The sequence below is a fragment of the Mauremys mutica genome, chromosome 19 (assembly GCF_020497125.1).
Source record: "Mauremys mutica isolate MM-2020 ecotype Southern chromosome 19, ASM2049712v1, whole genome shotgun sequence".
Lineage (NCBI taxonomy): Eukaryota > Metazoa > Chordata > Testudines > Geoemydidae > Mauremys > Mauremys mutica.
In genome coordinates, this window is record NC_059090.1 from 17,518,588 (window position 1) to 17,632,280 (window position 113,693).

General features: G+C 45.4%; 3 protein-coding genes and 1 long non-coding RNA gene across 6 annotated transcripts; 2 read left to right on the forward strand and 2 right to left on the reverse strand.

Annotated features, from left to right (window-relative positions):
- Window positions 1–698: 698 nt before the first annotated feature.
- On the forward strand, window positions 699–55,619 carry NOS2 (nitric oxide synthase 2). The gene is made up of 28 exons (XM_044993827.1): window positions 699–837; window positions 29,718–29,807; window positions 31,820–31,994; window positions 33,185–33,263; window positions 33,975–34,097; window positions 34,365–34,513; window positions 37,911–38,073; window positions 38,518–38,609; window positions 38,949–39,090; window positions 39,704–39,843; window positions 41,285–41,459; window positions 42,411–42,512; window positions 43,171–43,365; window positions 43,887–43,969; window positions 44,322–44,466; window positions 45,402–45,506; window positions 45,655–45,704; window positions 45,820–45,994; window positions 46,662–46,794; window positions 47,301–47,379; window positions 48,138–48,316; window positions 49,130–49,293; window positions 50,168–50,378; window positions 50,737–50,824; window positions 51,303–51,424; window positions 52,175–52,323; window positions 53,297–53,491; window positions 54,847–55,619. The coding sequence occupies exons 3-28, from the start codon at window positions 31,888–31,890 to the stop codon at window positions 54,961–54,963; spliced, it is 3,462 nt and encodes a 1,153-aa protein (XP_044849762.1). The 5' UTR covers window positions 699–837; window positions 29,718–29,807; window positions 31,820–31,887; the 3' UTR covers window positions 54,964–55,619.
- Window positions 55,620–62,689: 7,070 nt separating this feature from the next.
- On the reverse strand, window positions 62,690–79,063 carry LGALS9 (galectin 9). Its single transcript, XM_044993851.1, has 10 exons — window positions 78,923–79,063; window positions 75,293–75,381; window positions 74,247–74,457; window positions 73,500–73,619; window positions 71,390–71,425; window positions 70,961–71,011; window positions 69,204–69,248; window positions 66,402–66,490; window positions 64,614–64,776; window positions 62,690–63,224 (listed from the first exon to the last, which is right to left on the reverse strand). Exons 1-10 carry the CDS (start codon window positions 78,959–78,961, stop codon window positions 63,078–63,080), a joined length of 990 nt encoding a protein of 329 aa, XP_044849786.1. The 5' UTR covers window positions 78,962–79,063; the 3' UTR covers window positions 62,690–63,077.
- LOC123353081 lies at window positions 62,754–94,088 on the forward strand. The gene is made up of 2 exons (XR_006574390.1): window positions 62,754–62,817; window positions 93,993–94,088. It is a non-coding gene; the product is annotated as an uncharacterized LOC123353081 (long non-coding RNA).
- On the reverse strand, window positions 93,924–111,752 carry LOC123353080 (galectin-9-like). Of its 3 annotated transcripts, none has more exons than XM_044993852.1 (9): window positions 111,609–111,751; window positions 108,729–108,817; window positions 107,105–107,315; window positions 106,432–106,551; window positions 101,469–101,504; window positions 99,613–99,624; window positions 96,927–97,015; window positions 95,306–95,468; window positions 93,924–94,400 (listed from the first exon to the last, which is right to left on the reverse strand). In XM_044993852.1, the coding sequence occupies exons 1-9, from the start codon at window positions 111,645–111,647 to the stop codon at window positions 94,254–94,256; spliced, it is 906 nt and encodes a 301-aa protein (XP_044849787.1). In that variant the 5' UTR covers window positions 111,648–111,751; the 3' UTR covers window positions 93,924–94,253. The 3 variants fall into 3 exon arrangements, with proteins under 3 accessions (XP_044849787.1, XP_044849789.1, XP_044849788.1); XM_044993854.1 differs by lacking the exon at window positions 111,609–111,751 and adding an exon at window positions 109,518–109,537; XM_044993853.1 differs by lacking the exon at window positions 101,469–101,504 and having other exon boundaries at window positions 111,609–111,752.
- Between the last annotated feature and the right edge of the window lie 1,941 nt (window positions 111,753–113,693).

Sequence of the window (113,693 nt, forward strand, 5' to 3'; positions counted from 1 at the left end):
CTGACTGTAACTCCAATCAAATAACACCAGAGATAGATGTGCCACATTGTGTTCAAGGATCAGAGAGCTAAAGTGACGTGCCCAAGTGTTTTGCTTGGTGGCAAACCAGAAATAGAATCCAGGAAACTCGCCGCATCTTAGACCCTACTCCCTTACGTGTCATCAAGCCAAGGCACAAAGTGTCCCTTGTTTTGAAAGTTGATGCCATCCTAGTTTTGGAAGATGCCTCCCAAGAAGAGAGTGCTGTATTAATAATACGCCCAGCTAAGCCTTGTCTACATGGGAGAAACTGACCGGCATAGCTATTCTAGAATAACAGTTCTGCTATATTAATTCCAGAATAGCGCCTCATGTGGACACTTTATTCCAGACTAAAAGTGACTTTATTCCAGAACAATTACTCCATTTCCAAGGCAGAGTAATCAGTCCAGAATAGAGTTACTTTGACTTCAGAACAGAGGGTCAACATGGGGAGTTATTCCACACTAACGTGTGTGGAATAGTTATTCTGGAAGAGCTACGCGGGTCAGTTTGTCAACACAGACCAGCCCTAAGTGGCAGAGCAAGGAAAAGCAGCTTCTGTCTCCATACTCTGACCACTAGACTGTACCTATTCTTTGTAACCACACTGACTCACGATGATCTATGACATGCATCTCCTTACTAAATTTTTTTTCAGTTATAGTGGGAGACATGCTACAGAAAACCAAAACACTGTGTTTATGATGATGTCATCCACCAACTACCTGAATCAAATTCACCCACACCTCAGTATCAACAATTGTGCAACCACCAGGAAGGAGGTAGATGTCCCAATAAACGTATGCTGCAGCTGAGGTGAGAATTTGCACAAGTATAATCAGTTTATGATCAAATTTATAGGAGGCACCATTTATATGGAGTGAAGTGACTCGGTGTTTGGGATTTAATTATTATATAGCATAACCCTTCATTTATAGGGGGATTTGCAAGTAGATAAAATCAGTGCCTGCCTCCAGCTGGATTGAATGGGAAGAGGCTCCAGGAGTATTATGAGAGGATAAGGTGATGTTTTATGAGATGATATAGCCACTGCATGATGAGGAAACAAACAGGAGGGGAAAGTAAAGACATCATTTCACACCAAAGAGTTTATATGTAGACTTATAGCAATGGAACTGCTTCTATGAAGGTTACTCCATGAAGTCAAAGGATGAATGGAGCTATGGGAATTCACATCAGCTGACGTTCTGGCTTGCTTGGATTTAGTCTAAAATCCCCTAGTGATAAAGGCCTTCAGTTTAAAATACAAACGGGTAACATATACCTTGTTTATTCCTCGATATGTGTTTAAAACAATTTTTTATCACAGTAGCACACTGTTCCCAATCCCCCCAAATTTAAATGTATTGCCACCTCTACACATCTTAAAGCGTGGTTATGCTCCTTGACTTCAATGGGACTGCTCATGCGCTAAGTTAAGCGTCTGCTTAAGTGCTTTGCTGAATCAAAGCTGCCCATTGCAGCCCACACAGATAGAGACCAAGTCAGATTCTGACTCATGCATCGATAATGCAACTGTCAACTAGATGCCAATTGCTGAGCTTTACATATTGGGGATTATGTAATAGGCAGAAAGAGGCTGGTTTGATATTCAGTCTCAGGGTGAGTTGCAGCAGTTGAACAAAAAATCCTCTTATTTTGTTAATTGGCAGAGAGGCAACACAAGAATTTCATCTTTATGGAGGCACTTTTCAGAGTTCTTCAATGTTCGAAAAAAGAACAGGAGTCAGGAGTCCTTGTGGCACCTTAGAAACTAACACATTTATCTGAGCATAAGCTTTTGCTCAAATAAATTTCTTAGTCTCTAAGGTGCCACAAGGACTCCTGTTCTTTTTGCGGATACAGACTAACAGGGCTGCTACTCTGAAACCTTCAGTGTTCAGTAAACCAGAACAAAGCTACAAAACACCCTAGGAGCTCTTGGATGGTTCACCCCCCCCACCCAAGGGACATGGGTGTCATCTCAAACCAAAATTTTATCATTGCCAATTTCAATCAATGAGCTGCTACCTACAGTCAGGTGGGGCTGCCTCTCCTGATCACTTTTTAGCAGCAGGAGACAGCCCATGACTGTGTGACCAATAATGCTGGGAGCATATTGCTAAAGCGGTGCTCGCACATGAATTCCAAACGGCTGTTGCGTTCAGCCCCATTCCAACCCTTTCAAGCATCTACATGAATTGCTTTTTCTTGGCATGAATGTTGGGGACATGCCTGTTCTTCATTGGGATCTTTGCATTCCAGCCAAACAAGAGTATTGCCACATGAACGAGAGCTTTTGCTATTCGTCAGCCGGTATTTGCTGAACCACACTGGCTAATTGCCTGTTTTAGAGGTTTCCATCCTCTAGCCAAGGAGCAGAAAGAGCAGGTGATTTACACGACCAATGACATACCTACCATGCATCACAAATCATTGATGCAAACACTTGGTAAACAACCCACCCCACCCACTTTGAAATTGATTCACCAACCTTTTGGCAAACACTTGTAAAAAACTTGCAACATCTGGACAGGATGGGCGACAGGGGATGGATCACTTGGTGATTACCTGTTCTGTTCATTCCCTCTGGGGCACCTGGCATTTGGCCACTGTCAGAAGACAGGACACTGGGCTTGATGGACCTTTGGTCTGACCCAGTATGGCCACTCTTATGTTCTTACGATTTGACACCAGAGAAAAGCTCTACAATTTTCATCTAGTTTGTTCTCAATGAATAGAGACCTGGTATAACTATATAGTGTTACATTATACTGGCAAAGTGCTCCTAATGTGGTCACCACTATACTGGCGAAATGGCATTTTTACCAGTACAGCTCATTCCACCACCCTGGAATGAAACTAGCTATAGTGGTAAAAGCAGTTTTGCCAGCGTAGCTGCATCTACACTAAGGATCTTCCTCCAGCATAGCTGTGTTAGTCAGAGATCCCACCTCTTCACTCCCCTGTGCCAGAAGATGCATATAGTGTAGACCTGGTACTAGTCTCCATTTGAAAGTTTGCCATTTGGGTATAGTTAAACCCCTGCTAATATAGACAGAATTAAATCAGTACAAAGAGGAGTGTAGCAGTATAGTTTACACTGGTTCCCTGACTAGCATAAGTTATAGCATTATAAGCACTTTTATATGGCTATAACTGCATCTACACTAGGGTTTTTACTGGCAGAGCTCTGCTGACAAAAGATCACACCCCTCACTGATACAGCTATGCCAGCAACATTCCCCAGTGTAAAGAACCCTACAGTAGGCACCGGTGGAGAAAAATCAGTCTGTGATGGAAATTCAATGGGCTATCGTGCCTAGCATGACATTGTAATCATAAAAGCCATGCTTAAATACCTGCTCTATCCGAGTAGTAAGGTATAATGAGGTGAGGTGCTCGAGTTCTGGTAAGAGCTTTCTTATTAGATAACATCTATTTTTTTTGTAGGCTCTTCCTTATTATGTAGTTTTGCTTCCTTGTTTCTGAAATGATATTTAGTTACCGTTTTGAAGCGGGCTGTTGGTAACTCATCATGACAAATACACAATTTGACCGAGGAGCATGACAGATGACTGGGTGGCTAAAATGTGAATGGGGCCAAAAGAGGATATTCTCCGAACAGAACGCTTTCATTTTCATTCTTAAATTGAGGGCACTTACCGGTTGTGCATGCTTCCTGTATCTGCCATGTGGTCATTTCACTGATAGTGAAGCAAGGCAGGTAAGTATTTTCCCCTGCTGCCACCACATTAAGGACCACCAGTGGGGTAAGAAACCTAACACAGATAAGAAACAATGTGAGGGCAAGAGAACAGGACAGAGTGGCATAGCCATCGGCCATTGAGAAACCATCCAGCTATAATTATCTGCAACCAATGCCGTTGAACCAACAGCTCTGGCATCTGGAAGCTAGTGCACTGGCCAGTGCTGCACTAGAGGTCAGGAAAGCTGAAAAGGTTTTGCCTTTGGTAGACCCATACAGTGACTCTGCTTTTGCTGTCCAGGTTGGAGGCGATCCCTGAATTTCTCTTTTAACTTCAAGCAAGCCAGACAATGAGACATGGCAAATGTAATAAGAGTAAGAGAGAAACAAAACTGATGAACAAGCATTGAAGCTGGAGAGGTGAAATGTTGGAATAAGCCCTCACCCACCACAAGGCCCAATGATTGCATGGCTATAGAAGGGTGGGGTGCTAACAACCATTGCTTATACCATGGGTCTCTGCTACATGCAGCAAATCCGTGAATGCATAACAAACATTAACTAGTCCTCCTTTTGGGTGGCAGGTTCAGAAAAATCCCTGCTCTCATTCAAACCAAAGTTGAATCTTACCCTCATTGACAGTGGACAATTGCCTGGCCTTTAACTTCTGAAACACCTTGGACTGAATCCTTAGAGTACAGACCAAATGCTCATCTTTGCTACGCTGGTGGGATAATGACATTGAATCATTGTACCATGGGATAATGTGTCCCACCTACTGTTCTTCCAGTTCCCTGGCTAAACTGCAAGTTGAAAGCCTTCTCGTGTTTGCTAGAGAGGAGCCAAAGCTGGAATCTTCCTTTTAAAACCCCCCAAACTTTTTTTGGTTTGCATAAAAAGGAGCCTGGATCTGAACCACTGAGATCTGAGGGGTTATTGAGAGGAACCCTAAAGCCTTGTAAATCAAACTTCAAACTCACCCTGCCCAGCCCATTTCTATTTGCTTATTTAAACCAAAATTACAGCCACAGAGGGGGACTCAGTTACAACACAGAAGAACCCCAGCCTGATTAAAACACAGATGCATTGTGTAGGAGAGATGACAACTAACTGGTTTTGGACGATAGCCCTGAACCATAATAAAGCTTGAACATGTCCTAGTCTACACTGAGTTTCTTAGTCTGTAAGCATTGCACGTCTTGGACTTTGTCTTCCTATGTGCATCACCTGGCACAAAGAGACCTTGATTCTGATTGGATCTGCTGGGCATTTCTACATTATAAATACTGTGGTTGGGTCCCCCTACCACTGTGGTTCTAGGATAAATGGACCCTGACATACAGAGACTTAAACTTCACAACGTCTTCAGTTTGGTGACTCTCTGAAAGCATTTGCCAAGGAGAGCAGAACTGGGCAAGTTTCCCATCAATCAGAGATGCAAGTGACCACCTGTAAAAGCCTCCAGATTGGAAAGGGTGGGTCATGAGGGGAGAGAGAGAGAGAGAGGCAATGGCTCCCATCCAGCTGCAGGTGCAACATAACAGTGCGCTCGTTCACTGACTGTGTTGTGCACATGTCTCTTTTTGCTCAGTGTTCATCGCTGCCAAAATCTCTGCAATTTCAAGAAGCATTCCATAAATGCGCATTCCTCTCTCATCCCCTTGATCTCCACGCCTTGTTCCCAAGGGCTTGGCCAGTTGTCACCGTTTGCTTTCTGCCCGTGTTTGCGGGGCACGATGGGAGGTGAAGAAAAGCACCTCTGTGCATTTACAAGAGACCCACTGAGCCGAACAAACTGTCTTTTTCACAAGAATGGCTCGTTACCATTTAAAACAACAAAGCGAAAAAGGAAAAAATTCGTTAGACTGTCAGGCTCAACATGCATGACGATCACATTGATACAGAGTCTCGTGTCTCAGGCCATTTGGAATCAAACTGACACTGCAAATGCTTAGATAGTTTGATATGCCAGAGATCTCTCTGGGCCCCTTATTTCAGATGAAGGCAGGCTACCGCGGGCATGCACATATTCCGTATGCTACTATTATTTACTTCTGTGCTGCATTTTAATACTCTGCTTCTGTTCTGCCCAGATACTGCTTATCTGTCTTATAGGCTCTTAAAGTTTACGAGTGCACCTATTGCTCTGTTGTGAAAAAGTACCTACGACAGAAATGCTTCGGTTTTTATAAGCGACAAAGATCTCGGGGCTAAAGGCTGAGTCTAGAAATCGGGTATTAATGGATTTGACCCTGAGGATCCATACTTCCTACTGAGCCAAGCCCTTACTTAGCAACTCCCTTCCCCCATTGATCTATACCCAGACATGAGCTCCCACTTGACCTTGTGCCCTTGAAAAGCTCCTCCCATTAAAAATACATTAAAAAAAACAGAAGCGGAGGCAAGAATTTCTACTTGCAGCTGATTGAGGTAGCACCACAGTTAGGCCATACGTGCATTAAAGGGGCCTTACTCTGGAGCGAAAGTTGTGGGGGGGGGGGCTCCCTCAAACTGTGACACAGAGAGCTAAGCCTTTGATAAAGATGACCGGGAGGGGAGGGAGAGGCCTTTACAGGAACCAGCCTGAGAGGCAAGCATCTTCTATGCGTGTTTACGTTTGGCTGAAGCTGATTGTATTACGTCCCGGCAATAAAAGGCATTTCATCTTTAAATGGTTTTATAGGTCAATTTTAAGAGCTGATGTGGAGGCATCTCAAACATTGCCTTGAGGATTGAGGAAGAAGCAACAAACCAACCCCCTTCTTAGACGCTTTTACAGGAAATGGGAAATTTTATATATCTACCTTTTATTTCCTTATGTAGGAGGGAGGCATCGACTACTGTTTTATCTTCTGTGGCCTGTAAGACTTGTAATTAAATTCCTGCTCTTCCTGTAATTTCATTGGGCTGTGGTAAAACAATCTGTTATTGTTTGGACTTTACTTTTACCTCCAGCTGGGAGGTTAGCATTTTTTTTATGAAAATAAACTGACCTGGCTCATGTAATCGATCATCTTTTTAGGCAACGACCTGCCCTAACAGCGAGCCATCTGAAGGGACATCCAAGAGGTGCAGCTTCTTCCTAGTGGTAATATGTCACGAGGAAAGAAGGGAATGTAACTCTGCATCTTAACAGAGACAAGGGCAGCTTGGAAGGTGAAAGTTGCAGAAGGAAATCAAAGCGAGGAGGTCTCTCATATTCACAATTCTTCATATGCTATAACCAAATTCCACTGTCAGATACTCATCTCCCATTGAAGTCTCTGGTACTTCCTGTTCAAAACACTCTATCCATCATGTCTGCTTAGGCCTCGGTCCTGCAAAATCTTAGCAGTACGGATTCTTTTTATTTGCCTGTCGGTTTTTGAGACTTTAGGGTGCCCTTGATTCACATTTTCAAGCTTTTTTCTTCAAACATAGAATCATAGGACTGGAAGGGACCTCAAGAGATCATCTAGTCCAGTCCCCTGCACTCAAGGCAAGAATAAGAAGTATTATCGAGACCATCCCTGACAGGTGTTTGTCCAGCCTGCTCTTAAAAATCCCCCATGATGGAAATTCCACAACCTGCCTAGGAAATTTATTCCAGTGCTTCATCACTCTGACAGTTAGGAAGTTTTTCTTAATGTCCAACCTAAGCCTCCCTTGCTGCAATTTGAGCCCATTGCTTCTTGTCCTATCCTCAAAGGTTAAGGAGAACATTTTTTCTCCTTCCTCCTTGTAACAATCTTTTATGTACTTGAAAACTGTTATCATGTCCCCTCTCAGTCTTCTCTTCGCCAGACTAAACAAACCCAATTTTTTCAATCTTCCCTCATAGGTCATGTTTTCTAGACCTTTCATCATTTTTTGTCGCTCTTCTCCAGACTTTCTCCAATTTGTCCGCATCTTTCCTCAGATGTGGCACCCAGAACTGGACACAATACTCCAGTTCAGGCCTAATCAGCGTGGATTAGAGCGGAAGAATTACTTCTCGTGTCTTGCTTACAATACTCCTGCTAATATATCCCAGAATGGTGTTTGCTTTTTTTGCAAAAGGGTTACACTGTTGACTCTCGTTTAGCTTGTGGTTCACTATGACCCCCAGAATCCCTTTCCGCAGTGCTCCTTCCTAGGCAGTCATTGCCCATTTTGTAGGTGTGCAACTGATTGTTCCTTCCTAAGTGGAGTACTTTGCATTTGTCCTTATTGAATTTCATCCTATTTACTTCAGACCATTTCTCCAGTTTGTCCAAATAGTTTTGAATTTTAATCCTATCCTCCAAAGCACTTGGGACCGGGACGGTCTCTGGCGCTGTGTGTGTGTGTGTGTGTGTGTGTGTGTACACACATATAGTGGCCAACACAATAGGAAGCTAAGCCTGGGGACGCTATACACTAACAAACAAACAAACAACAATGAGGAACTCGTTTGTTCCACTGCATCCTAAAACTATATAAAACCATTTAAAAGAGCAAATACTGTTATCCGTCTCAAATATTAATATAATTCATATTAAATATGCACATTTACCTTTATGAAAAAGCCCCCTGAAGTGTAATCGTCTTTCTATAGAATTATTAAGCCCACTATAGAATTGTTTAGCACAGATATCATTCTTTATTAAGGCTAGATTTTCACTCACACTACTAGAAATCAGGACTAATTCCATTGAAACCACTGATATTTCACTAACGTAAACCTGCTTTAAGAGGTGAATAGGCCCTTAAATTCAACAGGATGATATATACATTCTTTAAAAGGCACAGCCTTCCATATTGGCAGTGTTGCCTGGTGGATAGTGCACTGGACTGGATGCAGGAGACCTCGGTTCCATTCCCACTTCTGTCACTGCCCTGCTCGGCAAGTTATTTCCACCTGTCTGTGCCTTAGTTTTCCAATCAGTAAAATGGGGATAATGATACTGGCCTCCTTTGTAAAAAGTGCTTTGAGATCTACTGAGGAAAAGTGCTATGTAAGTTAATTATTATTATTGAATTCTGTAGGATTTCAGAGTAATATATATATTAGTTTAGTTCCTATTAGCGTCCATAAGATTTACTTATAAAATGAGATGGATTTTAAAGTCCTAAAACATTCAAGGATCACAAGGCAAAATGTTCTCTGTGACTCAGAACACCAAATCTCAGCCTTCTGAAGTTGAAGTGTCAGACTGAGATTTTCAGAGCCCAGGTGAATTAGGTGCTTAACTCTCTAAGGCCTTTTAAAAAAAACCCAGCATAAATTCACAAGGCCTTTAAGTCAATCTCTTCTGAGCTGTATCACAAATACAAAAAGCTGATCTGATTCTCCCTTGGATGCTATTAGAAGCATTTTGATGATTCATTTGGATTCCAAAAGCAAAATCCCGATTACAATGCATGTTTTGGACATCAGGAACGTAATTTGAAAAATATATTGCACACAGATGTACTGTTCATTATCCTTTAAATAGAAAAACTGCATATCTGAGAAACTAAAAACCATGTCACACAGGTGTAATGAAGTAACACAGTGAAGAATGCATCTGTGGGTCTAACAGTGACTACAGCTTTGTTGTATTACTTTCTCACTCTAAATTTGATGAGCCAGATCATCAGCGGTTTTAAATTGGCATAGCTCCATTGACTTCAATGCAGCTATGCCATTTTTACACCAGTGCTGCCTTTTTCTCATCTCAAATACAAATTCCACAGACTCCAAGGGTCAGAGCTTAATGACTCTGTGCATGCAAAAAATTGTCCATTCATTTGCATGCTTAATTTGCACGAGCAAATTCAGTGAATGCACAAACGACGAGATATACGTCTGATTTTCTGCATGTGTCTCATTTCTCCAGGAGCCTTTAGGCATGTTTAATTGCTTGAGGGCTCTTTCCCTTTCTCTAAAGGAATCACTCCAGCTAGTCACCCTCAGCAGAGTAGCTGCTACAGCACATGATACATGGCGCAGACAGCTCAGCCTTGGGAAGCTACAGCTTTGATGCTGAGTTAACACATGCTGTGGGAGTTTGAGTTGGTATTTTTCCACAAACCAGTGTAAAACAGGTTTGTCTGGGGGAGGGAAATGACCCACAAGGGTCTCACACAGACAGCATGTGGTTCACTGACCACAAAAGAAAAGGATCTCCTACAAAACATAGCACAGTTCCTGGACTAGAGGCGCATACTCTTAATTTTCACTCTCAGATGCTGAGTCACCTTCACACTCAATCTTGACCCTCTCTGCAAGAGACTGGACTAGATGCACCTTCACGCGGACATGAGCCTCTGCAGGCGATACTTATGCCATGTTCTGTAAGGGCCGGAATTTGCAGAAGGCCCCTACAATCTGTCTCTCAATGGGAGCTGCCCTTTTTTGGAAACAGGGCCCTTATTTAGGTGCCTGGATGGGAGCGGAGCTGGGCTGAAAATCCAGCTTCATTTGTGGGTGCTGAGGGCTCGGCCATCGCACCTGCCTTATAGCAGATTTAGCTCTTCACTGAGGCTTTGCTCCTGCCAGGTGCTGAGTGCCCTCTGCTCCCAGCCAAGTCAATGGAGACGAGCATCTTGGCAGGATCGCACCGTCCAGGGGGAAGAGAAGCAAAGGAGGGGCAGTGAGCTACTGGCTTTGTTTATTAGAGTCCCTGCATTTGGAACATTATTTTGAATGTGTTTCTGTTTCTGGCTTGGCTTGTAGATATCTGCCCCTTTCTGCTAGCCCTAGTCAAATACCTCTTCACTTAGCTATGTGTCCAAGCGATCAGTGGGACCCACCAGGGCTAGCATATGTAGGGCCTAGCAGCTGAAAGACATTCAGCACTTGCCTCTGAGCCCTGGTATAGCTGGAGCACTCCCAGAACCTTAAAGGTCTGATGTGCCCCAGCATTAGTGGCCATAATAATTACAATATTCTACCTGGCAAATGTTAATGAATGTGTGTCACCATTGCTAGCTGGGGTGAGTGGTCTTCAGAGGAGCCAGCAGACCATTTCCCCTGGGTTTTCTGTGTTCTCTGCACTTCTGGGGTGGTCTCCCACAGCAGCGGCAGCTTATTCTCTCTCTATGTGAGCAAATGGATTCCCCTATCCTAGTCTACAGCAATGGATCCAAGCGCATTCCCATCCTGAGCATGATATGTCCAGATGATAGTGACTCTAGTTTAAATCCCACCAGAAACTCAGTGTAACTGACACCAGGGCAGTTAGCCGCCTACCATTTTGTAGGATAGTGAAGCAGCTCAGGATGGCTGCTACTGAGCCACAACGTCACTCCTGTGCCTGTTTTAGTAAGTGCAGGTCAGGCATTCGTAGGTGTAGCTGTAACATTAAGGACTTTGCTGCTGGTGAAGTGTGTGATTTCCCAGCTAGTCCAGATGATCCTTAGTGCACCAGAAAATTGTAGGGTCACAGCTGAGAACACAGAGTCAGGAAATAGGGACTATGTAGGCATAGTTTAAATGGGCTTGGGTTACTTTATAAGTAGGGGCTGGGTTTTTTGGGGGGGGTTGGCTAGAAACCTCTTTGCCTCCATTAGAGAGCCTGTTAAGTGTAGAAGGAGCTGCAGATAGTGAGTGGGAGAGAAGCGGTCAGTCATGGAGACAAGTCAGCAGAGACCCCAGCAATGCCAGTGCAGGAGAAGTGCAGGGAAAGTACACACAGCAGTGAGGTGTCATGCAAAGGATGGCCAGGAGGAGCCATGCCTCGGCAAATGGAACATGTCAGCAGGTTGCTCTCAGTTCCAGGGGGAATAGCACAACCCACAGGAGGGAAGTCACCTGGACTGTTTCCTTTGCCTGTGTTCCAGTGCTAAATGACAGTGTGGTGATGGTGAAAACACACACACTAATTCTCTCTGGAGAAACAACAGCCGTCGCCGTGAAAGCATCCTTGTGGGAGATGCTGCTGCTTGTTCTTCCAACCACGTCTAGAGCTTTCTGAGCTGTTCCTGCCATGCATCTTAGTTCCCTGTCTGACCATTATTTCCCAGTGTGGCTTCTCGTTATTACGGATTGAATATTCCCTGACGTTAATAACGTTCTAATTCCATCCACACACCCTGCCCAGTACAGAGGGCTGACTCAGGAGTACTTAGCTGGGTCATTTGTTTCCAAGGCTACCCTGAGGGTATATTTCCCTTTTCAGTGTTGCGCAGCAAATTGTGATTTTTCAACATTTCTTATAAATGCCACCACTTCTAAACCATGACTTATACTGGTTAACGAGCCAGTGGCAGGAAGTGGAAGCACGTGTTGAAAAATCCAGATTTGTGTTGGAATTTCTTGGCATGGCTCTCTGTAGTTATTGCCAACAGGGCATTTATCCATCTCTGTGAAACCTTGGAGATGGCCACATTTGTGTTTCATCCAAAGCGATAATCTGTGGGGTAAACGTGCAAATGTGGGGTAAACGTGGGCAGACATTTGTTTAGAATAGGGATCCAAAAGAAGAACCAAAATGGCCAAATTTCAGCTATCGGTGTTGGAGGAACATTTCTTCCTTAACCTCAGGTCTCTTCTCATTGCCCAGAATATCTTTAATAATTCAATGAGACCTCACATAGCAGTTTTCACTTCACGTTTTCCCCCCGCCTCAAAAATTCATGTGATGTGAACTACAAGAGTTTTTCTGAAATACTATGGTGTCCTATTCAGCCTCCATGATAAGAGAATTATATACTTGCTATAGCATTCCCTAGGATGGTTAAATCAAACTCCAGAAAACCTTTTATACCCTATTAAATTTTATAGTGTTTAGAGCAGTTTATATAGTATTGGTTTCAACCCTATTCAATTTTAATAGGATTTTTCTGATCTGGGGCAGAGTAACTGGTTAGCAGTATTTTTTTTTTGTACATACTAATGGAGTGGGGTTTGTATTGTGAGGCTAAAACCGTTACTTTTGTTTTGAAATCTTTGGGTAGAAAGCATTATAGAAACACAAAGCATAATGGAAGTGTCTAAGGTTGAAATCCAGCTTCTATTCTAACCCCTCTTTTCACAGACACTTATGTCATTCCTGAACCTAAATTACCTATGTGCTAGGATATTCCATTTTTGTTTAAGGGGTATAATTTTTGAAAGTATGATTAAAATCTGTTGAGTCAGATTTGACACCCTCTCCGATGAGAAATTCTGCTCATCGTGTAAAACTTAAGAAGTGTGCCATGAACTCTGACTCAGTGCCGGCTGCCTTATTTCATTTTACATCTTTACTCCACAGGGAGTACATCTGTGAACTTTCTAAGCCACCGTCTGTGGGAAAAAAGTTTCCCTTCTTACTCATGGGGTGCTGGTGACAGCTTCCTTCACAATATAGCTGTTGTACAGCTTGAATTTCAGAAAATTTCTGAGGACAGGCGGGAAAATGTGTCAGCACAGAGAATGTTCTCTGTCCCAAACAGCATCACGAATGAGACACTAGGCAATTATTGTTTCCCTAATGACTGGGTCCAAAGTCTGAGGGGGCAAAAAGCAGATTACATAATGGAGCATGTAGACTCTTGGGGCATGTGGGGTAAACCACGTGGGGGGGGGAGGGGGGTGCAAACCAAGGTCTGAGGGGAAGCAACCGCCCCCATTCGCCATAACAAATGGCTCCCCAATCAGAGGAAGCAGCCTCATTTTGTACATGTTCTCCAGCCCATGCCAATTTTCCTCATGCTCCAGACAGAGAAATCCTAAGCAGACATCTCCTTGACAAGCTAAATGTGATGAAACCGTGTCAAGGAGCACAGGGTGGTGATCTGCAGCCAAGCACACACAAACACCACAAGCTATTTCCTGGCACAAACGGAGCACAGGTTAGCCTTGCCTAGATTGAAACTGACCACTCATTTACCTCTTGGCACTATACTGCTGCTATTAAGCCTTCTCTGCTGATAATGAATGGGGATAGCCAAGCCACAGTGAGTCAGTGCATTTCCCAATGCACTTCTGCACCGAGGCGATGCTTGCCCAGATCATCAGTCGTACGGTTGCTTTTTTCCATCAGTTACTTCTGCATTTGCGCCTGCAATTACGCAGATGGGAATTCCAACCTTGCCGGCTGGTGGAGGGATTTTAGGTTATTGCTGCATCTCTGAACACTGCTCGCGTTTCAGAACTTGCTGCCAGGAATGGAAAAGCTTCAAAGTTCTAGAGGACACAATATCCTCTCACCCTGGAATCAAACCATTCCTTTTTTGCTTCACAACCTTCATTTTCACTCACAGATCTTCACTTTGGGGGATTTCCTGGTCATCTAACTGTCACAATCTGATGTGCAGCATTACATCAGCTGGCTCAGAGGATGAGCAATGGCCAAGTGCACCTTTAACCTCTAGGCTGCTGCTTCTAATCCCACCTGCTTTGGCAGGGATTGTTTTTCAGTTTTCGAATGCCAACCCCCCACCAATTTTCAGGTGTTGGTTTTTGTTTGATTTTTCCAGAATACTGGAACGTTTTGAATTAAAAACCAAAAAAAAAGTTAGAAAAAATGTTCATTGAAAATACAGGCCATTTTTCTTTTTTGGTGGGGGAGTTGAATTTTTTACCAGCTCTACCACTCTGAGAGATTTCAAAAGAAGATGCAGTGGAACAAACTTAGAAATTGAAAACCACCACGTCTGCTCCAGACCCCACTGAGTCAATGGAAAGAGTCTCTGACTTCAGTGGGTTTTGGATCAGGCCCTGTCACAGCCCACATGCAAGAATTCTGAAGGGACTTCAGCATGAAGTGGCTGAACTGCTAACAAATATATGTGATCTCTCATTAAAAACAGCGCTATACGAAAGGATGGGAGAGTAGCAAATTGGCACGTGTATTTTTCAAAGGCTGTGAGAGAGAGCCAGGAAATTACAGACGTGTGGAAAATTGGCTGAAGCAATGACTAAATATAGCATTATGAAACACATGATAGGATAGCACAGCTTCTGCACAGGAAAATTGTGCCTCGCTGATCTATTAGAACTTTTAGAATGTGTCAATAGACTAGTGGATTAAAGTGAAGCAGCTGATGTAATTTAATTGGACTTTCAAAAAGCTTTCGAGAAAGTCCCTCACAAGAGGCTACTAAGGAAACTTAGGGCAGATTTACACTTAAAACGCTGCATCAGCGTAGGTGCACTGCTGTTACGCTTTAACAAAGATGCTTTATTCCAGGGATTCTCAACTTTTCTGAGCTCTCTCCTCCTCTCCCCCCACAGGCTATAAAAACTCCATGGCCCACCTGTGCCACAACAACTGTTTTTCTGCATATAAAAACCATGGCCGGCATTAGGGGGTAGCAAGCAGGGCAATTGCCTGGGACCCCATACCACAGGGGGCACCGCATAGCTAAGCTGCTCAGGCTTCAGCTTCAGGCTCGGGGAGGTGGGGCTTTGGCTTTCTGCCCTGAGATGCAGTGAGTCTATGCCAATGAGAGAGAGAGGTCTGCCGCTGGCATACATTAATCCACCTCTGCTAGAGAGCTAGTAGCTACATTAGCGGGAGAAGCTCTTCTTTTGGTATAGCTCTGTGTACACCGGCACTTAGGTTGGTATAATTACGTCACTCTGGGGTGGGGATTTTTCACACCCTCGTGTGACGTAGTTATACTGAAGTAATTCTGTAGCCGTCATGGCATGAGAAGCCAAGTGCCGTCATGGACCAGAAACTCTCTAAGGGCTGCTCTACACAGTGACATCCAGGAAAAATTAAACTGGATTGGCTAAAGGTGTCAATTTGAAGTGGATTAGTTAAACCACATTAAATTCCTGTGTGGACAGGAAACAAAGAATAGGAATGAATGGTCGATTTTCATCATGGCAAAAGGTTAACAGTGGGATGCTACAGGGTTATGTATCAGGACTGGTACTGTAGAATATCTGTGTTGATCTGGAAAAGGGAATGAGAAGTAAGGTGGCAGCATTTGCAAATGCCACAAAATCATTGAGATTTTTCAAGACAAGGGAAGGCTCTGGGGAGCTTCAGGGGAATTTCACCCCACTAGATGAATGGGCAATATGCTGGCAAATGAAACACAGTGGTGACAACTGCCACTTGGTGTGAACAAACCGGGAAATACCAACGTTCGACTCAAACGATAGGGGAAGATGAGCAACAGGGTCATGGTTACAATTTTTAAATTGAACAAAACTAAGAGGTTTATGAAAACAGCACAGGTGTCAAACCACAAAACCTCAAAGGCCTCTTAAATCCAATGGAGACCACCAAGCTCAAACTCGGGCATTCCAACAATGCTTGACTTAAATCTGGGAATGTACAACCTACTGTACATTTCAAAGAGGGAGCACAAAACAGCATTCCCCCATTAAACACATGAATCAAACAGTGTCACACACAATTCTCAAGCCAGAATCAGCATAAACCCAAGTCCCTCCTTCTTATGTAAGTATCGTTTTGGAAGGGCGGTCTAGTGGTTAGAGCAGGGGACTGGGAGTCAGCATTCCAGGGATGACCCAGCCACTGATGAGCGGCATGGCATTGGGCAAGTCACTTCAGTTCTCTGTGCCTCGCTTTACATAGTCACAGGAGTGTTTTTACAGCCGTGTTGGTCCCAGGATATTAGAGACACAAAGTGGGTGAGGTTATTGGACCAACCTCTGCAGGTGAAAGCTCTGGAGCTTATATAAGCATCTTCCCCTTTCATCAACAGAAGTTGATCCAATATAAGTGTTCCTCACCATGTCTCTCTATGTGCATGTAGGCAGAATACATAGATGTTCAGGGCTGAAGGGATCATTAGACCATCTTGTCTGACCTCCTGCTCAGCACAGCCCATAGAATTTCATCGAGGGGTCCGTGCAGTGGAAGGAATTATTCTCCTCAGAGCGTCGTGAGGCTTCTTTTTTCCCCCCTGTGAATATCTGAGCTCCTCAAAACACAGATGCAATGGACTGGGACTGCAGAAAGAGCCATATCATTACAATAGACCAATAGCAGCGAGCCCCAAGAACACCGGACTACACTAGGCAATAGCCACTCAACAAATAAAGCAAACGGGTAATTAATGTAGCCAGACATATTTCACTTCAGACTAGAGGGCTGATTCATGTAGCCAAGTCCTGCAGGAATCTGATTCTTTCCTTAGTTAAGCACTAAGGGCCAGATTGCAAAGGTATTTAGGCACCTAAAGATGCAGAGAGGTGACCAATGGAATTTACCAAAAAAGACCTTCACCACCTGCTAATGAGCATGAGGCCAGAACATAGCCAGGTCCCAGTCTCACCTTTGTGAGATATCGCAGAGGCAGAAAACAATGGGGTGGGGGGGGGAGGACAGAAACAATCTCGTGCCGCCCCAGTTTTCCATTGCGGGGGTGCAAGGCCTGCCGGCCCACCTGGTTCCACCGCCCCAGCATGAAAACAGGTGTAAAGCCAAGAGACGGAGACAAAGCCAGCAGTGTTGAGAGAGGAATGTAAGGCGTAAATTGGGGAGGAGGAGGAAACGAGACCAGAAATGGAGACAGGAAATGATTTCAACAGCACATCTCTGCCTGGAGTCGTTTGGTCAAACAAGCCAAGTTGTTCTTGGTACCCTGAAGACACTTGCAGTCCAGCGACTGATGTGTGTACTGCAGCAATTCTTTGAAATGCCCCAGCCCAAAGGCATGAGCTGCTGAGTATCAAGCTTCTTTACTCCTATGCACTCCATGGGTATTAAACAATCGGCTAATATTTTTTCCCCAGTAGCTTTTCATCTGTTCCAAACCAGCCCCGAGTCATTCATGGGCTTTGATATAAATCCTTCCCAAGCTCCCTCTGGTTAAATTCCCAAGAGCAACTGGTCCCCCCAGAAAGAATTTCCATCGTTGAGTTCCCCACATTGCTCGCTGAGCTGCTGGCGACACCTTTCTCCTGGCCCTCCCGAGCGAACGTGGAGGCATCGCCACAGTGCAGGCAGCACACCGATAGCTATTTGCAGCAGAGCTGTTCTCGTTGGGTAGCAAAGCTGGGCCAAAACACCCACCGTGCACGGCTGAGCTGCACTCCTTCGATTGCAAGGTAGGCTCAAGATTTTGCAGCTCTCTGCAGCTTCATTTGCTTCTAAAGAGGTTATTCACCTCCTAATGGTGGTGCAGCATAGCAGGAAACATAAGATCAAGTCGATCTGCAAAGTGAGAGAGACCAGTTCGGTCAAATGATCTTCCTTTTGGCCCTTAACCCCATGGAAGAATAATAAATAACCACAGAGAAGGAAATTCGTATTTACAGTAAATGTTTTCCCCAACAAGGAAACAGGATGTATTATTGCTTTAGCACTAGTTATCAAGATTAGAGAGGCTATGTCAGCTTAGTCCTAAGTAAAACAGGTGTTGACCCCTCAGAATTGATGATAGTTGAACATTAAATAATAGAGATGACAATAATTCAGTTCAACATCCCTGGGGAGATTGCACAGTGACATTACATTTTAGAACAGGGAATTTCCAAACGAGGCGGAAGCTAGTCAAGAAAGCCCTAAAAATCAAGAGTAAAGAAGTGAATCTATTGATTTGACATGGATACTTTTGAAAGATACAGTATGAGATTTCCAGCAGGCATGCACACCTTTAAAGAAAGGAAGACAAGAAATAAACCACGTGGCTAAATGGCAAACAAACTCAAGAGTTTCTGAGCCAAAAGTGAGCTGTAGCTCACGAAAGCTCATGCTTAAATAAATTTGTTAGTCTTTAAGGTGCCACAAGTACTCCTGTTCTTTTTGAGCCAAAGAAATATCCTTCGGAAAATGAAAATCCAAGCCATGAAAAAGGAACAAAAAGGAGAACAGGCAATATGCAAGAAAGACATTAGGAGGGCCAAGAAGGCATTTAAAGAGCAATTAGCTAAAGTGTAAAAAACGGGTGACACTACAGCCCTTCTACTCCTGCATTATGGCCACAATGCTGTAGTTGAAAGGATCTGATTGAGCCACCACTCAAAGTCCATCAACGCTGCTCCGTTATATCCTTGCTTAGTGGATAGTTCTTTATATCCAAACGAAGAACCAGAGCCAGCAGTGAGAGATAGAAACTAAGCTTCACTGATCAACTTTTGCAGTGTAAGGGTATCCACACAGCCTTCACAATGCTCCCAAACTCCCGCTCACGACTCAGTGTAAAACCAAGCACGGATTCTCCTGGGAAAATGCCATCTTTAGCAATTCCAAGGCCATAGTCAAGAGCGTGGAGGGGTGTCAAGAAGGGTTACATGCTCCTTGAACAGCTAAAAGGGCCATCTGGGAGTGACGTGTAGCCCCTCCAATCCACAGCATTCCCGCCCTGTGCAGCGGGTGACACTAGACTGGAAATCAAACCCATGTTTCCTCCCTTGGCTGGTACAGCTCCTTGACTAACCTCTGAACTGAGAAGCAGACCAGACCATTGCCAACCTGACTGTGTGTTTTTTAAAATACGTATTTGATTCAGATAATATCAACACACATACAATGGTAACATCACAGAGTGATGCAAACATTTTCACCGGCCACATTCAAGTCAATCTAGGGAGAATCAGGCCAATGAGAGGCAAGAGAGTTAGAGAAGAAGGGATAGATAGATAAAAAAACTTGATGGACAGAAGAATGCTGGTCTCCAGAAGAAACACGAGTGGGACTGAGATCCTACAGAGACTTCAGTGGCTTGATTTTCAGAGTTGCGGAGCTCCTGGCATTCCCATTGACATATAGGGTCACTTTGATTTTCATGACTCTACCTTGCAACAAACCTCACCTCACTCAAGGATAAAGGACAAAGCCAGCGGAGACTTTTTTCCTGATCTTTCTCTCCTATAAGCAATTCCTCAGTGCAGCCACCCCTTTGCTGTACTCGCTAGTGTCCTTCCGCAGGCGGGAAGAGTCATCCCTTGTGGGTTTCGGGAACACAGCGAGGTTTATGCGAACAAAGAGCAGAAGTTATTCTGAAAGGTGGAAGTCAAAACTAAAACCTTGGCTGAAGCCTTTTTACAAGCTGGGCGTTCAATATTGCTTCTGGAGTCTGGTACAGTCCATAAAAGGTGGCTGTGCTTGATGGTTTAAAGGAAAAAGCCAATAAATTGCATTCGACGGACAATCCAGATCTCTTGCACATCAGTGTGGAGTGCCACCAGTTGGACTGCTGATCTGGCCGTATTTCCCTTACTTCTGTTGCTAGGGAATTGACTTCTTTTATTCCAAGCCTTTCCCCCATGGCTTCTTCTGCTCCTACTGTCACCCCCTTAAAATGGCACTTCCCATAATCGCTGAACTCAGGCTGTCACCCAAGGGACATCAGTATTGCATATCCACGGCTGAGAATACCACAGAAAAGAGGATTTCCACCTTCTGAAAGGATATGAAGCCATATTGTCCAGGGTACACCTGTCTCTCTAGTACCCTCTGTGACACTGGCAGACCAGGTGCCAGCTTATGCCAATGTCCAGGGCCTCACTGAACACTGACAAATGCATAGCTGGAAACCCATCTGGCTCACCTGTGGGCTAGCGTCGTTAAAATAGATAGTAGTGTTATAAGAACATGTTTAGAATTTATGAAATGTCTCTAGGATGCTGCACGTATTAATGCGACTTATCATATCTGTATCCCAGTGCATAAAGTTGGGCTGTGTGTTGACATTGGTGAGTGACACAACTAGAGCTTTACAAACAGGAAAAGCAGCATTAATTAAGGTAGAGTGCTCGTCCTGCACACAAGATGGCCCACTGAAGGCATACAAGGCATTGTGTAGCATTAAAGGACTGAGACCTTGTTGATTGCATTCCTAACTTGAGGAAGGGGAAACCCGTGCATGAACTCATCCCATCTGCCTGGATTCTGGTGTGAAAGGAGTAAAATAATGCCTGACCAGAAGGAACTGAGGTCTCTTTATGCTGTCTGGATACGATGGGGAAAAATTCCTAAACGTAAACAAGAAATTCCCCCCTGCTGCTTGGCATGGGTCAGCCCTAAAGGACATATACAGCTGCTTATTATAGACATTTACCTTTTCAAATCTTAGACTAACTCACATGTGGGTGTGTTTCCAGTTTTAACCTGGTAAATAACTCATTTCTTTTCTCAGTTAATACATCTTTAGTTAGTTAGTTAGTTACAGGATTGGCTGCTGGTGGTTGTCTTGGGTTTGAATTCTGAGTCCAATGGACCTGGGGTAAGTGACTGGTCTCTTGAGACTGGGAGTAACTTGAATATTGTTAAAAGAACAGGAGTACTTGTGGCACCTTAAAGACTAACAAATTTATTGTAGCATGAGCTTTCGTGAGCTGCAGCTCACTTCTTCGGATGCATAGAATGGAACACACAGACAGGAGATATTTATACATACAGAAAACATGAAAAGGTGGAAGTATGCATAACAACAGGAAAAGTCTAATCAATTGAGATGAGCTCTTAGCAGCAGGAGGAAAAAAACTTTTTGAAGTGAATAATATTGTGAATAAGTGAATATTGTTGTGATTTTTTGCTGCAAAGTGACCATCTATCACAGAGTCGAGCTTGCCTGGGTGGTAAGACAGATCGGAATGCCCCAGGGGACTGTCTAGGACTCCATCTTCAGTCTTAATGGTGCTGTAGGAGTTTACACTCGTTATTCGGCTGGTGAAATCTAAGTACAGAACTCACCGCCAGTTTGGGTTTCTGCCCTGCTTCTTAACAGTCTGCCCTGAGGTTGGTATTCTCACTCATTAGCCACTCCAGGCAGTGAGACACGCCCTCACTCAATTACTGCTTCCCTCGGGAAACCATAAATCAGGGATTACTACTGTGACGGGAACCCCACATACCGTCATTCACAAATAGCCCCAGTCAGCTGTGCTGCCTCATTATCCTTTGCGCCCATTGCCAAAGAGCAACAGGAGATCAATGTGCAGGTTTGCTGGAAACTCCTGACATCAGAGCAGGGTTCGCGTTCAACCGGTTTTCAGCACAGCTATATACCACTTCTCGCTCAAGCTGCTGTTCTGTTCTCCAGATGCTCAGCTTTCGTTTTTAAGAAAAAATGAGCTTCCGGCTATTGTGGTTACAAAGAACACCTCTGAAAAAGTGAGCCAAGGGTAACCCACGAGATGAGCCTTCAGGGAGCCTGGAACAATAGCATGGTGAGTCGTGAATGGCCCCTTCATCTGAGGTCAGTCGCCCAGTGATGGTAACTCAGCACTGTCAATGGTTTCTTTCCTCATGGGGAAAAGAAAAGGGAGGGTCGCAGAGCACATCTCATTCTGGTGCCAAAGACGGGTGGCATTTGGATCACTACTTTTGGGTTTTTTAACCCAATCAAGATGGAATCCAGCTCAAGGAACCTAGGGAGTATGCAGGATTATATTTGAAACTTCCGCACAGGGTAATGGGAGTGGCATCTCATTTCCATGACTTACATGGGCAGAACTTGTTTGTGGTCAGGACATGAGGAAGTACCAGTTCCGTTTCCTCCCCTGTCTGGATGGAGGACATGGTTAGAGGAGGTTGAAAAAACCTGCATCAGGAGAATGGGAGCTGGTTCATATGGGGTTTTGGTGCATCCTTTGGGCATGGTCCACTTTAGTTGAGAATTGATGCCCTAAATCAGCTGCTTACATGTGAATTTTTAAAAAGTGAAATCACAGCCTTGCTCTGTGCTGGTCGCCTCCAAAGAAAAAAATAATAATCAGACAAGTTCATTTTTCTGGGGGTCGATTGCTGAAGCATGTGAACCTGTTGCCAAACCGGGGTGGTGTTCTGAGTCCATCTGGGGGCAATTTGAGTGGAAACAGGCACTGAGTTTGTGGCACACATCCTTGGGACAGAAAGTAACAGAGTCAGCGAGCTTCCCAGCAAACATATTTCCGTCAGAAAATTCCGGTTCAATGAAATCAGAGTGTTGATTTCATTAACATTTTTCAACAAGAATCACCAAAACAAATTGTTGCAACTTTGAGTATGACACGGCACAAGCACTTTTTCCACCCTCCAGGAGCATGAGACATTTCACAACCACTCCCACACAGAACAAGCCAAAGATGCTGCCTGTACAGTATCACTCCTGGTGCCAGCATAGGGCTGGGGAAAGATGAGACCAAGAAACCACTCCTGGGCGTATCACCCGATACAGCAGAGTGCTCGTCACAGGGCTTCCAAACTGTCCAAATATTTGTTTGGTGGGCTCTTTCCTGCATTGCCGGTGCTATCCTTGAGGCTTTTCAGTGGGCAGATTTGTGGGCCGAGCTTTCTTGTCCTAGAAAAGTCACAATGCTGCCAGGTGACTTCTGTGGATGGAAAGACCGTGGCTGTAAAGTGGCCTCCCTAGGCGCTATCCCAATACAAATTATGAGTGATCGTAATAAGGCACCTAAGCTAGGGATCTGGGGCAAAAATCTGTCTGGGGATTGGTCCTGCTTTGAACAGGGGGTTGGACTAGATGACCTCCTGAGGTCCCTTCAACCCTGATATTCTATGATTCTATGACTACACAATCGCACACCATTTACTGCTTGCACCGCAGCGGTGTGAAGGGGCCCCCGTCAGGGATCAGACCAAAAGATCAGTACTTGCCCCAAAGACCTTATTAAATGTGATACATGGCACTGAGGTGCCGGGTGGATGATATCTCCTCTCCAGTCAGGTAGCAGCTGGCTTAAAACCAGGAATGAACATCCATACCAAATGAATCTAACTGAGCTGAGATTTCCCCAAAGGAGTAGATGGATGGTCTTCAAAGAACAAGTGAACCGAAGTTACACCCTTTGCGCCCTCTAGTGCTCAGTTCACCGAAGTAAAGTGCAATCCTGCACAATGTGAGCATCCAATACATTGAACCAAGTTGCCTTGTATGAGCCTACTTTTTTCCAAATCATTATATTATTCCTTAGGGTACTACTAAGTGACAACACTTTAGGTTGCTAGGCAGCTGGTGCACGGAGTTGACCGCCCGTCATGCTGACCAGTATTGTCTCACTGTTTCCTTGTTCTTCCCATCGGTTGTCTCTTGTCCTATACTTAGATAAGATCCTTGGAGCAGGGATCATCTTGTTTGTCTGTGTTTGTACAGCACCTAGCACAAAGGGGGTACTGGTCCATCACTGGGGTTCCTAAGCACTACCACAATACAAATGACCATCCATAATAATTTTGGATGCAACCAGCTATGATCCTGGTACTATATGGACCAAATTCTATTCTCGGTCAACAGTGTTAATTACTCTGTGGGTAACTGGGAACAGAATTTGTCCCCATGTCTTCTTATGAAATGGAAATGCACAATGAAGAAGAGAGCGATTATTTTACACATGTATAGATAATACACAACACCCAGCCTCGGCGCTGCGACAGCATGTGAACGCTGGCCAAGGTTTTCCCAAGTGACTTGAGATTTTAGATGCCTCCGTTTTGGGGCCCCCAATCTGAGGCATTTTAAAGGGTCTGATTTTCAGAAGGTGGGTGCTCAGCACTTTCTGAAAATTAGGCCCCTTTAAGACATCTCAAGTTGCCCAACTAAAAACCGAGGCACCCCAAATTACCCATCACTTGGGAAAAATCTTGGCTTGTATAACTGAAAGCTGTGTTTCAGCTGGTGTTGCTAAATAAATTTCTTAATGTATATAATTTCTATAACATATTTCTAGGCTGGAAATCTCTGTATGGTATTTCTCCTACAACTCAAGGTTGCCTTCTCCGTCGGGAACAGTTACCCAATGCAGCTTATTTTAGTAACTTTATTGCTGCGATACTAGGCATTATAAACATGCAGCGTACCATTGCTTGAATGAGGCAACACACAAATCTGCTGCTAAGACTGCAAGCCATCACATTTCCAGGAGCAAAACAAAAGCAAAATTGAACCAAAACAATTGCAGAGTTCTCTGAAGGCTGCTGAATGAGCAAATTCCAATGGCAAAGGGTGCTTTGTGGAGAAAGTTCTGCAGGTGGCTCCATTGCGTTCATCCCAGTTGATCTTCCCTGTTGAAGTGGTGTTTACAGAGTTTACTGGCTGGCAGTGCATGCCGGATACACCCCACCTTCCTATTAAGAGATTCAGTGAGGCAAGCAGCTCATCTGGATATAAGGAAGACAGGTATGGCTGCCTGGGAAGAGAGGGGTTGGTAACCTTTCAGAAGTGGGGTGCCGAGTCTTCATTTATTCACTCTAATTTAAGGTTTCGCGTGCCAGTCATACATGTTAACATTTTTAGAAGGTCTCTTTCTATAAGTCTATAATATAGAACTAAACTATTGTTGTACGTAAAGTAAATAAGGTTTTTAAAATGTTTAAGACGCTTCATTTAAAATTAAATTAAAATGCAGAGCCCCCCGGACCTGGCCAGTGTGAGTGCCACTGAAAATCAGCTCATGTGCTGCCTTCAGTATGTAGGCTGAGCACCCGATCTAGTATGTAGGCTGAGCACCCAGGGGGAAGGAACCGTAGGAGCAGTCAAGGCCTGGGAGAAAGTTGGTGCTGAACTTTGTTTTATTGTTCCTGCACCCAAACACTAGGAAAAGAATGAGGCTTGGCTTTATATGGGGAGCCAGGAGACTTTGCACAGTAAGTTTGTTTTCGAGCAGAGTGTCTGATATCATGCAGGACCTCAGACTGCTGGTAAACGGTCCCATCAGTGAAATGAAGGGGTTGCTCTGGTTCCATTAAAGTCAAGGGAGTTTTGCCACTGGTGTTACTGAGTTCAGGAGCAGGTCGTAGCTGATAAACGTGGGCTGAATTCAGAACTATGAATAAAGCACCAAACCAGGGTGAATATTTCATGCAGCCTTTTAAACAACGTTGAAGGTTTGTGTTTACCGTCAGGCTAGGGGGCAGGTGTTTCCCCTCTTCCATTCCACCCAATCTGAACTCTCACTTCCAATCCCCACACAGCCTATATGTGTAGCCAATTCTCCCTTTTTTCACTTCTTTCCCCTTCGCCACCCCTTGTCTGTACAGTCTGCCAATGTGCTTCTTGCAGCATCAGACTTGCTGGAATGCAGCCAGTCGACCAGCACTTCTGTACAAGCCAGCACTGCTACCCAAGGGACAAGATATTTCAGCACTGCTCGGGCATGGGGGAAATAAGAAGGGTGGATAAGGAAAACCGCTTGCTGCTCAGAGAGCGCTAAGTTGGGTTCTATTTTATAACCCTAGATCCTTAAAGTTTCCCCATGTATTGCAGGATGGGGAGGGTCATATACAGAAAATCAATGTTATTCCACCCTGGAATTCACCCTGCAGGGAAAGAAACCTGCTGGAAGGCAGGTGGAATTTTAAGGCAGAAGGATATAGCTAAATCCAGTACAGGGTGAGCCTGTTCCTTGCATTCAAAGTTCTTCCTGACTTGAGTGCTTAAGAAATGCAGGCTCTGACCCAGGATATACGTGTAGACTTGGCAGAATTTGATTTTTATGTAATTTTGACAGACAGTGTTGATATTTATGCTTTTTTTATTTGTATCAATTTAAATTCATGGGAAATTAAGGGGGGGGGGATTAAAACATTATTTAATGACAGTAGATGGTGAGATTCCAACAGTTAAAGCTTTAACCATTAAAATGCAAACTGTGAACACCACATGTCAAAGTATACCCAGTAAATAACCTTAAATCAAACGGAGTTTTCAAGCAGCATTTTTGTTTATCTGTAAATTTCCAGGAATGTCATGGGAAATATTGTTTCATCGGTTTGCGTGTACACACAGTGAAATTGACCAATGAAAACAGAAACCTTCCAAGCCCACTCATGTGGTGTTGCTTTCCAACCCAAGTAACTACTCCAAACCCTCTGAATCTAGGGTGAAATCTTGCCGTTCTGGGTAGGAGCCAAGGTAGAATGGTGCAGGCTACACAGCACAGGGCAAAAGGAGCCATGGGTGGCATCCATACCACATTGTCTGGCACATGTGCTAAGTAAGGTTGCAACATGCTGCAGGTCATAGCATGGATGGCTTCTTGTATCTGACCCCAGATAAGTAGACCTTCGGGGGTCATAGCCCACAGTCCAGCATGGTAACCGGTTCCCCAACCTTGTGATGAGGTCAGAATCCCGGCTCACCCTCTTACCTCTCTAGAGCAGCCCTGCAGAACAGGGCAGGATTCAGTCATCAGTCTGTGACGCTGAGGAAAAGCATTATCTGAAGACCTACCAGGCAAACCTATTGGAGCAGGCATTGTGCTTTGGAGGAACGCTGGGGGGAATTCAGTAAGGGGGTGAAAAGTAAAAAAAAAACAAAAAACAGGGGGCCAAATTCTACCCTCTGCAGCTCATGCAGCCCCACTGGGGAAAGAGGCTGTGAGGGAGAATCTGACCCATGTGAACTGAGAATGGCCCTTTCTTGTCTCACAAAACTGGCTTATCTCTTGGCACTAAATGACACCTATTTTGCGGAACCTTTCATTGGGAAGCCTAGCGGATAGAGCACTAGACTGGAACTCTGAAGACCTGGGTTCTATTGCTGGCTCAGCCATGGGCCTTCTGGGTGATCTTGGGAAAGTCATTTCGGCCTCCCGTGCCTCAGTTTCCCCACATGTAAAATGGGGATCCTTCACTTTGAAAGAGCCAGGTATTATTAAAACTAGTGACTCTCCCCATTCTCGTAGCAATATGGGGCATTGAGTGGGCAGCCATTCTGCAAACATCCCGGCATTAATATCCACAAACAGCCAAAGAAAAAGAGCACGAAAATGGTTCATCAACCAGATGTGTGATCGGTCTAAACAAACATACATTTTTTGGAGTTGCCTGAGGTTTAGGTCTGGTTACATTGGAGGGGAAATCTGACTACATAAATAATCCTACTTCATGCACACAATTTTCATTTTTAAGTCTCATACTGCTTTACAAAGTCAGCAAAGCTGCATTAGCCCCATTTTACAGATGGGAAAAATGAGGCACAGACAGGGAACGTGACTCACGCAAGGTGACCCAAATGAGATAGGGGACAGATGCAAAATTGAAACCCAGCCCGGTGCTCCACCCTCTCATCCACAGATAAACACTCATAAATCTCTCTTGTGGAATCAGATTAATGATTTTGGCAGCTATATTACTCAGAAGATTTAAGACATAGCTTGTCTAGAACTTGAAAAAAAAATCTAAAACATTAACGCCTTTAAAAATCATGTTATTTAGTCATACCTCATTTTTATGAAGCAGTAACTCCAGCCAAAATCCCTAAGGCTTTACAGGCAGAGCAGTGTTCCTGATTCTGGCTGCCGGAGCCTGCCAAAAACCATTTTACTGCATGCCACTGGGTTTGCTCTGTTATTCCTACTTGCTTTACATTTCAGGTAGAAACTTTGTGTGTGTGTGCTTGTTTTGATTACAAGTCTGAAATTCACCGGTTGTGCAATAAAACCCCATACAGTCTCTTAATCATCCCTCTGCCTTTCACAAATATTGCCGTGTGCCAGCATGGCAATATCAAGTCAGTGAGATACAAAGAATCTCTCTATTGTGTTTCTCACGCCTTGGGCATGAGCATAGGGGCAATGCTCAGAAAAAACAGAGGCAGCAGGAACTAAAACGTCTGGGGGGAATAATTTTAAAAAGAGAAGGGCAACTAAAATGATTAGGGGTTTGGAACAGGTCCCATAGGAGGAGAGATTAAAGAGGCTAGGACTTTTCAGCTTGGAAAAGAGGAGACTAAGGGGGTGGGGAATATGATAGAGGTCTATAAAATCATGAGTGGTGTGGAGAAAGTGAATAAGGAAAAGTTCTTTACTTGTTCCCATAATATAAGAACTAGGGGCCACCAAATGAAATTAATGGGCAGCAGGTTTAAAACAAATACAAGGAAGTTCTTCTTCACACAGCGCACAGTCAACCTGTGGAACTCCTTGCCTGAGGAGGTTGTGAAGGCTAGGACTATAACAGGGTTTAAAAGAGAACTGGATAAATTCATGGAGGTTAAGTCCATTAATGGCTATTAGCCAGGCTGGGTAAGGAATGGTGTCCCTAGCCTCTGTTTGTCAGAGGATGGAGATGGATGGCAGGAGAGAGATCACTTGATCATTACCTGTTAGGCTCACACCCTCTGGGGCACCTGGCATTGGTCACTGTCAGTAGACAGGATACTGGGCTGGATGGCCCATTGGTCTGACCCAGCATGGCCATTCTTATGTAAAGCCTATTGACTTCGATAGGAACTCAGACCCTGATTCAGCAGAGCTCTTAAGCACAGGGACTATGTTTCATCTTAAGCAGGACTAACTACGTGCTCAAGTGCTTTGCTGAATCAGGGCCTACGTCAATAGGGTTCTATACAAATTAAAAACTTCCTCTAGAAAGTACCCCTAGAAGCTGTGGAGAAGGATTTCCTTTCCTCAGAATTTTTAAATTATCCTAGAGCATTTCATAGAGAATTCTGTGTCCTGGGTTTAAAGACGGATGATCAGTGTCTATCAGAGTCCCTAGCCCAGGGGTGGCCAACCTGTGGCTCCGGAGCCACATGCGGCTCCTTGTACAGGCACCGACTCCGGGGCTGGAGCTACAGGCGCCAACTTTCCAATGTGCCGGGGGGTGCTCACTGCTCGACCCCTGGCTCTGCCACAGGCCCTGCCCCCAGCCCAACCTGCCCCCTCCCCTGAGCCTGCCGTGCCCTCGCTCCTCCCTCCCAGAGCCTCCTGCACGCCACAAAACAGCTGATCAGGAGGTGCAGGGAGAGAGGGGGAGGTGCTGATCAGTGGGGCTGCAGGTGGGTGGGAGGTGTTGGGAGCAGGGTGGGGGAGCTACTGACGTATTACTGTGGCTCCTTGGCAATGTACATTGAGAAGGAGCCAGAATTTACCAGGCCCGTGTTGGCCACCCCTGCCCTAGACCTTTTCCTGTAAAAGGGCTGGTTAGAGCCACAGGAAATCACATCACATCACAGTGATTACCAAAGCAGACAGCCAACCGGACAAGTGGAGGAGGGGATGCTCATACGTTTTAGAATTGATGAAATAATCAGGAACTGTGGATGCATTGTTAGCTAACACTCTGTGACAGCATGCATCAGCCACTCCCTTTCGATCTGAAAAATGCCCAGGTTCAGGGATTTCCCTTTGCAATGTTATCCATGTGCCATCATCCTGCTTTGCATACGGAACCCCAGCAGGGTATAAAATGTGTTTGCCCTGCAACAGGGACACAGTACCTCTAAGGTTAAAGGAAAGAAACGTTGGCAGAGAAGACTATCTCCCAGCACACTTGGAAAACCCTCTCTCAGAAGCAAGGTAAGGCAAATTTATGTTTAACTGAGCAGCTGGTCAAGCAGTTGTATCTGCTTGCAAGTGGAATAATGTTATTGCTGTTTGTATTTTTTCCCCCCTTACTAAAATGGCAGGTTTTTTTAAATTGGTTCCCTGCCTTGAAACCTTTACCCTCCTTGCTACAAGTAAGAGCAGTGCCACAAATATTCTTTGAATTAACCCTGTTGAAAAGGATCTAAGGAAACAAGGGACTTATTTTGCTCATCAATTAATGGAAAAGAGACAGGAAGAAAGAGCACACTTAGGCAGGCTGCGCTGAGATAGTGTGACAAGATGTCCTAAAACTTTTCAGTATAAGCTGCTGCTCACAGGTCTCCTAGGGAAAATCCCAGGATAGCTCTGCTGTTCTAAGACCGAGGCACAACAATTATACCATCAGAAGATTTAAAAAAAAAATTATTGTAAAAGTCCAGATGCTTTTAATGAATGACAGGGTGAGTTGAGTTTTGTATCGCACTGTAACGCGCTAGCGTTGTTTCCAGTTTGGTAACTTTGCAGATATTTTTGTTACACACCCTTCTCTTCCTCTTCTTTTTACCTTCATTAAGGGCCAGAATCTAACACCCCTACACTGAGTGGTACCTTGCAGCACAAGTAGTTGCATTCTTTTCCGGGGGGTTACTCACTGTGAGTAGGGGTATCAAAATCTGGCTCTGAATTCTTACACTGAGCTACTTAGATTGTGAGCATTTGGGGGTCAGGACTGTCTTTGTTTTTTGATGTGTACAGCGCTTAACACAGAGGCCACAACTGGGACTTGTAAGTATTACCACAATAAAAAAAAATGAGTAAACAATTTATAACAGAAAAAAGAGGGTTTTTTTTCTCTCTTTCCTTATCTTTTGACCTTCTTGGCTACAGCTCAGTCTTTGCTTTGTCTTATACAGAAAACAAACAATGTAATAGCTTCACTTTTACCCATCAAGCTGCTGTCTTCCCCAGGAGGAAAACTTCACTTTAGGATCAAAGATGAGCAGAAAAGCCCAAATCCAAAAGAATAGCAAGACAAAAATCAAGATCAGCCTGTGACAATTAATGGTGCATCATCCTAAACTCTGACTAATTTGCTACATGGGTTATAGATATGCTATAATATTATTTACAAAAATGTAGAACCCATGCAAGATTCCTCGGTTCCACATTTAGAACAGAACCTGGAATCCATAAACTTCACATTCCATTTGGCTCTGGCAGTCTCTAAGATGCTGCACGTTGTTTTTTGGTTTCATTCCCTGGGGAAGAATAACTTTCAGCTGGGAATCTTTGTTGTGTGAATGACACAGGCTAGGTTTTGCCTCCTGTTTTCCTGCAAAACATAGAGGTTCAAATAAAGAAAAATATTTTTGTGACACCCAACAAACCTTCGAGAAACAAAACTTACAAACAAACAAACAAAAAAAACCCCACTCTAGTGGGTATTTCTGCTAACCTTGGAGCACTTGTGTGTTTTCCAGACCCTAATTATGCTCTGAATTTCATTTGAGCTGAGCATTTTGGAACCTCATTGCAAACATTTGTTTTATTTGTGGTGTCCTAGGAATAGGCAGCAGGTGTAGAATAAAACAGATCTACAGCTTCTAATTGGCATGGAGAACCCCTAATTTATTTGGGGTGTGTTTACCACAGAATTTGGGCCCTGATTTAGCAAAGCACTGAACTAGGGAGTCCTAGGGTGTTTGCTGAGTCAGGGCCTTAGTAGGCAGTTTAGCTTTCAATCATAGGATATTAATTACAGCAGGTCCATAAATCTGTGGCGTTCCCTCATCTTATCAAAGAGGGAGGTTGTATAACTCTATAACCAGTGCTTAATTTGTGCCAGGATCTCTAGGCTTGGCAGTTCATAGCCCCGGCACCTCTGGCCTTGGTGCATCAGTTATGAATGTTTTAAAAAAAAAAAAAAAAGTTACTTGTGCCCCAGCTCCTCTTGCATTACAAATTAAGCACCGTGTATAACCTCCTTTTATTTCCTTCCTTAGGAGAATCCCCTCATTACCTAAACCAGGATTTCAGGCTAGGAAACAGCAGGCTAATTAAAAGACCGAAAATGATGTGCCCTTTTCAGTTCCTGTTCAGGCCCCAAACAGGTCGGAACACGTCCCCCAAAGAGGATATTAACAATAATGTGGAAAAAGCAGTCCTGAAGGTTCACAGGTAAGATTTATCTCCTCTCAACTTCACCCTTCCTGCTTTCCTACACTCTCCCGAAAGCACCATGACGTTTCAGACGTCCAAGTAAAGAATTGCCAAAGCAATAATTTTAAAGGAGAAAGATTGAGGGATAACTTTTCCTACAGGTCACTTGGCTGCAATTGACACAGGTGAGGTAAATTTTAGTTTTCCCTTATGAGACCTACTCACATCACTGTGACATAAAACATCCTGCCTTAAAGTTTCATAGTTCTTTTTTTAATTGTCTCAGCTTTCTATAATGTATATAATGGTGCAAGCTATGGATGGCGAGATCCACTCATGTGTGTGTTGTGGACTTTGGCAAAGTTATTTATTAACCTTGTAATTGTACTAATTAGCTCTGTAAAGTATTTTGGGATACAGCTTGCATGAAAGACTGTGTATAAAATAAGGTTGCGCGCTTCTCCAATCTCCTTCATTTCAAATGATTTCACTCATTTTGGTGCCTACGTTCCACCAAAATCTTCCCCCCATCCCTGGCTCCCCATTTTTCACTATTATCAGGGAAAGTTATTTACACCAGAAATAAAGAATCTTGAACCTGACTCCCACTGGAGTCACCGCTCACCAGTCAGAGCAAAAGGACACAATCTGACCCTAGACGGACATTATCTAAAAGCCATCACTGCCAGTCAAAAGCAGACTCTTTTTCTCCAGGATTGTCAGGCTAGCTCTCATCTTCTCAAACTTTGCATCCAAATTAAAAAGGAAGAACAGAGTTCAAAAGCCAGGCCTTTTGCATGGACTTCCTTCGCTTCCTGCATAAGAAAGCAAGCCGTTCGCTTAACGCGCCGTGAGGTTGGACCTATTTGAAAGGTTCACGCAGCTATTCCCCGAAGAAAACAAATCCTCTCAACATTTTCCTTCTCTTTGTCTAGTTCATAGTTGTAGCTTCTTGATGCATTTCCTTTGTTTAGTTTATAGCAGTGGTTCTCAGCCTTTTATATTCTAGAGCACAGCAATATGGAAATGGGGTCCACAACCCCCTACCTGTCTCCAGTTCCCTGGAGTTGGGAACACATGGCTTATTGAGTCGGTATTGTTTTCAGACGCTGTGTTAGGCATCTCCCTACTCACCCCACAAGTAAACGGTAATGGGTTAAAAACGAAGCCTCTTGTACTAAATCAGATTCTACTTATTCATTTCAAAGCTTCATGAAAGAAGAAGCCACCAAGCTAAATGATCTGAACAAACAGGACGAGATGCCGCGCATCATAACTGCAGGAGAGGTCAGTGAGAGGAGACAATCGATTTCTAACTTCGGTACTGGATGCTAAGGGGTCGCAGTGACAGCTGAGTGAAATTTTTCAGCTGAATTTTTTTCGTCTCTCCCCTGCCACCCCCGGGCGGGGTCGGGGGGGAGAAACAGATTCAGTGACAGCAAAACGCTTTGCAAATTCATGTCAATGTCACCAAATTGTTCATTTTGTGCAACCCAAAACTTTAATGTGCCTAAGGGAGTTAGATGCCCAACTCCTATTCCAGTGGGATTTGAGTGTCTAACTCCCTTAGTCTCCTTTGAAAATCCTAGCGTTTATTTACAAGCGGGTCTTATTTCTAAGCCCATCCGGTTGATTGTTTCCCTTGGACCACCACAATTAACACACATTGAGAAATCCCACTGAAATCGCTGGGACTACTTGCAGAGTAAGATACTGCTCAAGCAGGGAGCATGTGAAAAATCTGACTCCTTGTTCATTTAGGACCAGATATGTGGGTAATTTCACACTCACATGCGTAAGTGCTCCCTTGGGTGAATAAAGTTTCCACAATCAGTCCCTTAAATCCTAACTAACTGCTTATCAATCATAATGGGTCAAAGTCTTCCCTCATGAAACTCCATCGATTGGCACTTACACCAGGGATAAATTTAGTCCACTGTTTTAACGTTACATGATGAATGCAAAGATTATTTGTATTTTCGCCTTCTCTTTGCTCAGAAACCTCCACAGAACGGCATCCGACCCATGAACCAAATATCTGGGTGTCCGAGACATTTAAAAATTAAAAACTGGGAAAATGGAACCAGCTTTCACGACACATTGCACCAGACAGCAAAGGGGGTAAGACCATGAAACTTTAATGGGGGGAGGGATAGCTCAGTGGTTTGAGCATTGGCCTGCTAAACCCAGGGTTGTGAGCTCAATCCTTGAGGGGGCTACTTAGGGATCTGTGGCAAAAATTGGTCCTGCTACTGAAGGCAGGGGGCTGGAGACTCAATGACCTTTCAAGGTCCTTTCCAGTTCTAGGAGATTGGTATATCTCCAATTATTATTAACTTTCCATGGCAGGGTGTCATTGTCATTTTTAACGTTTTCCTGTCTTTGCAGGTTCTCAACTGCAAGGCCAAGGCATGCCAGGGGGCCCTCATGAACCCCAAAGGCTTGTTGAAAGGCCCCAGAGACAGCCCAGTTCCACCGGAAGAGATTTTACCCCAGGCGATAGAATTCGTCAATCAATACTACAATTCATTGAAAGAGTAAGGCCATTTTAACTTCACTCTTGAATTAATTGCTCTATCTATGGAATGTAAATGCCATCCCATCTTCCATCATGAGCTGAAAACTCCCCTACCACACACCATCCAGTCAAAGAAAAAAAAAAGGACAAGAATTATGTGCCGTTAGTGAGTTAGTTGTACAAATGATATGCTGACATAGTAGGTTCTATTTTTACCGGTAGGTCCCCACCCTCCTCAGTGAATATAGGAACGGACTTTATTGAGTGCTTTGTTGTGCAATCTGGTTTTGACTGTCTCAACCCTCCTGAGGCGGATGCAGCTTAGATAAGACTCTTTAAAAACAGTGTTACCATCCACATATAAGCAAGTCTCTCCAGGCCTGGTTTCTTCCCAGGGAAAGGTAACACAGCGCTAGAGTGGGGTAACGCCCATCGAGACCAGCCTTATAATGCAGACACAGCTTTTACTTTAGCATTGTTTTCAATGCACTCTCTCTGTGTTCTGGCACCCTTTGCTCAAGGGCGGTACATGCTACGTCAATATTTCCCATGGTTTAGGGCTTCTTAAGGTACGTCTAGACTACCTGTTGTATCGGTGGGTAGCGATTGATTTCTCGGGGATCGATATATCGCGTCTCATCTAGATGCGATATATGGATCCCCGAAAGCGCTCCCGTCAACTCCGGAACTCCACCAGTGCGAACGGCGGTAGCGGAGTCGACAGAGGGAGCCGCAGACATCGATCCCGCGCCGTGAAGACGAGAGGTAAATCGATCTATGATACTTCGACTTCAGCTACGCTATTCACGTAGCTGAAGTTGCGTATCTTAGATCGATTTCCTCCCCCCAGTGTAGACCAGCCCTTATAAAGTTGCTGGTCTTCTAGGCAACATGCTGCCATCCAGCATGGCAGAATCCTCTCATTCTCTCCCCCATCAGGCTTACTGAGCATGCTCAGATGAATTTCCTAGCATCATAACAGACACTGTATTCTATAGTTCTCTGGATGGTGAAGGGAGGTGATTTTACCGCTTTGGGTGAACACGTGGGAAATGCTGGAACATTTGAGTCCATCTCAAGTTCCACCATTTCCAGGCCTTAGGGATTAGTAAATAAAAGTTTGATCCTACAAGATCTTGAGCAACTCCTGAAGCCAATGGGAATTAAAGCTGCTCAGCACATCCAGGGCTTCCCTCAGCACTTTACAGGATCATGCCTGAGGTCTCCTAGTTAGCTACTTCGGTGATTCAGATGCTCTTGAATTTAACACACTATTTATTTTACATTGGCCCCACATTCACTGTTAAGAAAGGAGACTCTGATTTGCAGATCATTTTATAGCCGCTTCCTTTCCTCTTTTTACGCTGCCCAGACAGAAATTTTATGACTCTAAAGTTCTGCTTTCATGGTGACATTATGATAATAAACTACTCTTTGTAGTAATCAAGGGATTATGAAATTTCATAACACCAAACAACTTGCAATTGCTTAGTCTCATGGTTAGAAACAAGCACTTTCAGGAATTCCTGGCATCATTGCATCTTAGTTAATTTGTAAATCACTTTCTTCTAAGTCACACTCCCCTGGCCGGGTCATTGACTCAGTTTGAGTCTGGTCTTGTGTTTGAGCCAGATGCAGCAAACACTTAGGCACCTGCTTACTTTAACTCCCATTGAAATCAAGGGGTAACTCACAGGAGTAAAGCTCCATGCACGCATAAATGTTTTCAGAATCACAATCTTTGTCAACTAATAATGTAGTTGAATGTACATTTGTTACTGATGACAAATTCCCACACCAGCAGCACAAACACATATGAGTATGGGCCAGATTTACCCCTGGTGTCATTTACATCAAGGGGCATTGAACCCACTGCCAGATGCAGAACTCGATCCTATGGTCCCGATTCCTTTCTCATCACACCAGTGTAAGTAACACCACTGCGGTCACACTGACACGTGAGAGGGTGATCCAGTCCTAGGAGGACTAAGGCCACATTTTCAGGAGAGCTCAGTGTCCAGATTTTCAAAGCAGCTCAATGCTCCTGGTAAAATCTGGCTTCATTTCTGAGACCTGAGCCCTTCTGAAAACCCCAGTCTCAGGTACAAACAGCTTTCATGGTCAGAAACGTTCAATTTGCAAAATCTCCCTGCAGCCACTCAGAGGTGACCTCACTACTTGGCTATCTGATCACATGGATTTACACTGTCTCACGCGCTGCCCTTGATCTTTCATCCTGGTGAAATTCGACATGTGCTCTCAGACGGTGCAGGCTATTTTCATCCTATTTATCAGCCAGCAAACCAGTTTGTCTGTGCCACGATAAATATTTCCCCAATATTGTGTCTTCATTTTCTGTGTTATCAACATAAATAATTTGAGAGGTTAGCTTCTCTGGCTAAGAGAACTACCCAGCACCTCCTCTCTGGTGTGGCATTTTCTACACACTTTGTTCAAAAGAAATACTTTTGTATTAACATAATAGAACTCAGAGAGGACAGGTACCCATTAAGCCACCTCCACCATCCTTCTGCCAAAGCAGGATTTTTCCCACCCAGGGATTTCCAGTGCTTTCATGGATTTTAATGTACAAACCTGGAAAGCCCACATCTTCCTAAACAAGTTAACGTGGGAAGCTAGGCAGAAAAAGGCAGCTTACGTTAATGTATTAAGCATCATGGAGATGGGAGCTGAGAGGTCAGAGGACTGAGCTGCACCAAAGTTAAAACATTCCAGCTTAGCCTTTCTAGTACTGTTTGCTCCTGAATAAGTTAATTAATCTGCCATTCACACTCAACAAGGACAGCTCAGAGATTTGGAGGCCAGAAGGAGCTAGGATGGTTTGACCTCAGTTGTTATAGCAGCGGCCCTGTCTCCCCGACACTCATGCCCTGCGCTTAGATAATCCATTTCTTTCCATTGCTTAAAAATACTAAGTAGTCGATCGTAACAATAGAGAACTATGGCACTTTGGGGAGAGGCGTGAGATGCAGCAGAAGGGAGATGGGATGTGTGGTGGCAGTTTCCTTTAGGACGCAGATGTCTGAGAGGTGGCAAATATTTTCACTGTTGATGGCGTATTTTGGGTAGATCTATTTCATTTCCAGGTGTTGAACTATGGATATTCTCTTGTAACATCCATATGTGCCCAATGACAACTTGCACAGGCGCCTAAGTGAATCCTATGAAGCACTCTCTCTCTCTATTCTGTGGCAAAAGCTAACCCCATCTGTCTAAATCCTCTGCTTAATGGAGGAGTCCCTTATAATCAGAGACCTTAAATGTTGCCCTCAGTTACATCGATCCACCCTCTTGACCCACAACATAATATTTCTGCAATCACTTTTATGAATGAAATTAGTTCTGCCTAAAGCACAGCTCATTGCTTCTCTTGATGATTGTTTCCTATTCTACAGGCCACAACCAGAAGAACACCAGCAGCGAATGCAATCAGTAACCGAAGAGATAGAAACAACAGGAACCTACCAGCTGACGAAAGATGAACTCATTTTTGCAACTAAACAGGCCTGGAGAAATGCTCCGAGATGCATCGGGAGAATACAATGGTCCAACCTACAGGTGACTTACTGATTATAGAAATCTAGGGGCAAGCAGATCGGCAGCTTCTGTAAAGCAGCATAGTGACATTGACTTCAATAGACCTATGCCACGTTACACCAGCTGAAGATACGGTCTGTATTTCAGACAATGCAAACTGGTTCCTCATTCCAGAGCCAAATCAAATAATTTTATATGGCTCAAAACACATTAAAAATCTGTTAAGCAACAGGAGGAAATAAATCTTCTGTACATTACAGCAAAGCACAAATATGTTTATTGGGCCCATATAGTAAAGATTAAGATTAACCCTTCTTAGATGAGCTAAAAGTGAAATCCTGTATCCAGATACTAGTCTAAGCCATTGCACCTTAACCTTAAATTAATGAACTTCATTAGAAAAATAATTCTAAATCATCATTCCTAAATCAATTTTTTTCATGTATTTCTTCTGGGAATATATAGGTGTTTGATGCACGTAACTGTACTACAGCCAAGGAAATGTTTGAACATATCTGTCGTCATCTTGAATACGCCACAAACAATGGAAACATCAGGTATGTGCTCTGATTTGGTATTCCAAACACCAGTCTTTGGATCCAGATCTGGGTTTACATTCAGAACCTCCCTTCCCCCTGCCTCCACAAAAATCTCTGGAGTGTGTAGAAGTTTTGGTCCCCTGTCTCCATCCTTAATTCCCTCCTTTATTCTGTATCATCATTTCATGAAGGTTTGTAAATTGCAGTCCCTGGAAAAGGAAGGGTTTTTTTAGGTTTTTGTTGGGTTTTTAATTTGTTTACAAAATGTAAATTAGCTAGTAGCAGGAACAATTTAAAAAATAATCCAAAATCATATGTCTTGCTGTGTTTTTAATGGGAGTTAATCTCTCTGGGTAGATCGGCCATCACGGTCTTCCCTCAGAGGACTGATGGGAAACACGATTTCCGTCTGTGGAACAGCCAACTCATCCGATATGCTGGGTACCAAATGCCAGATGGCTCCATCTTGGGAGACCCAGCTACTGTGGAGTTTACACAGGTAAGTGTTCAAACAGAACTCACCAAACCACCGTCCCTCTTATCTAGCTCATCTATTGGATTTTAGATATTCCTCTATCTAATCGATGTAGGTACCCTGATACATGGCCCTCTTTATTCTATTGGTCAAAACTATTCCACAGATCTGACCCATTAAGGTCAACGGAAGATTTTCATTGTGCTTAGTGGACACCTTTTGTTCTGTACCTTTCTGGAGCAGGAGGGAGGAATGAGGATGGGCAAAAGGAATGGGTGGAGCCTTAGCTCCGATGTACCAACCAGCACATCCTACCTAGCATTGGGGTGGGGGGGAAAAGAGACTGAAATGTATTGCTATTAGAGTCCTGCAGCAAATTACTCCCTCCATCCCAGAGCACGGGAGGGTTGTCTCTGAGGCACACTGCCTCCTAGGCCTACCTCTGGGGTGAGGCAATTTATGTAGTATCCCTCGATCAGGGCATAGAACGGAGCCCTACGCGAACACAGCATGGCTTTATTGGAACGGGGGAATGTAGTCTTTAACATTAGACGGCATGTAAAGAGTTAACATGCTTTTGTCTTCAAACCCATGGGGGGAAAAAAACCAAAACAAAACCCACTTTCTTCACTTACAGTTGTGCATCGAGCTTGGGTGGAAGCCCAAATATGGCCGCTTTGATGTCGTTCCACTGGTTCTCCAAGCAAACGGCCAAGATCCGGAAATATTTGAACTGCCGCCAGAACTTGTCCTTGAAGTGTCAATGGAACATCCAAAGTAAGCATGCTGGATTTAGATAATCGCATCTGCGCCGTACCTTGACTACTAGGGTATTGTTAGGCCCAGTTTATTAGCTTGTGACCTGTGGCGGGTTCCTTTATTAATTCTTTGTTCAGGTGAAATGATGTTAAATTAACCCAAGAGATAAAAAGGTATGTTACAGCAGCTAAATTACATTGAAATGAATGTAGGATAATAGCATTTTTGCAGGAAGTATTTGGGAGTTCTCATCTCTGTTTTAGTCATAGTCAGTCAAAAGTACATTGCTTTTAAAAAGTGTACAGGTGAGAGTGCTATTGTAACACACTCGTAGGGGGTGGGTCTTCTTGCCCTCAACAAGCCGCTGATTCACCCAAGCATTTAAGCAAGACCAACACTGTTCAACAAAGCATTTGCATCCTGATTCAGGAAAGCACTGCTAGTCAGGACAGCCTTTAAGCACATGCTTATGTTGTGGGAGGGATAGCTCAGTGGTTTGAGCATTGGCCTGCTAAACCCAGGGTTGTGAGTTCAATCCTTGACGGGGCCACTTAGGAATCTGGGGCAAAATCAGTACTTGGTCCTAGTAAAGGCAAGGGGCTAGAATCAGTGACTTTTCAGGGTCCCTTCCAGTTCTAGGAGATAGGTATATCTCCATATATTAAAGTCACATCCAACTCAAGTGAAGGGGACTTATGCACATGAAAGTTAAAGACTGGCCTGAATTGGGGCCTTAATATTGAACATGCAAGGAGTCCTACTGAAATCCCTCCAGCTCAAGCATGTGTTTAAATGCTTTGCTGAATCAGGGCCCAAGCAGCTCATTGAGGACAGCAATCTACCTGTGACAGCTACCAGCTAATAGACTTATTCCTTAAAATCTAGTGGTACAGGTCTGTGCTTTGGGATTGAAGGTTGAAACCCTGCTGACGACTCACGAGAGGGGCCATTATATAGGACCAGATCCTCCGTTGTTATAAATCAATGTTACTCCGTTGTTATAAATCAATGTTACTCTGTTGCCGTCAGTGGAGTTATGCTGATTTGCACCAGCTGAAGATCTGGTTATTGCATGTTTCATTTCCTGATCTACCCTCTTTGTACAATTCTTGTACTGTGTTACCTACTCTAGCATTTGCCAAATCATTTACAGTGATTAGAGATGAGCAAATAATTTATTCAGTTTCTCTCTATTATTTTTCTTGTCTTGTTTATTTTGTGACAAGACTGCAAAGAGATAAAAAAATTCCTTGATGTTATGCACCAGTTTCCTCAGCAAGGAATTCTTGATTTTCACATGGCTAGTGAAAAGTTTGTGGTGAACACGTGCAAGCCCGTGTTGCATTGCTGAGTTAGACAGGATTGTTCCTATCTCTTCCCTGATTGGCATTGGTTGTGCTCAGAAGGAGACACGGGGGAAGGTTCTTAACTAACGGTTCCAAATGTTCCTTTAAAAAAGGTACGAATGGTTTAAGGAACTCGATTTGAAGTGGTACGCGCTGCCTGCCGTGGCCAACATGCTGCTTGAAGTGGGGGGCCTGGAATTTACCGCTTGCCCGTTTAACGGCTGGTACATGGGGACCGAGATTGGCGTGCGCGACTTCTGTGATGTACAGCGCTACAATATCCTGCAGGTAATCGTGGAGCGGCTCTTTAACGCATCTCTGTAAAAGAGGCAAGGGAGAGCCCTGGGTTTTACACCGAGCCCCGTGCAGGTCGGGCCTGGCCTCTACCAAGCGCTTTAACGGTCTCACGGGTGCTAGTTCAGCTCCACTGGCGGCAGCAATAGGGGGAGAACTAGCGCAGAGCCGAGAGAAATGCAAATTGATTAGGAAAGAGTCGTTAATGGCAAAAAGCAAATTAAAAACCTCTTTTTCCTTCTGCCTTAGTACGCTCGTGTTATTAGTATCCCATGTGAAGGGGTGGCTGGTTTTTAATATTGTAAGCTTTTGGGGGCATGGGGGGGGTCATCTTTGTACAGCACCTAGCACCAGGGCCGTCCTTACCCATATGTAAAGTATGTAGCTGCGTAGGGCACCAGGAAATCCTGCACGGCTGTGTGCTGCTCCAGCCCCTGCTCCATCTCTTCCCCAGGGCCCCCGCCTCAGCCTCTTCCACCTCAGCCCTGAACCCCTTCCCCGCCCCCGCTCACCCTGCCTCTTCCCACCCCAGCCCCCACTCCGCTGAGGAGTGCCGCAGGGCTGGGCCTGTGCTCACCAGCAGCGGGAAGTGGAGCGACCCGGGCCCAGCTGTGCCGCCGGTGAGTGCTGGGGGTGGTTCTCCTCTGCCCCCAAGCCAGCCCTGCCCCCCCAAGGCCTGCCCCCCCCACATGGGGGGGCTGCATAAGGCCCCAGAATAGCTAGGGATGGCTCTGCCTAGCACATTGGGTTCCTGGTCCATGGAGCTTCCAGATGCAACAACAGTACAAATAATAATAGGGAACAGCTCCCCTTTAATACCATATAACCCAGTGGGAAACCCCCTCCCCTATATCTGAACACTCCCCCTCTTCCCCCAAAATTTTGACCCAGATCTTTGTCCTGAGTATTAAAATTTGTTTTTTCCTCTTTTTTTCCCACATGTAGGAAGTAGGGAGAAGGATGGGTCTGGAAACCAACAAACTTTCCTCGTTATGGAAAGATCGAGCGGTGATAGAGATTAATGTTGCTGTGCTTCATAGTTTCCAAGTAAGTCAGTGACAGATACACCCTGGGCCTGATTCTCCTCTCCCTTGCAACAGTTTTACAGCAATCAGTTTTACAGCAATCAAACTTTTTCCACCTCGTCCCGTTTTTAACTGGCAGCCAGGGGAAGAACGGCTACCCCATATACACTGCATTCATGGGATGAAAATAAGGGGCCTAGTGTCAATCATCCCATTCTAACTTCCTAGTTAGGTGCTAAAAGGCTTTAACAGCTTTGTTTCCAATGCCACTTGTTTAAGCCAAAACAAGTCGAAAGGTGGGCGGATGAATCAGAGGCATTGGTTGCTCGCCCGATGCCGGGGCAATAAACCGCGGGGGGGAAATGTGGATCTTCAGGACTATAAAGCGAGCTGCAGCAGAACGAGTCAAGGGTCCATATAGTGCAATGCCAATCTCTAATGACTGTTAGCAATGGATGCTTCTGAGTAAGGCATAAGGTCCCCTTAATATGTATTCCACCAGGGAAAAGCCTTCTATATATAACCAGTGCAGGGAGAAAAGCAGAGGTCCCATAAAGTCCACTTGGGAATCACTGTGATGGACACGACATAAACCCCTTAGATAGTTATTGCACCTATTTGTGAAGATCCATGACCCGGGGCACCATCAGCTTATGAACTTCTCTATACAACTCTTTTAGAAACAGAACGTCACCATCATGGATCACCACTCCGCGGCGGAGTCTTTCATGAAGTACATGCAGAACGAGTACCGCCTTCGAGGAGGGTGCCCAGCCGACTGGGTCTGGCTCGTTCCTCCGATATCAGGCAGCATCACCCCCGTGTTTCACCAGGAGATGCTGAACTACGTCCTCACACCTTTCTACTATTACCAGGTAAGGGCCACCGAACCATCTCAGCAGACAACACAAAAGGTCCGTCCTATCCAGGGGTCATACAGCACTTCGCACAATGGGGCCCTGGTCTATTACTGGGGCTCCTACGCACGATGATAATGCAAATAACTAAATAAGTAATATGCTGCCGGAGCTAAAAACACCGTCATTCGCATTAACTGCTAGTCACGGTGCCCATGAAGTAAAATTAGCTGATAGCTACATACCGTCATTGGAGGGTTTCTAATATTTTGGAGCAGGGATGGGGAGGGAAGAGAAAGGCCAGTAGTTCCTGTTAAGAATATATCATTAGGAGTATACTCCCAAACTGTCATGGACACATCAGAGAGGCTGATCCTGCCTTTCTAAAGTAGGTGGGAGCAGGCTTGGGTTTGCAGAATGGATCATTGATATAGATTCCCAAAGTAATCTGACCTTTTCAAGGAATGACTCGATCTGTGCAAGATAAATTGTGTATGTATTCTTTTAAGATCTCAGACCAGTATCATGTCTTTTTCCAGGTGGATGCTTGGAAAACACACGTCTGGCACGACGAGAAACGCAGGCCAAAGAAAAGGGAGATCAAGTTTAGAGTTTTGGCGAAGTAAGTTTCCCTGATAAAAAGCTTAAATATTATATATGTGGGATTGAACCATGAAGATCCATCCCATCCCATCCCATCCAAAAGTTAGGGTGGAGGCACTCCAGTTCCAGGGTTTGGGTCATTACAGCAATCAGGGCCAATTGAATCATTTGGATCTGGACCTGATTACTCATAATTTGATGCTGTTCACATCTGATAGGTTTGTTTAGGCCAATCTCAAACATATTCCCCTGGAGAATCCCTCAAGTGAATGCCCCAGGCCATCCTCCAAGTCAGCCTTTCCCCGTATTTTTGTAAATCAGGTCAGAACGTTTTGGTGAATAAATGACAAGCTGCATATGACTTTTCCCAGGGCTGCGTTCTTTGCATCTACATTGATGCGGAAAACGATGGCAGCCAGGACCAGGGCAACCGTGATCTATGCAACGGAGACTGGGAAATCTGAAACGCTGGCCAACAACCTGTGCGCCTTGTTCAATTGCGCCTTCAACACCAAGGTAAGAGTCTATTCCCTCTCCCTGAAACCTCCCTTGCACATCTATGCAGTGTGGAGAGAAATCGTTACCCACGAGAGAACAAGAGTTAGAAAACTCAGCACTACCAGCGTCTACAAGATGGAGATTTTTGCTGCCCAAGGAATGCAAGCTCTGGCCAGAATGTGCCTTTTCGGTGTACCTTGCAACTCATTCTTTGTTAGTCACAGACTATTGTTCCAATAGGAAACACTATTTTCCATCCTCAGACACCCATTTAATGGCATCACTCAGTGAAATATCCTGATACTACAACTGCAGCACAAATTCCTATCTAACACATGAAGTCATGCAATTTGGATAAATGACAAATCCTCACAGTAGAGTTATGACATTTATTTCACCCGTTCCTACCTGCGTCAGGGGGCTCTGTGCTAACTTAGTGAAGCTTCACACTTCTCCTTCAACCAGGTCATTGCTACTGTAGGGGGGGGAAAATAGCAGTAATTGCAGATGGATCTGAGGACCACAGTGAGGATTTATTACGATATGTACGGCTCAGAGGCCACAGCTGAAAGGGGGGCCCCCTCCTGGTAGATGCTATACACGTACAAACACAGAGAGTCCCTTCCTTGAGACCTCAGGCCCAGATCTCAAAAGGTACCTAACATCCATTGATTTCAATGGGAGGTAGGTGCCTAAAGACTGCCGAGGTTCTAGGCCTCACAGTCTAAATAGAAAAAGACAGACGTGGGGTGGGAAGGGAAACAGAGGCAAAGTGACTTGAGCAAAGTCATACAGTGGCAGAGCAACTAACAGAACTCATGGCCACTGCCCTGTGGGATAGCTCTCACCACCACCCAGGTTGGGTCAGCAGTGACCTGAAAATACCGTAGCTCTCTAAAGCCGGTCCTCATTTATGCCCCATAACAATATCTTATGAACTTGGTCTCTTCCAGGTCCTCTGCATGGATGAATATAAGCTCCGTGACCTGGAAAAAGAAACCCTCCTTCTAGTGGTGACCAGCACTTTTGGAAATGGTGACTCTCCAGGCAACGGAAAGGTAACATTGAACTGAGAAATCGGTGTTAGAGCCTGATCCGAAGCCCATAAAACCCAATGGGGAAAATCTTTGAACCCGGCCTGACCCTATAGATAATGTAAAATAAAAGTATTTGTGCCACATGAAACATTTTATTTATTTTATACAGAAACTGAAGAATGCCTTGTTCACTCTGAAAAAGCTGAACAAAAAATTCAGGTAATATATCCTCTAATTTGCATCTGATCATATCTATTGCCTTTAATGGATCATGCTGCTCAATGAGGAGCACTAACTCCATCCTCCCAAGACTCATCGAGGTCTCTTTGTGCAGATATGCTGTATTTGGCCTGGGGTCAACCATGTATCCAGAGTTTTGTGCCTTCGCTCATGCCATTGACCAAAAACTTGCACAGTTAGGCGCTGCGCCGCTCACCCAAACAGGTGAAGGGGACGAACTCAATGGGCAGGAAGAAGCCTTTCGCACCTGGGCAGTGAATGCATTCAAGGTAACTACACTATAGAACTGTCCCGAGACCCGCTGCATCTATTTTTTTCCTGGCTCTTCACTAGCTAAATTGTCCCTGTAAAGAAACTTGCGGGAAAAAAAGCTACAACACACGTTACCACTAATGATGGGACCCAACTGCCCATTTCAGATCTGGATTTCAATGCCACAACGTGTTGGGGGGTGTCGCTTTGGATCCAGGGTTTTGATTCCTTTCATTATAATGACAGGAACTATTTACAAGAATGAGGATCTACGTCTAGGTTTGGATTTTGAACTCCCCAAAGTTCAGGAGTGATTTGGGACACTGTCTTATTTCCAAGAGCCCAGTTCTGCCACCTTGCGTATAGTTCCATTTCAATGGGACTACTTGTGCGGTAGGATACACAGGGGGGCAGAAATCAGCCCTTACCGTTTTTCCAACCAGATCCTATCTCAGTTAGACTGGTGCAGATTGGCAGTAACCCCATTAATGTCAGTGAAGAAATCTATTCACGTTAGGAATAAGTGAAATCAAAATCTGGTCCATGTACTCAACTTGATATAATTACTATGACTATTATTAATTTGTATGGTTTGAGATAGATGCTGCACAATGTTATCAGTGAACACTAAAAAAATGGCAAGTTTTAACATGAATAACCTTCAGATTAATTTGTTTTTTTAAGACTGCCTGTGAGACTTTTGACATCCGTGGAAAAAATACTATTCAGTTACCCAAGGTTTACACCTCAAATGAAACCTGGAATCCCAAGAATTACAGGATAGCGCATGACTCCCAGCCTTTGGATTTGAGTAAAGGTACCTTCTCTCTCTCTCTCTGTGCCTATTCTGCATCTCATATGCCCAGGTTTTAAGGAGGATTTAGGAATGAGATCAGCTCTGACAATGCAGGATGATAGCTTTGATGTTCTACCAAGTTGGTAGAAGCAGCAAGGCCCTGATTTAGATGGGCTAATACATTGTCTCTCTTATTTTAAGTTCTATAAGACATTGCAAAAAACACCACAACTGGCAGCCATGTTGTCAGCCTCAGAAGAAAGGCCAAGGATTGAATGATCTATTTTCTGTCATAGAAGGAGCACAAACAGTGGGGCAGTGTGTTCTCCAAATACGTTTGTTTATATAGGGTCTCATACTTGCTCATCACCATAGCATTTATCTTCATCATAGGGCAATTAACTACTCAAAGCTGGAGGTTCCCTGGGTCAAAAGCAGCTCAGGTCTTTTCCACAATTGCATGACGACATCTAAAATTGAATCAATAAAACCTGGATTAACCGTGACCTCTCCCCTCTCCCCCACAGCACTTGGAAACATACATGCAAAAGATGTGATTCCCATGAAGCTCAAGTTCAGACAGAATCTGCAAAGTTTAAAATCCAGGTACGGCACCTAGATCTTTTAGGTATTTTAATATTTGCTTTTGCTAGAAGTTTAAAATAAATCCTGAGATCCAAGCATTGCTGACCTTGCAGGTGCTTGAGAAGGAGGTTGGAATTTCAGACCATTGCTAACAGGCAAACGCCACAAAGCATTTTGACATTAAAATGTGGGATCTGACAGAAACCTTCTCCTGATTTATTCACCAAATCCAATGTGAATTGCTAGTTAATTCAGAAAAATGTCCCCTTGGAGAAAAAAGGAATGGAAAAAACATAACTCAAATAACTAGTTTGTAATTTTACTGTAATGCAAACTGAGCCATAACAATGCACAAACAAGCTCAAAAGGATGAGTTACAAGCATTTCCAACAACAATATCCGTGTTAGAAATAGAATCCATAAAAGACTTCCCAGTATCCTCAAATAAGCCCCTTTCTTCCTCATTCTAAATATAGTCTTCGTACAGGAAGCCATCTGGCTTAGTGATGCAAACCACTCAGCCTTCACTGGCACACCATGACCTTTCCAGTGGCTCACCTATTTGGGTTCATAGATGCTGATAAGCAGATCTCGAAGACCTTACTCATTTTGATTAAGACGCTTAACTTAATCAGACTGTAGTTTGATGAAATCTCCATAAATTAACAGAAACTAACCCTTGCCGACTGCCACTTTGAAGGTGTATAATTCTGCATTGTCAAAGGGAAATCCTGTCAACATAACCGTGACTCATCTGATCTCGTCTTCTTATATTTTAGTCGTGTTACCATCTTACTTAAGCTTTCCTGTGAGACTAATCAGGAAGTGCACTATCTGCCTGGAGAACATGTCGGGATTTTCCCAGGCAACCAGCAAGAATTAGTCAGTGGCATCATTGAGCACGTTAAGGATGCACCACCAACTGATCAGACCATCAGACTGGAAACCTGCAATGATGGTAAGTTGGCGGTACTGCAGCTACAGGGCAATGGATGTTTTACAGATATTTTCCATAATCCACCACAAGAGTTTTCTTTTAATGGGGAAAAAAACTCACTGAAATGCATTAAATCAAAATATGTATTCATTGGGTTCTTCTGTTGTCTTCCTAGTCGGTTCTTAGGCAAGAAGTGTTTGCTGCTAAGGGTTTTACTCTATAAATGCCGAATTTTTTAGTTATTCTTCTGATGCTAGGTTCTGATTTCAGTCGCACTGAAGAAAATCCACAGTAACGTCACGAGGGCTAATGGAGTAATCCTGGATTGACACAGTAACTGAGATCAGAACCTGGCTAGTGACTGTAATTACGCTAATTGATACAGGGTGTTCATTGCTACATAACATATAATCAGTCTCCTAAAAGAGGTTTCCATGTCTCTCCATGCTCTGTAGCAGAAGCTTGCTAAATGATAGCCTTTTTGTAGAGAGATGGTGGTTTAAGCAGTTCCCTTTGTTTAAAAGGCGTGTTCTATCATCATCTGTGATTCAGAAAGCCAGATCCTCAGCTGGTGTAAATCAGCCTTTAGCAAGCAAATTCCTCTAGGAACACCTCGCACTGCTATCCCAAAACTTTTGGTGTTGATCACCTACAATATTATCTTTCACTAGGTTTGTTTCCTTAGTAGACACTCCTCTCAACTGAGGTCTGTGTTCTAGATGTGTTACATGGTTAACTGCAGGCAGTCTCCTTTCAACTAAAACGAGATCTGCACAGCACTTCCAGCTGACAGACTCCTTGGGAAAAGTGTTCAAGCGTTCCTTACATTTCCAGGTGGCTACTGGACCAGCGACAAGAAAATTCCACCTTGCACACTTTCCCAAGCCCTGACGTATTTCCTGGATGTCACTACACCACCCTCCCAACATCTGCTAAAAAAACTCTCCCAGCTGGCAACAGAGGAAGGAGACAAACACAAACTGGAAGTCTTATGTCATGTGAGTGTTAAGACTTGACTTCAGCACTGAGGGGTCAGTGCCCCTCCCGTGCTGTGATGAAGGCTATAGAAATGCATGGAATAAGAAAGAATAGCTGTTTTCCATTTGCTGTGTAAGCTGCATTATTCCAAGACCATCCTTGATAACAGGAAGGATGGTCTTGTGGCTAAAGCCCAGGAGTGGGAATCAGGAAATAGTGTATGAAAGACTTCCCACAGTAGGAGATTTCCTGAGTGATTCTGGGCAGGTCACGTAGCTTGTCTGAGCCTCTGTTGAAAGGGTATAATACTACTTCCTTGTCCCCCGGGGGTGGGGGGGTGAGAATTAATTCAATTAAGGATTTTGAAGTCACCAAGTGGAAGGTGTTATCCAAGGGCACTGGCAGACAGTTTGGTAAAGCAAAGAGAAGGGATTTCTGAATTTCCAAAGTGGAAATAACCAGCTGAAAGTTCAAGGTCCAGACTGAGTGTCTGTTGAGTTCAGCAGCTGCTCAATAGCTTTTAGAATCAGAGCACATATGCCTATGTGGATGTCTGGCAAGATAGGGCTTAAAAAAAAATAGGCTCCCTCTTCTACTTCCACATCCAGGCCCAGCCAGTCAGTCTGGGAGAACAACCTCTGGGAGGCATTTCAGAACTTCTAATTTTAGATGTTAAATAAAAAAATCCCAACATTTTCAAACCAGTCTAAGTCGCGTTCTAAAGCGGACTAAGGTTTGAGGGAGTCTCCTTTTCACTGAAGGATACCGATCATTAGTTGAACTTATCACAAGCCTGAAACTTATTCCACAAGTGACCTTTCCAGTCTCCCTGCTCCTATCCCCAATGAGACTCAAAGTTCCTTGTTCACATTTGTGGCTGTGTTTGGCTTTCAGAGTTCAGAGGAGTACAACAAGTGGAAGTTTTTCAACAGCCCCACCATTTTGGAAGTACTGAAAGAGTTTCCTTCCACCCAAGTCTCCACGTCCTTTTTACTGACTCAGCTGCCTTTGCTGAAACCCCGGTACTATTCCATTAGCTCTTCACGGGACATGACGCCTGGGGAGATCCATTTGACCGTTGCAGTGGTCAACTACAGGACAAGGGGTAATTGTTACTTGCATTGTTACTTATTCTTTAGTTTGATGCAATTTAGGTGGCACAATGATTAAGTAAACTGGGTCCACCATATGGCATAAAACATACCATTTTAGCTAAGAGTTTATGCTGCTGTTCTTTCAGTTGATACATGCAGAATATAAATGGATAATGAAAATTTGCAGTCTAAATAGGGACCACTACTGTTGGACTGGTAATATCCTGCAGCTAATCTTTGGTTTTTAGTTAGTAGACACCAATTTATTTACACACCAATTTTGTTTTGATATCAGCTCAACATCTAAAAAAAGTAGTTGAATTATTTTTTTGGAGTATTCATAGATGCATTTTCCCTTCCTCCTCTTAGATGGTCAAGGTCCTTTGCACCATGGCGTTTGCAGCACATGGCTGAATACGATAGATCTCAAGGAGACGGTCCCATGTTTTGTGCGCAGGTGAGTGTACATCTCCTATAGTACGCCAGTGGGAAAATATCAGCACTTAGCTCAGATCCATTATATAACAATATCTCTAATAATAATAATATCCATGCTTATTGCAAGGCAACATGGTCTAATGGATTGATCAGGGACTAGGAGCCAGACACTCCAAGTTCTAACCCAATACTTTGAGATTTGACCCTGTGTGTGCTTCTGCAAAACAGGGGTAACAACATTTCCCTACGTCAGAGGGGAATGGGCAGGATTAGCATTTTCACCAGGCCTGATTCTGGTGGAGAATAGAGACCCTGATTCTCCACCCTCTAAACACCAGATTTACCCTGGTGTAACTCTGTTGATTTCAGTGTCACAGAGTGGAAATTCAGGCCACTAGTGATAGATAATTGGTAAGCATTATTCAGGGAGCTTGGTAGGAATGGATTTACTCCATATGAGGTTTTTCCTAACCTGTCTCACATTTTATTGATATTAGTGCTACTGGATTCCAGCTTCCGAAGGACCCCGCCAAGCCCTGCATTCTGATCGGCCCGGGGACAGGAATTGCTCCATTCCGAAGCTTCTGGCAGCAGCGCCTCTATGACTTAGAAAAGAAAGGTACAGTGGGAATTACCCCCATGAGAAGCCCTGTCCCCTCAGGGACGCCATTCATCCAGAAATGTCAATTGCCTGATGCTGTTTTCACTAACTTGGCATACAAGCAGCATGTAATTCGTCCTCATAGCTCAGCAACATGGGGCGCTGAGGGTGGATGTGAAAGAGCATGATATGAGAGAGAGAGAGAAATGTACAAACGCTGTAAAAAAATGTGTGCCTGGAAGTGCTAGCTTGGAGCAAGGAGCATTGCAGACATCCACCGACCCAGGAAGAGCTTTGAGAAGGATTTCACCTAAAAAAAAAAAATTCAATAGCCCTGCCTCCTTCCCATCCCCTTTGGGATGCCTGATACCTTCAGTTGCACTAGCAGGTAGCAGAACACGAACGTCTCTGCCTCTTTCACAGGGGCTCGTAGCATAGAGAGAAAGTTCTCTGTGATCTTACAACCCACTTCAACAAGCAACTGGAATTTTGCGGTGTCCCTGCCTGTTCAGATAAGATGAGTTGAGCTTCTGCCGGTGACATTTTGTAGAGTTAAATTACGCTGTGTGTACTTAAAGCAGAACCTCAGTCGCGCTCTCTCTCTCTCACACATACACACACAGTAGCAAAAGCTGGTTGGAAAATAGCCTCCTGTCCTTGCATTGCATGACTAGCTGCTGAGACAACGGGGCCCTCTGTTGCCGCTGTAATTGCAGATAATTGGGCTAACATTAAAAGACTCAAACAACTTTCCGATGTTGGTTTCAGGAATTAAAGGCAGCGGCATGACATTGTTGTTTGGCTGCCGGCAGCCAGACATGGATCATCTCTACCGAGAAGAAACTCAAGAAATGAAAAGAAAAGGAGTGCTGAAAGAGGTCTACACCGCCTACTCCCGGCAACCCGGCCAAGCTAAAGTAAGCTTCATTCCTCTGCCCTCTAGAAAGGGGGATACAGATCCCCTCCTCCCCCGAGCTAAGGCTTGAGCACTGTTTAAAGTTCTCCTTTGAAAGGGTTCGATGTTTTTTCCCTACGCATCATGCCTGAGTGAAGAATGCCATTTTCTTCAAAGGAGTGGAGCCAATCTTGCCCTTGACTTCAATAGGAGCAAGCTGTATCTATCTAAGCTTTACATTGCCCTGTAGGAGGAGAACAGGAGTATCCATATTTAAGCTTCAGATGAAAAATTGTCTGTGAAGCTAGAACTTGTTCAAAACCCCAGCCCTAAACGCCCAGGACAAGTTCAGACCTGCACACTGTACCTCTTGGGGCAGATGTTGGCCCCAGCTCCAATCACTTTGCCATTTGTCACTGAAATGGTGCAGCCAGAAAGCCAGTAGAGCAGGCGCTCTGGGAATTCCCCTTGCTGAGGAGAATCCTTGGATGGCAGTAACCAGTGGCATCTAAGCAGGGCCGGCTCTAGGCACCAGCGTTCCAAAGCATGTGCTTGGGGCAGCCCTTTTCAAGGAGCAGCACTCCAACCTTTTTTTTTTTTTTTTTGGCTTGGGGCAGCAGAAAACCTGGAGCTGGCCTTGCACCTAAGCCACCCTCTCTCCAACTGCGGCTATAGGAGTGTGTGCCCGGCATGTCCCTATGCCCTGACAATCCCCAGCTATCTGAATGGTTTATTGGGGCTGTGGACAGCTGGGTGTAAAATAGAGCAGCCTTCGGGCTGCTCTAAGTTATGTAAGGGACTGGCCCATATGGTAGTATAAAAGGTGGCTTAAAGCCATTGCTCCTCTCTGCTCCTGGGCAGACTATAGTTTGACTGGACTGAGGGAGTCAGAGCTTTAGTGTGGAATTATGGTGTTGTGTAAGTCTGCTCCAAATCTGGATAACCCATGATCTCAGACAGCATTAAGTGGACCTTATCTGACTCTCCCCCCACAGGTCTATGTTCAAGACCTTCTCCAAAGCAAGCTGGAGGCAGAAGTGCACCAAATCTTACATGAAGATGAAGGGCATTTGTACGTCTGCGGGGATGTGCGCATGGCCAGGGACGTCGCCCAGACCTTGAAGGAGATGTTCACAAAGAAATTGAAGCTGACGGAGGAACAGGCTGAAGACTACATCTTCCAGCTGAAGGTAGGTGTAGAAGCCAGATGTGCACGCGCACCTGCTCACTGTAGTCAAGGTTCAAGCTAAATAGTCCTGTGTGAGTTAAACCAGACTTCAGCGTAGTGATCGGGATGCAGGGGACAGGGCAACACTTATAGCAAACCAATGTAAGTGTGTACATTTGTCAGACATTCTGAATTAGAATGCAAGGCCGGGTGATTTATTTCAGTTTATATAATGCACCTGTTGAGACTCCTCAGGGTGCATGTTCTGGTTACAATATTCTCCCCCAAACCGATTCGTAATACCTGCCCCACTTTGACCCTGGACATTCAAAGGGGCAGGATTTGCCCACGAATAGCTATGATAGGCTTTGTAACATGACCTGAACCCTTGGTGCAAGGATATTTTGCACCCTAGGCAAAACTTCCACCTTGCGCCCCCTCCTCCCCTCAGAGCATCGCTTATTATACTTTCAAAAATGAATACAGTGGAGTCACATCTTACGCGGGAGTTAGGTTCTAAGGTCAGCGCGTAAGAGAAAAATCGTGTATAGTGAAAATTACCATAAAGTACAGTACACACAGTATACACTGGACAGGGGTCCTGAACCTACGGCACGTGTGCCAAAGGTGGCATGCAAGCGGATTTTTTTTTTTAAAATGGCAGGCTGCAGGTCCCGGCCACTGCTGAGCCCGCTACTGGCCTAGGGTTCTGTTCACTCAGCAGCAGCAGGCTGAGCGGGGCTGGCGGCCGGGACCCCAGACCGGCAGTGGGCTCAGCAGTGGCCGGGACCCACAGCCTGCCATTTAAAAAAAAAAATAAAAAAAATCAGCTCACGTGCCACCTTTGGCACGCATGCTCTAGGTTGAGGACCCCTGTTCTAGTATATACTGTGCATACTGTACTTTATGGTAATTTTCACTATACACGATTTTCCTCTTACACGCTGACCTTAGAACCTAAGCCCTGCGTAAGATGTGACTCCGCTGTAGTGTAAAAAAATTTTTAGGGACCTGCTTTTTGGCACCCTAGGCAGCCGCCTAGTTCACCTAGTGGTTACACCGGCCCTGCCTGAACCTCAACATTTTCAGACTCTATTTGCCCAGAGAGGACGGGCAGTGAATTTGAGAAGGGAAGGAACACTGCACATAGATACTAGACCGGCTCTGCTGGCTGCCTTGTGGTGTTGGAATGGTGCCGTGTGACAAGAGCGACAAAGTTCAGCTTATCCTAGAGCCCTTAGGATTTATTCCTACCACCAAAAGTTCTCCATCACTAGTCAGCAGAACAAATCTAAAGGAACTGAAAAATGAGCCGCCAATTTGTTAAATAATGGGAAGCCAGACTGATGTTTTTGTTCTGTCTCTGATTTCTTACAGAGCCAAAAGCGATACCATGAGGACATATTTGGGGCTATGGTTCCACATGAGGGCAAGAGAAATGCAAGCACTTTGAAACCCACCAGCCCAAGAACCACTCAACAGTTAAAGTTTTAGCCAACATTTGAACGTGTGTGATCATTTTCTAACAGCAAGGGGTCAAATTCTCCTTCCAATGCATGTCAAGGCACGCGCATACATTTGCTGGCAGAATTTGACCCTTAAAGAAAAAGCAACTTTTTAATGTAATTAAGCATTTATTACTATTTATTTGAGACTTTTTTGTCCATTTTATTATAAACCTTGATAATCAGGTGCAACTTATTTTTAAAGCATTTTAGAGGATAAATGCCTGTAGTTTTTATTTAAATACAGAATAAGATCTGCTCACAAGGGAAATTCAGATTTTTAATAATTGATTGTGCAATGGATTGTTTATGTATATATTTATATGGATTTGTTTTAGTGTATATAATACCCCTTTAAAAGGAAATCACTTGACAGTTGTGTTGCTTTTAAATGCCGGCCATGCTGATGATTTCCACTTGTAGCAAAGTTCACACAAAGTAATATAATGATTCTAAAGTTGGAATATTTGTTACCTGAAAACTAAGAAGTTGCAGTCGCAAATCCTGCTTCATAGGATGGCACTCAGATATGTCTTGCTGCTATTACAGAGCACGTGTCAACGAGGCTCAAAAATACATAAGCACTTTGTATGTTTTGAATTCTGTATTCCCATTTGACCGACTCCGTGTTATAATAAATTATGCCTTTATAGTGAGAATACTGAGTGCTTGTGGACTAGATTTGAGTGTGTAACATACTATTGCCGCAAGCTTGCAAAGAGATCTGTGTGGATGACCCACTGGACTTCAGCGGGAGCAGAATTGGGCCCCAATGAGTTTAGGGAACCCCATCACCCAGGCAGAATTCTCGCCTACATGACATACACACTTGCCTCACCCACTATTAGAACATTCATGGTATTGCGAACCCCAAACATTGCAAACTCATGAGACTGTCTTCTAAAAAAACCCACAACACTGTTTTTTAAAAATCTTATTTGCCTTCTGGTTTTTAACCCTCTTGGGTACCTTCTGGTCCCATTTCCAAGCTTTCTCCAAACCCATGAGAGCTATAAAATAAAAAAAAAATTAAAGCTTAAAGTGACATTTTCATGTTACTGCTTGCCTCAAGGAGCTGGGACTTTATGAAACCACACCAAATATTGTGAGAGTCAGCAACCATGCATTTAGCATGTACACTATGGCAGGAGACATTTAATTACTAGGTCAGAAAGCCTGGGACTGCCGAGAGATTAAAGACCAACAGTACAGGCACAGCATATCAGACAGAGGGCAAACAGGGAGTAATAAATGAAGGTATATGGTAAGTATTGGGTCCAGCTGGTTACCAAATGGTCATGTGTCTATCAGTATAAATTCAGAATGCTTCACCCAGCAGGACACAAGTTGTCCACTCAGTCTTTTCAAAGAGATCTCCCCCCTCATATTTATTCTGTGGAGGCTATCAGTCACTTTTGAGGCAGGGCAAGGCCATTTTTCCTCCTGCAGAACTCGCCTTCAGGCAACAAAGTTCTCCCTCGGAATCCAAATTCCATTCTCAGCGACACCTGAACATCAGCTGAGTCAGACGGACATGAAGAACAGGAAAACGTGGGATTAGGCCACCGGCGTATTCCCTGTCCTGAGAGGAACAACATGGAGGGCAGCCTGAACCCAACTCTTTCTCCATGCCCCTGAGGTGGTGGAGGGGCTCTCTCTACAATCCCTTCTTGTCTCCCTACCTTAAGGCTTTACTCAGAGTGTGTGTGTGTGTACCACCATTCTACACCAACACGTCATAATTTTTTTATTTGCTTTTTAAATGCTTACGTTTACTGCTGAAATTTAGAGAGCGTCATATTCCACTCATTCCGTGTACATCCCTGAATAACTATGATGGAGTTTACATCTCCTTCAGAGCACAAGGTAGTGCTGTAACTGAAGTCAATGTCCTGCAGGTGCGACAAATTGACTCCTCTCTCCTATGGAAACGTGAACAACTGCGCCCTCCTGGGCCTTTGTTAAACTAGATTAAGAGGCACACTTGTTTCTGTTTCAGCACAATGGGTGCATGACTTTCCCCTGCTGAGCCAGTCAGGCGGTTTTAATGGGGCACTTTTCCCCCGCATCTTAATTCCACCATTCCAGGAACTTCCCATTAGCAGGAAGAGGAAACAGGGCGATTATAGGAAGGGATTAGAAGCAGCAGTGATCTGTTCTAATTGATTGTGAATTTGCTCCTTATATAAACTGGTCCTGACTGTAAATGAAGTCCCGGCGGTGGTGACTGATCTGAAGCCTTACATAATTGCTTTCAGTACAGGAATAAATGGAACAGAAAGTGCAGATGTGAAGGTCAACAGATGGTTATTATATTTCAAGATAAAAGCCAAAGTTTCATTTGAGACAACAGCATTATGGAACATCTCTTTTGAAGCTCTAAACATATTTAAACGACGTATTGTCCAATTATTGAGTTCATTACAGCCCCCGTTCAGCAAGGTACTAAAGCACGTGCATCACTAAATCACAAGTAATCCCTTTAAACTCAAGGGGCCTGTTTAGATGCTAAAAGTTACATGTGTCATTAAAGACCTTGCAGAACCCAAGCCTGTTTTCAAATTCGAAGCCAAGATTTTGATGAGTTTGGGTGTCCAAATTGAGACATCTAGGGGGGAGTCTGCCCTTCTGAACGTGCTGAGCTCTCACCTTCTAGGAGTCTTGAGTTGGGAACCCTCAAAAAAAAAAATCACTAGCCACTTCTTAAAATCTTGGTCAAGATTTTTCACATGGACACATCCCTACAGACTCATCCAGATACATATCACCCTTCATACACACTAACGACCATCATGTAACTATTCCCCTCCCACCCTTTCTCTACTTAGAGTTGTTCAGGAAGGAAAGTTTAGTGGTTAAGGCCTGCATGGGACTCAAAGAGCTGGCTTCAGTTCCTGGCTCAGCTACCAACTTCCCATGTGACCTTGGGCAAATCCCTTAACCTGCTCTGTCTCAGTTCTTCATCTGTAAATGCTGAGGATACCTCCTTAGCTGACAGAAGGGTTGTGAAGATAAAATCCATGACTGTGAGTTGCTCAGATACTACAGTGATGAGAGCCATATACTTAGCCAGATAGGAGATTGAGCATGTCTTAGTTATAACTTAAATGTTATAGGGCTGTGAATTCACACACCCCTTCCCTCAAGCTAGCCACGCACCAGGGAAAAAACACAAGTCACAGGGCCAAGGCAGAGGAGGATGGGGCCTTTAAGACCAAGCTTCCACATATTTTCCATGTGAAGCATCTGATTGCCATGTCTCATGGTGCCCCAGGCCAGAATAAGAACTCCTTCCTACCTCCATAGTCAGGAGCCGAGCTTGCTTTAGAAAGCAGAATTCTCTCCATGGAGTGGTGAGCATCACCTTTACGACACACAGCCTCGATGACTGACTACAACCAAGGCACAAAGCGCTTGTCAAGGAGTCACCTGAACCAGGTACCTCATGGAGCCAGCTCGGCATAGGCGTTACAGAAAACAAGTTAACACTGAACTCAAACTAGCCACCGGGGTGTTAAAGCCTGTAACACAAATGTTAGTCCTTCAGAGACCCAAGGCAAATACTGTCAAGATTAGATTCCTGTCCAGGCCAGATTACTTGAGTTAGGGCAGGGAGAGACTTCCCTGTCCTGTCTTCACCCAGAACTGGCCTCTAGTGGAAGCAGCCAGCCCTTTTTTATCTGGGCTGCTGGGCCCTGATTGGCCTCCACCTGCTGCCGGCCCTTCTGGCACAAGGCCAAGTCTCACTGGTTCTGCCTACAGCTGATCATGGGAGGCCTCTCTAGGAAACCCCTGGAGGTCCAAATTCACTGTTTGTCCCTTGTAACAGGACACCTTCATGGGGGGGAGGAGGTGTTCCCAGGCAGCAAGGTATCTGGCAAGGGGAAGCAGAGGGGCACCCTGTCACAGAGCTGAATGTTCTGGTTCCAATCCAGCACAGCACATAAGAACATTCTTAAGTTTACGTATGTGATTAATCCAATTGAAGTCACATACATGATTTGGTGCATCGGGGCCAGGGTGTTTAGCACCTTGTGGATCACAGCCCCAAGCTTAGGGTCTGCTCCAAAGCCAACTGAAGTCAATGGGAGTCTTTCTGTTGGCTTGAAGGAGCTTAGGATCAAGCACTTTTAATTGTAAAATCCTTGGAGCAAGGATTGTGTGTTCCTATGTGTTTGTACAGCACCCAACACAAGGAGCCTTGATCGTGACCTCTGGCCACTACCACAACACAATTAATTAGTAATAATATGGAATTATGAAGTTACTAATTTCCCTTCCCCCATTATAACTTGCCATAGGTAAACCTGGTGTAGCTAATTTTTAATCTACTGGAGCATCAGGGATTCGAATGTTTGATTCAAACACAGTTGGGTTTGTGTTCCTTTAATGGACACAGCAGAAAAAAAAGACAGGAGATGGGTGAGAAAAATTTCAATTAAAGAAAAAAAAGTAATGGCATATAATCATTATACACAGCTTGGGCCAGCTGAAGGGTGGAGAGTACTTACACATATCCCTAATACACCGGGCAAGGTACCCTCAACTAGAAATATGCTTTTTAAAAAAAACCCACAGCCTTGCGGGTGGAAAACAGCATTGTAAACTACAGGAAAATATTTCTCAATTGAACTATGTTTTACAAATCTCCCAAGCACTCTGAGATGTTAGTAACACCAGCCGCTTCCAGGAAGATCCCCAGCCCTAATGAGTGACTCTTTAATCCATCATAACAAAATCCAGTGCCTGGGAGATAAAGCAAAGTTCAGACTGGAATTAAGATGCACATTTTTTAAGCAGTGAGGATAATTAACCACTGGAACAGATTACCAAGGGATATTAAATTCTCCCAGTGTTATGGGTCCACTTACCGTATGGGGAGTTGCCTGCTGGCAGCTCTGGGGATTTGCTCTTGCCAGGTGGACACCCCCCAGAGGAGCACAGTATGTGTTTGTTTTTTTCACACCAAGGCCCCTTTCACTCCTGCAGCTTCCTGGTCATGGCTTGGGCCTGCAGCCAAGTCACTAAGGTCCAAGGAAATCAAAGTCCTTCCAGACCAGCTGTCCAGCTGGTCTCTGCAACACCCTATGTCATTTCCCAGTGCCTGGTAGGGGAACCCAGGCCCACCCTCTACACTGGGTTCCAGCCCAGGGATCCTCTAACAAGGAACATGGTCTGCACAGTCCTACCCCTTGCTGGTGTTTCCCTGGGCTTTTTCCCTCCTTACCTGCTGCCCTCTCTTTCTGGGTTTGCCAACCCAAACTCCATCCTCCCAGAGTAACTGTAGTTCGCTTCCTTACAGCCTCTTGCTGCTCACAACTCCTGGGCTTTCTGCAGGCCCCTCCAGTTCCTGCCCAGCTGAGCCCATTTCCAATCAGTGGCCTGCTCCTTGTCTCCTTCTTCAGGTGCAGCCTGAGCAGTTAATTGGCCTGTCTCACCACTTTAACACTTCCAGTCCTGTGTGGGGTGGACACCCCATCACATACCCTTCCTCTCAGGGGTGTGGATGCCTCCTTCCCTGCATCTGCCTGAGCTGTGCCCACAGGTCACCCCGCTCTTGTTCTGTTTCCTCCACCAGGAGACACAAATTATGCTGGTCCTCCATGACATCCCTAAACTTTTCCTGTTGAAACTCCAGGTCTCCTTCAGCTATTTGCAGGTCTGGCTCTGCCGCTATTAGCTTCCCCTGGAGCGCTCCCTTCACTTGCGCCACAGGATCCCCTACCACCCTTTCACTCAAGGTCTGAGTTCTCACCGTAGCTTGCTCCACTTCAGTGTTAGTCCCTATGTCTATCTGGGCTCTCTCCCTCCCAATCATCTCATGTTACCTCCTTACTACCCCCTGCTGGGTGTGTGGGATAACCACCTGCAAGGTCCATTGCTGCCATGTCTAGCCTGACAGTCTCTGGCATATGCTGGTCTCCAGACACCACCTCCTTCTTTCCTGTTTCACTGGGGTCCCTGCCTTTCCCTTTGCTACAATGCCCGTTCTTAAGAGGCCAGTGCCTCTTTATATGGCCGACCTCATGGCACCTAAAACAAACCCTTTGCCTTGTCTTGGGAGTAGGCCACTTGGCCTTCTCTGGGGCTAGCCTTGCCCTCACACCTCATAAATGGGCATCCCCTTCTGACCACAGGCAAAACAGGCCCCTCCCCTTCCTGTTCTCCCCCCATGTTGGACTTCTTTGGCTTTTTGGCTTTCCTGCCTTCTGGGTGAGGCTTCTTGTCCCTGTCGCAGTAGGGGTACTCTCTTTTTAGGTATTCCCTTTGTCCACAGGCATAACACTGCTTTGGCCAGGCCTACAACCTCCTGGTACCTCCCTTCCTATCTCGCTCCCTGTGGTCTCTATGTAAGCTCCTGCAGAAAGAAACTAATCAATACAGCTGCTGTTCAGCTAGCCGAGTCAAAGAGTTTTGCAGGTACCAATGGGCCTCCCACTGTCTCTGCTGGGTCTCCCGGACTTGCCTCAGCAGGGTCTGGATCCATCCCTGCCATTTGTCAGTCCCTTTCTGCAGGGACGGTAACTCTGGAGTCCAGCCTGGGAGGTTGTATGTGCCCTCAGCAAAAAAGGCTTCCACATATTGCAGCTCCATTGTCTCTTTCCTGGTTTTTTTGGCTATGGCTCTCCGCACTCCCTTGTATCAGAGGTGACTGTCTTACACAGTGCACCACAATCTCTTATCCACCCCCGTGTCAGGGGTAACTGCATGACCACTTCCCCCACCACTTGTCACATGGTCCCAACACACCTCCCTTTGGCCAGGGAGTGACTGTAGTTCACTTCCTTGCAGCCTCTTGCTGCTCACAGCTCCTGGGCTTTATACAGACCCCTCCTGTTCCTGCCGAGCTGAGCCCATTTCCAATCAGTGGCCTGCTCCTTGTCTCCTTCTTCAGGTGCAGCCTGGGTAGTTAATTGGCCTGTCTCACCACTGCAACACCCTATGTCATTTCCCAGTGCCTGGTAGGGTAACCCAGGCCCACCCTCTACACTGGGTTCCAGCCCAGGGATCTGCTAACAAGCAACAAAGGTCTGCACAGTCCTACCCCTTGCTGCTGTTCCCCTGGGCTTTTTCCCACTTACCTGGCTTCCCTCTCCTAAGGGCTTGTCTACTTGGCAAGTTACTGCAGGACAAGCCAGGTGAGAATCTACAGCGTACCACCCTGCTGCTCAGTAACGTCCCATGTGAATTCTGCTTCTGCGCAGGGAAAGTTGCGGGACTTTAATGTGCAGCAAGCTGGTGCACTGTAGATTCAGACCCTAGCTTTCCCCACAATAACTTGCAGTGTAGACAGAATCTTTGTTCATCAAGATGACAATACTCAACCTTAAGTTTGAAGGTTTTTTTTAATGAGTTCTGAAGCCAATGAAAGCAACATATTTTCTCCAAATGTTTTAATGTTAATTTTAATGCACAGATCCCTGATCATTCACTTACAAAATTAAGGTTTCAGAGTAGCAGCCGTGTTAATCTATATCTGCAAAAAGAACAGGAGGACTTATGGCACCTTAGAGACTAACAAATTTATTTGAGCATAAGCTTTTGTGGGCTACAGCCCACTTCATCAGATGCATAGACTGGAACATACAGCAAGAAGATATTTATACATACAGAGAACATGAAAAGGTGGAAGTAGCCAGCCAGACCAACTGTAAGAGGCCAATCAATTGAGATGAGCTATCATCAGCAGGAGAAAAAAAACTTTTGAACTGATAATCGAGATGACCCATAGGTGTGAGGATACTTAACATGGGGAAATAGATTCAATTAGTATAATGACCCAATCATTCCCAGTCTCTGTTCAAACCTAAGTTAATTGTCTCTAATTTGCATATTAATTAAGGTATCATCATAGTAAAAAGGCTTATAAAATGAACAATATGATCTGAACAGAAGTAAAGTTCTAGCATATGAAAAGCTCATGCAAAAAGCGTGGGTTGGTATTGTAGAAATAGCAGGATTGCTAGTTAGGTTGAAGTGGTTATAAAAAAAGAATTCGATTCTTGATTAAGTTTCAGGAGCAAATTCCCTAGTAAGCTGCTAATTTTAGGGGGGTGTACACAGAAGCCGACTGTTATATAAATTGCACGTAGGATTTCATCTTTAAACCTGAACATAGGTCAGCGTAACATCACCCTCTATTTCAAGCCTGTCTATCTGCTGCAGGTTAGGAACTCGATGGTTGTATTCAAACTGGTGCTGTCCATTCACAGCCACCTTAAAGCAGTGAGTGTCACATAAAATCCAGATCTGCAAACCGAGGGAGGAAAAAAAAAGAGTGAAGAAATCCCATAAACAGGCATTCAGAAACAAGTGTGAAAAAGCAATAGCTATGGAGAAAAATATATAGAAGGCATAAAATATATGAATTTCTCCCTCTTTTATAAAAATACATTTGCAAAGTTGCGCTTGTAAATCATAGCAGTCATCAATCTAGCGCTACGGGACAATGTGATCTGGTAGACTGAGCGTTGGACTGGAGTCAGGGGCTCTGGAGTTCTGCAGCCAGCTCTCACTGGTTTGCTGGGTGGCTGCGGGCAAGTCATTTAATCTCTGTGTTTACGATTTCCCATCTATTATGTGGGGTTATCAATATTTTCTCACTACCCCACAGGGCTCCACAGCTCTGAAAATGTCAAACATTGAGGCTTTGGCTACACTTGCATTTCAAAGCGCTGCCGCGGCAGCGCTGCCGCGGCAGCGCTTTGAAGCACTAAGTGTAATCAAAGCGCCAGCGCTGGGAGAAAACTCTCCCAGCGCTGTCCGTACTCCACTTCCCTGTGGGGAATAACGGACAGCGCTGGGAGCGCGGCTCCCAGCGCTGGGGCTTTGACTACACTGGCGCTTTGTAGCGCCGCAATTTGCAGCGCTGCAGAGGGTGTGTTTTCACACCCTGCTGCAGCGCTGCAAATTTGTAAGTGTAGCCAAGCCCTAAGTGTTACTACGGTGGGATTTACAATTCTAGTACAGACCAGCGCCCTCTCTGGGAAGCCTGCCTCCAGCAGGAATGTATATGGATGGTAAAGCCTTCATACAGCTAAATGGAGGGAAATTCTATTCGATGCTAGCCAGTCACTGGCTTATTCCCTGAAGCACAAGCACTGATAGTCCTTATACTGTTATCCTTACTATGAATACTGACCTAAACTTTCAAAAACAACAAGGAGTTCGGCGGCACCTTAAAGACTAACAGATTTAGTTGGGCATAAGCTTTCGTGGGTGAAGATAAGAAGTGAGGTTTTTTACCCATGAAAGCTTACGCCCAAATAAATCTGTTAGTCTTTAAGGTGCCCCCAGACTCCTTGTTGTTTTTGTGGCTACAGACTAACACCGCTACCTCCTGATACTAAACTTTCAAGAGTGACTAGGGATTTTAGTACCTTTCTTTTTGGGCTGTCACCTTGAGACACGTTGAAAAGACCTAATTTTCAGAGAGTGCTGAGCACTTGCCCTCTGAAAAATCAGGCCCCTTTAAAGGGTCTCAAACTGGACAACCAAGAGTCAATAACCACTTAACAATTTAAGGTGCTATTTCTCTTCCTAAATGTGCCCAAGTGAATGTAAAGGCCTCAAAGGCCAAAAGCAAATGTCCCTGTCAATTAGCATAATGAGTGACCAGTTTAAAATAGTTTTGCTTACTGTGAAGCTCTGCCCAGGGAGGAGAGGCATGCCACCTGGCAAGCCACGTTCCTCTGGTCCCCAGGACTGGTGCAGCTGACTGTTGCGGACAATGGTCTTCTCAGAGAATCTTGGGTTTAGATGGAAGGCAATGTGTTCGCCCCATTTCAGATTGACATGGAATCTAAACCACACCGAAGACAAATCACGTGCATGAGACCCCCTCAGTTTTAAACAAACAAACAAGCCAACATTCACTACAGTTTTATCTGGGAAACACAATATGATTAACTAGAAGGTGTGAAGTAGAAAGTGAGTATCAAGCGCAATAATACAGTACATGCATTTAAGCCACTTGAATAAAATATGCATCCTTTTATTTTGCAGCTGCAATTTGTGGCTGCTTCAAGTAGTTAATAGTTGGCACCAGTTATAGAGCATTGAGTCACCTACTGTCTTAATTTCAAAGATGGTGCGCAACTGCAGTTCCCCTTCACTTTACATGGAAGTTGTAAGCGGTCCACTCCTCTGAGAATCAGGTAATCAGTTACCTGAATGTGACTACGAGTCAGGCAGTTAAATGTCGCCATCTGTGCTTGCAATTCATTATTCTCACAATTAACTGCCGGTGCAAAGTAAAATGCTTGGCTGAGGCCCCCTTAAAAATTCTGACCAACAATTTGGCTCATCATTATTGTATTCCTTATGTTTAAACTCAACAACGAGCTTGGCTTAATCAAAAGGTTTGAAAGCTTTAGAGAAAATACATTTTTATACAAAGTACACTAGCACCTTCAAGTTGCACTGTCCTCTCCTGGTAATATACCACTGTCATTTTCAGTATAAAATGCCTTGGCTGAAATGTCACATTGCTAAGATTAATTAAGACAGTGCTACAACAACTTCTAATGAGATTTAAAAAAGCAGGCTCTGTCGTGTATGGAAGAACTGCTTTCCTCCCGTCTGCAGGGTAAAAATGTCACAGCTGTGTGTGCAGAATGAGTTAGCTGGACAGGAGATTCCAAGAGCTCTCAGCATCTGCAGCCAGGCGTCTTGACAGACACTGCAACTCAGCAAGTTATTCCAGACAGACAGACCCCTCCACTGACATTAAACATCACTGAAATCTAGGGTGCAGTTGGCAGCCCAGGCAAAATTTCCCATTGGGACTAAAATTTGCAAACCAAGAGCCAAATCTTACCCTCAGCTGTACAAAGTGGCTGAAACTGAAGTCAGTGGAAGGAATAGTGACCTCAACTGACTCTCAATGAAGTCAATGCAAACGCTCTCACTGAAGTCAATGGGAGTTGATCCCCAAAACTGTTAATTAAACGCCAACTGTACCGGCCTACTTGTAGTGGTGGTTATAGGCATACAGGCATGTTGTGCAGCCGCTGAGGGGGAAACATGTAGGCAGAAACACCAGGCAGTTATAAAGGAAAAATCTTAAGGATGCCAGGACACATCAACAGGAGCTGTGTTTGTGTGCAGAGGGATTGCAGAACTCGGCCCTAAGGCAGCTATTTAAAATATAACGATGACTGTACGCTGGGGGGAAAACCCTTATTGACAAGTGCGTCTTCCCTGAACTTCAGAGACATCCAGGACCGCCCGGGGGGGTGGGGGGCCAAGTGGCCCCGGGCCCCACAGGGGCCCCCACAAGAATATAGTGTTCTACAGTATTGCAACTTTTTTTATGGAAGGGGCTCCCAAAATTGCTTTGCCCCAGGCCCTCTCAATCCTCTGGGCAGCCCTGGAGACATCTACATCTGTCTGCAATGCAGACACGGGGCTGTCACTGCTACTTACCGGTCAGCATGAAGAGGAATGGTCCCTGTTATTATGAGAGATCTTGATGGATAAAGTCCTCCAAACATCGAAGTGTGGTATGGCACAGGCTAGTGAAAGATACAGGAAAACAGGCTTAAAAAAATATCACTCAGAACTTATTTGCTCCCTTTTTATTTTCACCCACCAGAGGGCATCTAATAAACGCACGTCCCTTAAAAACAAATGACAAAGGACGTCAGACAGATCCTTCAACAAAAGTGTCAGGATGTTTCAGATCCATTTAGAGGTTGATTCTATCGCCAGTAGGGAGCACGAGTAATCTTGCAATACATTAAGCATTGCCCTGCACTGTGGGGTAAGCAATACTGACTGTATCAAGCTTCTGACACTAAGGGTATGTCTGTACTGCAGCTGGGAGAGCTTCCCAGCACAGGGAGACAAACAAACTGTAGTTCTGTTTGAGCTAGTGAGCTAAAAATAGCAGTGTGGACACGGCAGCATGCGAGGTTGCTCAGGTGAGCTGCGTTCAAGCCTGCCCGACCCCCTGGGTACGTACTGCTTGTGCTGTTGTGGCTACGCTGCTGTTATTAGCACATTAACTCCAGCAGAGTTAGAGTGTATTTGTCCAACAGGGCTGGGAAGCAGGCAGGGCCCCGTCCTATTCAACATATTCATAAATGATCTGGAAAAAGGAGTAAACAGCGAGGTGGCAAAATTTGCAGATGATTAAAAAAACTACTCAAGATAGTTAAATCCCAGGCGGACTGAGAAGAGCAACAAAAGGATCTCTCAAAACTGGGTGACTGGGCAACAAAATGGCAGATGAAATTCAATGTTGATAAATGCAAAGTAATGCACATTGGAAAACATAATCCCAACTATACGTATAAAATGATGGGGTCTAAATTAGCCGTTACCACTCAAGAATGAGATCTTGGAGTCATTGTGGATAGTTCTCTGAAAATGCACTCAGTGTGCAGCGGCAGTCAGAAAAGCAAACAGAATGTTGGGAATCATTAAGAAAGGGATAAATACTAAGACAGAAAATATCATATTGTCTCTATATAAATCCATGGTACGCCCGCATCTTGAATACTGCGTGCAGATGTGGTCGCCCCATCTCAAAAAAGATATATTGGAATTGGAAAAGGTTCAGAAAAGGGCAACAAAAATGATTAGGGGTATGGAACAGCTGCCGTATGAGGAGAGATTAATAAGATTGGGACGTCTCAACTTGGAAATGAGACGACTAAGGGGGGATATGATAGGGGTCTATAAAATCATGACTGGTGTGGAGAAAGTAAATAAGGAAGTGTTATTTACTCCTTCACATAACACAGGAAGTAGGGGTCACCAAATGAAATTAATAGGCAGCAGGTTTAAAACAAACAAAATGGAGTATTTTTTCACACAGTGCACAGGCGGTCTGTGGAACTCCTTGTCAGAGGATGTTGTGAAGGCCAAGAAACAGGGTTCAAAAAAGAACTAGAAAAATTCATGGAGGACAGGTCCATCAATGGCTATTAGCCAGGATGGGCAGGGATGGTGTCCCTAGCCTCTGTTTGCCAGAAGCTGGGAATGGGCGACAGGGGATGGATCACTTGATGATCACCTGTTCTGTTCATTCCCTCTGGGGCACCTGGCATTGGCCACTGTCGGTAGACAGGATACTGGGCTAGATGGACCTTTGGTCTGACCCAGTATGGCCGTTCTTATGAGCTATCAGAGTTCAAGCCTGCCCGACCCCCTGGGTACATATTGCTTGTGCTGCTGTGGCTATGCTGCTATTAGCACATTAGCTCAAGCAGAGCTAGCGTGTAGTTGTCCAACAGGGCTGGTAAGCAGGCTCACAGGTGCAGTGTTGACATACCCTAAGGGCCAGATCCTCTGCTGGTGTAAATCAGCATAGTTTCATATCAGTCAATAGAGCTACACTGATTTTCATCAGCTGAGACTCTTGTGCAGAAAAGAGGATGACTTTAGGAGCTGTGTATCTGAAAAAGCCTGAGACTCACTCGTAATGAAATTATGCACCCCCTGCGTTATTGCTTTTCATGAGACATTCACTTAGTGAAGGGCCCAAACCATAACATCACATCTGAACACCCATGAACTCCGGCAGAGTGTAGCCAGTCCTCCTTTCGCTGTAAAGACCAAACAAAAACGCCAGATCCAAATAAGCCAGAATCCTGGCAACACCCGGATCTGGATATGAATGGTCCATCTTGGGCTCCACCCTCCATAGAACAGGTGCAGCAGGGAGTGCTTGTCCAAGCTTCCCTACATCATTCACATGCTCTAAGCTGAATCTGCAGGGAGCACCTGGGGCGGGTGGCAGGGGGGATGAGAGAATAGATTGGTCTCCAGGGTCCAATCAGTCATTGGCTTCCCCTTCTCTAATGAGACCAATCTGCCCCAGTTGTTGTTACCTGACTCCTGAGAACTAGACTGAGACCCACCAAACCACACTGAGGTCATTACTATTACTTTTAATGTTCACCTTTAGTTTTATTTAACTCACTCACTGGAATGCCAGGTAGCAATCAAAGCAAGCAGGCTCACCAACGCAGGTGTATGGAACCTTTCCCATAAGAAACCTGTTCTGGAGACTAATCTTTCCACTGTTGGATAACCCAGTGGGCGTTATTCTTTCCCAATGTGACAATTCAGAGAAGTCACTCCTCCTGACAGTCTCTCAGCTCTCTGAAATCACATTCTCGGACGGAATTCTTTCTCACCTGATCTTTCAGCACTTCAGATTTAAAAAGTACTCACCTCCCCAGGGACACCAACCACTTAGATAATGTTATAAAGACTTACATAAGTTTGCGGCTGGTATGGTCCAGGTAGGAAAGCAGGATTTGACTACAAACAGACAGGAAAGGAGAAAAGATCTCACACATCTGAACAGGCAGCCGTGATAAGCAGGCAGAGTTAAAACAAAAGTGTGTTTACCAATTCCATAAGAGCCACACTTCCAATTGTTAAAGGTAACTACTCGTTCTTTTAACTATGCCTTACCTATGTGTATTAATTTTAAAAGTCTATAAACCACACCAGGCGTTTTAAAGTGGGAGAGGGAGGAGGTTCCAATGACAATTTTGAAAGGGGACAGAGCAAACTCCCTTTTAGACATTTGGTTAATAAAAGCTTTCTGTCTGTGCTGCCTAAAGTAGAGCCACCGAGACAAATTCAGTTCCTAGTGACACCCACGGAACCTCACGGACTTCTGAGAGCAGAGTGTTCAGAAGCGACACACAACAAAGAAAAGGGCCCAATCCTTCTTGGATGGGATTCTCAAAAGCACTAAACACTGGACTAATTCTACTCTCCTTGGCAGCAATGGAAGTTGAGGGTCCTCAGCACCTCACAGGCAGGGGCGGCTCTAGACATTTCGCCACCCCAAGCATGGCGGCATGCCGCGGGGGGCGCTCTGCCATGTTCTGCTCTCAGTTACATGGATGTTCAGGAACTCCTCACTTACAGTCGTCCCGTTAACGCTGTTTTGATGTTAAGTTGCTGATCAGTTAGGGAACATGCTCGTTTAAAGTTGTGCAATGCTCCCTTCTAATGTCGTTTGGCAGCCGCCTGCTTTGTCCACTGCTTGCAGGACGAGCAGCCCGTTGGAGCTAGCTGGTGGGGGCTTGGAACCAGTGTGGACCAGCAGCCCCCCTATCAGCTCCCCGCTCCCCTAAGTTCCCTGTGCAGCAGCTGTCCCTCCCCCCACTGCCATGTGCTGCTCCTGCCCTCTGCCTTGGAGCTGCTCCTAGAGACTCCTGCTTGCTGTATGGGGTGGGGGGAGAGGGCAGAAGAGGGGGGCTAATGTCAGGGTGTCTCCCCCTCCCCACTGCTCCTGCACCCTGCTTACCCTATCTTCCATAGAGCAGGGGGGACACACAACGGATGGAGGGAGCGTCTAGGCAGTAGATGCGGGTCTCAGCAAGGTGATTTAATTAACAAGGCAGTGTACTTAAGCCTGGAGTCAGCTACTTAAAGGGGAAATGCGCATTTTTTCTCTCACACACAGGGTGTGTGTCTCTGTCTGTCCTCCCTCCTTTCCTGCTGCCTTGTAGAGTGTTGTGAGAGTTAACCCTTGAGGGCTCAATCAATTGCTAGTTCATTTAGCAGTAAGGCATTCCCTGGGAAATATCCCACCCTCTGACTCCTCCACCTCAACCAAGCTTCACAATCATCATCACTGTGTACCAGTATTAAATTGTTTGTTTAAAACTGATACTGCGTGTGTGTGTGTGTGTCTGTTTGTTTGTGTATATATATATATAGTATTTTCTCTGGTGAAAAAAATTTCCCTGGAACCTAACCCCTCATTTACATTAATTCTTATGGGGAAATTGGATTCGCTTAACATCGTTTTGCTTAAAGTCGCATTTTTCAGGAACATAACTACAATGTTAAGTAAGGAGTTCCTGTAATAAAATCCAGACTAACGCTATTCAAGCAAATTGAATTATTTTCTACTTACACTGTGCAAAAGAGAACTCTATTTAGCCCATTGAGTCAAGCAGAAAAATTTCCCTTCAATTAATACAAATGGATTCAGCATCACTTGAACTCACACTATATGTTGATCCAGGAGCGAACTGCATAGGTAGGAAAACTGCATTGGTCTGAAAAGCAAAAGACAATGTTGGTACTCAACAAATCAAAGATTAGGCACTAGGAGGCACTAGCAACACAGAAATCAAGTGAATCTTTGTGAATGTACAAATTAACCCTGAAAAAGTCAAGAAGAAAGCCCAGACAGTGATATTTTTTTCTCTCCTTTGGCATACTGCCATTATTATCTTTGCATGCGCTGACAATATGTTTCTTTCTGATAAAATTATACAGAATCCTGTCGCTACTGAACAATTCTTGCTTCAGATTTTTTTTGTGGAGAGAAGAAATAAATATAGCTTGTCAGATCTGCTCTGTTTTCCAACTTTGGTTGAGACAAGCCAACAAAAGGAACAAAGTGCAAAAAGAAAGTTAGATTAAACACTTACGATCCCAGCTGCTCTAGGACACCAAGCACTTGGGGGCTAAATGTTATGAAAAAGAAAAAATTAGTGCAAAACGCTTGAATGGCAAAATCAGCTGACAGAAGCAATGTGCTCTAGTGATTCCAGCACTCATCTGGGAGTCAGGGGACCTGGGTACACACTCTTCCATGAACTTGCTACGCAAGCTTGGGCAAATGTCAAAGGGCCAGATTCTGCCACCCTGACTCACAGTGAGAAATAACTTATTCCATGAGTTCTGGGAACTGGGAATAGGCATGGAGTAAGGTACGGTGCTCCCCAGCATGAGTAAATATAGGCCATCATCTTGCCCAAATTCAAGAAAGCAACCCTGTTTAGGAAGGGTGCTTAAGCATATGCTAACATCCCATTGACGTGAAAGTGACGCACGTGCTTAAGAACTTTGTTGTATTGGAGCTTCTGTTTGTGATTCAATTTCCCCATGCTATAAACAAAGATAATACTTACAATTGCCATCTCATCAGACTACATCTCACCTAATAATTCCGTGTCATTGCAAGGGCCTCGGGCATTGGTGACCGTTTTGTAAAGGGGCCACTTAGTGCACAAGAAACACACTCTGCTTACAGTACTGCAGGCTGGGAACTTGCTGCTTTACTCAACTATATAGAGACGGGGGTGGGGAGGGGGAGGGAGAGGGTGGTGAAAAACACACACTAACTAAACAGGAAATGAAGGAAGGGTGGCGCATGGCTCAAACCATAATACTCTGACCCAGTGGCTCTCAACCTTTCCAGACTACTGTACCCCTTTCAGGAGTCTGATTTGTCTTGTGTACCCCAAAGTTTCACCTCACTTAAAACCTACTTCCTTACAAAATCAGACATAAAAATACAAACGTGTCACAGCACACTATTACTGACAAATTGCTGACTTTCTCATTTTTACCATATAATTATAAAATACATCAACTGGAATATAAATATAGTACTTACATTTCAGTATACAGAGCAGGATAAACAAGTCATTGTCTGCATGAAATTTTTTGTTTCTACTGACTTTGGCAGAGCTTTTTACGTAGCCTGTAGTAAAACTAGGCGAATATTTGATGAGTTGATGGACCCCCCGCAAGATCTCTGCATACTCCCAGGGGTACATGTACCCCTGGTTGAAAACCACTGCTCTGAGTAACCCAGTTAATCCTTAATGACCACTTTACTACAGGCAGTTTGGTTTCTCCCATGACACACATTTTAGTTTCCAGAGGACTAAAACGTTATGGTCTAACTAAAGTCTTTGTATTTAATACAAAAGTCCTGGGCAAAAACTAATGGCCTGTGATATTCAGAAGGTCAGCCTGGATGATCTGATGGTCCCTTCTGGCCTTAAAAATACACGAAACTATGAAGCCTCTTCTAACCCCCTGCTGGGGCATTGGTCTAGTACTGACTCAGAGAGAATCAGAATCAGCGACACTACTTGTTCTTTGTAGGCACCTACAAGTTCCTTGTAGGTCTCCAATCGGAGCATGGAATCCAGTCCCCTGACTTTTCATATTTAATGGGTTTATAACACAAGGTGGTCTGGCAGTAGGCTCATTACTATTTCCCTGACAGGCTTGCCTCCAGTTCAGTAAATACAGGAATACATCAGAGGATTTTTTTTTTACAAGTAAAATATTGGGTTTAAGAATCAAGGGTCGAATCCTGCAAGGACCCCAATGATTCCTGAAAGGATCTGAACATCCTCATCCCACACTGAGCTCAGAGCTCACTCAGTTCACTGGCATTTTTTCCCACTGTTGGTTCAGTTTAGTTGCAGTTCCATTGGTGGCAGCAAAACTGGAAGCACTAGCACAGACAGGCCTTGGCTTTTTATCACCTTGGAGCATGACATGGCAATAAAAAAATATCTGCACTCTGTCCACACTAGCGTTTTTCCCATTGTCAGTCTAACACTGGTAAAGCTCCACCAATGGTAACACTAATGGGGACAAGGCCAGTTTGAGATATTCAGCAACTCACAGGATGTACTCAGATTCTCACTGGATCATGCCCCAAATCTCTGCAAATACTCGTCTCTCCAGTTCCCCTCGGGGTTCTGAAACACAATAATACATGCAATCGGCCCTTACAGCAGTATCTTGGAAGCTGATGATTGCCACATCCACACCCCCAGACACACTAAGGTGGTTCACTTTGGAAAGTGGAATCCGGTGCTTGTACTCCACAAAGGGATTTCCATTTACAGCAACCTGCCATGTGTAAAAAGCAGAAGTTATTCTTTTGGAATAAAGGATAATGTCTCATGTCCATAAGAAAATGTAAGGGTTGTTTTTTTAAAAAATTACAAAACCTAAGAACAATAGAAATATTTCTATGAAGTTTTACAAAAAATCTATTTTACAAAAATCAATTAAAAATAAACCAACACTTCCCTCCAGCTTTTGCAATCAAAACACTGCAGCACTGTGCTACTGCCTGTGAACCCAAAAGCGAAATTCACTAGAAACTGACTAAGAACTCATGCAAAACTGACTAGTCTTTGAATTATCTAAATGGATTAAGGCCGCAAACCTGTAAACACATATGCGCATGCTTAACTTTACTCATCTGAGCAGTCTCATTGAAGTCAATGGGGCTTCTCACATGTGTAAAATTAAACATGGGCACAAGTGTTGCAGCATCAGGGCCTAAAATGCAAAAGTAAGCAGAGTTTTAGTACGTTCCCATTCAAATAAATGAAAAGACTTCCCGTAACGATTTCCTATAAAAGGGAATTGTTTTAATATAACTCTTTAGATGTGAGAATGTTCCTTGATTCAGCAGAAGAGCCATTTTATAATTAATCTGCAAGTAAAATACAGTATTAAAACAATTACCTGGAATGAGTCGTGTTTTACCAAAACCCGAATCTCAAAGGGGTGACCTTTAAAAAAGGGCATTGCATCTTTCCTCTCTTCTCTTCCCCAGTTCTGTCTTTCAAAAGTATTGCAAACCACACATCCACGCTCTTCAAATCGTGGGTTAAAATGCAAAGCAATATCAGCGTGAGGACTTGGGTAGGGTCCACACTGAAAGTCTATCTTGAAGCTGTGAAGGAAAAAAGTACAAAGAGGAACTAAATTGAGCATGGTTAAGAAATCTAGTGTGCTTTCACTTGTATCCAAAATAGTCTTTATACAGGACTAGCCTCTGCTGCCTCTCAAAGATGTCTCTTCTGTCATTACAACATTTCTACATGGAAAGTCTAAAGCAACATAGTAATTTATGATCACAACCTAGTCTATTGTGAAAACAAACCTCAGAGTGATCATACTTAGTAGCTAAGCCTGTGCTAACTGATTTTCTCCTGCTGAAAACCAACTAAGGTTATGATCCTCCAAACGCTTACTTCTGGGCAGAGACTTTTTTACCATGACTAGTCCCACTGAAGTTATTGGAATTAATCAGAATGTTTAAGATTATTCCCAGTAGTAAATATTTGTAGGATCAGGGCTTAAATGAACAACTTGAATATTTACAATGCATGTTTCAATGCTACTGAGCCTATTGAGATATTTCCAGTGTTTTAACTCACCTTCCGAGATAACTGCGTGACTGGCACATTATAAGATTGGAACTACTTATCGTTGCGATAGCATATCTTTCAAAGGTGCATTTCCTATAGTATCAATTATAGTAACATCAGACCTGATCTTCCAAGCTCTCAAAGCCGTATCTGAATGACTCTGTGTCAACAGATCAGAACTAGATCAGTATTTCTGGAAATGGGGGAAGCTTTCCCACAGACAAATTCCTCTGAGTCACTAGAGCAAACCTCCTAACCTCTTCCTGGTCATGCTCCAGGGGGTGGAAACATTCCAAGATTCTCAACAGTTGATTTTAGGCACAGACGTGGAGCAGCCGTATCCCTACAAGCACACACCTGTCACATGTAGGAAGAACAGTTCCACTGATGATAACCATCAATCCGTCATGAAGACCGCCATGAATAGGGCCAGTAAATGGGAGAGACTGGGGGATAGAAAGAAAGCAACACAGTGAACATTAGAGGGTACAATATTTAAACCACTTTTCTAATCCTGAATTGATGTTCATCTCCCATTCATCTGGCTGTGGTTTTGGATTCTTCCGCCTGATGAGTCACTACAATTTCAGCCTGATGACCTGAAGTCAGTATGCCGCAAAATTTCTCTCTGAGGACTGTTCCTAAAGAGCATGACTTGCTGTATAAAGGCACATCCCTCACAGCCCAGCTCCATAAGATGAAACAGCCAAAGCTCAGTCGATCCTAGTGGTAACAGTCAGCATTCCTTCCTGCCAGGCAGTGTGGCCTGGTGGATAGAATAATGGATTCGTTCAGGAGACCTGGGATCAACTCTCAGCTCTGCCCCCAGCCTGCTGGGTGACCACAGGCAAGTTACTTCCCTTCCCTGTGCCTCAGTTTCTCCATCTGTAAATGTGACCAGAAAGCTGTTCACAGCCTGGACTGTCGGCCTGGGGTGGTTCATGGTTGAGTCTCCAGCTAGAGCTTGGCTGCCCACCAGGGTCCTGGCTCCGCACTCCCAGCCAGGCTGCTGCCTGGGTTCCCTGCTCCGATCCAGGCTGTGCCTGCCTGGCTCCTCACTCCTAGTTCTGAGCCTGACTGCACCAGGCAGCTCCCATGCTCCCGGCGAGGAACATTGAGCTGAGAACCCAGAGGCAGCCGTGCTCAGATCGGGGAGCTGAGAGACCAGCGGCAACCGTGCTCCCAGCGGGGAGCCCAGGGGTCAGCTGGGCTCCCGGTGGGGAGCTGCGCCCAGAGCTGAGAGCCCAGGCTTTCAGCCCCTCTAAGTTGGTGGAAACGCTCCTGGTGTGGTGCTACTCAAAAGCTGCTCAGAAGCTCGAAACAAAAAGAGAAGTTTCTTGAAGTAAAAAAACAAGCAAACAGCCCAACATTACCCAAGCAGACTACATCTATTCTGCATACGGAAGCATAAAAACAAGTTCATTCCAGTTTTCACAGAACAAACAAACACTGACTTTGTGTTGTTAAAAAATATTGGTGTTTTTTTTTAATCTGAGCCCAACACTACAGGATGAGGTCAAATTTAGCCACGTTAGGTCGATTTTATAATGAAGCAATCCTGTTCTGTCAACCTAAAAAGCTCTTAAAATCGACTTCTGTACTCCTCCCTGGCGAGCGGAGTAGCGCTAAAATTGACCTTGCTGGGTAAAATTTGGGGTAGTGCGGATGCAAACCGACGGTATTGGCCGCTGGGAACTATTCCAGAGTGCTCCATTGTGACCACTCTGGTCAGCACTTTGAACTCCGATGCACTAGCCAGTACACAGGAAAAGCCTCGGTAACTTTTGAATTTCATTTCCTGTTAGAGCAGCGTGGCGAACTCTGACTTTGTGGTTTTTAACCTGAGGTCCTTTTTCTCTCAGCTTAGTTCTTTCATGTGTAACATTTTTTGTCAGAGGACTTGAGTGTAAGAACGCTACAATTTCCTATACCAATGGTAAATAAATAATATTAAGAGATTATAGGTGCAAAACTTGCAAGCATTTATTTGTAAGGAAGCTAACAAGACAGATTTCTTCTTATTTCGACAGATTTCTTTGCTGTGATCATTCATCACCCCAACCCTGGCAACAGTGCGCCTTTCGATTTTGGGTCTCTGGGTTGTTGCACAATGGTGTCCATTTCCTGTCCCTCAAAGATGCACTCAGGAAACAAGGGGTCTTGATCCTCCTCTGCCTCACACCTTGTGTAGTTAGTTGCACCTGTGCAAAGTGGGTGTACAAAGATATTCCCAGCAGAGATTCTGATTTGACAGCATTTTGCACTCAGATGTAGAATAATAAACAAGGTGCAGGGCAGTGGAGAATCATATTTCCTAACGAGGACCTGGCTTTTTCCAGGAAGCTGTGAAATGAATTAGTCCAAAAGTGAGAAACCCAGTCATGGGGACAAATTTGTCCCTGGTATTACTGAAGTTTACAGCAGTGATGCATAAGGCCCAATGCCTTTTCCAAGGAACTGCTGTGACCCCATCCCCTTTCGCAGCCTTATGAACCTTGGTGGCATATTACTTTCTCTACCAGACACAAGACACTTGGGGCCACATTTCCCAGTGTATTTAGGTGCCTAAAGATACAGATAGGGGCCTAATGGATTTTCAAAAACGTTTACGAGTTTGGTGCCTGGAGAGACAAGTGGACGAGGTGATATCCCTTACTGGATGAACGGCTGTTGGTGAGAGAGAGAAGCTTTCGAGCTACCCAGAGCTCTCAGTCTGGGAAAGGTCCTTGAAGTGTCACAGCTAAATACAGGGGTGAACAGAGAGTTTAGCACAGTGGCTCTCAACCTTTCCAGACCTCAGCACCCCTTTCTCGAGTCTGATGTGTCTTGTGTATCCCCAAGTTTCATCTCACTTAAAAACTTACAAAATCAGACATAAAAAATACAGAAGTGTCACAGCCCACTAGTCCTGAAAAATTGCTGACTTTCTCATTGTTACCATATTGTTATAAAATAAATCAATTGGAATATAAACTCCCTAGAAGATCTCTGAGTACCCCCAGGGGTACACGTACCCCTGGTTGGGAACCACTGGTTTAGTGTAAGTTGTTAGCGCATATTCTAAGGGACCATTCACGGTGCCCGGTTGCTTTTGAAAATCCCACTAGGTGCCCCTGTGTGGCGCTTGGCCCCTGCACACCTTTGGAAATCTGGTCCTTGGTCACTGTCAGCAGGTGACTCAGCCTGAGCCCAGAAAGGGGCTTGGGAGGAGCAACGTGGGGATAACAGAGAAACCCAAGAAACATTTCAGCTGCTACAAAATGGGGGTGGGAGGAGGGGACAAGAAATAACTCTGCCTGATTTCTCCCCGATCTCTCTCCTGCCCCCCCCATACACCAGCCAAGCCCGGGGGTCCCTCTCCCTGTGCCCCCCCGCCCCGCCCCAGCCAAGCCCAGGGGTCCCTCTCCCTGTGCCCTCCCCGCCCCGCCCCAGCCAAGCCCGGGGGTCCCTCTCCCTGTGCCCCCCCACCCCAGCCAAGCCCGGGGGTCCCTCTCCCGGTGCCTCCCCCGCCCCAGCCAACCCCGGGGGTCCCTCTCCCTGTGCCCCCCCCACCCCAGCCAAGCCCGGGGGTCCCTCTCCCTGTGCCCCCCCCGCCCCGCCCCAGCCAAGCCCAGGGGTCCCTCTCCCTGTGCCCTCCCCGCCCCGCCCCAGCCAAGCCCGGGGGTCCCTCTCCCTGTGCCCCCCCGCCCCAGCCAAGCCCAGGGGTCCCTCTCCCTGTGCCCCCCCCGCCCCAGCCAAGCCCGGGGGTCCCTCTCCCTGTGCCTCCCCCGCCCCAGCCAACCCCGGGGGTCCCTCTCCCTGTGCCCCCCCGCCCCAGCCAAGCCCGGGGGTCCCTCTCCCTGTGCCCCCCCCGCCCCGCCCCGCCCCAGCCAAGCCCGGGGGTCCCTCTCCCTGTGCCCCGCCCGCCCCAGCCAAGCCCGGGGGTCCCTCTCCCCGCGCCCCCCCCCGCACTCCTGTCCCGTCCCCCTCCCCTCGAGAGAGACTCACCGGCTTGAAATAAGGCGCCAGCTGCCCGCTGTGAGCCATGGGGGCGACCGGGACAGACGCGAACCCCGACGGGCGGACGGAGCCGTTATCCGCTGCGCTAGCGGGACTGGGAGAGAAACCGAAAGTGAGAGCGCGGGGCCGGGGAAGCGCAGGCGGGGAGGGGAGCAGGCGGGGCGGGGGTTGTGCAGGCTGGGGGGGCCAGGGGAGCAGGCAGGGGAGGGGGGTTGTGCAGGCTGGGGGAGGGGCGCAGGCTGAGGGGCGCAGATGGGGGATGAGGGGCGCAGGCAGGGGAAGGGGGTTGTGCAGGCTGGGGGGAGAGGGGCACAGCCAGGAGGAGGATGTGCAGGCTGGGGGGGGATGAGGGGCGCAGGCAGGGCGGGGGGGTGTGCAGGTTGTGGGGAGAGGGGAGCAGGCAGGGGAAAGGGGTTGTGCAGGCTGGGGGGGGATGAGGGGCTCAGGCAGGGCGGGGGGTTGTGCAGGCTGGGGGGGCGAGGGGAGCAGGCTGGGGAAGGGGGTTGTGCAGGCTGGGGGGGGATGAGGGGCGCAGGCAGGGCGGGGGGTTGTGCAGGTTGTGGGGAGAGAGAAGCAGGCTGGGGAAGGGGGTTGTGCAGGCTGGGGGGGTGAGGGGAGCAGGCAGGGGAGGGGATGCACACGGGGGAGGGGCGCAGGCTGAGGGGGCACAGGTGGGGGATGAGGGGCGCAGGCCGGGGAAGGGGGTTGTACAGGCTGGGGGGGGATGAGGGGCACAGCCAGGAGGAGGATGTGCATGTGGGGGATGAGGGGCTCAGGCAGGGCGGGGGGTTGTGCAGGTTGTGGGGAGAGGGGAGCAGGCAGGGGAAGGGGGTTGTGCAGGTGGGGGATGAGGGGTGCAGGCAGGGCGGGGGGTTGTGCAGGCTGGGGGGGAGTGCACCAATGCAGCCTGGTAGGGGGGTCTGAGGAGCCCCTGCAGGTGGGTGATCACGGGCAGGGGAGAAGGGGCACAGGGTGGAGAAGTGGGAGCGAGTTGTTGCTGACAAGGTGGTGTGGGGCAGGCCGCGGGACTGGGGTTAATGTGAGTAGGACACGTACCATAAGTGGTACCAGCACAGGAAACGGGCGCAAGACGGGACCTGCACTCACAATGTTGGGCCATGTCGGAAGAGCGGAGAGAAACAATGACAAATCATTTTCTTTACAAAGGGCACGAGGAGGGAGAATTACCCTCCGAAACGCAGCGCGCTGGGTGGAGGACTCTGTGTCCCTGCTGGCTATTGCTAACACACAACAGGCTGAACGGTGTTGCCAGTTGAGCAGTCCACGTGGACATGAAGGGTTAAATGTCCAACAGCTGTATGTGAATCTGGAGGTTGGTTCCATTCTGGGAATTGAGCAAGAAGATTGGGGAAGGAAAGTCTGGGATGCACCAGACTAGAGGATTGTGCGATAGGGTTGGTGGACTCTCCAAACATAAGCCTGGCAACCTGAGCTTCAACTGTGTCCACACTGCAAAATGAGTGGCCTTGGACCCAGGCCGCAGTGGCTCTCGGACTCAGACCCTTATCCCTGGGCAAGTCTGCAGGCCTGAGAGGTTTCTGGTGCAAGTCAGAAGACTGTGTGTGTGGACAGTAGGTGCGTTTGGGCTTAAACCTGAGTCTGAGCCAAGGTTTACTATGCAGCGCAGACGTACCCACAGAGGTTTGGCCTGTCTGGGTGTCTACACTGCAGCTGGGCGCGAGCCTCCAGCCTGGGTAGACAGACTTGCACTGGTGGGGCTCCAGCTAGGACACTTAAAATAGCAACGTGGGCTCTCGTTGCCCATGTGGGTAGGGCCAGAAGCAGTGTGGAAATAGTAGATGAGAGAGTCCTGTGTCACTTAACTGGGCCTTAGGCCTGGTCTGCACTTAAAACTGTCAGTAAGGGTAGTGATTTTTTGTGAACATAGCTATGGTAGTATAAGCCTTAGTGTGCCTGCACACCCCAAGTAACATAGAACAACCTAACCCCTAGTATAGCCAGTGCTATGTTGAGGGGAGGGCTTCTACCATCAATATTACCGCCTCTCCCGTCGGCAGATATAGTGTCTTCAGTAAGCGCTACAGCACTGTGGCAGTGTTGAAAGTGTAGACAATCCCTTAGAAGCTGAAGCACTAATTTGTGTAAGGTTGTTTTTTTTTAAGTCTCAATGCGAACGTTGCTCCCCACACTAGATCTAGTGTCGACGTATTTGCACATCCTTAGCATTGCGTGTGCTGGTGGTGTATTTCTGTTGAAGATTAGTCTGCTTACACAGAGCACAAGGCTGACATTCAACAAGAACTTCACAATCTCTCCTGTTTATTAAATGCTCCCAGGCTGAGCTTTACAAGAGATCTTTATGTGATATAAAAGCACATCCTAGTTATTGTTCTAAAATGTAGGTACTGATGTATGTACAGACTGTATTTTAACAAAAAAAATCACATCGTAATCTTGTTTCTGTGCAGTGTGTAAACGAAACACAATATTAAATAAGACAACTTTGGAACGGCAGACTGAAGATGCCTTTTGTGGTTTCTATATATATGCGGTTCCCAGCCAATGGGAGCTGCACAGCTAGCGCTCAGGGCGGGGCTAGTGCACAGAGCCACCTGCCACGCCTCTGCCTAGGAGCAGCAGGGACAGGTTGCCGCTTGTGGGCAGCTGCCCAAGATGAGTGCCCCCGGATCTGGCACCCCGAACGTCTGCCCATATCCCAACCTGTTGCTGTGACAAGTCACTGAAAGTGATGCATTTCTCCGAAAATTTCAGTTTTGATGAACTGGCATTTTCAATTTAAAAAAAACAAACCCAAAATTTTGTCAAAAAATGCCCAACCAGCTCTAATCCCAGTAACATTAATCAGAAAGTTGGGTTGAAACCAAACACCTAGGAAGGTTTGAAAATCAGAAGGGATGTAGGGGGCAGCTGGTGAAGGAAACAGAATGAGGACAATGCATCTCTTACTTCCTAAATCGAGACTCTCTCTGTTCATTTTTAGTGTATCCATCTCCAGCTGCCAGCAACTGAGCAGTGGTCACACAAACTGTAAGGGTTTCAGCAGAGGCAGCACCAATGATTGTCAGATGACTGCACTAAAGGGGTAACTCAGTCAGTCCAAGTCCTAAGAAAGCAGCGTTTTCAAACACCTGATAAGGAGGTTCCAGGATGATCTAGTGTTCATTGAATACTGGAACATTCCATTTTTAATAGCTTGGTAACTTAGGGGTCAAGCTTTTAGTTACACTTGTGTAAAATGTGCTGTTAATTACATCAATGTCAGTGGATTTACACCAGTGCAATCGAAGAGAACAGCGGGTACCCGTGAGTATTCTGGAGGCATTCGGTGTTAGAATGGTTGTATGACTAAAGTCACCGACAGAGAATTTTAATAAGAAGTGGGCTCAAGCTGCAGAGTTGAGAGCTAGATTTGGATCTCGAACATACCATTGTTCAGGTACAGCCCGTTTGGTCCAATTGTGCAATAGCGAGGCTGGGAAAATGGTGGCGGAACGTAACCTCAGGCAGTTTTAGCATCCCTCTTCTGAGACCAGCATTTCCAATTCCTGATTTGACTCTCTTAGCCTCACCCTTTTCCACTTCAAAGTTAGTTGTTTGCCTCCCTCTTTTCATGACAGGAGTATCCCAGACCACAGGCCATTTCTCCCCAAGGGGAGGTGATAAGAAACAGGAGCATGCAAAGAGTTTGCCCAGTATGCTTTCAATTGCCAATAAATCGGCCCACTCCTGAGGGGATCGCTTAACTGTTCAGGGTTAGAAGCTTGGCTTAGCTCCAGTGACTTCAGTAGAGCAACTCTGACACCTCACTGCACATTTGGCCTCCAAGTCATTACCCCTCCGCCAATCTGTCTTCCAGGCTACCCCCTTGTCACATTCAATCCCTATTTTTTTTTTAAGATATGAGAGGGGTAGCCATGTTAGTCTGTATCTGTAAAAAGCAACAGAGTCCTATGGCACCTTATAGACTAACAGACGTATTGGAGCATAAGCTTTCCTGGGTGAATACCCACTTCGTCAGATGCATGATGAAGTGGGTATTCACCCACAAAAGCTTATGCTCCAATACATCTGGTAGTCCTGCTGCCCCCGACTCTTATTTTTTTAAAAGACACTTTTGCTTTTTGACTCATGAAAAGCGGGAGGATATGAAATAAAACAAAGCGAAGAAACCTATTGAGCTGATATGTAGCTGCTGAGCAGCCATGTGAAATTACTGTCACTCTTGTGCTCTCTTTTCTGCCAGCCACTCTTCCTGTCATTTTTTTTTTTATGTTTACAACGTGGGAAGTGCTGCATGTAATGGTTAGTATGTTTACTATAATGTAGGGGAGACTGTGGTCTAGAGGATTGGGAAACAGGTGTTATCTCTAATTTAACCATGCACTTGGTGTGTGACATTGGGCAAGTCACTTCACCCTATTGTTCCTCTTCTCTATTTTGTCTGTTTAGAGTTTGAGCATTCTAGGAGGAGAACGGTCTCTTACTATGGGTTTGTATAGCACCTGGCATAAGGAATTCCTGGGTCCTCTGGGCACTCCTGTCATAACAATGTATTTGTAAAATACTCTGAGATCTTTCAGCACCAAAAGGTGCTATATGAAGTGTAAAATATTCAGTGAGTTTGGAAACCTGCTTATATCGTAAATCAACCCTAGTCTAACCAAAAAACAGCCCACACAATTCCATGACTTTTGTTTTATCCAGAGCAGAGATTTATTCACAGAAAAGAATCCTAAATATCCAGAATTTCATTAGCGTAGAGTGCAATTTTTTTTTTGCCAGTTGCATAAACTAATACAGAACCCTTTGTTAATACTAACAATTTTAATTAAATTAATAGCAATCCTGGAAGACAAACTCAGTTGATAGAAAATATTTTTTTTAAATGTACCGTACAAAGTTTACATCACATTTTAAAAGAAAATATGTCAATTTTCACCATATTACAGACTCCATTTATATACACTACTTAATTCCACCATTCCAGGAACTTTCCATTAACAGGAAGAGGAAACAGGGCGATTAGAGGAAGGGATTACAAGCAGCAGTGATCTGTTTTAATTGTGAGAACTTCAAAAAGATCTCACAAAACTAAGTGATTGCGCAACAAAATGGCAAATGAAATTTCATGTGAACAAATGTAAAGTAATGCGCATTGGAAAAAATATCCCCAACTATACATACAATATGATGGGGGCTAATTTAGCTACAACTAATCAGGAAAGAGATCTTGGAGTCATCGTGGATAGTTCTCTGAAGACGTCCACACAGTGTGCAGCGGCAGTCAAAAAAGTGAACAGGATGTTAGGAATCATTAAAAAAGAGATCAAGAATAAGACAGAGAATATCTTATTGCCCTTATATAAATCCATGGTACGCCCACATCTTGAATACTGCATTCAGATGTGGTCTCATCTCAAAAAAGATATACTGGTATTAGAAACGGTTCAGAGAAGGGCAAATAAAATGATTAGGGGTTTAGAATGGGTCCCATATGAGGAGAGATTAAAGAGACTAGGACTTTTCAGCTTGGAAAAGAGGAGACTAAGGGGGGATATGATAGAGGTCTATAAAATCATGAGTGGTTTGGAGAAAGTGGATAAGGAAAAGTTCTTTACTTGTTCCCATAATATAAGAACAAGAGGCCACCAAATGAAATTAATGGGCAGCAGGTTTAAAACAAATAAAAGGAAGTTCTTCTTCACATCGCGCGCAGTCAACCTGTGGAACTCCTTGCCTGAGGAGGTTGTGAAGACTAGGATTATAACAGGGTTTAAAAGAGAACTAGATAAATTCATGGAGGTTAAGTCCATTAATGGCTATTAGCCAGGATCGGTAAGGAATGGTGTCCCTAGCCTCTGTTTGTCAGAGGGTGGAGATGGATGGCAGGAGAAAGATCACTCGATCATTACCTGTTAGGTTCACTCCCTCTGGGGCACCTGGCATTGGCCACTGTCAGTAGACAGATACTGGGCTGGATGGACCTTTGGTCTGCAGGGCCGCCCAGAGGATTCAGGGGGCCTGGGGCAAAGCAATTTTGGGGGGCCCTTCCATAAAAAAAAATTGCAGTACTATACAATACTATATTCTCGTGGGGGCCCCTGTGGGGCCCGGCGCAAATTGCTCCCCTCCCCCCACCCCACAGGCGGCCCTGGGAAAAATAAACCTTCTGCATCTTGGCACAAACCCAGTTTTGAGAAAACTTTTTTACAAGGTATCACTCAGCATCAGCTAGTGCTAAAAGGCACTAAAGCTCATTAAAAGGGTTGAACAAATATTTTCCGTCAAAACTTTTTCTGGATCGAAAACTACGGGGGGTTTAAAAAGCAGAAAAAAATATCACGGACAATGTCTGCTTTCCTTCAAAATTTGTTGTGTTTTTTTTTTAATTGAAAAGCTGAAATTAGTCTGCCAAAACCTGAATATGGTTTGGGGTTTCAGAAGTGTGTGGCCAAATATTTGCTGCTTGCTGTGTTTGATTGTTTAAAGAAACAATAAAAAAAATTCTGCTTAAAAAAAATCCAAAACTTTTGAACCACCTCAGCTTGTGACCAAACACCTGAGCCCATCCAGTCAGAGATTTTTCCAGGTTTCTGATACTCTGCTGGCTTCCTTGACTCATATCCGTCTCCATAACTTTGGGTTCATTTAGGTTAGAACATAAGAACGGCCATACTGGGTCAAACCAAAGGTCCATCCAGCCCAGTATCCTGTCTACCGACAGTGGCCAATGCCAGGTGCCCCAGAGGGAGTGAACCTAACAGGTAATGATCAAGTGATCTCGCTCCTGCCATCCATCTCCACCCTCTGACAAACAGAGGCCAGGGACACCATTCCTTACCCAGCCTGGCTAATTAATGGACTTAACCTCCATGCATTTATCTGTTTCCTAGAGACTGGCTCCACGGGGTCCCTCACAAACTGAAGACGGTTACTGTGGGTTTGTCTTAGGTATAGCTTGTGTACGAACTAAGCATTTGAGCTTGTTCCAGAATCTGGGATGAGCCTATGTTGTGAAAACTGAAATGCTCAAAATAGCACATGCATGTGAATGGACACAGGGTGCTAAAATTAAATTAACCCAGGGGTTCTCAAACTGGGGGTCGGGACCTCTCAGGGGGTCACAAGGTTATTACTGGGGGTCGCGAGCTGTCAGCCTTCACCTCAAACCCCGCTTTCCATCCAGCATTTATAATAGTGTTAAATATATTAAAAAGTGTTTTTAATTTATAAGGGGGGGGGTCGCACTCAGAGGTTTGCTATGTAAAAGGGTCACCAGTACAAAAGTTTGAGAACCACTGAATTAACCCCTCTGAAGCCTCAGGGAATGCAGGGGAGGGGGGTCTCCCTTGGTAGGGTTGGGAAGGATATTGCTCTTCTCATGTGATCCCTCCCCCGGTGGCTAATTTTAAATGAAGCTACCCTCCCCTGACGTGAATCTCCCTATGGCACTGAAATTAAATACAGACTATAATTTGGCATTTGAGAAGTGAAAGGGATGGTTGCCCTAATGGAAAAGCTAACAGCTTGGCTCTTCTGCAAGCCTCAAACTGCTGGATGAGCTTTAGGGTAGGGAAGGCTGTGCCTCCCAAACAGCCTGGCCCTGCCCCCTATCCGACCCCCACCCACATCCTGCCCTCCGACTGCCCCGCCCCCAGAATCCCCGACCCGTCCTGTTCCTTGTCCCCTCACCATCCCCCAGAGACCCCACCCCTACTCCCTGTCCCGACTGCCCCAACTCTTATCCACCCCCCCCCCACTGAGTCCTGACAGACCCCCGGAATGCCCACAATCCAACCCCCCCATTCCCTGTCCCCTGACAGCCCCCCCCAGCTCTGCCCCATCCCTGTTCCCTGACTGTCCCCGGGACTCCCTGCCCCTTATCCAACACCCCCAGCCCCTTACCCCCCGGCTCCTCCCTCACCCGGAGCCTCAGCACGTCCAGGAGCGTCCCTGGACAGCTGCAGTGTGGCTCTGGCGGGGCCAGAGCCGCATGGTAAGGGGGCGGGGCTGCGAGCTCCAGGCTGAACGGAGGGAGCTGAGCTCAGCCTGGAGCTCGCAGCCCTGCCCCCTTAACACACATTTTTAAAGTGATTTATTTTGAAAACTTTTCAGATTAGTTTTACTGCTATATCAGAAAATGAATGATTGTTTGGTTATTTCATTAACCAAAGATAATTAAAGCAGATATTTATGAAGTCATTGGGAGATGAACTATCTCCAATTCAACTAGTTAATCATTAATATTTCGAGGATTTTCTTGCCATGCTTTATTAGGAGGAGATTACCACCAGACAGACATTTAAATTGTTTTATTTAACTAAAACAACAACAACGTTATGTATTCTGGATTATTTTCTTCAACAGCAAACATAATATTTTAACAAAACAAGGATATGAACTTTTGAATTTAGTGAAACATTCAAGTTTTTTAAAATCATGTTTGTTTTTGTTAAAATTGTTTTTAACGAAAATAGTTAAATGAATTTTTTTTTGTAATTATGTTTGCTGTTAACAAGCATGTTATCTCTGGAGACACAAATCCACAGTTTGAGAACTGCAAAACTAAGCATCTCTGATGGTATCTTCTAGATCAGGGGTCTCAAACATGCGGCCCGCGGGCCGCATGCGGCCCTCGGAGCTCTTCCCTGCGGCCCGCGGAGCTCCCCCAGTTACTTCCTGTCGCCGCCAAACTCCCCTCACCCCCGCCCCCCTCCCCGAGTTATTTTCTGTGCCTAAGCTCCCCGCGCGCTGCTCCCCAATGTTTGGGGCCGGGTCTCTCCCCTGGCCCCACCTGCCGCCCCCACGCGCCTCCCCCCAGTGTCTCCCGGCCCCCACTTGCTGCCCCCTCATTGCCCGGGAGCTCACGCTGACTCCACTCCTCTGCTATGCCGGCTTCCGGCATCACCTGCTGCCGCAGGGTCCTAGCGCCCCCCTGCACTAGGGCCAGGGCAGGCTGCCCTTCCCCTGCCCTTCTGCCCTAGTCCTGAGACTCTCCAATGCCCCGAGCCTCTCCAATGCCTCAAACCCCTCACCCTCAGCCCCACAGTCCTCACCCCTGCACCCCCTCCTATCCCCAAACTCCGTCCCAAAGCCTGCACCCCCACCCCCTGCCGCAGCCTGGAGCCTGCACCGAGCACAGAGCCTGCACTCCAAACCCCCTTCCCCACCCAAACTCAGCCCAGGGCCTGTACTCCAGACCCCCTCCCCCACCCAAACTCCCTCCCAGAGCCTTAGGCAGTAAATCTAAGTGCGTGTTTTGTCCTTTGAGTGAGGTGCATTACTGAGTGTATATATTTATTAAAACTGCTTGGAAATGACTTCGTCAAAAAAAAGAACACTCATGGAAGAAAAGAGAGTTTTCCAAGACAAATGGGAGAATTTATATTTTTTCACAGAGGTAAAAGATAAAATTCAATGCCTTATTTGTCAGCAAACGATTGCTGTTCCCAAGGAGTATAACGTGCGTCGGCACTATGACACGATGCACCGTGAAAAATATGATGCATTCACCGGAAAAATCCGAGAGGAAAAAGTTCAGCAACTTAAAGCAGCATTTGCCAAGCAAAGAAATTTATTTTCAGGGATTAACAAGTCTAGCGAAGATTCAGTAAGAGCAAGTTTTGTGATAAGCGAAATGATAGCTAAATCATCGCGACCTTTTACAGAAGGCTTATTCATAAAAGAATGTCTTATGAAGGCCAGTGAAATTTTATGTCCTGATAGGAAGAAAGTTTTTGAAGGCATAAGCTTGTCTGCAAATACAGATAACGGATTTAGCTGATAATGTGCAAAAACAATTGATTCAAATGGCAAAAGACTTTGAAGTATTTTCAATTGCTCTTGATGAGAGTACAGATGTATCAGATACCGCACAGTGTGCAGTGTTCATTAGAGGTGTGGACTGCAATTTGAATATAACTGAAGAATTGCTAGACTTAATGCCACTGAAGGGTACCACAACGGGATGTGACATATTTCAAGGATTGGAAGAGTGCATTGAAAAAGCTGCGCTGCCATGGAACAAACTCGTATCTTTGGCTACGGACGGTGCGCCATCAATGTGCTCTGAAAACATTGGTGTGGTTGGATTATTGAAGACCAAACTGAACAGCCTCAATATACCAGGAATTAGCTTCACCAGTATACATTGTATTTTGCACCAAGAAACCCTGTGTAGTAAAAGTCTACAAATGAAAGAAGTTATGGATGTAGTTGTTAAAACTGTTAATTTTATACGTGCACGAGGGCTGAATCACAGACAGTTCACTTCTTTTCTAGCAAGTATGGACAGTGAATATGGGGAACTTCTGTATCACACTCAAATTAGATGGCTGAGTCGTGGAAATGTTTTGAAGCGTTTTTTTGCACTTAAAGAGGAGATTGATTCCTTCATGAAAATGAAAAACAAGGAGGTTCCACAGCTTGCTGATTCCACTTTTATCTGCAACCTTGCTTTTCTAACAGATGTAACTGATCACCTGAATGCACTGAACTTGAAACTTCAGGGTAGAAAACAGGTGATAACACAGATGTATGACAGTATTAAGTCATTCAAAGTCAAGCTTACTTTATGGGGGAAACAGCTGACTGCTGGCAATTTGGTCCATTTCTCAACTCTGAATTCCTTAGGAAAAGTTGAACCCAAATCCTTGAAAGAATATGCAGAGATCATTTCTAACTTACACAAACAGTTTGATGTGCGGTTTAAAGATTTCAAGGCACTTGAACCACATTTTCAACTTTTTTCCACACCATTTGCTGTTGAAATTGACAATGTTGCAGAGGAAATGCAGATGGAGTTAGTGGAGCTTCAGTGTGACACGATTTTGAAGCAGAAGTATACAGATGTTGGAATTCCAGAATTCTACAGGTTTCTTTCACAAGAAAGATTTCCCATGTTATTCTCTGCTTCTGCAAGGATAATGGCAATGTTTGGAAGTACATATATATGTGAACAGTTTTTCTCTTCCATGAAGATTAACAAATCTGTGTTAAGGTCAAGGCTCACTGATGAACATTTGCAAGCAACACTGAGATTGGTTTTGTCTCAGGATATCAAACCTAATATTGATGCTCTGGTTGATGCAAAACGCTGCCAGCTAAGTGGCCAAAAATGAAATGACTGTCAAAATTAGCACTGACGTTTCACATTACAGTTAAAGAAGTTAATAAAAAAGTTAATAAATTGACTTTTAATAGCATACTATATTTTAATACTATACTACTATATTACTCTTCATTTTTTTTTCTGCCTACCTCCAGGCGCTTCCCGCTGCCAAGCCGCCAAACAGCTGTTGGTGGCGCTTAGCACTTTCCAGGAGGGAGGGGGGAGGAGCGGGGAGCCGCGCGCTTAGGGGAGGAGGTGGAGAAGAGACAGGGCAGGGGCGGGGCCTCATGGAAGGGGTGGATTGGGGGTGGGGCCAGGGGCAGCAAGGGGGCGTGTCAGTGATGCGGCCCTCGGGCCAATGCACTAGTCCTCATGCGGCCCTCGGGGTCATTTGAGTTTGAGACCCCTGTTCTAGATTGAGCACTGAGTCCCATTAGGTAGATAGAAAGATTAACCTAAATAATCTATACAGAAGCCCCTGGGACCCCATAAAATTGGGTCCCTAATCCATGAACTATTGGAACTCATTTACAAAACTTTTCTTAAACATTATATGAATATATTGTCTCATACTATAGAATTAGAATGTATAATCCCTACTCCATGATGAGATCTTTGAGCTATAATGTATCTTAATTAAAACTATCTTTAGATAAATTTTTTCCTCAAAAAGCATTTTATCAAAAAAAGCTTTAAATTTAAAAAAATTGATTTTTATCCACCCTGCAAGGCACTAAAGCCTCCATTGCACAAGGCGCTTGTCAAGGAGTCACCTGAACCAGGTAACTCATGGAGCCGGCTCAGCACAGGCATTACAGAAAACAAGTTAATACTGAACTCAAACTAGCCACCAGGGTGTTCAAGCCCGTAACATAAATGTTAGTCCTTCAGAGACCCAAGGCAAATACTGTCAAGATTAGATTCCTGTCCAGGCCAGGTTACTTGAGTTAGGGCCAGGAGAGACTTCCCTGTCCTGTCTTCACCCAGAACTGGCCTCTAGTGAAAGCAGACAGCCTTTTTTATCTGGACTGCTGGGCCCTGATTGGCCTCCACCTGCTGCCAGCCCTTCTGGCACCACAAGACCAAGTCTCACTGGTTTTGCCTACAGCTGATCATGGGAGGCCTTTCTAGGAAACCCCTGGAGGTCCAAACTCACTGTTCTTCCCTTGCAGCAGGACACCTGCATGGGGAGGAGGAGGTGTTCCCAGGCAGCAAGGCTGCTGGCAAGGGGCAGCAGAGGCCTGGCATACCCCGTCACAGTGCTGAATGTTCTGTTTCCAATTCAGCAAAGGACATAAGAACGTGCTTAACTTTAAGTATGTGATTAATCCAATTGAAGTCATGTACATTATTTGGTACATCAGGGCCAGAGTGTTTAGCACTTTGTGGATCACAGCCCCAAGCTTAGGGTCTGATCCAAAGCCAACTGAAGTCAATGGGAGTCTTTCTTGGCTTGAAGGAGCTTAGGATCAAGCACTTTTAATTGTAAAATCCTTGGAGCAAGGATTGTGGGTTCCTATGTGTTTGTACAGCACCTAACACAGAGAGCCATGATTGTGGCCACTACCACAACACAATTATCAATAATATGGAATTATGAAGTTACTATTTTCCTTTCCCCCATTATAACCTGGCATAGGTAAACCTGGTGTATCTAATTTTTAATCCACTGGAGCATCATGGTTTCGAGTGTTTCAGTCAAACACAGTTGGGTTTGTGTTCCTTTAATGGAGACAGCAGAATAAAGACACAGGAGATGGGTGAGAAAAATTTCAATTAAAGAAAAAAAAGTAACGGCATATAAGCATTAGACACAGCTTGGGCCAGCTGAAGGGTGGAAAGTACTTATACATATCCCTAATACACAGGGCAAGGTACCCTCAACTAGAAATATGCTTTTAAACTTCACTCAGCCTTGGGGATAGAAAAGAGCATTGTAAACTACAGGAAAAATATTTCTCATTGAACTACATTTTAAAAACCTTCCGAGTACTCTGAGATGTTAGTAACACCAGCCTCTCCAGGAAGATCCCCAGCCCTAATGAGTGGTTCTTTAATCCATCATAACAAAATCCAGTGCCTGGGAGCTGATGCAAGCAAAATTCAAACTAGAATTAAGATGCACATTTTTAAGCAGTGAGGATAATTAGCCATTGGAACAGATTACCAAGGGATATTAAATTCTCCATCACTCCGAGTGTTATGGGGTCCACTTACCATATGGGGTGTTACCTGCTGGCAGCTCTGGGGATTAGTTCTTGCCAGGCACTGTGCTCCTCTGGTGGGTGTCTCTGCGTGTTGGCTCTTTCACCCTGAGGCTCCTTTCACTCCTGCTGCTTCTGTTCGTGGCTTGGTTCTCCGGCCAAGTCACTAAGGTTCTTCCCAGGGCTGTCCTTAGGCATGGGTGGCATGTTTGTAGAAATTTTGGTGGTGCCCTGAACCCGCCCCTGCCCAAACTCCGCCCCACCCCCAAACTCCACCCCCCACCTGCCCAAGGCTCTGGGTGGGAGTTTGGGTGAGGGAGGAGGTCTGGGGTGCAGACCCTAGGCTGGGGCAGGGGATTGGGATGCAGGATGCAGGCTCTGGGAGGGAGTTAGCCTCACTGGAGGTGAGGGATGGGGCTGCCTCCTTGCATGGGGCAGGAGGGGTGACTGCGGGCAGAAGGGGGCCCCCCTGTGCTGCTTAAGGGTCCTGCCGGAAAAGGGAAGGGTTTGAGGGGGCAGGGCAGGCTCAGAGTCAGTCTGTCCTAGAGGCACTAGGACCCTGCAGCAGTAGTTGCTGGGAGGCAACATGGAGCTGCTCAGGGAAGAGCCAGTCAGTGATTCTCTGCTCCTGGGCCCGGGAAAGACGAGCTGGGGGGCAGGGCCCGGGGGCAGCAAGTCAGGGCCGCGGAACACTCGGGGGAGGCGTGAGGGGGGGGGGGGCGCAGGTGGGGGTGGGCACCCGGCTCCACATATTGCAGGAGCTGGGTCCCTGGTTCTGAATATTGCTGGTGCCCGAGCACCACATGGGTATGGAACTTGCCGCCTATGTGTATATGCAGCATACGCGGCTGCGTAGGGCACCCAAAAACTGGGACAGCAGGTAAGAGTGGGTTGGCTCCCGCACACCCAGCACGCACTGCAGTCTCCTTAGGCAGGGGCCGTATTCACAGAGCCACATGCACCAGCACAGTGCATTCTGCATGAGGGAGAGGGTACGGGGGTCTCTGCAGGGAACTGTGACTCTCCATCGCCGTGAGGCAGGCCGGGCGGCTCAGTATCCTTTGCTGCCTCGTCCCTCCCCCGGGTCGGGCTGCCGCAGCATCTGCTGCATATGAAGCTCGGTGTCTGTCAGTTTAATAATACTGCGTAGGGCCCCATAAATCCTAAGGAAGGCCCTGGTCCTCCCCTTCAAGGGAAACCAAAGTCCTTCCAGACCAGCTGTCCAGCTGGTATCTGCAACACTCCATGTCATCTCCCAGTGCCTGGTAGGGGAACCCAGGCCCACCCTCTACACTGGGTTCCAGCCCAGGGATCTGCTAACAAGCAACAAAGGTCTGCACAGTCCTACCCCTTGCTGCTGTTCCCCTGGGCTTCTCCCCACTTACCTGGCTTCCCTCTCCTAGGGGCCTGTCTACTTGGCAAGTTACTGCAGGACAAGCCAGGTGAGAATCTACAGCGTACCACCCTGCCACTCAGTAACGTCCCATGTGAATTCTGCTTCAGTGCAGGGAAAGTTGTGGGACTTCAATGTGCAGCAAGCTGGTGCGCTGTAGATTCAGACCCTGGCTTTCCCCACAGTAACTTGCAATGTAGACAGAATCTTTATCCATCCAGATGACAATACTCAACCTTAAGTTTGAAAAAAAAAAATTGAGTCCTGAAGAAACCAACGCACTTTCTCCAAATGTTTTAATGTTAACTTCAATGCACAGATCCCTGATCATTCACTTACAAAAGTAAGGTATCATCATAGTAAAAAGGCTTATAAAATGAACAATATGATCTGAACAGAAGGAAAGTTCTAGCATATAAAAAGCTCATGCAAAAAGTGTGGGTTGGTATTGTAGAAATAGCAGGATTGCTAGTTAGGTTGAAGTGGTTATAAAAAAAGAATTTGATTCTTGATTAAGTTTCAGTAGCAAATTCCCTAGTAAACTGCTAATTTTAGGAGGCGTACACAGAAGCTGATGCTGTTATATAAATTGTATGTAGGATTTAAATTTTAAACCTGAACACAGGTCAGTATAACATCACCCTCTATTTCAAGTCTGTCTATCTGCTGCAGGTTAGGAACTCGATGGTTGTATGCAAACTGGTGTTGTCCATTCACACTCACCGTAAAGCAGTGAGCTTCGCATAAAATCCAGATCTGAAAACCAAAGGAGGAAAAAAAGAATGAAGAAATCCCATAAACAGGCATTTAGAAATGAGTGTGAAAAAGCAATAGCTAAGGAAAAAAATATATAGAAGGCATAAAATATATGAACTTCTCCCTCTTTTATAAAAATACATTTGCAAAGTTGCACTGGAAAATCATAGCAGTCATCAGTCTAGCGCTACGGGGGCAATGTGACCTGGTAGACTGAGCGTTGGACTGGAGTCAGGGGCTCTGGAGTTCTGCAGCCAGCTCTCACTGGTGTGCTGTGTGGCTGCGGGCAAGTCATTCAATCTCTGTGTTTAAGATTTCCCATCTGTTATGTGGGGTTATCAATATTTTCTGACCTACCCCACAGAGCTGACTGGGCTCCACAGCTCTGAAAATGTCAAACACTAAGTGTTACTACAGTGGGATTTACAATTCTAGTACAGACCAGCGCCCTCTCTGGGAAGCCTGCCTCCAGCAGGAATGTATATGGATGGTAAAGCCTTCATGCACCTAAATGGAGGGAAATTCTATTCGATGCTAGCTGGTCACTGGTTTATTCCCTGAAGCACAAGCATTGATAGTCCTGCTACTGCTATCCTTACTATGAATACTGACCTAAACTTTCAAGAGTGACTAGGGATTTTAGTACCTTGCTTTTTAGGCTGTTAGCTTGAGACACGTTGAAAAGACCTAATTTTCAGAAAGTGCTAAGCACTTGCCCTCTGAAAAATCAGGCTCCTTTAAAGGGTCTCAAACTGGACAACCAAGAGTCAATAACTACTTAACAATTTAAGGTGCTATTTCTCTTCCTAAATGTGCCCAAGTGAATGTAAAAGCCTCAAAGGCCAAAAGCAAATGTCCCTGTCAATTAGCACAATGAGTGACCAGTTTAAAATAGTTTTGCTCACTGTGAAGCTCTGCCCAGGGAGGAGAGGCATGCCACCTGGCAAGCCACGTTCCTCTGGCCCCCAGGACTGGTGCAGCTGACTGTTGCGGACAATGGTCTTCTCAGAGAATCTTGGGTTTAGATGGAAGGCAACGTGTTCGCCCCATTTCAGATCGACATGGAATCTAAACCACAACGGACACAAATCACGTGCATGAGACCCCCTCAGTTTTAAACAAACCAACCAACATTCACTACAGTTTTATCTGGGAAACATAATATGATTAACTAGAAGGTGTGAAGTGCAAAGTGAGTATCAAGCACAATAATACAGTACATGCATTTAAGCCACTTGAATAAAATATGCATCCTTTTATTTTGCAGCTGCAATTTGTGGCTGCTTCAAGTAGTTAATAGTTGGCACCAGTTATAGAGCATTGAGTCACCTACTGTCTTAATTTCAAAGATGGTGCGCAACTGCAGTTCCCCTTCACTTTACATGGAAGTTGTAAGCGGTCCACTCCTCTGAGAATCAGGTAATCAGTTACCTGAATGTGATTACGAGTCAGGCAGTTAAATGTCACCATCTGTGCTTGCAATTCATTATTCTCACAATTAACTGCCGGTGCAAAGTAAAATGCTTGGCTGAGGCCCCCTTAAAAATTCTGACTAACAATTTGACTCATCATTATTGTATTCATTAGGTTAAATTCAACAACGAGCTTGGCTTAATCAAAAGGTTTGAAAGCTTTAGAGAAAATACATTTTTATACAAAGTACACTAGCACCTTCAAGTTGCACTATCTTCTCCTGGTAATATACCACTGTCATTTTCAGTATAAAATGCCTTGGCTGAAATGTCACATTGCTAAGATTAATTAAGACAGCGCTAAAACAACTTCTAATGAGATTTAAAAAAGCAGGCTCTGTCGTGTATGGAAGAACTGCTTTCCTTCGGTCTGCAGGGTAAAAATGTCACAGCTGTGTGTGCAGAATGAGTTAGCTGGACAGGAGATTCCAAGAGCTCTCAGCATCTGTAGCCAGGAGTCTTGACAGACACTGCAACTCAGCAAGTTATTCCAGACAGACAGACCCCTCCACTGACATTAAACATCACTGAAATCTAGGGTGCAGTTGGCAGCCCAGGCAAAATTTCCCATTGGGACTAAAATTTGCAAACCAAGAGCCAAATCTTACCCTCAGCTGTACAAAGTGGCTGAAACTGAAGTCAGTGGAAGGAATAGTGACCTCAACTGACTCTCAATGAAGTCGGTGCAAATGCTCTCACTCAGGTCAATGGGAATTGATCCCCAAAACTGTTAAACAAACACCAACTGTACCGGCCTACTTGTAGTGGTGGTTATAGGCATACAGGCATGTTGTGCAGCAGCTGAGGGGGAAACATGTAGGGAGAAACACCAGGCAGTTATAAAGGAAAAATCTTAAGGATGCCAGGACACATCAACAGGAGCTGTGTTTGTGTGCAGAGGGATTGCAGAACTCGGCCCTAAGGCAGCTATTTAAAATATAACGATGACTGTACGCTGGGGGGAAAACCCTTACTGACAAGTGCGTCTTCCCTGAACTTCAGAGAAGTCTACATCTGGCTGAAGTGCAGACACGGGGCTGTCTCTGCTACTTACCGGTTAGCATCAAGAGGAATGGTCCCTGTTATTGTGAGAGATCTTGATGGATAAAGTCCTCCAAAAATCGAAGTGTGGTATGGCACAGGCTAGTGAAAGATACAGGAAAACAGGCTTAAAAAAAATATCACTCAGAACATATTTGCTTCCTTTTTATTTTCACCCACCAGTGGGCGTCTAATAAATGCACGTCAGTTAAAAACAAATGACAAAGGATGTCAGACAGATCCTTCAACAAAAGTGTCAGGATGTTTCAGATCCATTTAGAGGTTGATCCTATCGCCAGTAGGGAGCACGAGTAATCTTGCAATACATTAGGCATTTCCCTGCACTGTGGGGTAAGCAATACTGACTGTATCAAGCTTCTGACACTAAGGGTATGTCTGTACTGCAGCTGGGAGAGCTTCCCAGCACAGGTAGACAAACACACACCCCCTTCTGTTGGAACTAGTGAGCTAAAAATAGCAGAGTGGCCGCGGCAGCATGTGAGGTTGCTCAGGCGATCTGAGTTCAAGCCTGCCTGACCCCCTGGGTACATACTGCTTGTGCTGCTGTGGCTACGCTGCTGTTATTAGCACACTAGCTCCAGCAGAGCCAGTGCGTATTTGTCCAACAGGTCTGGGAAGCAGGCTGGGACGCGTCCTATTCAACATATTCATAAATGATCTGGAAAAAGGAGTAAACAGTGAGGTGGCAAAATTTGCAGATGATACAAAACTACTCAAGATAGTTAAATCCCAGGCAGACCGCGAAGAGCTACAAAAGGATCTCTCAAAACTGGGTGACTGGGCAACAAAATGCCAGATGAAATTCAATGTTGATAAATGCAAAGTAATGCATATTGGAAAACATAATCCCAACTATACGTATAAAATGATGGGGTCTAAATTAGCCGTTACCACTCAAGAATGAGATCTTGGAGTCATTGTGGATAGTTCTCTGAAAATGCACTCTGTGGAGCGGCAGTCAAAAAAGCAAACAGAATGTTGGGAATCATTAAGAAAGGGATAGATAATAAGATAGAAAATATGATATTGTCTCTATATAAATCCATGGTACGCCCACATCTTGAATACTGCGTGCAGATGTGGTCGCCCCATCTCAAAAAAGATATATTGGAATTGGAAAAGGTTCAGAAAAGGGCAACAAAATGTATTAGGGGTATGGAACTGCTGCCGTATGAGGAGAGATTAATAAGATCGGGAGTTTTCAGCTTGGAAAAGAGACGACTAAGGGGGGGATATGATAGAGGTCTATAAAATCATGACTGGTGTGGAGAAAGTAAATAAGGAAGTGTTATTTACTCCTTCTCATAACACAGGAAGTAAGGGTCACCAAATGAAATGAATAGGCAGCAGGTTTAAAACAAACAAAAGGAAGTATTTTTTTCACATAACGCACAGTCAGTCTGTGGAACTCCTTGCCAGAGGATGTTGTGAAGACCAAGACTATAATATGGTTAAAAAAAACTAGCTAAGTTCATGGAGGACAGGTCCATCAATGGCTATTAGCCAGGATGGACAGGGATGGTGTTCCTAGTCTCTGTTTGCCAGAAGCTGGGAATGGGGGCAACAGGATGGATCACTTGATGATTACCTGTTCTGTTCATTCCCTCTGGGGCACCTGGCATTGGCCACTGTCAGTAGACAGGATATTAGGCTAGATGGACCTTTGATCTGACCCAGTATGGCCATTCTTATGAGCTATCAGAGTTCAAGCCTGCCCGACCCCCTGGGTACATATTGCTTGTGCTGCTGTGGCTACGCTGCTATTAGCATGGGGAGACAAACAAACTGTAGTTCTGTTTGAGCTAGTGAGCTAAAAATAGCAGTGTGGACACGGCAGCATGCGAGGTTGCTCAGGCGAGCTGAGTTCAAGCCTACCCGACCCCTGGGTACATACTGCTTGTGCTGCTGTGGCTACGCTGCTGTTAGCACATTAGCTCAAGCAGAGCTAGCGTGTAGTTGTCCAATAGGGCTGGTAAGCAGGCTAACAGGTGCAGTGGTGACATACCCTAAGGGCCAGATCCTCTGCTGGTGTAAATCAGCATAGTTTCATATCAGTCAATAGACCTACACTGATTTTCATCAGCTGAGACTCTTGTGCAGAAAAGAGGATGACTTTAGGAGCTGTGTATCTGAAAAAGCCTGAGACTCACTCGTAATGAAATTATGCACCCCCTGTGTTATTGCTTTTCATGAGACATTCACTTAGTGAAGGGCCCAAACCATAACATCACATCTGAACACCCATGAACTCCAGCAGAGTGTAGCCAGTCCTCCTTTCGCTGTAAGGACCAAACAAAAACCCCAGATCCAAATAAGCCATAATCCTGGCAACACTTGGATCTGGATATGAATGGTCCATCTTGGGCTCCACCCTCCATAGAACAGGTGCAGCAGGGAGTGCTTGTCCAAGCTTCCCTACATCATTAACATGCTCTAAGCTGAATCTGCAGGGAGCACCTTGGGGGATGGGAGGTGTGTGTGAGAGAGAAAACCCAGTGGGCGTTATTCTTTCCCAATGTAACAATTCAGAGAAGTCACTCCTCCTGACAGTCTTTCGGCTCTTTGAAATCACATTCTCCGCCAGAATTCTCTCTCATCTGATTTTTCAGCACTTCAGATTTAAAAGGTACCCACCTCCCCAGTGACACCAACCAGAAAATAATGTTATAAAGACTTACATAAGTCTGCAGCTGGTATGGTCCAGGTGGAAAAGCAGCATTTGACCACAAACAGAAAGGAAAGGAGAAAAGATGTCACACATCTGAACAGGCAGCTGTGATAAGCAGGCAGAGCTAAAACAAAAGTGTGTTTACCAATTCCATAAGAGCCACACTTCCAATTGTTAAGGGTAACCCACTCGCTCTTTTAACTGTGCCTTACTTGTGTGTATTGATTTTAAAAGTCTGTAAACCACACCAGGGTCTTTAAAGTGGGAGAGGGAGGAGGTTCCAATGACAATTTTGAAAGCGAATAGAGCAAGCTCCCTTTTAGACATTTGGTTAATAAAAGCTTTCTGTCTGTGCTGCCTAATGTAGAGCCACCGAGACAAATTCTGTTCCTAGTGACATCCACGGAACCTCACGGACTTCTGAGAGCAGAGTGTTCAGAAGCGACACACAACAAAGAAAAGGGCCCAATCCTTCTTGGATGGGATTCTCAAAAGCACCAAACACTGGCCTAATTCTACTCTCCTTGGCAGCAATGGAGGTTGAGGGTCCTCAGCACCTCACAGGATTGGACCCCAAGACAATCATTTCACATTAGTATCCATCCAAAATCACCGGGCTGGAGTCGTAATATCGCGCACACATGAATAAGAAGGGTACAAAAGTTGGCTGGTCTAGTTCTTCCTAAGCTTGCCTGAGCAGACCTGGAATACTGGGTTGAGACATGTTCCGTTCTCAGTGACATTGATGTAATAAAATCCAGACTAACGCTATGTAAGCAAATTGAATTATTTTCTTCTTACATGATGTAAAAGAGAACTCTATTTAGCCCACTGAATCAAGCAGAAAATTTTCCCTATAATTAATACAAATGGATTCAGCATCAGTATGGGCTTGTCTACACTACTGGCTGGATTGACAGGCAGCGATCAATCCAGCGGGGGTCGATTTATTGTGTCTAGTATAAATTCAATAAATTGACCACTGATCACTCTAGCGTCGACTCCAGTACGCCACTTCAACGAGAAGCGCAAGAGGAATCGACGGGAGAGCGTCTCCCGTTGACTCACTGCAGTGGAGATACTGCGGTAAGTAGATCTAAGTACATTGACTTCAGCTACGTTATTCACATAGACCAGCTCTGTGTGTTGGTCCAGGAGCGAACTGTGTATCAGGAAAGCTGCATTGGTCTGAAAAGCGAAAGACAATCTTGGTACTTAACAAATAAAAGATTAGGCACTAGGAGGCACTAGCAACACAGAATGCAAGTGAATCAAAGGGCTGGTCTACACTGGGGGGGGGGGATCGATCTAAGATACGCAACTTCAGCTACATGAATAGCGTAGCTGAAGTCGAAGTACCTTAGATCGAATTACCTACCGTTCTCACGGCGCAGGATCGACGTCCGCGGCTCCCCATGTCGACTCCGCTACCGCCGTTCGCGTTGGTGGAGTTCCGGAGTCAACAGGAGCGCATTCGGGGATCGATATATCGCATCTAGATGAGACGCGATATATCGATCCCTGAGAAATCGGGGGTAGTGAAGACGTACCCTTTGTGAATGTACAAATTAACCCTGAAAACGTCATGAAGAAAGCCCAGAGAGTGATATTTTTCTCTCTTTTCACATACTGCCATTATTTTTTCTCTCTTTTCACATACTGCCATTATTATCTTTGCATGCTCTGATAATATGTTTCTTTCTGATAAAATTGCTCAGAATCCTGTGGCTACTGAACAATTCTTGCTTCAGATTTTTTGGGGGGAGAAGAAATAAATATAGCTTGTCAGATCTGCTCTGTTTTCCAACTTTGGTTCATACAAGCCAACAAAAGGAACGAAGTGCAAAAAGAAAGTTAAACACTTACGATCCCAGCTGCTCTAGGACACCAAGCACCCAGGGACTAAATTAAAAAAAGAAAAAATTAGTCCAATGGCAAAATCAGCTGACAGAAGTATTGTGGTCTAGTGATTCCAGCACCCATCTGGGAGTCAGGGAATCTGGGTACACACTCTTCCACGAACTTACTACGCAAGCTTGGGCAAATGTCAAAGGGCCAGATTCTGCCACCTTGACTCACAGTGAGAAATAGCTTATTCCATGAGTACTGGGAAGTGGAAGTAGGTGTGGCATAAGGTACGGTGCTCCCCAGCGTGAGTAAATATGGCCCTCATCTGGCCCAAATTCAAGAAAGCAACCCTGTTTAGGAAGGATGCTTAAGCATATGCTTATATCCCATTGAAGTAAAAGTGACACATGTGCTTAAGAGCTTTGTTGTATTGGGGCTTCTGTTTGTGATTCAATTTCCCCACGTTATAAACAAAAACAATACTTATTGCCTTCTCATCAGGCCATGTTACCATTAAAGGTAAAGATGCAGAAACAGCTACGTTTCCTGCTGTACTGTGAACTGGACAGATTGTTAGGATAAGATATGTTAGACATATTTAGACGCTCTAAGCAACAGATTTCCACACTAGTGATGATGCACCCTCCCAGAGGACATACTGGAACTGTATTCTCAATCCTGCTCTTCTTCCCCTAAATCTTTCTGTTTAAATTGATGATTCTTTTTTTAAAAATTGTATTTTATACATATATGGTCATGAATTTTCCAGCAGTTATTATTCCAAATTAATGGTGACAGCACTGGTAGCAGACAGGCATGGGGGTAAATACCATGAGAGTTTCCTCAGTATTCCTGTGATAGTTCTTTTAATTCACTGCTAGAATCTTCAGTGTGTGTCAAATAATGAGCTAGTTCTGTTAGGTAGCCCCAGTGTTCACTAGGACTAGATTGCAGAATCAAAATTATTTCAACCATGACTTAAAAAACTATATTTGAACCAGATCCTGCCCTCTTTCCCTGAATCCTCAGATGAATTCCTTGCCCAATGCATCAAAAGTAAACCAGGATCTGCAATGGAGAATCAGTGGGGAAAGAGATTAAAGACCATGAGCCAAGGGCAGCCCTGGAGTATGGTAAATTTAGCATCCATTAAAGTTCATGGGAATTACACCCAGTTATTGTGGTACTTAATTCAGCCCAATGTCTAATTCACCAGATAAAGCAGTGAGAAGACTCTGCCCCTTTCCTTTTGCTCAAACATCAGTGGGGGAAATCTATACACAACAGTAGGATTATTGCAAAGAAACGGGAATCATAAAAATGGGAAAACAATGAGGGGCTTTAGTTTTTCAGTTAGGTTACAAATTAAGAATGCTCAAACGCACCTGTAATATTTGATTCAATAAGAAAATCGCTGTATATTAAATACTAACTATTCCAGATATCTTTGTGAAAGATTAAATATATGTCATATACTAGATTATGAAATATTTATGTCATTGTGCACTGTTATATTTTGCTCTGGGCATCGAAAATCTTATTATAAAAGCAGGTTCCTTAATTACTAGAATCTAGAGGGGGCTTTTTTATTCTCTGAAGTCATTTATATCCCTCCCCGCTTCTCCCAGAAAAGGGTAAACACTTCAGATATTCTACAAATCAAATAATCTGGACAATTCTCCCAGAGATACCATTAGTTGTAAGTACAACTCTGCAAGAAACTGATATTACACGTAACACTTCATACTTCTCTAGGGAATTGCACAGATCCAAGGATCTCACAGTACTTTAGGAACATTCACTAATTAAGCTTCACAACACAGTCCTCAGATTACTTCAGCCAGTACTCAATTACCAGCACACCTATGGCTGCAGGTTATCTGAGCACCGCCACACTGTAAAACGCCAGAGGATACCTAGAAAGTATATTGTGTCCAACTGAAAGTACAGAGAGAATTCCCGCAGGAAGAATTAATTTACCTATATTGGAATCTGGAGAGGAAACGGATAAAAGTGAGGTGGCACCGGCCCATACCCAGCCCCGTGGCAGCGCTTTAATGTCCCTGCCCCTTTTGCCTCCCGTGTCGGGGGCCCTGCCGGTAGGGTCCGTACCGGCAGGGCTGCCGACGGTGGGGGTGGGGAGGGCGGGGGGGAAGGGGCAGCAATGTTAAAGCGCTGCCACGGCTGCACTTTAAGGGCTTGGCTACACTTGAGAGTTGCAGCGCTGGGAGTTGCAGCGCTGGTCGTCCAGCTGTGCAGGGAAAGCGCTGGTGTGTGGTCACACTCACAGCTACCAGCGCTGCAGTGTGGCCACATTTGCAGCATTTGCAGTGCTGTTGGGAGTGATGCATTATGGGCAGCTATCCCAGCGTTCAAGTGGCAGCAACGTGCTTTTCAAAAGAGCGGGGTGGGGTGGAGTGTGACAGGGAGCGGGGGAGAGAGAGAGAGGGGAGTTTTGGAGCCAACACTGTGTATCAGCTCCCTGCCTTGCAAAATCAGAAAATTTTCCCAACCCCTTACTCTTAACTGCAAACAGCCTGCAGACCAGATAAGCAGCTGCTCCAACGGACTCCCTTTCTCCCCCCTGCCCCCGCTGTTTCTCTCCTCAAGCAAACACTCATCCCCCTGCCTGCCTCATTCACAGCAAGGTAGTGGGTTATCTCATTTGATTGTTCACAGTCAGTTACAGATTGATCACAGCAAACAGGAGCTGTGTTTGTTTTTTAGATAAGCAGCTCCCGGAGCCCCGAGTTCACAACAAAACAAAGAGAGGCAGCATAACAAAACAAAGAGAGTAATTTAGTTAAAAGCATTCTGGGATATCTCCTAATACCCTGGAGGCCAATAACAGTGCTGGTGTGTGGCCACACCTGACGAGCAGCGCTGCATCACCAGCGCTGCACTCGTTATACCCCAAGCAGACCAGGTGTACAGCCAGCGCTGCAGCCAGGGAGTTGCAGCGCTGGATGTGCCTTGCAGGTGTGGACAGTTACTAAGTTGCAGCGCTGGAAAGCCTCCACCAGCGCTGCAACTCTCAAGTGTAGCCAAGCCCTAAGGATGGTCCTTTGCTGCGGCAGCATTTTAAGGATCCTCAAAGCGCTCCCGCGGCAAAGGACCGTCCTCAAAGCGCTACCGCGGCAGCGCTTTAACATTGCTGCCCCTTCCCTCCGTCGGCAGCCCTGCCGGTAGGGTCCATACCAGCAGAGCCAACGGGAGGCAAAAGGGGCGGGGACGTTAGAGCACTGCAGGGTCCTTTGCCGCGGCAGTGCTTTAACGTTGCTGCACGCCCCACCTCCCCGGTCAGCGGGGGGGCCGGGGGCAGCAACATTAAAGCACTGCTGCCACAAAGGACCCTGCAGCGCTCTAACGTCCCTTCCCCTTTGTGCCTCCCTCAGGCCGCTGACAGGGGCAAGGGGAGCAGCTGCCTTGGGGCCGGCAATTAAAAAGGGCCCGGGGCCAGCGGTCCAAGGGATGGCTGGGGGATGCTGACCCCCCAGCCCCACCCCTTCTGCCCGAGGCCCCATCCCTTCTGGGGGCCAGAGCCACCCCCTCAATACCAGTAAGTGTCCTCAGTTACTTTCACCCCTGACAGGAAAGGAGGGTTCACACCCCTAACTTTTGCAGGAAGAGCTAGGGTCGTTAACACAGAGAAGGGGTCAGCACCTAGGTTTCACATCTGATTTGAAAGACAGTCCTTGCAGCAGCACAGCGTTTATAAATGCCTGGTTGCTGTCTCTTGCTCACATACTCAGGTCAGATTGATTGCTAGAGTTGGGGTTGAAAAGGAATTTTCCCCCAGATCAGATTGGCTGGGACCTTGGGGGGGGGAGCGGGGGTTGCCTTCCTCTGCAGCACAGAGTGTAGTTCACCTGCTGAGATCATCTAGACACATCTCACCTAATAATTCCCTGTCATTGTAAGGGCCTCGGGCACTGGTGACAATTTTGTAAAGGGACCACTCAGTGCACAAGAAACACACTTTGCTTAGGTACTGCAGGCTGGGAACTTGCTGCTTTACCAGGGGTGAAAGTAACTTACAGGATTTACCCTACTGCCGGAGTCCTCAGGGGGCGTGGCCTCAACCAGAGAAGAGGCGTGGCTTCAACCAGAAGAGGCGGTGCCTCTCAAGATTTAAAGGTCCTGGGGCACCGGCTGTGGCTGGGAGCCCCAGGGCCTTTAAATCAACCCGGGACTCCCAGCTGCAGAGGCTCAGGGGAAAATTAAAGGGCCTTAAAAATACACGAAACTATGAAGCCTCTTCTAACCCCCTGCTGGGGCATTGGTCTAGTACTGACTCAGAGAGAATCAGAATCAGCGACACTACTTGTTCTTTGTAGGCACCTACAAGTTCCTTGTAGGTCTCCAGTCGGAGCATGGAATCCAGTCCCCTGACTTTTCATATTTAACAGGTTTATAACACAAGGTGGTCTGGCAGTAGGCTCATTACTATTTCCCTGACAGGTTTGCCTCCAGTTCAGTAAATACAGGAATACATCAGAGGATTTTTTTTTTACAAGTAAAATATTGGGTTTAAGAACCAAGGGTCGAATCCTGCAAGGATCCCAATGATTCCTGAAAGGATCTGAACATCCTCATCCCACACTGAGCTCAGAGCTCACTCAGTTCACTGGCATTTTTTCCCACTGTTGGTTCAGTTTAGTTGCAGTTCCATTGGTGGCAGCAAAACTGGAAGCACTAGCACAGACAGGCCTTGGCTTTTTATCATCTTGGAGCATGACATGGCAATAAAAAAATATCTGCACTCTGTCCACACTAGCGTTTTCCCCATTGTCAGTCTAACACTGGTAAAGCTCCACCAATGGGAACACTAATGGGGACAAGGCCAGTTTGAGATATTCAGCAACTCACAGGATGTACTCAGATTCTCACTGGATCATGCCCCAAATCTCTGCAAATACTAGAGTCTCTCCAGTTCCCCTCGGGGTTCTGAAACACAATAATACATGCAACCGGCACTTACAACATTATCTTGGAAGCTGATGATTGCCACATCCACACCCCCAGACACCCTAATGTAGTTCCCTCTGGAAAATGGAATCCGGTGATTGTACTGCACGAAGGGATTTCCATTTACAGCAACCTGCCATGTGTAAAAAGCAGAAGTTATTCTTTTGGAATAAAGGATAATGTCTCATGCCCATAAGAAAATGTAAGGTTTGTTTTTTTTTTAAATTAGAAAACCTAAGAACAATAAAAATATTTCTTTGAACTTTTACGGAAATCTAGTGGAAACAATTCAGAATAAACCCACACTTCCCTGCAGCTTTTGCAACCGAAACACTGCTGCACTGTGCTAGTGCCTGTGAACCCAAAAGCGAAATTCACAAGCAACTGACTAAGAACTCACGCAAAACTGACTAGTCTTTGAATTATCTAAATGGATTAAGGCCGATTCCTGTTCACATATATGCGCATGCTTAACTTTACACATCTGAGCAGTTTCATTGAAGCCAATGGGCACAAGTGTATGATCATGTAAAATTAAACATGGGCACAAGTGTTTTCAGCATCAGAGCCTAAAATTCAAAAGTAAGCACAGAGTTTTAGTCCATTCCCCATTCCAATAAATGGAAATACTCCCATAGAAGATTCCCTATAAAAGGAAACTGCAGATACAGTATTAAAAAAATTACCAGGAATGAGTCGCATTTTACGAAAACCCGAATCTCAAAGGGGTGACTTTTAAAAAAAGGCATTGCATATTTCTTCTCCTCTCTTCCCCAATTATTTTTTTCAAAAGTATTGCAAACCACATATCCACCCTCTTCAAATCGTGGGTTAAAATGAAAAATAATATCATCTTGAGGATATGGGCAGGATCCACACTGAAAGTCTATCTGGAACCTGTGAAGAAAAAAAAAGTACAAAGATGAACTAAACTGAGCATGGTTAAGAAATCCAGTGTGCTTTCACTTGTATCCAGAATAGTCTTTATAGAGGACTAGCCTCTGCTCCCTCTCAAAGATGTCTCTTCTGTCATTACAACATTTCTGCACGGAAAGTCTAAAGTAACATTAATTTATGATCACAATCTAGTCTATTGTGAAAACAAACCTCAGAGTGATCATACTCAGTAGCTAAGCCTGTGCTAACTGATTTTCTCCTGCTGAAAACCAACTAAGGTTATGATCCTCCAAGCGCTTACTTCTGGGCAGAGACTTTTTTACCATGACTAGTCCCATTGAAGTTATTGGAATTAATTGGAATGTTTAAGATTATTCCCAGTAGTAAATATTTGTAGGATCAGGGCTCAAACGAACAACTTGAATATTTACAATGCATGTTTCAACGCTACTGAGCCTATTGAGATATTTCCAGTGTTTTAACTCACCTTCCTGCTGAGATAACTGCGTGACTGGCACATTATAAGATTGGAACTACTTATTGTTGCGATAACGCCTCTATCAAAGGTGCATTTCCTATAGTATCAATTATAGTACCGTCAGGCCTGATCGTGCAAACCCTATCCCGTCTCGTAATCCTGCTGATTTAAAGTAGTAAAAATTATTCAAGAAAGTAGCAGCTTGAAGGATCAGACTCTTATTGGGAGAATAGGACGGAGGAGACAAAGGGATGTTTTGGTTGCACTATTTTTATAAAGGAACCTAAAAATAATAACGTGACTAGTTTATGTTCTACTAAATGGTGTGAACTCTAATTTGCCTTTTTAAAGCCCCAATTCAGGAAAGTCCTTAATGTCAAATATTCCTCTGAACAGAGATGGGATTACTCATGTGTTTAAGGTTCAGCAAATGTTTACTGAATCAGGGATTATATTCTATATGCATTAAAGATGGTCAGCAGAAAGAGTACTGTATTGCAGTGACGTTAGTTGTATGTCTAAATCCAGTAATGCATACACATTCACCTACAGTATTTGTGCATAAGATCTTTATATCTCTGGACACCAATGAGACAGAGAATATCAATTCTATGACACATATAGGCTCTGATGGCCTGATCCAGGAACTCAAAACGCTTTTGAATTTGGATCGCTTAGCTGTCAGCAATGCACAGTTCACCATCTTTTCATACCTGATTCCTGCACTCTCTCAAAGCCGTATCTGAACGACACTGTGTCAACAGGTCAGAACTAGATCAATATTTCTGGGAATGGGGGAAATTTTCCCACAGACAAATTCCTCTGAGTCACTAGAGCAAACCTCCTAACCTCTTCCTGGACATGTTCCAGGGGGTGGAAACATTCCAAGATTCTCAACAGTTGATTTTAGGCACAGAAGTGGAGCAGCCACACACCTGTCACATGCAGGAAGAACAGTTCCACTGATGATAACCATAAATCCATCACGAAGACCGCCATGAATAGGGCCAGTAAATGGGAGAGGCTGGGGGATAGAAAGAAAGCAACACAGTGAACATTAGAGAGTACAATATTTAAACCACTTTTCTAATCCTGAATTGATGTTCATCTCCCATGCATCTGGCTGTGGCTTTAAATTCCTCCACCTGACGAGTCACTACAATTCCAGCCTGATGACCTGAAGTCAGTATGCTGAAAAATTTCTCTCTGAGGACTGTTCCTAAAGAGCATGACTTGCTGTGTAAAGGCACGTCCCTCACAGCCCAGCTCCATAAGATGAAACAGCCAAAGCTCAGTCGATCCTAGTGGTAACAGTCAGCATTCCTTCCTGCCAGGCAGTGTGGCCTGGTGGATAGAATAATGGATTCGTTCAGGAGACCTGGGATCGACTCTCTGCTCTGCTCCCAGCCTGGTCGGTGACCTCAGGCAAGTCACTTCCCCTCCCTGTGCCTCTCTTTCCCCATCTGTAAATGTGACAAGACAGCCGCTCATAGCCAGCTTGGGCTGTCAGCCTGAGGTGGTTGGTGGCTCCAGCTAGAGCCTGGCTCCCACCAGGGTCCCGTCTCCCCATTCCCAGCCAGGCTGCTGCCTGAGCCCCCCACTCCGACCCAGGCTGCGACTGCCTGGCTCCTCACTCCTAGCTCTGAGCCCGGCTGCACTGGGCAGCTCCCATGCTCCCAGCGAGGAACATGGAGCTGGGGGTGAAAGTAATTGAGGACACTTACTGGTACGGGGACGGGCCTCTGGCCCCCAGAAGGGGCGGAGCCTCAGGCAGAAGGGGCGGGGCTGGGGGTCAGCATCCCTCAACCAGCCCTTGGACCGTGTCACCTGGGGCTCCTGTGTTGATGTAAAGGGCCCGGTAGGGGCAGCGGTGTCTGGAGCCCCGGGCCCTTTTTAATTGCCGGCCCCAGGGCAGCTGCTCCCTTCCCCCGCCGCCCATCAGCGGCCGGAGGCAGGGGCAAAAGGGGCAGGGACATTAAAGCGCTGCAGGGTCCTTTGCCGCGGCAGTGCTTTAACACTGCTGCCCCTTCCCTCCGTCAGCGGCTCTGCCGGTACGGACCGTTTCTGTATTAGTAGGAGCATTGCCAGCAGATCGAGGGAAGTCAGGGGCGGCTCCAGGCCCCAGCACGCCAAGCGCATGCCTGGGGCGGCATGCCGCGGGGGGGCTCCACCGTCGCTGCGAGGGCGGCAGGCAAGTTGCCTTCGGTGGCTTGCCTGCAGAGGGTCCGCTGGTCCCGCGGCTTCGGCAGACCTCCCGCAGGCAAGCCGCCGAATCCGCGGGACCAGGGACCTCCCGCAGACAAGCCGCCGAAGGCAGCCTGCCTGCCGTGCTTGGGGCGGCAAGATACCTAGAGCCACCTCTGAGGGAAGTGATTATTCCCCTCTATTCAGCACTGGTGAGGCCACACCTGGAGTATTGTGTCCAGTTTTGGTCCCCCCACTACAGAATAGATGTGGACAAATTGGAGAGAGTGCAGCAGAGGGCAATGAAAATGATTAGGGAGATGGCGCACATGACTGATGAGGAGAGGCTGAGGGAACTGGGCTTATTTAGTTTGCAGAAGAGAAGAGTGAGGGGGGATTTGATAGCTGCCTTCAACTACCTGGAGAGGGGTTCCAAAGAGGATGGAGCTCGGCTGTTCTCAGTGGTGGCAGATGATAGAACAAGGGGCAATGGTCTCAAGTTGCGGTGGGGGAGGTCTAGGTTGGATATTTGGAAAAACTATTTCACTAGGAGGGTGGTGAAGCACTGGAATGGGTTACCTAGGGAGGTGGTGGAATCTCCTTCCTTCTAGGTTTTTAAGGCCCGGCTTGACAAAGCCCTGGCTGGGATGATTTAGTTGAGGTTGGCCCTGCTTTGAGCAGGGGATTGAACTAGATACCTCCTGAGGTCTCTTCCAACCTTGATATTCTATGATTTGGTAATCTCTCTTATTGGATGAACATCTCTTGGTTAGAGAGAGAAGCTTTCAAGCTACATGGAGTTCCAGGTCTGGAAAAGGTCCTCGAAGTGTCACAACTAAATACAGGGGTGAACAGAGAGTTTAGCACAGTGGCTGTCAACCTTTCCAGACCTCAATACCCCTTTCTAGAGTCCGTGTCTTGTGTACCCCCAAATTTCACCTCACTTAAAAACTTACAAAATCAGACATAAAAGATACAGAAGTGTCACAGCCCACAGTCCTGAAAAATTGCTGACTTTCTCATTGTTACCATATCATTATAAAATAAATCAACTGGAATATAAACATTGTACTTACATTTCAGTGTCTAGCATATGGAGCAGAATTAACAAATAATTGTTTATGAAATTTTAGTCTATACTGACTTTGGCAGTGCTTTTTATGTAGCCTGTTGCAAAACTAGGGCAAATATCTAGAAGAGTTGATGGATCCCCCGGAAGATCTCTGAGTACCCCCAGGGGTACACGTACCCCTGGTTGGGAACCACTGGTTTAGCGTAAGTTGTTAGCGCATATTCTAAGGGACCATTCACGGTGCCCGGTTGCTTTTGAAAATCCCACTAGGTGCCCCTCTGTGGCGCTTGGCCCCTGCACACCTTTGGAAATCTGGTCCTTGGTCACTGTCAGCAGGTGACTCAGCCTGAGCCCAGAAAGGAGCTTGGGAGGAGCAACTTGGGGATAACAGAGAAACCCAAGACACATTTCAGCTGCTACAAAATGGGGGTGGGAGGAGGGGACAAGAAATAACTCTGCCTGATTTCTCCCCGATCTCTCTCCTGCACCTGCCCCTGTGTCCCAGCCAAACCCAAGGGTCCCTCTCCCTGTGCCCCCCCCCACCTTGAGAGAGACTCACCGGCTTGAAATAGGGTGCCAGCTGCCTGCTGCAAGCCATGGTAGCGACTGGAGCAGAAGCGAAGCCCGATAGGCAAAGCCTTTATCCCCCAAGCTAGCGGAACTGGGAGAGAAACCAAAAGTGAGAGCAGTGGAGCCAGGGAAAGTGGAGGAAGGGAAGGGACAGGAGTGCAGGCAGGGGAGAAGTGCTGGCTGAGGGGGCACAGGTTGGGGAGGAGGGGGTGAAGGCGGGGAGGGGTGTTATGCAGGTTGTGAGGAGAGGAATTCAGGCAGGGGAGGGGCACAGGCTGGGGGAGGAGAGGCAGGCTGGGAGAAGAGGGGGGCGCAGTTGAGCAGTCCACATGGACACGAAGGGTTAAATGTCCAACAGCTGTATGTGAATCCGGAGGTTGCTTCCGTTCTGGGAATTGAGTAAGAAGTTTGGGGAAGGAAAGTTTGGGATGCACCGGACTAGAGGATTGTGTGATAGGGTTGGTTGTGTAGCCCAGTGAGCCAGCTTACCTGTATTACATTCATTGCTTTGTTATCCTGCTTTATTATATTTAGTAGTAATGCAAGGAACCTACAGGCTTTTATCCTGTAAGATTTGGCTTTAGCAGATAGTGTGAGCCTTGAGGCCGATAACCTTTGCTACAGATAAACTTAAGTATCTCATAAGTTATAGAGAACTGAAAGTGGCACGCCAGAGGGGGGATTTGGTTCAGAATGCTGATATCAGCCATCCACAGACCACAGCTGACCCGAGCACAAAACATAGCTGACACCAGCATCCGAAACCTCCAACCGCAAAGTTCCAGACAGAATCTCCAACCTCAAAGCTGCCATGACAGCAAACTGATGTGTATGCTAATAGGGTAGCATCATATGTATACTAACCTATACAAAAGGGACACCTTAAGGGGAGGAAATACAAATAAGGACCTCTATTGAATATGCATTGGCCATGGCAGCATCAGTATAACCTACTATAAAAGTTGTGACGGGTTGGATCACAGAAACCCCCTTAGGAACTGCCAACCGATGTGCCAAGCCTACTTCTGCTCCTGCTTTCCTGCCCTGGCAGCTTAGAACTTCAGTGCCCTGCCTGGTTTGAGCCAGACCCGCTCGCCTGCTGCAAACCCAGACTCAGGTCTGAACCATGTCCCCTAACACCTGTAGGCATAAACTGAAAGCAGCTTACAGAAGTGTTCCTGTCTTTAACACAGAAACTGAATACACATAAAACCTCACCAGTTCCAGTAAGCTTCCTGTTACAGACTAGTCTCCTGCTAGTCTGGGTCCAGCAATCACTCTCACCCCCTGTAGTTACTGTCCTTTGTTCCAGTCTCTTTCAGGTATCCTTTGGCACGGAGAGGCTCCTTCTTTTGCCAGCTGAAGACAAAATGGAGGGATCTCCCAGACGTTTAAATAGACTCTCTCTTGTGGTTGGAGACTCCCTCCTCTCTCCTGTGCAAAGTCCAGTTCCAAAATGGAGTTTTGGAGTCACATGGGCAAGCCACATGTCCATGCATGATTCAGTTTTTAGCACCCAAGCCCCATCAAGTGGTTTTTGATTGAGCACTTAATTTGCACTTTTCTCAACAAGCTGACCAAATGGGAATAATTAAAAAGGGGATAGAGAATAAGACTGAGAATATATTATTGCCCTTATATAAATCCATGGTACGCCCACATCTCAAATACTGTGTACAGATGTGGTCTCCTCACCTCAAAAAAAGATATTCTAGCACTAGAAAAGGTTCAGAAAAGGGCAACTAAAATGATTAGGGGTTTGGAGAGGGTCCCATACGAGGAAAGATTAAAGAGGCTAGGACTCTTCAGCTTGGAAAAGAGGCGGCTAAGGGGAGATATGATAGAGGTATATAAAATCATGGGTGATGTTGAGAAAGTGGATAAGGAAAAGTTATTTACTTATTCCCATAATACAAGAACTAGAGGCCACCAAATGAAATTAATAGGCAGAAGGTTTAAAACAAATAAAAGGAAGTTCTTCACGCAGCGCACAGTCAACTTGTGGAACTCCTTACCTGAGGAGGTTGTGAAGGCTAGGACTATAACAATGTTTAAAAGGGAACTGGATAAATTC

Excerpts from the sequence above, each read along its gene's own strand:
- LGALS9 (XM_044993851.1), bottom strand. The coding sequence starts at position 78,961 with ATGGCTCACAGCGGGCAGCTGGCGCCTTATTTCAAGCCG. Across the intron at positions 71,426-73,499 it reads TCAGCTTCCAAGATACTGCT|CCCCCAAGTGCTTGGTGTCC; the intron begins GTAAGGGCCGAT and ends CATAACATTTAG. Across the intron at positions 66,491-69,203 it reads CATACCAGCCGCAAACTTAT|CCTGTGCCATACCACACTTC; the intron begins GTAAGTCTTTAT and ends ATCTTTCACTAG.
- NOS2 (XM_044993827.1), top strand. The coding sequence starts at position 31,888 with ATGATGTGCCCTTTTCAGTTCCTGTTCAGGCCCCAAACAGGTCGGAAC. Across the intron at positions 39,844-41,284 it reads GTGTCAATGGAACATCCAAA|GTACGAATGGTTTAAGGAAC; the intron begins GTAAGCATGCTG and ends CCTTTAAAAAAG. Across the intron at positions 50,825-51,302 it reads GTCCCATGTTTTGTGCGCAG|TGCTACTGGATTCCAGCTTC; the intron begins GTGAGTGTACAT and ends TATTGATATTAG.
- LOC123353080 (XM_044993852.1), bottom strand. The coding sequence starts at position 111,647 with ATGGCTTGCAGCAGGCAGCTGGCACCCTATTTCAAGCCG. Across the intron at positions 106,552-107,104 it reads TAAAATGCGACTCATTCCTG|GTTGCTGTAAATGGAAATCC; the intron begins GTAATTTTTTTA and ends TACACATGGCAG. Across the intron at positions 95,469-96,926 it reads ATTCCTCTTGATGCTAACCG|ATTCCATGTCGATCTGAAAT; the intron begins GTAAGTAGCAGA and ends GTTGTGGTTTAG.